At 33.1% G+C, this 121,896-nt stretch overlaps 3 protein-coding genes and 1 long non-coding RNA gene across 7 annotated transcripts; 3 read left to right on the forward strand and 1 right to left on the reverse strand.

Moving 5' to 3' along the window:
* Nucleotides 1-8,804: 8,804 nt before the first annotated feature.
* On the reverse strand, nt 8,805-12,438 carry LOC134700162 (uncharacterized). Its single transcript, XM_063561527.1, has 2 exons — nt 11,930-12,438; nt 8,805-9,713 (listed from the first exon to the last, which is right to left on the reverse strand). Exons 1-2 carry the CDS (start codon nt 12,436-12,438, stop codon nt 9,305-9,307), a joined length of 918 nt encoding a protein of 305 aa, XP_063417597.1. The 3' UTR covers nt 8,805-9,304.
* Nucleotides 12,439-16,009: 3,571 nt separating this feature from the next.
* Nucleotides 16,010-27,688, forward strand: LOC134700166 (uncharacterized). 2 transcript variants are annotated; one of them, XR_010103793.1, is made up of 4 exons: nt 16,010-16,530; nt 20,838-20,931; nt 24,211-24,297; nt 27,319-27,688. It is a non-coding gene; the product is annotated as an uncharacterized LOC134700166 (long non-coding RNA). The 2 variants fall into 2 exon arrangements; XR_010103794.1 differs by lacking the exon at nt 16,010-16,530 and adding an exon at nt 17,896-20,030.
* A 20,706-nt stretch (nt 27,689-48,394) lies between these two features.
* LOC134700173 (uncharacterized) lies at nt 48,395-99,137 on the forward strand. Of its 3 annotated transcripts, none has more exons than XM_063561537.1 (27): nt 48,395-48,498; nt 55,691-55,736; nt 58,710-58,800; nt 60,289-60,451; nt 61,635-61,860; nt 63,300-63,366; nt 63,957-64,019; nt 65,990-66,061; nt 66,736-66,792; nt 67,168-67,224; nt 68,154-68,258; nt 71,040-71,180; nt 71,669-71,722; nt 72,955-73,095; nt 74,142-75,785; nt 76,455-76,529; nt 80,005-80,211; nt 81,498-81,532; nt 82,790-82,913; nt 83,760-83,834; nt 84,613-84,687; nt 85,415-85,489; nt 86,911-87,024; nt 89,816-89,968; nt 96,215-96,525; nt 97,279-97,346; nt 97,733-99,137. In XM_063561537.1, coding segments are annotated over exons 1-25 (3,891 nt in total). In that variant the 5' UTR covers nt 48,395-48,496; the 3' UTR covers nt 96,244-96,525; nt 97,279-97,346; nt 97,733-99,137. The 3 variants fall into 3 exon arrangements, with proteins under 3 accessions (XP_063417607.1, XP_063417608.1, XP_063417609.1); XM_063561538.1 differs by having other exon boundaries at nt 97,755-99,137; XM_063561539.1 differs by lacking the exon at nt 48,395-48,498 and adding an exon at nt 49,456-49,732.
* A 17,844-nt stretch (nt 99,138-116,981) lies between these two features.
* LOC134700170 (uncharacterized) lies at nt 116,982-121,602 on the forward strand. Its single transcript, XM_063561534.1, has 3 exons — nt 116,982-117,115; nt 119,853-120,095; nt 120,318-121,602. Exons 1-3 carry the CDS (start codon nt 117,002-117,004, stop codon nt 120,510-120,512), a joined length of 552 nt encoding a protein of 183 aa, XP_063417604.1. The 5' UTR covers nt 116,982-117,001; the 3' UTR covers nt 120,513-121,602.
* Nucleotides 121,603-121,896: the final 294 nt, after the last annotated feature.

The following is a 121,896-nucleotide window of genomic DNA, read 5'->3' on the forward strand; positions in this document are numbered from 1 at the left end:
TCATCAGTGACGCTCATATAAAAATAGTTATAAACCAAACAAATACAAAGTTGAAGAGCATTAATATTAGGATCCAAAATTCCAAAAAGTTGTGCCAAAATCAGTCGTTTTCAGTGCTCTGTTTTCTCAAACACCTCTCCCTAGTTTTCCGTGTTGCAGATTTTGAGTCTTTATATGCAAATTTCTGGATAAAAAAACTACTTTAGGATACTTCCCTCTGCAACATTTCTATAGAATTGAATTTCTATTATGGAATTTAACCAAATACCAGCTTCATACTTAAAATTGATTGGTTATAAAACTAGTTTTTCATCAAAATATAAAGTGTCGCTCGGGGTGTCAGATTTTGCATCTCAAGGAGTAGAGGCTTCCAATAAAAAACGAATAGATTTGAATATATGAATCATGTAAATCGATCTTTATCTGATACTTTTTAATTCAAACACTGCTATATTATGATTACAAATAAAAAAACTGAAAGTACTTCATTTTGCCTGTTTTAAAGTCATATAAGACTTTTGATTTCATAAATAATAAAAAATGACTCAAAATATATTTTTTTACCACTGGAAAATGATTTCATTACTTTTCCAGTCAATATCATGGTCAGATAAAAAGTCACTGTTGTGGCTCAATGCACCGAAACATGGAGAAAGACCATAGAGCAGACCTTCATATAAGATTTTGCCGAAGCCACCAACAGACAAACTCTATCATTGGCATCAAAGTTCTTCATCAGGTTCCTCACAAAAGCGCTTGTGCATGCTGCAAAAAACACTCACTCCAAAACGAAATCGATTACTCTTTCAAATGAAATGTAGTTTTCCAATCTTGTTGTATGAAGGAGAGATAAAAAAAAATATTGTTTTCTATATATTAAACATGTCTGTGATATTTAATTATTTTATTGTACAAAGACATTGCATTTGTATATTGTACAGTTCTTATATTTATTTATCATATATTTAGTACAAAATACAGCTATTTTGTATATCTAATAAAGGTTCTTTTTTCCAGTCTGTATCACCTACCCTGTATCGCATACCCCGTATCGCATGGCTAAACCCGTATCGCATACCCCGTATCGCATGGTAAAACCCGTATCGCATACCTTTTTTTTTTTTTTTTTTTTTTTTTTAACTAAAGTCAGTTTTTTAGGTTTTTTTTTTATTAAGAATTTTTTTCTAAAAATAGTTATTTTTTTGGAATGACGTCATTGTTTGGTATGTAACGTCACGTACATCAAGTTTTCATATTGTATGTGACGTCACGAACATCAAGTTTTTACAACATATTTTTTTGCACACTCAATGCAACTATAAAAAATACAAAACACTTAAATATATACAATAATAAACAAAATATTTTCAAAACAACAGATCGTAAGGTAACCTAGGTGCTTCGTATAAATAATTGAGAAGTTATTTTAAAGCTTTGAAACAAGACAAAAGCAGAACTGCAGGTAACCCAGTGCTATGGATCAGGAAACAGTTCATATACTATAATACTCTTCTGTTGAAATATATGATAAAGCGTATAATACATGGCAAAATCCGTATCACATGCCGTATCACCCTCGACCAATATCATCCCTCGGGCCTAAAGGCCCTCGGGCTGATATTGATGTCTCGGGATGATACGACATATGATACGGATTTTGCCATGTATTATTCTCTATATATATATATATATATATGTTTTGTAATATGAATATGAATAAAATGACGAAATTTTGAGATGTTTCAAGTTAATTGTTTGCATTTTTGCAAAGATAAAATAACAAAAAAATGAGGGCTTTAAAGAGCCTGTGTCATATATATATATATATCTAACAAAGGACACTCCAACATTGTTGACCACAATAGTTTTTATTACAAAATTCTCTCCATCTTCTTTAGTTTTTTCTCAAAAACACAAAAGTTGGTAAAAAAAAAATCCTCATTGAAGGATTATCACTCATATAAAGAGCAAGTATCTACGAACTACATTCATTGGTAAAATTTGACTTGCAAGTAGATCTTGCCTTCTTGAATTTTTTTTTTTTTATATTTAAAGTGTCTTTTTATTTTTTTAACATACAAGGCAAAACTTAAAAATAAAATGTTAAAAATTATCAGTATCCAAAAAAGTAAACAAACTATTTCTTCAAATTTGTCTTTTTATGTCCCATTTATGGGCATTATGTTTTCTAGTCTGTGCATCCATTATTCAGTCCGTTGGTTCGTTTGTTCTTTCGTCCGTCTGTCCCGCTTCAGGTTAAAGTTTTTGGTCAAGGTAGTTTTTGATGAAATCGGAACATGTTTGTTTATTTCCTTTTAGTTTAAAGAGTAGGAAAAAAATAAACCAAATATGTATTGCTTCTAATATAAACATTGAACACGATATATGCAAATGTTATTAAATAAAGCTATTAGTTGTCATGAACTGTACGAAACGTGTTGTTGAAATCTTATAAATAATCCAAAAACATCGTTTAAATTTTTGCGTTGTATATAATTGTCCGATTTCTTTTCCCCGATGACGTGCATTAAACATTATTAAATATGAAATTCAAAAGCACCTAATATAATTTATATTTCATCATAAACCGCTACTATGTAAACCCGGGGCCGTTCATAACGCTCAATGCTATACATTTTTCGATAAAAAAAAAATCTCGTTTCGTACATTTTTGTACCTGTACACGAATCATATGAATAGAGAGGACGAAATACGTGTAGTATGTAATAGGATTTCAACCTAATTTAAAAATAGAAACTTATTATGACGCAGTTATACAATTTATAAAGACTTGACCCTTATTGTTAAGGACAAATTTTGACATACTTTTCTGATCCAGTTGGCAATATAAGTTAAAAATAAAAACATAACATATATTCACAATGTTTGTAAACAAACGACCACGTGCTATGACAACACATTTCAACATTAAATATATTACAATCGTTTCCCTTTACCAGCTGTTACATAAAAAACTTTATCTGATGACAACTCTTAACAGAAATCGTAAAACGTTAATATTTTGTTTATTGACGCATAACATACAACATTATAGATCAATGTTATCGTTACCAACGTACTCCGTAATGACAATTGAAATGTAACGAAATTATTTGATTTTTATAACATTAATTTATAATCTTTTGGAAATTAATTGTTTTAATCTGAAGCCTGTTTATCGAAAATCATAGAATATGTCTTGGAACAACCTTTATTAGACATATATTTAGATTCCTTAAACAGGGCGCAACTATGGATATATACATGTATCTCAAAAGTTTTGATCACCAATTTTGGTGTCGTTAGATGGTCTAAAAAAAGATAATGAGATGGTTCTATGACTGTTTTGTTTTTGTATCATTCGAACATTTATTGAAAAGCCTACTTCGCTTGGCGTCTTTAAAGTTGGGATTCTTTCACATTACCTCAAAGTTGACATGAATAAAAATGAAAAAATGAAAATTGAAATGTGGAAAGTGTCAAGGAGACATGCAACACCCTGAACAAAGAGCAGAAAACAATCAAAGGCCACCAAATTTTCTCCGGCACAGCGAGAAAATGTGTACTAGCGATAATGTACGTCAAACTGAACTCCAGAACATGTAAAAAAATAAACTCATCATAGATACCAGGACTAAATTTAGTATATACGCCAGACGCGCGTTTCGTCAACAAAAGACTCATCTGTGACGCTCGAATCCAAAAAAAGTTAAAAATGCCAAATAAGTACGAAGTTGAAGAGCCTTGAGAACCAAAATTCCTAAAAGCTTTGCCAAATACAGCTAAGGTAATATATGCCTAAAATGACCTAAAATTAAAAATCATACAAGATTTACAAAGGCCAGAGACTCCTAACTTGGTACAGGCGAAAAAATTCGGTGGGGTTAACCATAATCAGTAAGATCTCAAACCCTCCCCTATTGGCTACAGTAGCCAATATAGAAAACAAACACACATCAATACGCACAGTAAAATTTAATTTAAAAAAAAGTCCGAGGCAATGTCAGAAAAGGTAACAAATGAAACTCAGCAAAAATGATACATACATTAACAAAGGACTACTACCAGTTACTAACATGCCAACTCCAGACCTCAATTAAACCGATGGACAGATTATGTTTTTATCAAATGAAAATCAAACACAACCCGTCCCGTTCAGATTTTAATGTATGCTCTCTCTGACAGTATTCACTGTGACAAGAAGCAACTTGTTTATACAATATCGTATTCATGATTGATAGAGTTATAATTGTTTGGTTCACGTCCAGTAGCAAATATTTCATGCATATTCACGACGAGAACAACTCATATAATAGACAGATCATGTAAAAGAAGTTGACAGAGACAATAGATGACAAATTGTATTGGCACTACAAAATGACAATAAAATTATTCATAAATTAACTATATAACTAGCAACAGGCTTCTAACAAACCCCTCAAAGTGTGTGCCAAGGCTTTTAACTTACAGAGAGCTTATCAATCTCTCGGACTTTCTCTACAAAATGCATCGAATTCGATTTCCCCATTCTGGCCGGACGTGGTTGAGTATTAATACATCCCCTAAAAAGGCATGCAGAGGTTCCACTTTATCAAAAAGGGAGGTTAAAGGAATCAAAGAGACACTCAAACTGATAGGTCGAAAACAAACTGACAACGCCATGGTAAAAAAAAAAGAAAAAGACAACAATTGAACAACAGTATACGAAACACAACATCGAAAAGGGTAAGCAGAGCATACACAACATGTTCCAACTTCGTGTTGCTTATATAGGTACACACCCAGTGATAAGTAAATTCGACAGGTCACAATCGGGGTAGGGTGTATCTGCTTTACAAGTATATACTTTTTTTCTAAAGATATAATTCAGTATCTCGGACAAAATTAGAAAGGTTTTGAGACGTAACGGAATTCAAGGTCTGTATAACATAATCATGGTACTTAATCTGTATTCAATTCATTTTAATTTTTCCTAAAAAAGTAGTATCAAAAGTATTGCAAAGGAATAGGTCCAGTAAGACCCCTTTTTGGCCCCAAAATATAGCAGTTTTACAAAATTGTTAAAATGTAATCTTTTAGTTATTTAACGAACAGTAGAATGCTTCTGCTACATAAATATGAGCTGTTTTTGCCAATACAATGCACATATATCGGGTACTAGCACCAACTAGTCATGCTAAATTACTGAAATCTTCATAATTCTTGCATTTTAGTTAAATTTTAGATGGTTTCCGTGTAAAACAAAAATGGCCGCATTCGTGTTCATCCTAAATATTGAAATGTAAGTTTGATGATAATACATAAAGGTGAAGGATGAACACGGATGCGGCCATTTTCATTTTTGACAAAAACATCTAAAAAGTGACATTTTTCGGCATATTTGGTAGAATTTTCATATTTAAGCTTGAATCGGGACGTTTTTAATGACTAAATAAGTTAAAATCTTTCATATAAACTTATTGCATTCCAAAATCGGTCCTTTCAAATTTTGATTGAAAACAAAACTTTACGACCAAAAAGAAGGTTTTAGCTTCCCAATTGTGAACTTTCCATTTGTATGTAGCAACGTTCTATAGCAGCTCCTGCATACGATATATCGCAGTTGAAAAAAAATTCCATGGCTTGTATTTCCTTTGATGGTTTCCTTGCTGGAGGGTCGCTATTCCTAAAGAGGCAATCAAATCAGAATTCAAATTGGTGAAGTTGAAGACCTCTTTTCGTAAATTCTATGGACGCCATCACTACGGGGCGCCGAATGGGACACTTGTGGTTTTGTACAAAATTCAATTCTGTCATAACAAAATCATTTTTGTCTTACAAAACTATGTGCTACAGACTTGTTTTGTGAGAACTTCAATTTTGTGATGACAAAATTCATTTGTGTAGACAAAATTCATTTTTGTAGACAAAATTCATATTTGTCGTGACAAAAGTCAATTTTGTCTTAAAGGTATGCAATAAACATATTTGCATACAAAATTGACTTTTGTTACCTGATATGGAAATTAAATCACAAAAGTCAATTGTGTGCGGTAAGATTCAATTTTGTGAGACAAAATTGACTTTTGTGAAACAAAATTAACTTTTGTGAGACAAAATTGACTTTTGTGAGACAAAATTGACTTTTGTGAGACAAAATTGACTTTTGTGAGACAAAATTCAATTTTGTCATTTTTGTTGAGACAAAATTCAATTTTGTCATTTTTGTTGAGACAAAATTCAATTTTGTCATTTTTGTTGAGACAAAAGTCAATTTTGTAAATTTTGTTGAGACAAAAGTCAATTTTGTAAATTTTGTTGAGACAAAAGTCAATTTTGTGACGACAAAATTCATTTTTGTGATGACAAAATTCAATTTTGTAACAACAAAATTGACTTTTATGAGACAAAATTGACTTTCGTGAGACAAAATTGACTTTCGTGAGACAAAAATCAATTTTGTTGAGACAAAATTCAATTTTATTAATTTTGTTGAGACAAAATTCAATTTGGTTAATTTTGTTGAGACAAAATTCAATTTTGTCAATTTTTTTGAGACAAAATTCAATTTTGTCAATTTTGTTGAGACAAAATTCAATTTTGTTGAGACAAAATTCAATTTTGTTAATTTTGTTGAGACAAAATTCAATTTTGTCAATTTTGTTGAGACAAAAGTCAATTTTGTCAATTTTGTTGAGACAAAAGTCAATTTTGTAAATTTTGTCTCACAAAAGTCAATTTTGTGTAACAAAAGTCAATTTTGTGTAACAAACAAAAGTCAATTTTGTGTAACAAAAGTCAATTTTGTGTAACAAAAGTAATTTTTGTGTAACAAAAGTAATTTTTGTGTAACAAAAGTCAATTTTGTGTAACAAAAGTCGATTTTGTATGCAAATTAGTTCACAGAAACCAAAATAAACTAATTTAAATACAAAATTGACTTTTGTCGCTCAATTTTCAAATTAGGTAACAAAAGTCAAGTCGGTGTAACAAAAATGAATTTTGTCATGACAAAAGTGACTTTTGTCCGCTGATAGATAATTTTGTATGACAAAATTTAAAATTTGTAGTATGATACAAATTTTGTTAAACTGAACTCATTTTTGTTGAACAAAAGTCACTTTTGTCCGTACAAAATTGAATTTTGAGTACAAAACCACAAGAGTCCCATTCGGCGCCCCGTAATCACAAGTGGATGGACCGTTATGGAATATGTGTTTCACTGATGAGGACACTGTTCCAATCGTCGTAACTACAATCCCTGTTTCCCCGAATGTAACAAACAGAATAAGACTTATCTCCGGGTTTGTACTTATGCGAGCAACTGGACGCGTGTTTTATGTGGGGTGGCAGGATATGATTTCAAGTCTCCGATTGTCATGCTAACTTACAGTGTTTTATTTTAAACGAAATTGAACGATCTGAAGATACCATCTGATCTCTAATATAACCATTTTGTTTGAGTTGAAATGTGCATGACGTGATAAACAAGAATTAACAGAGAACGCTTACCCTGTCGACACATCTGGTCTCACTGTTTGGAGAGTTCATGCGCGTCCTTCAGGCATTGTTTGTTAAACTGATTTGTTTCTTAATATTTGATTGACGAGATCTGAACAGCGATGAACTACTGTAGCCTTTATTTATATATCTGGAAACGTTTTAAAACGTACTGTTCAAACTTCATAATAAACAACTCCCGTCAAAATTTGAAGTAAATGTGTTATTCGATTTGCAAGGAACTGAAAATACGGACAATAAATACTTGTCTACTAATATTTTTTTGTGATCACCATTCATGTTAACTGTAAATCATAGGATATCCAATTGCTCAATATATCATTACCATCTTATAACGTTGACCGAAAAAAATAAAATGGAAAATGAAAACGGGAATGTGTGTCAAAGAGACAACAAATCGACTAAACATGTTTGTGAGATTTCAACCCTCTCTGTATACCGGTATCTAATGTAGAATAAGCTAACATATAGCAATGCAATACGCACATTAAAACTCTGTTTAAAACAAAACTGAGTCCGATGTTGAAACAGATAACAGAAGACACTAATCAAAATGACAAGTCAACATAAATTAACAAAGGACTACTTGAAGTTATTGACCGGACAGCCCCAGGCCTCAATTTAACTGATTGAACGAGTATGTCATCTTCATGTGAAAATTAAGCACAGTCCTTCACATAAGGGGTTTAGTACTAGTATCATACCTACATAAAATATATCAGATGACCATAACCCGTATCCTGCCAACAACTGGTTTTAGAATAAATGTTTTGTTTCCAATGCAACTACTAAGTACCCTTTGAATGAATCAATATCAATTAAAAAAAATGACACCTTTAATGAAAACAGTTTCGTAACTATATCATGTGTATCCTTTCTGAATAAGTCTGTGTACTGTTTGTAAATGGTGATGTATGATAGTGTTGCAGACTCAATTTTACTAGATTTCGATTCAGTATTTTATTATACTTTTACAAATAACAGTACAACAATTTTACAGTAAAACAAATACTATATCGTTTATCCTGCATATATCACACACACATAGGTTATTCCAGATAATATTTGTTACAAAACAAAATACAATTTTCTCAATCAGTAATTTTAACTCAAAGTTACTGCCCAGACCAACAGTTCAATTTTACTTCATTAAAACAACATATAATAACATATTTTCTTTTATTGTTTCTTAACAAACGTATTCTATATATATTTGTTAAATCTATAACAAGTATCAGAGACCAGAGCCAATTTTACCATATTAGCCTCAGCAGATAAATATAACTACTTACACTGAAAAAAAAACCACAAATGATCCCTCTTAGAGAAGACAATATATTAAGTGTTGGTAACAATAAACAAACAAAAAACAACAGAAGAGTGAAATTGAGGAAAAATAAATTGTTCTCAACTTTCCTCGTCTCTAAATTTGTAAAATATAGTGAAAAGTGATTTTAAGTTGAGGCGACAGGAAACATCTCTATTACGGTTGATGCATGACCATATATAAGCTGGTTTAAATATCGTGCGTCTAAAACAAGAATTTGGTTATGAAACAACAATATAGCTTCAAATATTATCGAATTTCACATATAATTTTCTCAAATATTATTGTGAGAGAAAATATTAAAAAATAAATAAAATCACAAAAATACTGAACTCCGAGGATTCAAAACGGAAAGTCCCTAAACCAAAGGCAAAATCAAATGATAAAACACATGAAACGAATATACAAAAGTATGAACTATATTCACCTTTATACCATTAAAACGTTTTACTACACTAATTCTAATCTTTTTGGTTATTAGGCTTTCGTGGTCATGGTAGTCTCATTTTCAGTTTTAACCCTCTTTCTGTACATGTAAATAAAAATAAAACCATTTAGCAGTCCTCCAGAGTTTGCTAGCAGTACTGTGAATAGGACAACGAAAGGTGGTGCATCATCAATATATTCCCACACTCCAAACACTGACGACGCTGTCCATTGTATGACAAACATCACCACAAATAACATCATGGTTCTCACAGCTCGATGTGATGCCTTAGCTGATGACGCCTCTTTACCAATAGAATCTTGTATTCTCTTTGATTCAGTTCGTAGTTTTTGCCATATCAATGCATACAAAATACAGTTAACCACAAGAATCAGAATTGATGGTGCTGTAGTAAACATGAGTAATATCGCGCCTCCAGTTACACCGTCCATAGCACAACTGAAAGTAATATAAATAATATTTTTACAGACCTGTTTCTGTATTGTTATGAGTTACAATTAATGACTAAAATCAGTAGAGACCAATCAAAACAACATATGATACAAAAAAATTAACAATACTTTTAGATATTTGGATGATATATTGGCTCTCAATAAGGACGACTTCAGTATGTATACTGAAGAAATTTATCTTGTTATGTTAAACTAACGTTAAATAAAGCTAATAATAATAATGAACACTGTCCTTTCCTCGATCTTGATATCTATATCATTAACGAGAAACTCAATACCAAAATTTATGATAAAAGATATGATTTTTCATTTCGTATCGTTAATTATCCATTTTTAGATGGTGACGTTCCCTTGTCACCATCAAAATACGGCTTTTCCATTAGATGTGAAAGCGCATTTCTCCCTATTAGATGGCTAGTTGAAACTTTATAAAAAGCAGAGTCCTACCTATACGGTTGTGAATAAAGGAATATAATACCGATAGAATCGAAATTCCATACTTTCACATTGTAATATGGGATAATAACCTCTGCCCTGGTAAACACAACTCAATCTTATATCGGTCCAACATGTTAAAAGAGAGATAATCGAATCAACGTGGAGCTAGTTCTACATGTAGTTGCGTTGTTGTATTGATTTCGTTCTCATTAAGTTGAGTTTCGATTTTCACAAAGGTTGTTTATTTTCGACTTCTAACATAAATTTAAAAGTATTGACTTTATTGAATTGCTTTTTTTGACTGATAAAACAAAATTTTAACTCGTTTTTGGTTTTTTTCTTTACTGCATCACCCTTAAGGAAATATCATATAGTAACAGGGTAGGTAATGATGTTGCTAACGTAAATGTTTTTTTCGCGTCGTCAAACTGTGACATATCGGGAAAAGATGCATTTTTCGGCTGATTTTCATCATTCAAACTGATTTAATTTGAAAACGAGTTCATGGACCCTATTTTTTCAAACGACATTTTGTTTCATTTTGCAGGGAGATTACAAAAATGTATGTGAACCAAATTTGATAAAACTGTAAATAGTGCAATTTTTTTCAATTTTGATAAATATACAGCAAAACAATACGTTTTTTTTCTCAAATCATGACCATTTAGTAGAATATGAATTATTTCTGAAAAAAAATGCATACATTTTCAGAATACTCATTAAAAACAAAAATTACAAATTATTAAACAAAAAACAATTTGTGTTTATATTTTAAAACAAAAAAAGTTATGGCTTTCTTTTGAAAGGGAAAATACGGCCACAAATCCGAATTATGAGCAAATATACAAAATTTCGACCTCATTTAACTCAAAAAGTAGCACATGAAGGTCTATTTTTTATTACATATTTGATTTCATCAAGCAAAAAATTGCCTAAATGGTAATTTTCATCAAACTGTAAATACGGGATTAAAACTGTATTGTATGCCCTTAAATATCCGAATACATTAAAGCCTTAAGAAAGGTCAAGTTACATGGCGTTGTCAGTTTATTTTAGATTTATGAGTGTGACTGTTCCTTTGGTATCTTTCGTCCCTCTTTTACAGAAAATAGGTTATATCACAGATGTTCTTAAATTTTATAAAAACCTTTGACTCGTTGAACTGTATCTGAAAATCGAAAAAATGATGCATTTTATATTTCTTCTTTTTTTTCCTTCATTCTTTCAAAACATGTGCCCATTTGTATAGAAAGCACAAACAAATCGACGAAAATAGTTCTTTAATTTGTCGTTAGTTAATCTACTTTTCAATTTTTACTTCAAAGACTTTTCTTTAAAAACTATATGTTGTTGAAACCAAAATTTCCGTTTTCTGAATGTAAAATAATAAGAGGGTCACCAGCCTCGATTTTACAGTATATGTCACCAAAGCAAATAAAAACGTCGAAATAATCGTAAAGTCATCGCGTTGTAGACTATTAAAATTAACATCCGAATCTTTACGACAACATAGTTATCGATTTAAATATTCTTGATTATGCTTGATTGGTTTATTGTCTTTTTAGTAATTACAAATGTATAATCCTTTCCCGGACAAACGAGATCGACTCCCTATTTTTTTATTTTGCTTTGTTGAAACGGTCAGGTGTCAACCTGATAATGCAAATTTTTAAACATATCGTCGAACTTTAGTTTGACTATTGCATCGTATCGCCCACCTCGAACTTTAGAGTTATACAAAGTAGATTTTTTTTTTATACTTACAAATATCCATTTGGGCCAAGTTTATTCAAAATCGCAGATATAGTTAAAAGGCAGATAGGAAGTCCAAATATGCAACACAACAGACGGTAATCATTCTTCCCGAAATAAAGCGACTTTCCAAAGTACATCATATAAAAAGCATTGATGGCTATTGCATTTACACACATCATCTGAGACATAACAAATATAAACATCATAAAAGAGTAGAACGAGCACAATGCTGGTGGACGGGGATGTGACTTTGTCGTCAGGTAGTGGAGATGATCCATAGAATGAAATATGTTAAAAGCCCCATCACATATCGCAAGATAAACTACAAAACGTTCCGTCTTGGGTCTCCCAAAGAATGCCGCTCTTCTCCTAAACGAAATAATTAATATTGTCAAGGCACATGCAAAACTCACTGTGATCATTGTGAGGGCTACGATGTGAATAGGATAGAAAAATCCATTATCAAGTCCTTTAACTGGTAAGTCGTATCCGTTCCGCAGAGTTTTTATGGAAACCATTCTTTATGTATCCAATTTCTAATCAAATGCCCTAATAGTAAATAAGGTCTTTATATATGTGTATTCTAATTAAAAAAAATAAGAAACAAAGTATTACGAAATTGTGAACGTATATGAATATAAAACGCAAATCTTTCGTCAGATTTTAGGATCGGTTTAGGAATCAAGGAAACTGCGTGAAAATTCATTATATATGTCGAGAAGTCTATTAACCTTGGATTCGAGTATCCTTCACAGAAAATGCATACAAATTATTAGAAATATATTTAAAAAAAATACAATTTGTATTAAAGTATTGTAATGGTTAGCTTATATCTGCAATTTTATTGAATAATTCTGCATCTATCGATTTGATGGTAGCGTACCAAACAAAGAATTAGTAGTCCAGGAAGTACTTACCAAAACTGCTTTTAATCTTTCAACAACATATATTTTATCCCATGTCAAAATATGGGTTTGAGGTTTCGTGGGATTCCAGTCTTTTATAAGAGCATGACAAATCAGAAATTTAACAAAAGAAGACAATAGATCAACGAGACAAGTCTGTAAAAAGAAGACAGTTATATAGATCAACGATACAAGGCTTAAACATTAAAAATATTATAATTGATTAACACATTTCACAGATCTATTTTAGTGAATCTAAAAGTAGTACATGTTGGGGTTTCTTAATTTGTGTACAGTTGGCAGTTTTATATTATTAGTTACATCGTGGTGACCTAATACGATATACATGGGGTCATTTACTAATCCCAAATATATCGTATATGGAATTTACTGACCCCATATATATCGTATTAGGTCACAAGCACACCGTGTAACGAATTTATCTTACCGACTATATTCACAAGTGGTATTTTGACTAGCGGCCTATCAAAGACATCAAAGTGATAAAGTCTCAAACTTAGTATCAAGATCCTACTTCCATTTGTCTATACAGAAAACAAATGCCAACGATAGCAACTTTTTAGCTTTGTTTTATGAATTAATTTCAATCGTTCATTACATGTATTAATTACTTCGTCTGTTTAATCCTTTCAGATTTCTTTTTTTTAAGTGAAGAAACCCCGTGATGACAACCATAACAACTTGTTACTTTAATTATATTTTATGAACTTATTTCAACCTTTGACTCTAATCCCATATGGAATTTACTGATTTATATCGTATTAGGTCAGTAAATTCCATATTGGGTGAGAGTGAAGCTCGAATCTCTATATGGAATATACTGACCCCATATATATCATAGGTCACTAGCACACTATGTAACGAATTTATCTTACCGACTATCTTAACATGTGATTTTTAGACTAGTGGCCTATAAAAGTGATCAAGTCTTCTATGTTGTAAGTATAATGAACCAACTTCCATAGGTCTTTTAAAAAATAATTGCCAACAATAACAATTTGTTAGATTTATATGTGTTGTATGGAATTCCAATCGTGCATTATCCATTTAATCGTTTATTGAAACCTTTAAGATTTATTTCTCACCGCCGTGTTGTTTGCATAAAGGGACACAACTCCACTACTAACCTAATATGGAACCATACTAAACTAATATTGAATATACACGGTCTCCACACGGTTGCTCTTAACCAATCATATTCTTAGAAACGTATAGGAGGTAAAATAAAAGATCTTACGTACGTTTCTATAATAGTTCTCTTAACAGTTTTTAACAATTATATATCCAGGATCAAATCCAGACCGTTTTACCACATATCCTGGTAGTTTTACCATAGAACAGTTTTACCATATAACATATATGATCATGCTGTTTCACCATAGATCATATCCTGACAGTTTTACCATAGAACAGAAAATAACAGTTTTACCATAGCACAGATATGAACAGTTTTACCATAGCACAGATATGAACAGTTTTACCATAGAAAAGATCCTGACAGTTTTACCATAGAACAGATATGAACAGTTTTACCATAGAACAGATATGAACAGTTTTACCATAGAACAGATATGAACGAACAGTTTTACCATTGAACAGATCCTGACAGTTTTATCATTGATCAGATCCTGACAGTTTTAAAACTGAAGAGATATGACAAGTTTTACCATAGAAGAAATATGACCAGTTTTACCATAGAACAAATATGAACAGTTTTACTATAGAACAGATATGAACAGTTTTACCATAGAACAGATATGAACAGTTTTACAATAGAACAGATATGAACAGTTTTACCTAGACAAGATCCTGACAGTTTGACCATAGAACAGATATGAGCACTTCTCGACTAGATAAGTTCCTGATATTGTATGACAGAACAGGTATGGACAATTCTGTCTTAGATCAGATTCTTATAGTTTTACCATAGAAAATATATAGACAGTTGGGATTTTAACATTTCCATTTACGTGCCAGCGTGTATTACATTTAATTGCATTCTTGTTATCCGAGATCTTCATTTATAATTAAAACCCCTGCACCAAAATAATCCAAACTTATTATGAAGGATACCTTCACAATAAAGGGCCTCGAAAGCAAAACAGGTAAATGCTAGACATCCTCAGATGTGAACAGAAACAAAAAGAATTTTAGTTGCTACATGCACTGAACATTCATAGTCTAGTCAAGTCCAGTCCAGTCCAATCCAATGGTCAAGCCTACGCAATTTAGTAAAAGATATAACACTTTTTCGATATAGCCTAAACGTTGGAGAGCAGAAATATCAATTTTATGTAATTAAGACATCATTTATTAAGGTGAATCCAAAAAAGCGCTTCGGACGCCAGAAATAATAAATGTGTTGTTATCAATTTTTACATCACTGGGTCGATACCTCTGCTGGTGGACTATCAGTTCCAGAGGGTGTCATCACCTCAGTAGTCAGTACGTACTGACTGATATAACAAATTTTACTAACATTGTTAAGAAACTAAGGTTTCAACACCCTCAGGCAAAGTTGGCTTTAGATGGATTTGGCTATTTATTTTAGGGAATTTTGACGTATAGCTCTTCGACGCTTTCGGTACTTATACATCTTCGGATTTCAAATCCGACAAATGTTTGGCTTTGAGCGTTCCTGATGAAGGTAAATCCAGAAAAACGCTTCGGAGGCAAGATGTTATTAAATGTGTTGTTTTCAATATTTTATATATCTTGTAGTAAACATATTAAAGTTATAATTTATATAATGATGTGGTAAATATACAAATATATCTGTGTTTATGATTGTTTATATTTTTTGTCAATTTCTAGTGTCATAATGGTCGATTTTATACTTGATCAATAAAAATGAAACTGATCAAAAATATAATTTGTGCAATCCCGATATTTCGTAGTATAATTGGCAATTGTCAATTCTGCCAGAAACAAATATCAAAAAGATATATATATATATGAGAGCCCAGGTGGTCGTGTGGTCTAGCGGGACGGCTGCAGTGCAGGCGATTTGGTGTCACGATATCACAGTAGCATGGGTTCGAATCCCGGCGAGGGAAGAACCAAAAATTTGCGAAAGCAAATTTACAGATCTAACATTGTTGGGTTGATGTTTAGACGAGTTGTATATATATATATATATATATAATCGAAATATAGATTGTTGGTGTCCGTTTATATGTAAAATTGGTACCTTTGGGGTAATAAATTCTTTGGGGTAATTGAAAAAAATTCGCCCAAAGGTTTGTACTAATTTCAACCTGTTATGTTAATGTTATCATTTTGTGGTTTTAATATGATATACAGCTAGATAATATCTCCCCAAAACGCTTCCAAACATTTAAATCGGACAACTATTTGAACAATTATCGGTTTATGAAATATGACCGTCTGTAAAGTGCATATCTAGCTGGAGTTATAAACGGGCGTTTGGGCTAATTCGCCTTTTTTGGTTTTCCACCAAAAAAACTGATATATATCACTTATATTATTATTTGAGTAAAGTGGTGGGAACTTTCTGCAGTTTTCGATTAATTTTCTCCAAGAAATTGTAAGAAATAGAAAAAATATTCGACATATATATGAGTAGCACGTCTGAAATTTCACATATATTCTTTCGAAGATCTTATTCGGAACACCTTTGGTTTCATTCGCTTCGATTAAATAGGACAAAATGGCAGCTTGCAGGTAAAATCGTTCCGTTATATAATCATTATTTTATATGTCAATCTTTCAACTGAATTTTAACGTATTGTTGCAGATAGATGTATTTTTGATGGATTGAATAAAAAAGGTTTTTTTTTTTATCTTTTTATTGTTTATTCGTTACTCATGCATGTTGGTTGTACGGAAGCTTGCTTGCTTCTGACTGTTTTGTCGGATATTTAAATTATAAATCATGCATGTAAATAAAGAAATATACTCCTTCTTCAACAAGTCAAAGATTTAAGATATTTTATATTTGTTTTCTGTTTAACAAGACGATTGTTTAGTCAGGTGATGAGATCCAGTGAAATTGATATACTTGTGAAATTTGAGCTTTAAAAATTGCCACTTTGACCTTTTGGATGCATCAGCCGTCTGGTGTCTGTCTGCCTGTTGCATATCTGGTGGTAGATCACATTGGCGGATCCAGGGGAGTTTGAAGCTTTAAATGGGGACATAATTATTGTTGGAATACCCCCCCCCCCTTTTTTTAAATTGCTGGATCATTCTTATGGTCTTCTTATGATATACAATGTACAACTTAAACTCAAGGATCTGTGGCATGAAGGACATCAATATGCATATGCGAGTGTGTTACTTGGTTGTCTTTTAAGTTTTAGATGTACATTATGTTTTTTTCTGTTTATTCATTTATTCCTTGGCGCAAATGGCTTCTTCAGATATTCATGATATATATTTTCAAACATGTTTCTGTCATTTTTGTAAAACATAACAAGTCTGGTTTCCTTTCTTAGTTATTGTAGGGAGTCCATCATGTCTAGCAGTTGTCACATACCTTGCAGCCCTTCTTTGTATAAAAAAATTGTTCTATTTATTCGTGTTAGTACTAAGACATGTAAGACAAAATGGTAGATGGATTCTTTTGCGAATTTTCTTTTCGTACGAATAATATTTTGTCAGCCTGAACTTCTTTCAACTGGTGGCTGTATAAATGGTCTGTTGATTTTTTGATAGGTTTCTTCCTGTTTGTTTCCCTTTAGACATTGCATTGGTCATGTTGGTGGGGATAAAATTGCATACACCATGATTTTTCCAATATTGCAAGTGTTTCCGATAGGCATGTTTGTAAAATTTTAGCATGGATAGACTCCATGTCTGATTTGCTTACCTGGTCCATAGGGCCAAGTGAGCTTTTCTCATCTTTTCACGTCAGTCTTCATCGTCCATTGTCTTTAACCATGTTTACATATATTATTTAAGAAATAATTCATGGAAGCCATAGATTATTGGAAATTTACACATGGCCTGGGCCGTGATATTCGAATTTTATCCTGAGCGTTAGCGAGGGATAAAATCAACGAATATCACGGCCCAGGCCATGTGTAAATTTCCAATAATCTATGGCTTCCATGAATTATTTCGATTCTAATAGGACAAATACGATCATTAAAAAATCTGAAGTGAGGGTGGGTAAAGCTGTGTGTATGGCTGTTCTTTTTTACTCCCTGTTAGATAAAGCTCATCATTTTAATAGATCCATAGCTTGCACGGATTATTTCGTGAACGACCGCTGAAAAAAATATGTTTCATTCTCAAAACCAACAATTGTCATGTTGATTTATATGTTTTTTCCCGTGAGCTACCGTCAAATCCAAAGTTGACATTTCATAGCCAATGAGCCGCCATGTTAACTTGCTGAAATCAGTACATATACGAATAATGCAATAGAATAGAAAATCAAACATAACAACAACAATAATCAATTTTAATACAATAGTAAACGACATGTCAATAGTTAACGTAACAGAAAACGTTCAACTCTAGAGTTTTCATTTGTATGACGTCATGTTTTGAAATGACTTAAATGCGCCAAAAACATTAATAGACTTTCGCGGAATTTTATTTTATTTTTATTTTGTTGGTTTCTCCGAGCTCTTATGCATAACTTCTTTTTATTATGCATCCGAATAAGAATAAAAGTGATTTTGTCTTTTCTGAATTGCAATTTTTTAAACAATTAAATCGACAAAGGGTTTGCAAATAGGTTTCAATACATGTGGATTTACGTGGGAAGTATATTGTAACAGCCATTATTATGTACACAACGGAGTCTGCGCTAAGTATAGATATATCGAGAATTTTATCACAGTGTTGTTTACAAAGCGAAAGAAGCACGTCATATTAGAATAACTTTTAATTTTTAATTTACAAAAATTTTTAATTTACAAAAATCTAACCAAACTTGGCCACAATCATCATTGGGGTATCTTGTTTAAGAAATGTGTCCATTGACCCGGGCAACCAACCAAGATGGGCACCATAGCTAAAAATAGAACATAAGGGTAAAATGTAGATTTTGGCTTTTAACTCTGAAACCAAAGCTTTTATGAGTAAATCTGACACGGTTAAAATTGTTTATCAAGCTAAGATTTATCTGTCCTGAAATATTCAGGGGAATCTGACACCTGGTTGTTGGGTTGCCCCTGGGCTGAATTAGTAATTTTAAGGAAATTTTGCCGTTTTTGGTTATTATCTTGAAAAGTATCATAGATAGAGATAGCCTGTAAAAGCAATAATGTTCAGCAAAGTAAGATCTACAAATCAGTCAGCATGACTAAAATGGTCAAGTGACCCCTAAAGAAGTTATTGACCTTTATAGTCAATTTTCAACAATTTTTGGTATACGATTGCTTTAGAGCAATCTGTAGACTTATACCGATGGCTCAGAGCATTACCCTCACGTCAATCTTTTTTTTCTAAACATTAAGGAACATCTCAGATACTTACATGACTTATGATTGTCTTGCTTTAATTCAGTAAGTTGGGTAAATTAGTAGGGTTTATTAAACATAGTAAAATGATGTCCATCTATAATAAAGCAGGTGAAATTTATAATCAGCAGTACTAAGAAATACCTCGGCCTGGTTAAGGCCAAAACAAATTTTAAATAACTTTTTTCAAATTGGCACATACTGTTTAAAATGCATATTAGGATCAAGAAATATCAACAAAAACATGAAAAACATGAAGATTTTTATGTGATGACGTCACAATTAGGTATTATATATACTGTTTTCACAAAAACGATGAAAAATACAGAGTTTATACAGTTTGCTATCTTTATACAATGTATCTGTTGTGAAAACATATCAGCATGATCAGCCAAGAAACAACAAAATAATCATAATAATTTAACAGATGCTTTATTACAACTTTTATGCTATTAACAAAATATCACCAAAGTTGTTTCTTAGGTTGGCACTTCCTTTTCAATCTAAAATATACTTAAAAATTTGACGAACAACAAAGAAAATCAAGAAATTTTACAAATTATGCACATGATGCAAATTAAGTCATGATTTGTTGCCTTGGTAACTCGTTCAATGTCCAAAATTGTTTTCCTTTTTCTGTATACCTTGTATCTTAGATATTGTACAGTAATTTAAAAATATGTACATGATAACTTTTAAATTAACAGTAATTTTTGGAAAGGGCCAAGTTTATTAAAGATAGAGAAAATTGTAAGTAGCAAGAATGTTCAATAAAGTAAGATCTTCAAACACATCGCCATCACCAAAACACTATTTGCTCATGAATCCATCTGTGTCCTTTAATTAATATGCACATAGAACAAGGTGAGCGACACAGGCTCTTTAAAGCTTCTAGTTAAATGATGCCATATAAAAAAGAAGATGTGATATTATTGCCAATGAGACAACTATCCACAAAAGACCAAAATGACACAAACATTAACAACTATACATTGTAGGTAATCGTACGGCCTTCAACAATGAGCAAAGCCCATACTGCATAGTCAGCTATAAAAGGCCAAGAAAAGACAATGTAAATCAATCCAAAGGAGAAAAATAACGGCCTTATTTATCATGTTTATGTAAAAAAATTAATGAAAAACAAATATGTACATGTACATGTACATATAACACATAGACAAACGAACTACTGAATTACAGGCTCCTGACTTGGTACAGGTACATACATTTTTTGTACATAAATAATGTGGCGGGGTTAAACGTGTAAGCCGGATCCCAACCCTCCCCTAACCAGCTGGGACAGTGGTATAACAGTACAACATAAGAAGGACCTATAAAAATCAGTTGATAAAGGCTTACGTATTGTTATGCGTTTACTTTTCTACATGGGCTAGAGGTATAGGGGGAGGGTTTAGATCTCACAAACATGTTAAACCCCGCCACATTTTTGCGCCTATCCCAAGTCTTGTATCATTTTAATTTTAGATCTTGTGTACAATTTGGAAATTAGTATGGCATTCATTATCACTGAACTAGTATATATATATATTTTTTTAGGGGCCATGGCCAGCTGAAGGACACCTCTGGGTGCGGGAATTTTTCGATACAGTGAAGACCTGTTGGTGAGCTTCTGCTGTTGTTTTTATCCAAGGTCAGGTTGTTGTCTCTTTGACACATTCTCCATTTCCATTCTCAATTTTATTAACTTGTCAGATAGACAAAAAATACAAGTGGACGTGGCTGGGTACTTAAACATCCCGTCACAAAAAGACACAATGAACAGATGTGAGCTCGAGAGTACTCACAGTTATCTGACACAGCTAGTTCAAAGCCATTAACAACTTATAAAAAATCATGCAACTAAGACTAAACAATCAATCTGTACACATCCAACATCCAATGGATTTAGTGTAAAGACGTCTTAAACAGCCAGAGAAAAACATGACCTTGTGCAATGCCAAGTTACAGGTATCGACAGATTGTAGATCCATGAATATGTATACATGTATGTATATAACATACCAGTAATATTTAGTTAATCTTTTAATCTACTGATATCAAAATCAATATTTATACCAATAAAACAATGTTCAATGATCTTATTACAGTGTTGAATTGGTAACCTTTTAGAATAAGTTATTTAAGGGAGCGACAAGTTTACATGGATCATTTCTAAATTTCTGGGCACTGTTAACAACATTTCCGTAAAAATGAGGATGTGCTATCCGGTATGAAATAAGTTTGCTACAGGTACAATCAAGCTTCAAAACAAATCTTTATATCTATCATGTCTATGGAAAAATTCAGTAAAGGTTTTAAGTAATTTATGGTAAAGATATCCATGATATCCCTGGTTTTAATAATTTACCAGTAATACATAGGTTGCGTTCCTTAAAATTAAAAACGTCATAACAGACATGGGCATAACAAACAAGTTGTGAAATTTAAACACGGTAAGATGGTGCCAAAGGAACATCACCATTTAAAAATGAAAAAAATAACAATAGGGAAAGAAAAGTCGTCTCTTGTGTTGTAAATTTTAGAGTGTAGTTTCCTGTTTAAAACCGAAATATCTAAATCCAGGAAAGGACAGTTATTACCGAATAAATTTGATTTATTTAAAGTAAGATCCTTAGGGTAAATTTCAGCAGTATATTGAGAAAATTCTTGATTATTTAATGAAAAAATATCAACAAGATAACGGTAAGTGTTGTTGAATTTATCAAATAAATTTCGATGGGTCTTTGTTGAGTTTAGTCATTAACTGTGATTCGTAACAGTAAAAAAACAAGTCATAGAACATATTCATAGAAAAGTAACTCTCTGACAGAATGTATAAGTACAGAGCTACGTCATATGTAATACAGAAACACAAAAACCCATATGGAAAAAGCATTTTAACAAAAACGAAAGACAGGCCTAAACACTTTTATTACAATATATCAAATCCAAAAACAAATGTTGAGTGCATCTAATTCATCCCATCTAATTAGGTAAAGTAAATAGTAATGTATTTGTTGAAATTGCGAGATAATAATATCATTTTGCAGATCCCTTTTGCTTAGAAACTAAAAGACAAATAGAAGAATATGTGTTCTTATCAAATCTATCTACTACTCTGAATTGTAAGATGCACTAGTACTCTGAGAATGAAAAAAATCTTTAATATCGAATAGATTTTATTTTGATAGAAGAACTTCAACATATTTCATAGAAGTTTGCAGTCTTTCAATTTATGGTTATTTAAATCTTTCTAAAATGTGAACTAGTAAAAATGATCGTACTTTTTTTCAACAAAACCTTTGTAAGTATTTCTTGGTACTGCTGATTATCCATTACACCTGCTTTATTATAGATGGACATCATTTTACTATGTTTAATGAACAAAATTGATGGAAATACTAAATTCTTTGTTTTTCAATTTTGACAAAATGCAAGACACCATTTTGTGAACTTTAAACTGGTCCTTCACTTTTGCTTACAAGTGCAAAAATAATCATGAATATGTTATAATGCCTACCAATGTTAAAACTACAATAAACATGATAAAGTATTTCTTAATTAATATATATTATTTTTAGATAATCCCCCAATATCATGTCAGAATAGAGTAGCCTTACTTCATTTTTTATACTTTCACAATTCTTATACAGACTCTGACAAGAGTGTAGATACAATTGTAAATATTGCCATTTTACATGATCCCATGCTTAATTTTCAAAATCATCCATATTGCTGCATCTTTGTTAGCCATGGATTACATGTACTTTCAAGTCCCCCTCTTCTGATTTGATTTAACACAAAGGTATTGTAATAAGATCAAAAATACATGAAATATATATATTTATCATATACTCAGACTAAATAACATATCATTTTTACTGTGTGATAATAGCATTTAATTAACGTAAATTCCATATTTTTCGATTGGTGCTTGGCGGGCTGATATGAAAAGTTTATCATTTGCTTCGATTGTTATCGCATGCCTTTCCGTAACATTATCGCATGGCATTCCGGTGATACTCGGAAAATTCCGGAAAATACACCTCAATGCAACGTTTTCAGTGAAAACACATCAATTTACAAAGAAGTGTACAAAACAATATTTGGATACTTGAGAATATATTGTGTAAAATAATTAGAAAAAAAAGAAACAAACAAATTATTAAAAATAATTGCATTTTTAAAACAGTTTCAAACATAATTTAGAAAGTTGCTTAAAAAAGTTGACCTCCAAACAATGTTAATTATGTATATTGTTTAATTATATATTTTGTCGATTCGTCTATAACAAAATATTTTTCTTCTCTGTTGAGCAGATGATCGAAAGTATTCATATCGAATGAACTTAATTATGAGTCCGACGTCCGTAATCTTTTCACTCTTTGAACTCTATCTGGTAACCACGTAAAATGATTAATTATGATTTTAGCCGTTATTATTCTCCATTGTTGAAGCATATGATAAAAAGATCATAACATGTCATTTTTCTTATCGCATGTATTATCAGCCCTCGGTCAATATCAGCCCTTGAGCCATGCGGCTTTTGGGCTGATATTGCACCTAGGGCTGATAATACATGCGATATGAAAAATACCATGTTATAATCTGATAACATTGTACATGAATATAATCACAAAAAGATGTGTTATCGTTACCAATAAGACAACTCTCCATTCAAGCCCCAATGAGTACTAATGTGAAACAATTCAGGTAGGACGAACTTATTGCCAGTCTAATATAAAAAGATTAACAAGCTACATGTACAACCACTAAAGATACTGAGTCGGGACAGGCATATTGTGCATATAGTATAACTGCAGTTAGGTTAAACGTATTTGATGGATCCAAATTTTAAACCCTCTCTCTAACCTGAGATAGTGGTGTTAAAGCACAAAAATAAAAAAAAACATTTAAAACTCTTTTGTAGGGGTTTTTACTCATCAGATGCATGATTCAGATCAATACAGTGGTGTCTGCATAAAAAAAGTTGATGGGAGAATGATGTTTATCAAAGGTAGGGTTTGAACTGGATAAGAGAATGACAATAGAACAAAATAAATCTTGTAATTTTATAGGGTGTTTTTCAAGGGTTTAAGATGTTTTTAGAACTTTATAGTTAATACAAGTGTTGATTTTGGACTTCATCATGTTCATTATGCGCTGGCTGTCACTTTAACTTCAACAAAAATAGAATATACATGTATGGGGTTTTTCAATATGCTGAATCTAACCATGTATTTAGATTTTTATACGACCGCAAATTTTGAAAAAAATTTCGTCGTATATTGCTATCACGTTGGCGTCGTCGTCGTCGTCCGAATACTTTTAGTTTTCGCACTCTAACTTTAGTAAAAGTGAATAGAAATCTATGAAATTTTAACACAAGGTTTATGACCATAAAAGGAAGGCTGGTATTGATTTTGGGAGTTTTGGTTCCAACATTTTAGGAATTAGGGGCCAAAAAGGGCCCAAATAAGCATTTTCTTGGTTTTCGCACTATAACTTTAGTTTAAGTTAATAGAAATCTATGAAATTTTGACACAAGGTTTATGACCACAAAAGAAAGGTTGGGATTGATTTTGGGAGTTTTGGTTTCAACAGTTTAGGAATTAGGGGCCAAAAAAGGGCCCAAATAAGCATTATTCTTGGTTTTCGCACCATAACTTTAGTTAAAGTAAATAGAAATCAATGAAATTTAAACACAATGTTTATGACCACAAAAGAAAGATTGGTATTGATTTTGGGAGTTTCGGTCCCAACAGTTTAGGAATTAGGGGCCAAAAAGGGACCCAAATAAGCATTTTCCTTGGTTTTCGCACCATAGCGTTAGTATAGGTAAATAGAAATCTATGAAATTTAAACACAAGGTTTATGACTATTAAAGGAAGGTTGGTATTGATTTTGGGAGTTTTTGTCCCAACAGTTAAGGAAAAAGGGGCCCAAAGGGTCCAAAATTAAATTTTGTTTGATTTCATCAAAATTGAATAATTGGGGTTCTTTAATATGCCGAATCTAACTGTGTATGTAGATTCTTAATTTTTGGTCCAGTTTTAAAATTGGTCTAAATTAAAGTGCAAAGGGTCCAAAATTAAACTAAGTTTGATTTTAACAAAAATTAAATTCTTGGGCCTCTTTGGTATGCTGAATCTAAACATGTACTTAGATTTTTGATTATGGGCCCAGTTTTCAAGTTGGTCCAAATCAGGATCTAAAATTATTATATTAAGTATTGTGCAATAGCAAGTCTTTTCAATTGCACAGTATTGTGCAATGGCAAGAAATATCTAATTTCACAATATTGTGAAATAGCAAATTTTTTTTTAATTAAGAGTTATCTTTCTTTGTCCAGTATAGTAAGCAAGAAATATCTGCAAGAATTTTTTTTAATTGGAGTTATCTTTCTTTGTCCAGAATCAACTTAAATCTTTGTTATATACAATATACAATGTATATTCATTTTTTACTACCAACTGATAAATTTAAATAATCTTTACCATTCAGTGATAACAAGCAGTTTTTTTACATCTTAATATTTTATGATGTATTTAAATGAGTAGTAATTGTTGCAAACTCCATTAGAATATTTTGATTGAAATTAGTTTTGGAATAAGGGAAAGGGGGATGTGATTAAAAAATTGGGTTCAATTTTTCTCATTTGAAATTTCATAAATAAAAAGAAAATTTCTTCAAACATTTTTTTGAGAGGATTAATATTCAACAGCATAGTGAATTGCTCTAAGAGAAAACAAAAATTTTAAGTTCATTTGAATACATTCATTCTGTGTCAGAAACCTATGCTGTGTCAACTATTTAATCACAATCCAAATTAAGGGCGGAATCCAGCTTGAATGTTGTGTCCATACTTGCCCCAACCGTTCAGGGTTCAACCTCTGCGGTCGTATAAAGCTACGCCCTGCGGTTTTGGCCCGGTTAGAATTAAATTGCTCCACATTGAGATCGAAACATCTAAAGGGTGTAAAATTGTACGTTATTTGATTTCATCAGAAATTGAATTTTGGGGTTCTATGATATGCTGAATCTAACCATGTAATTAGATTGTGGGTATTGGACCATAATTTAAAATTTTGAAGTTTCGAAGTTTCGAAGTTTAAGATCTTAGACAAAATTCATTCTGTGATAGAAACCTATGTTGTGTCAACTATTTAATCACAATCCAAATTCAGAGCTATATCAAGCTTAATTGTTGTGTTAATACTTGCCCCAACTGTTCATCTGCGGTCATATAAAGCTGGGCACTGCGGAGCATATGGTTAAATGGGGAAAAAATGCAAATGAATTTACAGTAACTTGTGTATAGTCGGGTTTGTATAAAATTTAAATCAATTAGATTATTAATTAAAGTTATTAAAAAGTTTTCAAATTTTAGATTTTTGAAATTATGATCCAAGTTTTTAGAATATCAAACAGATCATTCAAGTAAACCATTGTATATATTGCCCAAAAAATTTGTGCTACCATTATAATCATTCTATATTTATGAGACTTTTTCAGTGTACCAGGGTTCGATTCCCTGCCTAGGAAATCATCATAGTGCTGGTGCAAAGTGGGCAAATATCCTAGTGGCCCCGCACTGATTAAAGTCTCTTTTATACTTTGTCTTTATTATTTTTTTGTACATGAAGTTATAAATGTGAATGAAAAGAGGGATACCTTACAAAAAGAACCCCAAAAAGTATTTTATTGATAATGCATGCCATTGTATTAAAATTACATTTGTCAATGTGAATGAAAAGAGGGATACCTTACAAAAAGAACCCCAAAAAGTATTTTATTGATAATGCATGCCATTGTATTAAAATTACATTTGTAAATGTACATGTTTGTCATGCATGGTAGAAAAAATATATATGTTTTTTGCATGGTAATAATTTGGCCTCAAACATCACTGATGAAAACTATTTGTTGATCTGCACATCTGGTGCAGCGAAATTGGTATTTTAACATTATTCCCTACAAAGGCCTACACGGACAAGTATATTAAATATAAATGCTATACTATTTGTTCACATTTAAGGTTGATGTAAACAAAGAAAAGAAAATTCAACAGATGAGGCTTTTTGACAAGAAGTGTTATTTTGAAATGATTTTTAGCCAGCAAATCAAGGTTAACAGCATCTAGAGAAATTTGCACAGCAACATGGAGGAGAAAAACCATCAATCCTTGCAAATCTTGCTGGACGGAATTGAGATTTTTTAGCACAAGCAACAATTCATGGAAAAAACTATGAAAAAAGGCTCTAGGTGTAATACCACCATTGATTTTCCCCTATTAGTCTTTGTTAAATTTGCACTTTTCAAAAAATTGTGCAGAATTTATCTTTGTTTCAAATAAAGAAATACTTGGCATGAGTAAAGTTTTATCCTGTCCAGTTCTATAGAAAAAGTTTCACATCACATTCCATTGCATATAAGAAAATAACCATCATTGGAAGTTAACCAATCAAATTTCTCCCCTTATTATACCCCACGCAAAGAGTTGCGGAGGGTATAATGTTTTTGACTCGTCAGTCCGTCTGTCAGTCCGCCCGTCAGTCCTGTTTCTTGTCATCACAACTCCTCTCAAACCACACAACAGAATTTCACGAAACCTGTTCAGATAATAAGGACATACTATGTAGTTGTGCAGATCAACGGGAAATTGCGATTCCCTTTTGAACTTATTTGCCTCGATGTACTTCTGCAACAGTTTGTCATCTTAACTCCTGTGAAACCACACAACAGAATTTCATGAAATTTTGTAGATAATAAGGACATACTATTAAGATGTGCATATTGGCAGGAAATTAATTTTTCTTATACAATTTTTTTTTCTTACACTTATTTAATTTCTCCAATGACATGTGGGGACGTGGGGTATGTGAGCGTGCTCACTAAGGTTCTTTAATTCTATCTGTGTACAAGGTTTAGTCACCATGTAACCTCAAGATGACAACATTTTCTATAGAAATCACAAATAAAAAATAATGGTGCTTTGAAATACCAAAGACATATGTTTATGACACAGAAATAGTTTTACTGCAATAAAATGTAAGATTAATTACCTACAACGGTCAAATTCAAGGGAATATTTTTTTAGACCTACTTTTGTATGCAACCAGATGTGACGTTCCATGATTTGGTGGTATTGCACCTAAATCAAAATCAAAACTGAAAACTTCTTGATGACAAACTGTTGCAGAAGTACATTGAAGCAAATAAGTTCAAAGGGGCGTAACTCCTAGAAAAAAATTTGAATCGTACTTTCCCGTCGATATGCACAACTACAAAGTATGTTCTTATTATCTGAAAAGGTTTCGTGAAATTCTGTTTTGTGGTTTGAGAGGAGTTGCGATGACAAACTGTTGCAGTAGTACATTGAAGCAAATAAGTTCAAAGGGGCGTTATTCCTAGAAAAAAATTGAATCGAAATTTCCCGTCAATATGCACAACTACAAAGTATGTCCTTATTATCTGAAAAGGTTTTTTGAAATTCTGTTGTGTGGTTTGAGAGGAGTTGCAATGACAAACTGTTGCAGTAGTACATTGAAGCAAATAAGTTCAAAGGGGCGTAACTCCTAGAAAAAAAATTGAATCGCAATTTCCAGTCAATATGCACAACTACATAGTATGTCCTTATTATCTGAAAAGGTTTCTTGAAATTCTGTTGTGTGATTTGAGAGGAGTTGCGATGACAAACTGTTGCAGTAGTACATTAAAGTATATAAGTTCAAAGGGGCGTAACTCCTAGAAAAAAAATTGAATCGCAATTTCCCGTCGATATGCATAACTATAAGTATGTCCTTAAGTTATTATCTGAAAAGGTTTCGTGAAATTCTGTATCAGAGCTGCATCAATTTTAGATATTGTGTCCAAACTAATCACATTAAATTTTGTTTAAATTGCGACCTCTGCAGTCGCAGCCAGGTACACCAAATATACCCAATGTATAAAGTGTATAGGAAATGTAAACCAAGTACATTCAATGTATCACCGGTTATATATGGTCCAATGTACACACCAAATATTGTGCACGAAGTAAACGCCCTGTATACGACATGTACAGGGTTTATGCCTTATGTATTACGGTGACATCCCATTAGTCCGACAACCATTATTCCGACAGCCCATTACTCCGACAGCCCACTATTTCGACAGCCCATTACTCCGACAGCCCATTATTCCGACAACCCATTACTCCGACAGCCCATTATTCCGACAATGCGTTTTTCTTATGTGTATTGGTAAATTTTCTTCAAAAAGACCAACTCCGTTCTTTATGATATGTGTGGTTGTCCGTCTTGATTACAATTACTTTTTCCATGCGGGATATTTGTCTCAGTATATTGGAGTTAATACAAATGCTAATGGCAACTGCTCAGTCTTTACCCACGTCCCATATTCGTTTTAAGTGTAAAGGTACTTTATCTATCTTAATATTTCGTTGTTTGTGTGTCCACTATCAGTATGTGCTGTTCTAGTTCACTATTTGTTCGCATGTGGTATGATTGCAAATAACACAACCATTCACAAGAGACCAACATGACACAGACATTAACAACTATAGGTCACCGTACGCCTTCAACAACGAGCAAAGCCCATACCGCATAGTCCACTAAAAAAGGCCCCGATATGACAATGTAAAACAATTCAAACGAGAAAACTAAAGGCCTTATTTGTATAAAAAATGAACGAAAAACAAATATGTAACACATAAACAAACGACAACCACTGAATAACAGGCTCCTGACTTGGGACAGGCAGATACATAAATAATGTGGCGGGGTTAAACATGATAGCGGGATCCCAACCCTCCCCTAACCTGGGACAGTGGTATTACAGTTCAACATAAGAACGAACTATAAAAATCAGTTGAAAAAGGCTAAACTCATCAGATGGACAATAAAACAAGTGAATGTGGCTGCATGGGAACATGTACATCCCGACAACAAAAAGACACTAGGAACATATCTGAGAGTATTCGGAGTTATCAGAAAGCACTGTAGTTCATAGCCACTAACAACTAATAAAAAAATCATGCATCTAAGACTTTTAAACTAGATCTTCGGCTCCCCCTTTTCGCGTATCAGGGGATTGATGTTTTCCCCACTATTAACTACATATAAAATAAATACTAGAACACACCCGCGAAATCGCGGGCATTCAGAGCGTAGTTTAAAGTATGTAAAGTGTTGTTGGATGAATTTTTTAAAATATTGAATGACTGGAGCAAAAAAAGTATCATAAGTCATAGGTTATTGAGGACAGGAAAATACTTTTTTTTTTATCCCTCCTCCTTTATTTCCAATTTAAAATGTAAAACCATTCAAAAGGGAAAACCAACGGTCTAATTATATTTAGGGAAAGGTGAGCTAAAAAGTTTTCAAGGAACTCTGGTAATATTAATCAATACAATTGAAATCACTGCAAAATTGACAAAAAAGCATAAATTTGTTTACCTCCATCTTTACTGTAACTTTCATTTTGACTGGCATCTCCTGCATCTAAACCAACTGACATAAAAAAAATAATATTATAAATCACTGAAATTTTGCAAATAAGCTACACAAATAATTGTAAAAACTAGGATTACACCCAAAAATTATCTAAATATCTTCTTAAAAGGGCAATAACTCTTATAAAAGATGGTTGACAATTTCGGTCATTCTTACTTTTAAGTAAATTTTAATTGTTGATTTTTTTTTACTGTTTTCAATTTCACTTTACCTGTAAATAAATTCAAGACAATAATTGAAACTGTAAAAATAATCATCATTACAGGGTCGGTAACCCAACAATATGTTGTCAATTTGTTATAAAATTTCAAGAACACAAAGATTTGGACTTGTTCACATTATTCATTAAGCTGGGGTCACACATTCACGATGTTTACTACCGTCCTTGACAGGACCATTCCCGATTGAAATTTATTAAAAGTCTGATCAAGATCCTGTGAATCGTGGATGGAAATTCAAACTTAAATTTAAATTTGTAAAAAAAATAATTTGATCACAACAATCAGATAGTGTTCAGGAAACGTCGATATTCAACCGTTTCAAAGCGAATTAGTCCCGATAATCCCGTTCTGAATCCGCTTCTAATCCGATTTGTGTTTTTCGCCGGGTAAAATTCGACCGAGTCTTTCACGATTCCGTTCCGACTTTACCGAATGTAATCCGACTGAGATCAGACAGTGACCAGACAGTGAACCGACACTGACGGAAGTTATCCGTTCGAAAACTGTCGGCATATTCTGGATGATCAGGTACTGTCGGAACGTAATCCTATCACGGTCCGCTCCATCGCATTGCAAACGGCTTTGTCTGGTCTCAGTCGTATTGTATTCTGTAATTGTCGGGACTCCGACGTGGGTATCATTGACGAATTTCGTATTAATAACGGGACGGTTTCGGAACAGTTTCGACAAAAACGGTTCGCAATCAACAAGACCTGGATGCAATCTGGACTCAATCGGCAGAAAAAAGCTATGAAAAATTACTCCAGATCATTTCCGTTCCACAGGACACCGTCCAGAATACACAAGACATTGTTCGGAATTCGATCCGATACAGCAGAATCTGTCACGACATAGCCACGATTGTAATCCGACTAGACAAAATCGGCTGAGTTGCCCCGAATGTTACGGGACGCACCTTACTGTCGGGATGCTTGGCCGAACTATTCGGACCCTTCCCGACCCGTAGGAATCTGTTACGAACTAAAACGACTGCGTTCAGACAATGATCGGACATTCCAGATAATTGAGGATACTAATCCGACTTTTTCACTTTTCGTGTCGTATTGCTGTCTGATCTCAAACGGGAGCAAAAATCGGCAATGTGTGAATTCCCCGCATTAAATAAATTCATAAATTCAGATCACTGAAAAAAATACATTCTTAACTTCATAAAAAAAAGCCTAGTTTAGATAATTACTAAAATCTATCCTTAATGTTCTACAAACCCTACATAAAAAAATGATTCAAATAAATATACCCATAGAGGATTTAAGTGGCATATACAAGAGAGCACAGTCTTTGGAGTGCAGTCCTCCTTTCAATATATTTATAAGTAATCATCCGTCCTCATGCAAATTATTTATATACTAGAGAGTGCACCTTCTCTTTAGAAGTGCAGTCCTCCTCTTGATATATTTATAGATTATTACATGACATTTTCCATATGGCCCTGGTATTAGCCCTAGACTCCCATATCAAGCCAGAGGGCTTTAGCCCGAGGGCTTGATATGGGTCGTGGGCTGATACCATGGACCCTATGAAAAATGACATGTAATAATCTATTTATCATATATTTTTAAGTAAAAGAAAATAAATAGCTTACATCAAATTATGTTTGATATTTCTTCAAAAATCAAAAAGATGTTTAACGAAAAAAAAAATGTATCACTGTGAGTTAAAAAAAAGTTCGTATCACAGTACAGTAGATAAACAACGTTTTATGAAAAGTTTCAGAAATAATTAACAATAAATATATTAATTCTAAGAATTGCAAACATTAAAAAACTTCAAAGTTTTACATTACAAATGTTAAAAAATGCTTTAAGAAGAATCCTATATTATCGCTACTCATTCCAGTGTGGCTTCATATATTTTCTAAATTCTTTCTAAATTCTTTCTAAATTCTCGGGCCTATAAAGGCCCTCGGGCTGATATTGATGTCTCGGGATGATACGACATATGATACGGATTTTGCCATGTATTATTCTCTATATACATATATATGTAACCATGCCGGTCTTCATGCAAATTATTCATATATACTAGAGAATGCAGTCCTCTCTTTTTGAGTGCAGTCCTCCTTCAATTTTTTTTATATGTAATCCAAATCGTCTGTCTTCATGCAAATTATTCATACACAAGAGAGTACGGTCCTCTCGTTAGGACATCAGTCCTCCTTTAGTTTTCTATAAGTAACCGTGTGTCTTCATGCAAATAATTCATATACAAGAGAGTACAGTCCTCTCTTTTGGAGTTCAATCCTCATGCGCGTAGCTACATGTACGTTTACGTCAAAACGCCCGGGCGTACACTTGAATTTTGAAAATAAAACAAATAATCGACATAGAATAAGAAAAACTGGCCAGAAGCACATCAACCTTGTGCTTCTCTATTCAATGAATTGTGATTTTAAATAAAAAGGGAATAAATTTATTCAAATAGATCATTTGATATATATTTGTTCGAATTTTTGTAAAAGTCTGAATCTTCTATGAATTCTACGTACTTTTCTTATACTTAAAGCAATTCACCATCTGCTCGGAGCCGATATGCTGTTTGTGTTTTTGTTGTAAGCCCTAGTCCTACTATGAGCCTATGATTTATGTCCCTAAAGCGAGACAAAGCGGCCGCAAATATTTAGGTTCCGAATGTGGATAAAGTCTTTTGAATATCGTGTGATGCATTCTCAACAACTTTATGTTTACCGAACACTTTTTACATGAGAGCCAAGTTGTAAATTTTCGTCAAATTTTAAAAACTACAATACAATGATTTCTGAACTTTTGTATCACGGTTTATATAAGTCAGTTATACTGTGTGGTGCTATTTTAGAATCACAACACAACAACTTCCTGTCTACCAAGATATTTGACAGGGTATCATCAGTAGCTCGCACCATCACTAGTTGGTCTTAATTTGTTTGCTCTTAAAAGACCCTGTAATTTGGAAAATGAAATATTCTTTTGAGGCTCCCGCAGGGTAAAAAACGACCTCCGGGAAACAATTATACATTCATGCCACCAAAATGTCAAACTGAAAGAACACATTCAAACGGGAAAACCAACGGTATAATCTATTATATGGTTGAGCCATTAGATAAAAGGGACAATTAAGAACTACATACAGACAAACAAAACCTGGATATGTAATATTTTTATGTGCAAATGACAATGAGAATGATGGTCGTAGTATGAAAGTAGTCAGGTCGTATGGAGAGTGTGATGAGGACGACAAGGGCGTGCTAGAATCGTACTATGCCTTGTTTCTTAAAAAAGAGAGGATTTTGAAAATAAATAACTCAGCCTTGATAATCACAAAAATAAATGGTTTGTTCTGTGGTTGTTTGAAAATAAATTACCTGACTTGCAATGTATTGTAAATAAATAACTCGGCAGGGTTTATCGAAAGTATGAGATGGCACAAGATTCTTCATAAATTCATCTTTTTACCCCAAAAAAAATCGGGAAACACTTCACAATTTTTTTTAACAATAAAAGTATAAATATTTCTTAAATATACTTGAAATGTCTGAAAATTGGTTTCTTTTAACTTGAGATATATTGTCTCAGGAAACCTTACCTCACTTTTATTCTAACAGGGCCGTAACTACATTGAGACAAATGCCTCATGTAGGAAATTTCAAAACGAAACGCTTGTCTCCATATCAAATTGTGTTCACGGCGAATGCCTTGCAAGAAGCAAGTTCTGTTTTCACTCAGACATAGCCCTGATTTTTCAGAATCAATGTTTCTTATTTTTTCAGTTTCAGGATCAATGTTTCTTATTTATTTGTCTTTTGTTCGTTGATTGCCCTTCTGCATTCTGTTGCATTCCTTTTTTAATCTAGTAATTTTGTTATGAACTTGATCATGAGTTTAAAAAAATAGCAGCCACAGACTTAACAATGTGAATTCCAATTTTGCTTAATCATGCACCTTGGTCTTTTTGTGTATTCTCTAGAAAGTCACTGAATTTATACATTTTGCTTTGAGACCAAAATATAGTAAAAAAATATTAAAACAAAACTTGCATTTTCAAATTATGAAAGGGTCTTCAGGACACCCAGAAAGCATGAATTTGCATCATTTGTTCTATAGCTTCTTGGGCCTTCAGTGGCTCCAAAACGCCTTAAAAAATGTTGCCTCGCTCCGCTCGGCGAAATGTCTTGGCCAATACTTTTAAAAGAAGCAAGTTACAACAACAACAAAATTCTATGTACGTATGAAATACATGCATATGCAGTTGGGAATATAAAAGATTCATTTCTGCAGACGATGATGATTAAATGGTACATAGTGAATTGACTATACATGTATTATTTAATAAATAAACCATTTAAAAATTTGATGTTTTCGAATATTACAAATAAAGTTGTGAAAATGAACCATCAGTTCCTTGCTTTAATGAAAATGAAAAATCTTGCTTCAATAGTGCAGAAAATGAATAAACTTTCCTGTTAGTTTACAAAAAAAAAATACTCCCCCCCCCAGGATATCTAATGGTCGTCCCCTAAGTCGAATCTTCATGAAAATTTGAACCGTACTTTGTATTTATCATAGCATGGCCTGACTAACAACTGTGTAAAAATTGGGGAGTCCAATCGAAAATGGACATGAGTGCCGAGCGGGACACATCTGTCTTCAAGACATTTCCTTGTTGCCATCAGTCTATAGATCGTGTTCAAAGTATCAGTAGGTAAATCCAGCTCTACATCCCCGGTGATTTTGGGAACTTGCTCAATATGAATATTGGTTTGGATTAGTGATATACTGAATGTTTGGTTGAAACTACTGTTCTGAAAAATCGAAAAGTTCAAGTCCTGTTTTTGGTCTCAATATGGAAAAGAACGGATATGGGTTAATGGCACGAAGACATCACATATTAATCATTAAATGCCACACAAAATATAAATCTAGAGCTGACAACACGAACTTCAATAGAGCAGGAGCTTCTCGCTTACAGACGACCATCTCTTGATGGCCTCAAACAAAACAAGAACAACCCAGCCCAAGGGCACATCAATGACTTAAATAGACCCTTTAAATATAAAAAAGGCCTCCGGCCTCTATGTTGGAAAAAACGACCTGCGACCTGTACATTTCCCTTAAAAACGACCTCGCGACCTTGCGACGAATTTATAAGCGACCTTGCGACCTGAGGGGGGTACCATGTGGGAGACTCTCTTTTCTGTTCTAATCTATATATAGATTTTGAATTGAGCATGCAGAAAGTAATCGAATTACCTTAGTCGTATGTAATATGAACGGAGTTATTTCTTGAAGTATGTTATTACATCAACGTAATAATACAGACAGACACTTTTTATTTATATACCCCGATACGTATACCCTGATACTTGACTTGATAAGTGTCGGACTTATGGGTCGTCGGGGTATTTGGCTTTCGGAGCAATGAGTTGTTGGACTATTGGGTTGTCGGACTAATGAGGTGTCGGACAAATGGGTGTCGGACTAATGGGCTGTCGAAATAATGGCGTGTAACTTCAACGTATATATCCAATTAAAAAAGACTGTTCTATCTTGAATATGAATAATTTGTACGGCGGAAACGGAAAACTGAACGGAGACGGAAACGGAAGAAATATTTATATGAACAGAACATAAGGGGTAAAATGGAAAGAACTATGAAAATGAATAACGACTGAGGTACAAATAAAATCACACAACAACTATCTTGACAATAGAATAGGAGCTATATATCAAAGACAATAGCAAACAGTTTTGGAAATACACAACATTGACAGCTAAAACCCAAAAATGCTATAAAGACCACGTGGCATTCTTCTGCTCTAGGTAGATGTGTTCAACAATGAGAACTCTTCAACATTGTAGACTTAAAAAGTTCATGATAAAAATCTCTCTACCTTCTCTAGTTTCAACCAAAAACACAAGAGAAGATGAAAAGTCGTCCGTCAGTAAAGGTCCATCATTACTCTGAAAAGTCTACTTACATGTATTATATCGGAAATATTAACTTGTTTGTAGATCTTGTCTTGCTGATCATTTTTGTTTGAATAGTTTCTAGAATACTGATCGCAAAAACAACGTAGTTATCTATCCTGGGATCTTGTGTTTCAAAAACATAGTCTCAGTCAGCCTCTTGCATGCCTTTGGTAGTCTTGTTAGATTTATTTTTTTTGTTTTAATGGTCCACTTACGGTAAATGGGCATTATGAGTTCTGGACTGTGCGCCCGTCTGTTCGTTCGTTCGTCCGTGCGTCTCTTCGTCCGTTCCTTCCAGGTTAGAGCTTTTGGTCGATGTAGCTTTTGATGAAATAAGTTGATGTCCAATCAACTTGAAACACAGTACACATGTTCCCTGAACAAATCTTTCTAATTTAAATGCCAAATTATAGATCCCCCATTTTCTCGGTCCATTCAACATAGATAATGATAGTGCGGATGGGGCATCCGTGTACTGGGGACACATTCTTATTTGTGTATAATTCGGAGTTTAGTATGACGTCAATCATTACTGTAGTAGTATACATATTTGTTTAAGGGCCAACTGAAGTACGCCTCCGGGTGCGGGAGTTTATTGCTGCTTATAAGATCCATTGGTGGCCTTCGACTGTTGTCTTCTCTATGGTCGGTTTGTTGTCTCTTTGACACTTTCCCCTTGGTCATTTTCATCCATACCCTGCTTAACTTTTTCATTACTTTCTACTGGATGTCAACGAGTACTCGAGTACCAGAGTATTGATTACAAGGACCAAAATGATACTCGACTAAGGCAACAACCATTTTCTTATCGGGGGGGGGGGGGGGGGGTATGGGCTGGGATTTTTTGGAAACAAATATTTTGATGGCCTAGCTGAAAGAAAAAAAAAATGTTTTGCACTGTAGCTGAAAAAAATGCGTGCTTTCACCTGCTTGAAAAAAAAATGTGCACTGCTGAATTTGAGAATAACAACAGTTATAAACATGAAATATGAAAAAAGAAGATGTGGTATGATTGCCAATGAGACAACTATCCACAAAAGACTAAAATGACACAGACATTAACAACTATAGGTCACTGTACGGCTTTTAACAATGAGCAAAGCCCATACCGCATAGTCAGCTATAAAATAATGGTGCTTTTGTAACAGGGATAGATAAAGTAAAATAAGCAGTCTTTTAAAGGCCTTCGATTGTGTAGGACACATACTTGTATACCGGTTATTCGTTATACCTCTTTTTTGAATGGAATGTCAATTATCATAGTTGGAAACAGTGGATGTTTATAATTTGGAGCTACTCACTCTTTGCCATTACATATGGCAATGGTGGCCACTTCAATTGCAGTATTAAAATTCAAGGACTGAGGTTCCTGTAAGACGGACTCAGAGAATATCAATATGTAGAAAGTGGGTTAAAAAAACTACAGAGACAACAGCCAATGTCAGGATATAGATAGAGCCATGCACTTTACAATTTATATCAATTAAAAAATTAAAATGAATTCTATGTAAATTTTATGGTTTTGAGAGAAAAAAAATAAGTTTCTGTTCCACATGATAGGAAAAACATGTTTGCTTTCCTTCTCAAAAGAAAAAAATATTTTATCGAACGAAGGTTCTGAATTTTTTTTTATGAAAAAAATAAAAATTCGAATGTTATGTTTACGTAAAGCGGTCATTAAAAATTCCTGCGACCAGAGGTACGTGTAGAATATATGGACAAGAGCATATTTCCAACGAATACGATTTCCAGCCCAATTAATCTTAGTCACTTCCCAACTTATGTACCATTAGAGCATGTAAGTTCACCAGTAAAACTGTAAGTTACCCAATAAATTTTAGAAATTGCTACGTCCAAGAAAAGTTGGCAAGATAATATTTTTTAGTTAGTACAAATTCGTTGCACCATGTATCGACCCTCAGAAAATAATCAATGACATTAGTTCTAATCAACCCTTTTTAGTATTTTTAGGGCAGCTGAGGGTGAAACAAATTATTTTTTTCTCCCAAAACTGGAGAAAAACTTAAAAAATAAAAACCATAGCTCCCCCCCCCCCCCCCCCCTAGAAAATCAAATGGTTGCTGCCTTAAAATCCGTCACTAATTTTATATGAAAACGGAAACTGCCTTTCGTCATTATAGACTGAGATTTTCACATGCTGGATTTTATCAAGAGCAGATGTCAGTCTTTATTTTCGTTGCGGTTACAACTTCCTGTAATTGTCGCTATTAATCAGAGTATATGTTGACCTTTGATCCTTTTTTATTTTAAGAATGTGTTTACGTCAGCTTTTTTTAGAAAGGAATGGCAATTGGTGTAATTTGTCATAAGTTTAGTTCACTGGCTACATATATCTATTTAGTATTTTACATTGTCTTTTCGAAATTGAAATTTCTTAGTGATGAACAAGTTGACAAGGGTTAATTAAGCTTATTGTGGCAATCTAAAACACAATGTATGGTCCCTACAACACATGAATTTGTGTGCTAAACTTATTTGCTTATCAGGTTTATAACCGTGTCTGAAATTAGAAAAAAAAAGGTTGCATATCAATTCAATTCATCCTTTCGTGCCATAAAAATTAACTTATATGCTCCGCCGATTGCCACTAAAATGCAGCCATTTCGGGATTTTTCATCAGTAAAACTAGTATTTATATATATTTTTTTAGGGTTCAACTGAAGGACGCCTCCGGGTGAGAGAATTTCTCGCTACACTGAAGACCTATTGGTGACCTTCTGCTGTTGTCTGATCTATTGTTTGGTTGTTGTCTCTTTGACACAACCCCCATTTCCATTCTCAATTCTCTTTCCAACTAAAAAGCGTCCGGAAGCGCCCGAGAGCGCCCAGGAGAAGAAAAACCTCCCGGGGAAAGGAAAAAGCGCCCTTTCTAGTGGAAGGTAATTTGGCACCCGGGGGGGGGGGGGGTTAAAATAATAATATTTTATAACAATAATGTTTTTCCTTAAAAAAAATAATCATTGGTTGTTTTGTCCCTAATATAAATGTGACCTATGATGCCTAAAATTGCATGGAGAACACTTTTTTATGCAGATGCTGATATACATTTATTATAATTTTTTTTTATGAAACTAAATGTTTCAATGGTATGCATACATTTTTTTTTGTTAAAATTGAAACATTCATACTTGTTTTATTACAAATGTCTATTATCTGAATTTGAAAATTCCTTGTCTAAAATTAATAAAACTTAATGTGCTTAACTTATTTCATCAACACAAAGTTGTCTCATGCCAGTAAAATATCTATATACTTTTCCCCGGCGCATATTCTTTTCCGGGGCGCTATTTTTTATTCCCCGGGCGTTCCCGGGCGCATTTTTGTAGGACCCTCAATTCTATGATTTTAGCATGACAACCGATCTTTCTGTTAGTTCAACATAGCGTATGGTTGATTTTACATTTTCTTCTTTTATTCTGTTCGGCAGCCATTTTCAAAATAAAAAAAAATGCTACGTCTATGTAAGGCGTCTAACACTTTTGTAAAGTTTTATGAAGTTTTGAGCATTTTGACATTTTTGCCTTGTGTCTATGGTAGCGGCAGTCATTTTAGAAAGTCGAATGCCACATATGTCACCTAACCTCACCTTTTCTCTTCATGCCGGTCGGCATTTATGGCCATTATACACTTTTCCATTTTACACGGTCTTTAGTGAGTTCATTTACGTTTTTTATTGAGCTAAGGCTTCCAATTGATATTTTTTCGTGTTTTTTTTTTATGTTGTGATGTTATAATACTATTGTTTTAGAAAATAAAGGAGAAGGTTTGGTTCCATAATCATTAAAACGTTTAATTCCGCTGCAAATGTTGGTGTGAGCCAAAATTTGTTCCTGTGAAAAAAGTTTCAGTGGAACTTTCATATCACAGGGAGTTTGTCCTGGGAGAACGTTTTTCATAAATAATTTTAAAATAATTTGTTCCATCTCTATAAAATAAGTTCCACACTTTACCTGGTGAAATAAGTACAGGGTTGGTGAAATTTGTTCCTTGCTTAGTGAAATATGTTCCAGGTTTTTGAGATGTGTTAATTACCTGGTGAAATTAGTTCTGGGTTTGTGAACTCACCTGGTAAAATAAGTTCCTAGTCTGTGAAATATGATCCACTGGTTAAGCTGGGGTCACACATTCACGATTTTTACTGCCGTCCTTGACAGGACCATTCCCGATTAAAATTTGTCAAAAGTCTGATCAAGATCCTGTGAATCGTGGATGGAAATTCGATTAGTATATTTCGCCAGGTAAAATTCGACCGAGTCTGTCACGACTGCGTCCCGATTCTACCGAATGTAATCCGACAGAGATCAGATAGTGACAAGACAGTGAACCGACGCTGACGGAAGTTGTCCGTTCGAAAACTGTCGGCATAATCGGGATGATCAGGTACTGTCGGAACGTAATCCTATCACGGTCCGCTCTATCGCATTGCAAACGGCTTTGTCTGGTCTCAGTCGTATTGTATTCTGTTATTGTCGGGACTTCTCCAGATCATTCCCGTTCCACAGGACACCGTCCCGAATACACAGAACATTGTTAGGAATTTGATACGATACAGCAGAATCTGTCACGACAAAGGCACGATTGTAATCCGACTAGACAAAATCGGCTGAGTTTCCCCGAATGTTACGGGACGCACCTAACTGTCGGGGTGCTTTGCCGAACTATTCGGACCCTTCCCGACCAGTAGGAATCTGTTACGAACTAAAACGACTGCGTTCAGACAATAATAGGACATTCCAGATAATTGAGGATACTAATCCGACTTTTTCACTTTTCGTGTCGTATCGCTGTCTGATCTCAAACGGGAGCAATAATCGGCAATGTGTGAACCCCGCATTAAACAGGTTTTGATTTGACGGTCCCAAATCTCCGTTTTACTGTCTCCGCTACGCGTCGCCAGTAAAACTGCATTTGCGATCATCAATATAAAAAATGATGTGGTATGATTGCCAATGAGACAACTATCCACAAAAGACCAAAATGAAACAAACATTAACAACTATAGGTCACCGTACGGCCTTCAACAATGAGCATACTGCATAGTCAGCTATAAAAGGCCCCGATGAGAGAATTCAATAAAACAATAAAACAATTCAAACGAGAAAACTAACGGCCTTATTTATGTAAAAAAATGAACGAACAAAAAATATGTAACACATAAAAAAACGACAACCACTGAATTACAGGATCCTGACTTGGGACAGGCACATACATTAGTAAATCTACAATTGACGATGGAAACTCTTCAACTACAGTACTGTTATTCCTTAAATGTAAATCGTCCAATTGGGACTGTGGACCTTAGCAAATGTTTCATCATATACGTTAAAAATATCAAAATGACAGTCCCACTTTTGAGACAGAAAAGACAAAAATAAGAAAAATCTTTCAGAAAAAAAAATATAGTTCAAGATGAACATATGAACTAATTTAAAAGGACAAAATGATTGATCAATTATTCCAAAAGACATGAAGAAAAACAAGACACACTCTTTTGATTTTTTTCCATGACAAGTTTACTAGTATGCCTAAATACAGGGTCATGCCAGTAAACGGGAATGAGGAATATCACATAAAACATAGATACAAATTTTGGTCCATTTCTATCGATTTATCCTGTAGAACTTAACAGTCATGCCTACAATTGCACATGTATCTCATGCCAGTACACTCAATACATCATTTAGCTTGCATTATAAGTTAAGTGTACCAAGAAAATGTTTCGCTGTGCAATATATTGCAAAGGTAATTATTTCGTGTTTCGTTTTCTTATATAGATAAGATCGTTGGTTTTCCCGTTTGAATAGTTTTAAACACTCGTACTTGTGTGGCCCTTTATAGCTTGTTTTTCGGTTTGAGCCAAGGCTTCGTGTTGAAGGCCGTGCCTTGACCTATAATTAATGGTTTACTTTTATAAATAGTTATTTGGATGGAGAGTTGTCGCATTGCCACTCATACCACAGCTTCCTATATCTATTTAGCTGCTATTCTTTCTTTAGTCCAGCTATTCCATCTGAGTGATGTTCTTTCACTCTCTACAGTTCGTCTTCAGGGAGTTTTAAAAAAAATGCCACATCTGTATTTGCCAGTATACATTTCTGTAAAGTTTTATACATTTTTGAAGAATATTTATAATTTCGATATTTTTGAACAGTTTCCATGGCAACATTGTAGATCTGAGAATCTCAAAACCATTGTTTTAATTCATCTTATTTTTTTTTAAACATGGACAACGACCTGTTCACGAGATGTTCCATTCAAAACAAACCCAGCTTTTAAAACAAATTGATTTTCGCAGCTGAACAACTTGAAGAGATCTTGCATGAAGAGATGATATTTGTCCCTGAATAAAAACTGGAACAAGACATTCCTTGTCTCCCCATCATTTGAGCAATGACGGTGACCTAACAGAGTCTGCACTTTATATAAGTATTCCATGTTTGCTTAAATGCTCTCAGTACATTGTGATGTAATGTTGCTTCGAAAGGTGGTGACTTGGCCATACCTTCTTCTTTTTCTGCTACAAGTCAAATTATCAATTAATTGAGACTAGAGAAATCTGCTGGTTTTGTTATGTATAAGGGCTAACAGCAAACTATTTAATACAAACCAAAGTATATTCTACGTTTCTCTCTAAGAAAAACCCAACTTATAATCAAAGTACTGAAGTACTGAACATCGGATGACCACAAGTTCTTGTGGATTGTCAAAAGTAAATGTCACAGAAAAAGATCACATCTCTATACCTGAAATTGAGTTTAATGTACAGAGATACTTTTTTTCTGATACAAGTTCGTGCGTGGAAGATGCATAAATGACAGGAAATTTAACCGCACCGTAATAACTACATGCATGGTATTGTAGTGATACACATTAGTATATTTGGTACTATAATTATACTTATATAATAATAGTCCAAGAGAATAATACACTGGTTTGTTGTTATATACTATAGTAACATAACAGTTACATAGTTACATGTATATATAGTATATATAATTTTCATCCATTTGTATATATATCATTCTATTATACTATTATAACAATTAGTTTGCGTGCAAGTGCAAGTGCACGGTGGCAACTATCCTAAAAAAAAAATCGATTTTTCAAAACGATTGGATATGATAAACCATTCATTTCCCCCCGAAACAGAGTTACCGTTCATTTCCGGGAGCCAGTTATATTATCTAAATTTCTTACTTTTATATACATTTCTTACGACAAAACATTTTCATATCATTAATTTGTGTTAAAATTTTTTTTTTATGGGAGTATATCAATTGAAAAAATAAATTTAAAACAAGCGATAAGGAATGTTATTTTTCACTAGATAGGGTCCATGTGGACCCTTTGGCTAAAATGGCCGTATTTTCACATCACAATTCACTCTGTGTGCAGACAAACCTGTACTTCTAGAAAAGTTTTAAGACATAGCATGCCCTAGATAAATAAATTTCAAAAATAAAAACTTAACAGGATTTTGCAGTGCTCTTTTTTCATTTCTCCAGAAGGTACCAAAATAAACTAAGTTGAGAACGAGATTTAAGATCTTCCCCACAGGTAATTATTGGATTGAACTGTTTTGTTTGAAATGGGCAATAGATGGACAATATATATATACATTACATGACAATAATTGGTGACTTAACTGTGTACCGGAGTGGACCATATCAAGCAAAAAAAAGTACACTGCAAAATCCAGTTGAGTTATAAATTTTCTGAATTATACAATGCTTTTGAATTCTAGTTATCTAGGCATGCTTTGTCTTCAAACTTTTCCAGATGCACAGGTTTGTCTGTACTAGTTCATAGTAAATTTTGAGGTGAAAATGCAGCCATTTTAGCCAAAAGGTCAACATGAACCATAGTGTCCGCATATCTATGATTTTTATAGATCGGTTGAAAACCCCCAAAAATCAGTCAAACTTCTCAGACTTGCTCCTGAGAACCTTATAAACTGTTCTTTCCTATACCGATCACTAACGATGTTGTACCATAAACCGATAAACGATGTGCAGCTTTGTTTGGAAGGGAAGGGGGCTGCTTCAATACTTAATTGATAGAGGGTTTCGCTAGAGCTCTGTTACCCCAACCTTTTTATATAATCTAAAACTTTATAAATGTAAACATTTTCATATATTGCGTACTGCAGTTAAAAATGAAACTGTTTCCCTTATTGTTTGGGTTTCATGTGGTGTCTAATGTAAGAATGGAATCACTTATTGTCATGCAAAAGAGAAAAAAACTAGTTGATATATATATATACCGGAAAAAACTTGTAAAACTCACAGTGTCAAATAAAATCCCATTAATGTAAAAAAATGTCGTTCAGTGTTAGATTATAATTTGTTAAATAAGGGACGACATCAAAAGATCGATATAGGACAAAAAAACTTCATTCAAATAGTTTGGGGTGGGGGTCAACATTGCTGCAAGTTTTGTTAATCTAAAATCGATTTTACATATATCCCTATTGGTCAATCAATTTTTCCAAAATTAAGTTAAGAGAGGGGGGTGTGGGGGTCAGTGAAAAAAACTATGTGAATTAAGTTTTTTATTCTTCATTGAACTTTTGATGTCATCCCTAAGACTGATCTACTATAACACATATAGTGTTATAGTAGTCTCATTATAAGACCATAATGAAATATAAATTCGATAAAAATATGAAAGAAGTTTAATAATCAACAAAAGGCATACTGAGAAAACACATTTGGGGCGTATATACATGTATATAAACTGGTTGCGGGTGCAGGAATTTCTCGCTGCATTGAAGACCTGTTTGTGACCTTCTGCTGTTGTCTGTTCTATGGAGTTGTTGTCTCTTCAACACATTCTCCATTTCCATTCTCAATTTTATGGCAATAAGATAATATTTTGGAAAAATAGAGAATTAAATTTAAACTGTCAAATAATGTGTCATGCCTAGTATGCTAGTTTGTTTGTCGCAATGCGCTTCTTTCAGTCCGGAGAAGATTTCTCTTCCAAATTTGGTGTCCATGCAGCGTCTTATTATAATTAATATTTTAAAAACTTGTGGTATCAGGTTTGCCACTCCCCGAACGTTTCGTGAATGATTCAGGCCTCATCTTGTTGGAAATAGAGCCAAGAGTTTCCAAAAAATAGGACTTACCTAAAGCTAAAGTCATTTATGCTTTAGTGAAAACTGTTGTCGTGTAACTTCGATTGGCGTGAACGGCGTCAACAATTTTATATAAAAAAGAAGATGTGGTATGATTGCCAATGAGACAACTCTCCACAAGAGACCAAAATGACACAGAAATTAACAATTATATGTAACCGTACGCTCTAAACGGCGGCCCCGGAATGACAATGTAAAACAATTCAAACAAGGAAACTAACGGCCTTATTTATACAAAAAAATGAACGAAAAACAAATATGTAAAACATAAACAAACGACAGGCTCCTGACTTGGGACAGGCCGCACATTTATACATAATGTGGCGGGGTTAAACATGTTAGCGGGATCCCAGCTATCCCGACCTCTTACCTGGGACAGTGGTATAACAATACATCATAAGAACGAACTATAAAATTCAGTTGAAAAAGGCTTAACTCATCAGATGGACAAAAATACACGAGAACGTGGAAGGGTATTTGTACATCCCAACAACAAAAAGACACTAGGAACAGATCTGAAAGTACTCGCAGTTCACTGACAGGAACAGATCTGAGAGTACTCGCAGTTAACTGACAGCTAGTTCAAAGCCACTAACAAACAATAATCTGTTCATACTTTTAGTATCCGAAACAGAGTATCAAATTTACGGGTATAAAACATTTTTAGGAAAGAACCAGGACTATTTGTCCGGCCAGTACAATGCGCATGTCACTATTTGTGTGTGCGTGTAATATTATCTTCAGTAGCACCAGGCGGTAGCATATATGTTTGTAATCTTTATTGTAAGGGCCATATCTTGTTACTGGTAATTGTAATAGTTTTTTCTTTCTTAATTTATATACTAGTACATAGTCCAATCTGGATTACGAATAATAAAAACAAATCATATATATTCCATATTTATTACTTCGTCTATTTTATTTCCGTGATGTGGTCGAGGTGACACGGTGTGCTCTTTTTCCCAAATACCTCTTTTCTTTTTTCTCCAAACCCCACCTTTAATGTCCCCTATATGTCATAACCCACTTTTTATAATTGTATATCCAACATCCCCACTTTTTGCACATGTATCCTCAAACCCCTCCCCTTAATATATATCCCATTCCAAGGGCTACTTGCAATATTCATTTTTGGAATATAATTATATTTTATTAAGTTAGACATGCCATTGTTAAGGCCTTTCTCAACAACTAGTACTCTTGATTTGAAAATCATTTCCACCATTCATTCGGCTGATTCGAGTCGAATTATTTAGTAAAACTATAGTTCTACGAGCAATTACATTTTATTTCCCATTTTCCTTGTGATTTCAATTATTCTTGAGTCTCTCTCTTTTTTTTTATAGATTATATCATTCTTTGAAGTTCATACTTTCGTATGCCGTTGTCAAATTCTGAAAACTGCAAAATTTATCACAAACGTTGATATCGCCGAATTCAGTCGTGATCTTAAAATTGAAAATCAGTGATCGAATTAAGCGCGCCCCTCCTTGTGCTACTGAAGATAATATCACAAATGTCAAACGCACTCCCAAACGCACATAATATGCCATGCGCATTCCAATGGCCGGACAAATAGCCCTGGCATTATTCGTCCGGCTAGCTGGATAAATAGCCACTCCGTTTAGGAAACAATTGCGCTTTTTGGCGCATCTGTTAGTATGATTGACATGAAACTTTACATGAATTGTGGGATTAATATAGTGTTGCGTTATACTTTCTCAAAATGCGCGGAATACGCAAAACAATTTTCTACAAGTGAAAATTCTTCTTATTGTGTACCAAAAAAGGGAAGGGGTATTTTTAGAGATATAGTTTTTAATATTACATCAAATATGAATTTTCTCTACATTAATATCTTCCTTCGTTTATACAACTATTTTTTTGTTTGTATGGTTTTTTTTTTATCGATAAACAATAAAGTGTTATAGATATGATATTAAATTTTCAACTATAACCACCTACATTTGTATGTTTATATACATTAGGTACCTTCGGAAAACCGAAAATTTCATGAAAGTTGTCTTATTACAACATGTACAAATTGTTTACGACCCTCTCTAATAGAAAATATAGACATCTTCAATAGAGTGAGCATAATTTTATCCATATTATTGCGGTACAATACTCCGAATGTATGCATCTTTACAGACATCATCCAATCAGGTTTGACATAAAACTCTCATATTACTGCAGTGGTGTTCGCATAACACGTGATATTTGTAACATTCAAAGCTACGTTGTTTTGAACACACGACAGTTAATTATTGATATTTGCTTTTTTGTGAGACTTTTATCCGAATATTTCTGAAATTTGTGTGAAAGTTAGAAGAAAAGGTTTTTGTGAATATCCAAAATGTGAGTATTTATTAATTTATCAATCCATTGTTCATTACTCTTCATTGGTTGCATAGTACACTATAAAACTATTTCACGAAATTGGTGAACCAATGTATCCTGAGCTCATAGATCAAACTGTATCACATTTATGCATTTTATTCTCTTTTGAATTTATTTTTCACTTAGACAAATTAGAGATGCTGTTTGTATGTGCCAATAAATAGCAGCACATGACCTACAAATATATGTTTTCGGATAGTTAAACACGATTCCTGCTTTTTAAAAGTTAACTTTTGAGAGAATTATAAGAACGGGTAGAAAAACATTTATTCAACATTTTAACAAAAGAGGCAGATACCTTTGTAAAGCAAGACAGGTTCGTTCTATTGATACATGTAGTTGTTCTTAGTAGTGAAAATATAATGCGTAGAAATCTTAAAAGCTAGACACAGGACGCTAACACCACTCCTTTGAATTCTATAAACCACCCTCCAAGGGTGATAAAGAGACGTCAAACCTTAGTGATTCATTCACCATTCTACCATCTAAAATGGACATGACAAGGACGCGACTAGTGACCGCCAAAGGTAGACACGAATAGTCACGTCATATGATATCCTATTCATACCCGTAGCCAGGGGGGTTCGGTTCGTTCGGACGAACCCCCCATACCCGTAGCCAGGGGGGGTTCGGACGAACCCCCCCTTGAAAACAAATAAGCACTGTTAAAGTCAATGTTCTGTTCGAATTGTGACTGTTAAAGTCGAGTTTGTGAGCCCAACGAACCCCCCTTTGGAAATTCCTGGCTACGGGCCTGCCCCCCCTTGAAAACAAATAAGCACTGTTAAAGTCGATGTTCTGTTCGTGGATTTATGAACTCCCTGACGACATCCCAGTGGTACGAGTTAACTTTTTTGGTACGAGTTAACTTGCTTCTGTTTAACATGTGTTCAAGCTCGTTCATTTCATGATCATTAAAATCGGAAAAAATGCCAGTTCGGATCGACCATCCTTCACGACGTTTGGCTCTGAAATTACGTACCAATTCATCATTTCCGACATCTCCTACCCCGTTTGCTGTACATAGTTTAATATCTACATACAACCAAAAAAAAAATCTTACAAAATTTACCCCAAATACTCTAATAATATATATATTAGAGGTGTTCCTATTTAAAGGAAGCTAATACAGAGAAGAAGAAGATATGCAAAGCCAAAGGGTCTAAGACCCATCACGCAAGTACTAGATTAGGTAATTCAATATGATGCTCATTAAAACATACGGATCTCCTGTAATTGGTGATCTTCTTCTTTTTCATTTTCTGATATACAGTTACAGCTTCATTATTATTGAAGATTACGAACTGTTGCATGCGCGGAGTATATGATATGAACAAAAAATTATCTTTTACTTAGTAGAATACTTGGTGATATCAGAGACATATATATGTCTCTGGTGATATTTACATGAAAGAAAACAACAAGTGATTTAAAAATATGTACATTGTTATTTATAGAATTAAATTATGTTGTGGAGAACAGTTGGTGTCAACTGATCTCTGTAAATTTCAATGGTTTGACTTGCTACCACAACTTGTGGCAACATGTTCCATTGAATGATTGTTTGCGGAAAGAATGACCATTTGTAAATGTCTTTAGAGGTGGACATTTGCCGAAATGTTTGAGTATGGAATTTTCTTGTTCTAGTATCTGATGGTATGAGGACTAGTGATGGGATTCAGGGATCTCCATGGATGAAAATTGAACCATGGAGGAACTTTCACCATCATTGTATCTACGCTGTACAGTGTAGCGGTATCGAAAGTATTTCATTCCTCCACATAAGGATAGGTGAACATGCTAATTCATTGCTTATTTAAATTATATTTTCATTATAAATACTATATATAGAAGTATATGTATTTTCCATAATTGCCGTTTGTAACTCTTCAAAGGACAAGCCCTCATACCCCCTCCCTTTCCCTTAGAATGACAAATAACTATCACAAAGGTCACCATGTAGTTTTCTTGCTATTTTTGGTAATTGGTATGGGGGTTAAAAATCATGTGGAGATTATTTTTCACGGACACTGTCAAATTCAGAAGTCATGAAACCATTACCGGTATGGTTGATTTGCAGCAACGACAAAACGAGTCGTACGGGTTAAAAAAAAATGTATTTTTTAACAAACGTTGTCAAATGAAAAGGTTTTTAATGACTTTATTTAGCAAATCCATGCTATCATGGCTATGCAACATGCATCTTTCAAGTCTGAATAGAAACCGGAAATGCGGATGTATCATTTTCATTGTAAACTACGAAATGAATTCGGAATTACGATACAATATTTCTTTACAGGAAATATTAAAAGTTTATAATTTTTAACTTTTAAAGTAATTCTATATTATCGTTACAATACAGCAGTACTCGAGCTATTTGAAATGAAATAATAATTACTGTTTTACGTTTTATTTTGTAAATTTTAAAAAGGGGGATGCTGATTGCGTAAGTCAAAACAAAAGCATGTGTTCGACTTGTTAAAATTTGTAACTGGATTATTAATTTATTTATTTAATCTAAATTATCATAAGCATTTGCAGAAACTTAGTTAAATAATTCGACAAATGAATCGTCCATCTTCAGATAATATTCTCCTTTCTGGTTTGTTGATCTACCTGTACAAGCTCAGGTACAAATGATTAGCGATTTTAATCCGGATATCCCCTAGGCGTGAGAACTGTATTGGATTATACTATAAAAAAAAGCCTGAGTGTTATGCAATTACATGCATTTGATTAAAATTGCTACAAAAATGGCGTCAGGCTATAAAAACGACCACAGTTTCGAACGATGGCGGAAGACAATTGAACGATGGAGCAAGTCATTTGACCATGGCGGAAGACATTTGAACGATGGCGGGGCGCCATCGTTAAACAGGCCATGGAGATCCCTGGGATTGCAATGAGTCCATGGATGACCTTGTACAATGTAGAACATGATAAGTCTGGTTTTGAGACGGCGGTCATTGAGTGAGGGCCATTGTAGTTCATTTAACATGGATGTTACACTACTGGTGTTGTGGTAATTGTTACATACATATCGGGCCGCACGCCTCTGTACCATTTCTAGCTTATTTTTATAATCTGCTGTGTGTGGATCCTATAGACTACAGGCATATTCAAGTTTTGGTCTCACTATTGATTGGTAAGCACAGGATTTGATACTGGAGTTAGAAATTTTTAAGTTTCGCCTAAGAAAGCCAAGAGATTTATTTGCATTTGATACGATGTTGTTGTAGTGAATGTTCCATTTTAAGTTAGACTGTAGGGTTACGCCAAGATATTTTGCAGATGTTACTAATTCTAAAGTATGGTTATGAAGGATGTAATCGTGTTTAAATGGTTGTTTTTGTTGTGTGATGGTTAAGATAGTGCATTTTCCAGGATGGAAGGCCATGAGCCAATCAGCCTCCCATTTCGCTGCTGCATTAAGATCTTTTTGTAAATTTGTGCAGTCTTGTTGACATGTAATTTCTCGGTATATAATACTGTCATCAGCGAAGAGTCATAGTTTGCTGTGTTCCAGGTATTCTAGAAAATCATTAATGTATATTAAAAAGAGTATAGGCCCAAGGACAGTTCCTTGGACAGATCGCAATACTGGTATACCTTGTATAATGTATATATAATATTGGTGCAAGTATCGTAACTTTAAAAAAACCATCCCAGAGCATTGCCAGACATCATTATTATTTCATGTATTTGCTCTAACTCTATCTGTATTTAATCCATACTGAAAATTGTAGTTTTTGGTAAGTACTATTTCTTGATACATTAAAATACATGTAGGTTTGACAGTGATAAACTAAATACTACAAATGAGTAATTACTTTGTAATTTGTAAGAATAGTACATGTATATATAATATTGATGAAAGGCAAGATTTAATTCATGACATTTGTGGCAGGATTGCTTCCCTTAGAAAACGTAGAAGATACTTAGTCAGCCGTAAGCGGTTGAGCTAAGGAAGTACTTCTTTAGCTCAGTCGGTTAGCGCGCTGCCTTGTACCACAGATGTCCCGGGTTCGAGTCCCGATGGAGACAAGCAATTTTGTAATGAAATTCGTGCTCTCCGGTTACACAATCAAAGATGATTTGACAAAGTTATTTTGTCTGTGACATGCTTCAAAAAGATAAGATCTTAATATTGCCTTAGACTATAAAATATATCTTTCAAATTATGAACCAAAGTTTATATTTCCCAGGTATTCATATGTTTTGCACACATTTTTTTTTACCCACCTACACTGTATGATAGAAGAGGGACGTTATGTTTTCTCGTCTGTGCGTCTGTTTATCCGTCTATTTGTTTGTCTATCCAGCTTCAGCCAAGTTCAGGTTAAAGTCACTGCTTCATACTTTGTTCATATGATGTCTCATGTTAAGAAGTTTCTGTCAGTCACATGTCCAATGTCCTTGACCTCATTTTCAGGATAACTATATTAGGCATGTGTGTACCTTGCAAGGTCCATGTCCATCAGACAGTTTTCACTTGACCTCAACCTCATTTCATGGAGCAGTGAACAAGGTTAAGTTTTGGTGGTCAAGTCTCATATCTCAGATACTTCAAGCAATATTTATAGTGTATTTGGTGTATGGAAGCACTGTAAGATGTACATGTCCAAATGACAGGTGCCATCTGACCTTGACCTCATTTTCATGGTTCAGTGGAATAATAGTTTTTGTGTTTTGGTCTGTTTTTCCTTTATGCAATAGGTCTACTATATTTGGTGAATGGAATGATGGTAAGGTGTACATGTCTAACTAGCAGTTGTCATCTTATCTTGACCTCATTTTCATGATGAAAGCTAAGTTTTAAAAAAATTGTCTTTTTTATGATACTGAAAATTACTATCATATATAAAAAAGAAGATGTGGTATTATTGCCAATGAGACAACTATCCTCAAAAGACCAAAATGACACAAACATTAACAACTATAGGTAACTGTATGGCCTTCAACAATGAGCAAAGCCCATACCACATAGTCAGCTATAAAAGGCCCAGATAAGACAATGTAAAACAATTCAAACAAGAAAACTAACGGCACTTCATACTATATATATATCCAATAGGTCAACTGTATTTGGTGTATGGAAATATTTAAAGATCTCTATGTCCATGATGTCAGTCGTGTAGGTTTTATTTGACCTCGACCCCATTTTCACGGTTCATTGCTCATTGTTAAGTTTTTATAAGACTCCAAAAAAATTTTTGGATTGTATAATGGTATGATGTTGTGCGTCTGACTGTGTGGTCGCTGTCCGGAGACACATTGGTTTAATAACTTTAGTTTGAGTGAATAGATCTTCATGAAATTTTTTCAGAAGATTCAATACCACAAAAATATGTTGGAATTAGGGGCCAAAAAGAAGCATGTTTCTGGTTCCAAAACAATCAAGACAATAACTTGTGTTTTAAGTGTATGGATCTCTCTGAAATTGTACTACAAGGTTCAATCCTGCAATGGATTTTTACCATTTTTGAAGGGCTTCCTTTTTTTTAATTTTTTAAAATTTTGAACTTCGTTTTAAGAAGAAATCTTTAATTGTGCACATAGTTTTTTTTAGATCTTTGACCACATAAATTTTGTGACAAAAACCTATATTATGTCAAAAATTTTATCACAATCCAAATTCAGACAGAATCAAGCTTGAATATTGTGACCAAATTTGCCCCAACTGTACAAGGTTCAACCACTGGGGTCTTATAAAGCTGTGCCCTGCGGAGCACCTGGTTGTCTTTTGGTCTGTTAAACTATAAGTAGTAGGTCAACTATATTTGTTGTAACTTGTATGAAGGAATTGTTAGCTGTAAATGCCTGTCTGGCATGGTTCATTTGACCTTGACCTCATTTTCATGGTTCATTTGTCAATGTTTGATTTTCTTGGTTGATGTTAAGTTTATGTGACAGTTGTAATAAAACCTTTATGACCATCAACATAATATCAGTGATTAGTTAAGAAAAGAGAGACATTTCAATGTGTACATGTGCACTCTTGTATCATTTCATGATGGTCATTTGAGACTTTGAATTACCTATTTTTACAAGAATTGTAAACTTGTACAACACCTGCCCTGGGTGTATTAGTTGCTATAAAAGTCTTCTGAACTTAAAGGTAACTGACAGTGACACTATGTAAAAAGGTAATCGTGTAAATTGAAACAACAGCTGCTAACATGGCTAATGCAAATATATCAAGAAATTTTCCAGAATTTTTCTTTTGTAATTTACAAAGTTTCATCGTAAGATTAAGCTGGTTATGCTTCATTTGTCATGTTTATATTTCTTTCCTGTAGTCATATAGCATTTAATAGTACCCTTAAGAATACTTGTTTTGATCAAGGAAGGCTGCACTATCATATGTGATGTTTTTTATGTACACCTAAAGGCATTGTAAAGTATTTGGTAATTTATGGGTGTTATTCTTATATCATAAACACAGAACCCAAAAGGCTATAAGCTACCAATGTACCCTATTGTCGCCTACATGAATAATTACTTCACTGTTAACCTAAATTTACTAATCTGTATCAGCTAGAATATTTTCTTTAACCTTTGGTTTAATAGATAAAATACATGAAATCTTTTGTTTTGTTGCCATCTAAGACATCGTTCAGCAGGTTTTGAGCTAATTTGGCACAAACTTAAACCCTCTACAACCCTATTAATGGTCAAAAGGCAAAGATGGAAGAGTCAAAATATTTACACTGTGAACAGAACCCACCTCCTCTTTGTTGAAAACTTTTAAACTAGCAATTACTTATTTTAAACATCAGTTAATTTATACCAAATATATAAAAAAAATCTTATACAAAGTTTCCTTATCTTTTGAGCTTCCAGCTTACCAATCGAAAGATTTTGCAATGTTTTATGACCAGTAAATGAAAATAGCACTCTCCATACAAGTCACAATTGTATTTGAAGTAAGGTTACCACAGGAAGATCTTCAACACAGAGCCCTGGCTCACATCAACAGTAATTAAGCTATACCAGGGCCCCAAAATGGAAAGTGTAAAAACTAGCTCTTTATGTCTGCTTACTAACAATTAATATATATACAAAATATGTGCCTATACATGAATATACATTGTAGTATTAAGCCTATCAATTAAATTTGTAGATTATGATAACTTATTGATTATTCCAGGGAAAGAAGAAGTACAAGATTAAATAACACAGCAAATCAGAATACTGTAAGTTTGATCATTTCACAATTTCTTTTCTAACTAAAATTGTGCCCACTTTTTGGCAATTCTTTAATTTTCTTATAATTAAAATTGGTTTTCAGCACACTTCCAGCTGACATTTAAGATTATCTGTGAATGAGTTTTTTGTATTCGTTTCTGGATAAAAGTAATGATTATCAAATGTTTAGTTCATTTTTTTCTGCCATTCTTGTCAGACTTTCTATTTGAAAGATATGCACATTGACAAAAAGTTGAACTTTCAAAATCTTTTAATGAATACTTGAAAGATCACTGACATTATGGAATTTCTGTTGATAAAATTGTGATCATGTAATCTTTTTAATGTAAAATTTGGTGCAAATGTCAAAAATAATTGTATTTATAGCATCTATGTCTAGAATCAGTGGAAATACCACATCAGAAAATGAAGAAAGATTAATTGGTTTGACAAATATATATGCCTTTCTAAAGGTGGTTTAACTGTATTTAAAATGTATACTGACATCTGATAAGTTTCAGATACTTATGCATGTTATGATAAAATCGAGCAATGGAAAAATTTCTCACCCTTTTCACAGTGTATCCTAAACTCTGTCAGACCGACAAAATGTCATACAAAAATCATTCGAAATTGCTATGAGGATGGATATAAAAAAAATCTTAAAATGCACAAAAGAGCTGCAAGTATTATTATACTTGATAGTACATGTATAGCATTTTCTTGGTTTTTGCACAATGACTTTAGTTTAAGTAAATAGAAATCTATGAAATTTTGACACAAGGTTTATGACCACAAAAGGAAGGTTGGTAGTAATTTGGGGAATTTTTGTCCTAACAGTTTAGGAATAAGGGGCCCAAAGGGTCCAAAATTAGACTTTGTTTGATTTCATCAACATTTGAATAATTGGGGTTGTTTGATATGCCAATTCTAACTGTGTATGTAAAATCTAAATGTTTGGTCCTGTTTTCAAATTGGTCTACATTAAGGTCCAAAGGGTCCAAAATTAAACTTAGTTTGATTTTGACAAAAAATGAAGCCTTGGGGTTCTTTAATATGCTGAATCTAAAAATGTACTTAAATTTTTGATTATTGGCCCAGTTTTCAAGTTGGTCCAAATAGGGGTCCAAAATTAAACTTTGTTTGATTTCTTCAAAAATTGAATAAATGGGGTTCTTTTGATATGCCAAATCTAACTGAGTATGTAGATTCTGAATTTTTGGTCCTGTTATCAAATTGGTCTACATTAAAGTCCAAAGGGTCCAAAATTAAACTTAGTTTGATTTTAACAAAAATTGAATTCTTGGGGTTCTTTGATATGCTGAAATCAAACATGTACTTAGATTTTTGATTATGGGCCCAGTTTTCAAGTTGGTCCAAATCATGATCCAAAATTATTATATTAAGTATTGTGCAATAGCAAGAAATTTTCAATTGCACAGTATTGCCCAATAGCAAGAAATCTTCAATTGCACAGTATTGTGCAATAGCAAGTATTTTCAATTGCACAGTATTGCGCAATAGCAAGAAATATCTAATTGCACAATATTGTGCAATAACAAGAAACTTCAAATTGAGTTATCTTTCTTTGTCCAGAATAGTAGTTGAATCAACTTAAATCATTGTTTTATACAATATACAATGTATATTCACTTTTACTACCAAATGATAAATTCAAACAATCTTTACCATTCAGTGATAACAAGCACTTTCTTTTACATTTTAATATTTTATGATGTATTTAAATGAGTAATTATTGTTGCAAACTCCATTAGAAATTTGAATTGAGATTGGTTTTGGAATAAAGGAAAGGGGGATGTAAAAAAAATGGGGGGGTCAATTTTACTCATTTGAAATTTCATAAATAAAAAGAAAATTTCTTCAAACATTTTTTTGAAAAGATTAATATTCAACAGCATAGTGAATTGCTCAAAGGTAAAACGAAAATTTTAAGTTCATTAGACCACATTCATTTTGTGTCAGAAACCTATGCTGTGTCAACTATTTAATCACAATCCAAATTTAGAGCTGAAACCTCTTTATTCTAGTGGACCAGTCTATTATGTTTTTTACATAAATGCATGTTAAAAATTATTTCTGTACAACATGTTTGCATTTTTTATCAGTTTTTGTTCTTGAATATTATTACTCACTTTAGTTTCCTGAAATTGACAATGAGCAACCTCAGCCTGATCTGTTTAGGAAATAATGGTTTAATTTCTTCTTTGTCCGTGGACACGATGTAATGCAATGTTTATGATAGCTGAGCAATAATATTTCATCTAAATAAAAATTTAAGAAATGTCATGAATTTAGAATAGCATATCAAACATTTTGTTAGAAAGGTGAAATATATATTTTTTGGAAGATTTTTTTTTCTTTTCTTTTTTGAACTGACCAACCTGAGTTTTTCATAGGAAAAATCCGTAAACCAAAAAATTTAAAAACCCTGGCCTTATTGTGCATTTACATTTTGGACCCTGAATTGAAATTAGTCCATATGAAGCTTTGAAGAGTTAAAAATTAAACTTTGTTTGAATTCAACTAAATTTCAGGGCTGTAACTAGCCCCTTTTATTACTGAGGCAAAATATATTTGCCAAGCATGGTGAGGCGAAATTTTTTTGGTAAGGGGAAGCTCTGAGAAAAATAACTCAAAATCGTGTATTCTAAGCGTTTCCCTGACTCCTTCTTAAATAGAAATGCAAATCATTTTTAGTAATTTTTTCGACAATATTATGGTCTCAAAGCAAATAAAATAGATTCATTGTTATTCAAGACTTTAAAGTTTTACAGAAATTAAAAAAACATTAAAAGACTGATATGTAGGATAAAGCAAAAATCGTAATTTTCATAATCATTAATACTTTAATTTTATAGAATTTTTGTTTTTATTTGAAGGTTGAGGAACAGCTTTGTAGAAATTTCTATTTCTAAACTATCTGATGAATAAAAAGCTTTTAATTCTCTATCTTTTTATAGGAAACATTTCCTGAAAATCAGGCTGAACAATATATCAGGTTGAAGAAAGACAAAGACGGTTTTGTTGTAAGATATATAGATGATACAATTGGTAAGGATATATATTTTCATTGGTTGTAGTTATTAGCTCACCTTTCGTGAAAGGACTTGTGAGCTTTTTCAATCACTTGGTGTCCGTTGCCCTTGTCCATCATCCGTCCAGTGTTAACAATTTTAAAGACTTTCTCCTTTAAAAACTTCTGAACCAATTTTAACAAAACTTTAGTTAAATGATTCTTAGGGTATCTAGTTTAACTGTTTTGTCAAAAAGCATGGCAGTTATGGCTAAAAATAGAAGATAGGGGTAAAACTGATTTTTTTGGGGTATTGCCTTTGAATTGATAATTTTAGAAAGTTTTGCAGTTTTTAGTTATAATCTTGAATATTATTATAGATAAAGATGAACGGTAAACACCAAACATGTTCAGCAAAGTTAAGATCTACAAATAAGTCAGTATGAAACAAAATTGTTGATTAACATCTTAAGGAGTTATTGTACTTTTAAAGTAGATTATTTTTATGTTGCCTTGATGGAGTCTAAAAGTGAGACATAGGTATGCTGTTTCCAGCGTCAGCGGCGACGTAATGGTGTCAACAATGTATAAGTTTGTGATTTTAGTTTAGTTTATGAAGAACGGCAAGGGTTAGGTCAACCAAATTTGGTATGCAGTTGTATAAGCATTTGCACATCTCATTTCCATGGAGATTATTTGACCCTGCCCCCTCAGTTATGGTTTATTGACTTCAAAACTTTTGCTTATTTTACATGTACAAATGTATTAGTTAGTGATAAGGTCAGTTTATGGGGAACCACAAATGGTAGGTCAATGATATTTGGTATGCAGTTGTATACGCTTTGGCACATCTCATTTCCATGGAGAATATATGGCCTTGCCCCTCAGTCCAAGAATTTTGGAACTTATCTTAGTTTACATGTATTAGTTTGTGATTAGATCAGTTTAAGATACACTGCTGATGGATTTTTTTGCACCAAAGGGAGATAATTTAGAGCTTTTATCATGTTATAACATTTTAAAAGTCATCTAGGTCCAATTGATTCTTTTGGTTAATATTTGTTCCATATCATAAAGTTATTACTAATAGTGTAATAGATAAAATTTGTAATGAAAAAGAAATGTTTAGCTTTTTGCTGCAATTTTTGCACCCGCAAACCTCCTTAAGACAATTTTTCTTAATTTGAAAAAAAATGATGGAGTATAAGAAGGAAAATTAAATGTGAGCAATTCAGGCTCTTGAGAGCCTCTTGATTTCTTTTTACTGTAAGGTTGGTAACGGCTGAGATTTTATATATTTTTTGTTAAACACTTGTTACCACTTAGTCATATTACCACCTTTACCTTATTTATCCTGTTTCAGAAACTATGCTGTGTAACTATATTCAGAGATATATCAAGCTTGGACAATTATTAGAGTCTGTACATTTTCTTTTTGTTCATTTATACCTCTAATGCTTAATCATTAAGGAACCTTTTGGATTTCCCTTTCTTAACACCTTTTCAATTCTATTGTTTTTAAACAGGAAAAGGGGTGTTTGCTGAAAGATCTTTTAGCAAAGGTGAATTTCTTTTGGAATATGATGGGGATCTTGTTTCGAACAAAGAGGGAACTAGGAGATTGGAGGAACACAGCAATACCTTTGGCTGCTATGTGTTTTTTTTCAAGTATGGAGGCAAAAGTTTAAGGTAGGTGTTTAGCCTTTTTTACTTTTAGCTTTCCTGAAAGGAAATGTGAGCTTTTGCCATCACTTGGCGTCCATGGAATTTACCTGTCGTCTGTCGAGTGTCAAACATCTCCTCTGCTACATGTGAGTCTACCATGATGAGTTACAGATAAAGTTTATGTTTTGTTCTGCTCTGATGAATTTTGCCAAATATGTAGGCTTTGTTTTGCTTTGAAGATTTTAACAGAAACTATGGGATTTAGACTGAAGTATATTTTGAAAAAATAGTTGTAGATACTTTTCCTGTAGGCCAACATAATTTAATTTGTATAAATAATATTTCATTACATATTAAAGAAATAGTGTTTATCTGTTAGGTTTATTATTTAGCTAACAATTTGTTTCAATATGCAGTGATCATGGCAATCAGAAAACATAAAAAAACAGTATTTGAATAATGATACTCAGACACTTTATGCATGAAACTAGGGGTAAAAATGAGATTGAAATATTCACAATTTTACCGCAACCATTGTTAATCATGCATATATTTAGGAGCAGTGAAGACACCTTTATTTGAATTTGTTTTTGATTAGTCAGCAGGTCAAATGGTCATGGTCACACTTACTGGATGAAATACAATGTTTCTTTTGAAAATTTGTTTCAGATGCATAAGTTCTTTAAGCCTTTGTTACACAGCAAAATTGTTCTTGAATATTATGACATAAAGAAAACATCCCACTTACTATCATTCTTTTTCTATATAGTTCTTTTATGATATCACTGAATAAACTATGAATTACTTTGGGAAAGTTTAAGTAAACTACATGTAGTATGCTTTGTTCTGAATTCTTGCAATTGTTTTACTAGTCATTTAAGTTCATTCTCTTCATTAAAATGTTAAGCAGTCATAATTTTTTGCTTATCTTATTAGAAATGATTTTAGATACAAAAGTAGAATAGTTTAATTTTCAGTTCTAACAGTCTTCATCATGTTCATGGCTAATAAGAAAATTACATAGGCATGATAGGTGAAGACTTTTAGGTAGGGAAGAGGACTGTTGATTTTTGAATTTTGGTGTCAGTAGTTATATATAGGTCAAAGGTCAATGTCACCCATACTGACATACAAGTAGTCATCTGCAAATTTTGAATTTTACCTTGAAACAAACATTGTCATTTTTGTATCTCAATCATTATTTTAGCATAGATGCTACTTTTTCTAAACAAATGGGAAGGTTTGTTAATGATGGAGTTGGAGCAGATGAGAATGCTTTAATGAAAAGAATTGTTGTGGATGGGAGCCCACATTTAGTTTTATTTGCCAGAAGGGATATATATATAGGAGATGAAATCAGATATGACTATGGTGATGTTAGTCGAAACCTCCCATGGAGAAAGAGACCACTAACAGATGAAAAAAAAAATACGGTAATTTCAATTTAAATTGAAAAAAAAACGGTCCCATATAAATATGTTTCTGTTACCGCCAAACAAAGATGAAGACTTACAGTCCTTTTATAATCATTTGTCATTCTTTTTTACATCATAAGTGGTGTAGATATTATATACAAATTGGTACTTAGGTTTCAGTTATAACAGACACACAGTTTTTGTCTACCCTGCAACTGTAGTTGCAAAAGCAAGACATAGCCATCCTACATTCCATTGTTGTCCACAAATATTCACTCTGTGGTGAAAGTTTTTTAAATTAAAATAACTTTTTTCAACTATCCCAGATTTCTACAAATCTTGCAGTAGGTGAGACACAGGGTTCACGGAACCCTTGTGGAACCCTTGTGATTTTTTTTATGAATTTATCTTTCTTTAAGTGTTAACTCTTAGATCGATTGTGATTTTTCTGAGAGTGAAAGTGTTATACTTAGATATAAAAATAAATCTACATACGGTTGCGTTGGTATATATATTCTTCGAAATGACGGCCTTTTGGGGTTTCATCCATATTCAAATAATTTGGCAGAACTTGAAGATAAAAAACAAAGAAATATATTCCATGTTTTCATGTCATTTTTCTGAAAAGATAAATCCTGTTTCCCTTGTCTTCAATCAAAATATTATTTTCACATTTCTTTGGTTAATGACTTGTGACATGTGGGTATTATGTTTTCTGGTCTGTACGTCCGTTCCTCTGTCTGTCTGTTTGTCCGCTTCAGGTTAAAGTTTTTGGTTGAGGTAGTTTTTTATGTAGTTTAAGTCCAATCAACTTGAAACTTAGTACACATGCTCCCTATGATATGATCTTGCTAATGTTAATGCCAAATAAGAAATTTTCCTCTATTTTCACAGTCTGCTGAATATAGAAAATGATAGTGTGGATGGGACATCCTTGTACTGGGGACACATTCTTGTTTGTTATTGAAATTGTTAAACCTATCATTTTAAGATAAAATTGCAATGTTAAGGCACTAGTTCCCGATCTATCTTGATTGTTCAAATTTAAACGCAAGCTGTTTTTTTTAAAGATCAATTCAATTCAGAGCAAGTGATAACAGGCTCTAACATTTCTCCAATATGAATGTGTGTTAAGCAATCATCCATTTATTTATCTGCATTTGCTGTGTGGCAGAGTGATTTCATGTGTATTACAAAGTTACTTAAGTAAGACATAGTTCAATTCTTTACTTATACTCTCAGTTCTGCACTGTTAACAGGATTCTGAAAATGTGTGTTTACATTTTATTATTTCCCTATAATATGTGTCATTCTCATGCAAGCTGGGCTTTTTCAAAGTATGCAGGTATTCACTTGTATGAATTGTGTTATATCCCAACAAATGATACTTTGTTGATATTTACTTTATTTATGTGTAAACTTTGTAAACTTTGTAAAATTAAATGTATATCTTACAGACATTGAAAGAATGTTGTGTTTCAATAAGAAGACTGGAGATTAAAGATGATAGTCATAAAGTGGCATGTATGTTATATGAATTTGTATAGAAGTTCTGAGCTAAAGAATGTACTTGGGTGAAATTTAAAAAGTCTAGAATTTAGAATTGATAATATAAAGCAGAAGAGCATTAAACAAGGAACAAGACAATAGCAATCAAAACCAAGGAGTAAACAAAGACTCACAAAACCAAAGGACATTTAATAATAATTAAGAAAAAACACGATCTCCACTAAAAACCGAGAGTGAAATCAGGTGCTCTGGAAGGGTAGGCATTTCCTGTACCGTATATGGCACCTGTCATGTTATTTCTTTGTTCAGTTCGGTAATGATTGAAGGTTATTATGAAACATTATAATATAACAATATCAATATTTTTTTCGGAAGTACTGGCTACAAGGGTACTGGTGATAAATATTACAAAATGTAAAATTCTAACATACAAGTTTCACTGATGAGAAATCTAAAAGTTAATGAGTTACACATAACACATATTTTGCACATATTATTTATTTTGTTCTTAAAAAGAACTTCTAAGTTTGGTTAGGTTAAATTATATGTTGAGTAAAACAGCATGCATATATTGTTAATTCTTTCATAATCTCAATTATTCATAGGCAATAGAGAGGCATATACTGACAGTGATAGTGATATTGAGAACTTGACAAGGAAACAAAGAGGTATGTCTTTTATTATCATATACTTAGACTAAATAACATATGATTTTTACTGTATGATAATATCATTGAATTACCGTAAATTCCATATTTTTCGAATTGGTCCTTAGCGGGCTGATATGAAAAATAGGAAAATACACTTCAATGCTACGTTTTCATATCGAATGTACTAAATTTGGGGTCTGACGTCCGTGAACTTTTCAATCTTTAAACTTCTATTACAGGATCAATATACGAATCAGTTATTTTTTCTCCATGGTTGAAGCATATGATCAAAAGATCATAAAACGTCATTTTGCCAATCGCATGTATTATCAGCCATCGGTCAATATCAGCCCTTGAGCCATGCAACTCTTGGGCTGATATTGAACCTAGGGCTGATAATACATGCGATATGAAAAATGCAATGTGATAATCTGATAATACCACATTCCTTTTGAAATTGTAGTCAATATCAATTCGCTATAGAACCAGGTTTAATCCAGCATTTTTTACATTTGAAAATGTCTGTACCAAGTCAGGAATATGACAGTTCTTGTCCATTCGTTTTTGATGCATTTTGTTTTTTGATTTTGCCATGTGACTATGGACTTTCCAAATTGATTTTCCTCTGAGTTCAGTATTTTTGTGATTTTACTTTTTGGTATTGGACCTAGTTAGAAGCATAGTAATTGTATGCCCCAGTGAAAGTTATTTAGTAATAACCTTTTGCATTTGTACACATAACACTGAATGTTTAAGGAATAATTAATCCAAGAATTAAAATTAAGAAAAACATTCAATATGTGACCAACCAACACATAAATGCATGAATGTGCATACCACATGAGTTAATCATCAGAGTTTTTCAGTCAAGCTTTTATTTTTATGCCCCACCTAGGATAGTAGAGGGGCATTATGTTTTCTGGTCTGTGTGTCTGTTTGTTCATTCGTTCAGTCTGTCCATTTGTCTGTCTGTTCATCCCACTTCAGGTTAAAGTTTTTGGTCAAGGTAGTTTTTGATGAAGCTGAAGTCTGATCAACTTGAAACTTAGTACACATTTTGCTTATGACATGATCTTTCTTATTAAATAATGCCAAATTAGAATATTCACCCAATTTCGCGGTCCATTGAACATGGAAAATGATAGTGCGAGTGGGGCATCCGTGTAATTTGGACACATTCTTGTTGGTCCTATTTTCAAATTGGTCTACATTAAGGTCCAAAGGGTCAAAAATTAAACTTAGTTTGATTTTAACAAAAATTGAATCCTTGGGGTTCCTTGATATACAGTTTTTATGGTTTACATGTCTTTATAGCTTGTTGTTCTGTATGAGCCAATGCTCGATTTTGAAGGCTGTTCCTTGACCTATAATAGTTTACTTTTATAAATTGTTATTTGGATGGAGAGTTGTCTCATTGGCACTCATACTACATCTTCCTACATCTTGCTAATGACTTGAGTTACTTTCATATAAAAGGGTATATTATATATTGTTAATATCAAGTTTTTAGCTCACCTGGTTAAAATCTCCAGGTGGCAATTGAGATAAATAGAGGTGGATTTAGAGGGGGGCCGCTTCCCCTTTTCTATGAAAATTTTGGTTGACTATATTGAAAATCACTGAAGCATGACTGTAGACTGTAGCACTTATGAAAACTTCTGGATCTGCCACTAATGAATTTTTCAGATAACTTGAAAATACTTACATGTAGATAGCAAATGGAATATTATCTTCCACAGTACTATAAAAATCAAGTAACTCATGCAACTAGTTGATTTCATTTAAGAATATAAATATTCAAAATATAAAACCTTAACTTTAAAAGCTTTAAATTTTCTTTCATGTGAAAAGCGTATCATAAGATTGGAATAAAGCTTTGACATTGGGATGTCTCCTATTTTCAAACTGCCAGACCCAATATTTATTTTTGATTAGTTTTAATTGAGATAAACCCTTAGCAGAACATTGCATACACTCTTGTTTTTTAGTTTTGAAACTACCATCTGATGATGAAGATGAGGAGAAACAAGAATTAGACCTAAGTAATGAGGTTAAACAAGGTAACTTTGAATAATTAAGTGTATCCATACATCTTTCCTACATGGTTCAATCAATTCACGAAATCTAGAGAACATTTCATAGAATATTTACAGAATTCGTTCGAAACAATAGCATCATTTGCTGAGCTTGTTTAAGATGTTTTACTATATCATATATATGCATGTTCTTCCTGTTAATTGAGTGTAAAGTTTGAATTTTTGTGTTCTTTTTTTGTATCATTTTCAATCATCTACATCCTAAAAATCATTATCACACTACAGGTAAATTATCATGTTGTGATTGGTTAAACACTGTCACATGGTAACCCCCTATGGATTTGTATGGGGTTAGCTACATTGTAACTTCTGTCAATGGTGACTTCATCTATTGATGTTGTTGGGTTTCACTGTTTATTTTTCTTCGGAACCCAGCAGGAAAAGTCCTGTTTGCAATATTTTCTTCATACAGTTTACTACTGACCCGTACAAAACCATAGAGGGATATTAAATCCGCCTGCCTCATCACCTATTTATTTTACTAACCCTCTTTGGATCTGTAGGGAGTCAGTAACAAACCATATAACTTATAATATTGGGACTGATAAGTGTGCTATCCTTGTTCAAGGCCACATTTATATTTGAATCTGGAGCCATGATTTATCATATGTCATTATATTTCTCCTGTTTAATTTTAGTATTGAATCAACCATCAGAAGATGAGGAAGTTGGTAGTAATATTGGGGTTAGAGAAGGTAATGTGAACTTTGTAAAAATCATGCGCAAATTTTATTTTGGGAACGATGAATTTTGTATTGCTATGCAATACTCTCAGTGTGCTGGATACTAACCATGCCATTCTGTTTCCACCCTGATTATCTTAAACATTATCATAGATGTAGATAAACTGTAAAACGCAAAAATGTTCAGCAAAGTATGATTTACAATTCAGTCAATATAACTTAAATTGTTAATTTGCCTTAAAGAGTTATTAGCGTTTAAAGACAATTTTAAACAATTTGTTCATCATGTTTGTTAACTTTAGATAATCTTCTCCTCTGAAACTACTGAACATATTGCAGCCAAACTTATTTTAAATGATCCTTAGGATGTTTCCTGTTTTATTTTAGTTTTGATACAACCATTAGAAGATGAGGAAGAGGGCAGTAATATTGAGGTTGAAGAAGGTAATGTGAACTGTTGTTCAGGTATATTTCCGATTGCTAATGGGTTTCGGACATTAATTGTCTAAATCAAGCCAGAGCTTTGTCCTTAGTATAAATTTGCTTGGCTGTATTTACTTTTTTTATGACTCTGTCACAAAGTGTTTTGGGCCATATTGTTTACCCTTGTCTGTCTTTCTGTCATTCAAACAGCAAACCATTATACTGGCTTTTAAGCTCAGGGGGCCATAATTTGACGTCTGTCGTCTTTGTCATCTGTCATCGTAAACTATTTAAAAAATCTTCTTCTCTGGAACTACTGGGCCAAATACCTTCAAACCTTAAATAAATATTCCTTAGGGTATCTTGTTTGTAAATTGTATCCAAAGTTTTGATCCATCGACAAACATGGTTGTCATTGCTAAAAATAGAACATAAGTGTAAAATGCAGTTTTTGACTTATATCTCAAAAAAATTGATTTCACTGGCTGATATATTTTTTGGGGTTTATTTGAAGGAAAGATAAAGTTGGGTATTAAGAGTTGTAGCTCATATATATGGATAACAATGAAAAAAATATACTGGAAGACATGTACTCAAATTCATATGAAAATCAAACTTCAGATAAATTTAACTGCTAGTATACTGTTGACAATATATGCCAAAATTTCAGAACCTCACTTAAAAAACAATGATTGGTACATGTAGAGTTGTAAAGCCAGACTGTACAAAACATCACTTTAATGATCAATTGACATGGTAAAGGACATATGCATGATGTTAGGTACTCACACTTCAAAGGCACGTGTTATTTTACAGAGTCATTTTACTATGTTTGATTTGTTCTTCATGAATTGAGATTATTCTAAGTGGCATTCCTTATTTTGTTTTCCAAAATTTTGTAAAACAATTATAGAAGCATTATTTATTTTTTCTTTTGTTATTTATTGCAGAAAAATCTGAAGGGGAAACTGAAAAGCTATTTGTATGTGCCCTATGTGATAAAAAACTAAGAAGTAGAGAATCATTTCTGAGCCATATGGGCGTGCATTTCACTGGTAAGAATTTGGTGTATTTAGATTTTTTTTATGCCCCACCTACGATAGTAGAGGGGCATTATGTTTTCTGGTCTGTGTGTCTGTTTGTTCATCAGTCTGTGCGTCCGTCCATCTGTCCCGCTTCAGGTTAAAGTTTTTGGTCAAGGTAGTTTTTGATGAAGTTGAAGTCCAATCAACTTGAAACTTAGTATACATGTGCCCTATGATATGATCTTTCTTATTTAAATGCCAAATTAGATTTTTTCCAATTTCATGGTCAACTAAACATAGAAAATGATAGTGTACGTGGGGCATACATGTACTGTGGACACATTTTTTTTCAATGTGAAATGAATTAAGAATTTAACGCTAGGCTTACTTTAAGTTGCAACTTGCACTGTCATTGATTTAATGTGAGAGTGGGACATTTATGATTTGAAAAATAAGAATAACTGAATTTTGCAAATTGGAACAAAAATGTATTTGATATTTGAGGTATGTGTGGAAGTTTAATATTTTATTAGAAAAATCAACATATGTTGACACTGGTGACAAAATGGAGGTCAAGTTCAGTATTGATGATTTTCACTATATGGTCAGGAGTTTTGGTTCTTGTGTTATTAAAAAATTTGGGGACTCAAATAAATGTAATAAAAGCCAGTTTATTGTCAGACAGCTCTTGTTTGAACTGTATACAGAACGTTATTCTTTAAAGTTTTTACATCAATAGGTATGAAGTTTTAGCCACTTTTACAAAAGTCTTTAATTTTAGACTCTTGTAAAAGTGACTCAATTAGATAATATTTCATTATGATAAACTAATTTAATACTGCTCATATAGGATATTTTACATTTCTTTGAAGCCCCTGAGGCCAATCTTGGTAAGGGTATAGAGTTAATTAAAGTTTGTAATATTCTTCTGAACATTAAGTCAATTGATATGTTGTGTAATGTCATGGTAACACAAATATTTCACTTCGGAAGCACCAACAAAAATGTATTATTTCCAATATTTGCACTGTTTTTATAGATACCCAACTTAAAGGGCCATGTCAGGAACCTTTAGTTGTATATTGGTATCATGTTGGCGGCGTCCTCGTCCGAAAACATTTGGTTTTCACACTCTAACTTTAGTTAAAGAAAATAGAAATCTATGAAATGTTAACACAAGGTTTATGACCATAAAAGGAAGGTTAGGATTGATTTTGGGTGTTTTAGTCCCAACAGTTTAGGAATTAGAGGCCAAAAACAGGTCCCAAATAAGCATTTTTCTTGGTTTTTGCACAATAACTTTAGCATAAGTCAATAGAAATCTATGAAACTTTAACACAAGGTTTATGACCATGAAAGGAGGGTTTGGATTGATTTTGGGAGTTTTGGTCCCAACGAATTAGGGGCCCAAAGGGTCTAAAATTAAACTTTTTTGTTTGATTTCATAAAAAAAATGAATTATTGGGGTTCTTATATATGCCAAATTTAACTGTGTGTTCAGATTGTTAATTTTTGGGGTTCTTTGTTATGCTAAATCTAAACATGTACTTAGATTTTTTATTATGAGCCCAGTTTTCAAGTTGGTCCAAATCATGGTCCAAAACTAATATGTTAAGTATTGTGCAATAGCAAAAAAAATTCAATTGCACAGTACTCAGCAATAACAAGAAATATCTAATTGCACAATATTGCGCAATAGCAAGAAATTTCTAAGAGCACAGTTTTGCTATATAGTAAGAAATATTCAATTGCACAGTATTGTCTCATTTTCAAATTGGTCTGCATAAGGTCCAAAGGGTAAAAAATTAAACTTTGTTGGATTTCAACAAAAATTGAATATATGGGGTTCTTCAATGTGCTTAATCTAACCATGTATTTAGATTTTTAATATTTGGGCCCAGATCAAATTGGTCCACATTGAGGACCTCAATTTGAGATCATTAGGGTCTAAAATAGAACATTATTTGATTTCATTAAAATTGAATTCTTAGGGTTTTATGATATGCTGAATCCAACCATGTGTTTAGATTTTGGATATTGGACTTAATAGGTAAATGTCCAATTTAAATTTTTAAAGTTTTTAAGTTTAAAGTTCTCAGACCACATTCATTTTGTGTCAGAAACCTATGTTGTGTCAACTTTTTAATCACAATCCAAATTCAGAGCTGTATCAAGCTTAAATGTTATGTTCATACATGCCCAAACTGTTCAGGGTTTCGACCTCTATGGTCGTATCAAGCTGCGCCCTGTGAAGCATCTGAATACTGTTTAGATTAGAGATGTTGTATCTTTGAAACATTTACTGTGGATTCATTTATTTTCGTGGGTACCAATTTTCGTGGATTGAGGAAAACTTTCATGTTCGTGGATATTTGATTTTGTGGTTTTGCCAAAGTCTGCACACAAGCCATAAGAACATTTGTCATTCGTTGAACATTTAATTTCGTGGTTCAACTGTTCCCACGAAATCCATGGAAATTGGTATCCAACGAATAATAATGAATCCACAGTATCTGATTTCACTTTTTATTCTAAAGATAATAGTTTGTATGACAGCCGCTATCCTGGAAATAAGGCATTCAGCTTAAATCCTTAGCAATAAAGTAACACCTAGGCAGTGAGTTTATTGCCTACAAAATGTTAGGCATTAGTCTTAAATCCTGAAAAATATGTGCAGGCATATAACTCAATTCCTAGGTGTTAGCTTATTGACTAGGATTTAGGCTTCATACTTAAGATCACTTTTTGCCACTACCATATACATGTACAAAACAATAAATAACAATAGCTATTGATTTTATACTTCTATAGATAATGTAAAGAGAATGCTACCCAAATCAAATGATACTACAGAACACATACCTGCTCAAATTGAAATGAATAGTCAAGGGAAAGCCAGTTGCAGTGAAGGACCAAAAAAGGACAGAGGCCCACCACTTAAATCCTCTATGGGTATATTTATTTGAATCATTTTTTTATGTAGGGTTTGTAGAACATTAAGAGTAGATTTTAGTAATTATCTAAACTAGGCTTTTTTATGAAGTTAAGAATGTATTTTTTTCAGTGATCTGAATTTATGAATTTATTTAATGAATAATGTGAACAAGTCCAAATCTTTGTGTTCTTGAAATTTTATAACAAATTGACAACATATTGTTGGGTTACCGACCCTGTAATGATGATTATTTTACAGTTTCAATTATTGTCTTGAATTTATTTTAATACTGGAAAAGTGAAATTGAAAACAGTAAAAAAAAAATAAGCAATTAAAATCTACAAAAAAGTAAGAATGACTGAAATTGTCAACCATCTTTTATAAGAGTTATTGCCCTTTAAAGAAGATAGTAAGACAATTTTTGGGTGTAATCCTAGTTTTTACAATTATTTGTGTAGCTTATTTGCAAAATTTCAGTGATTTATAATATTTTTTTTTATGTCAGTTGGTTTAGATGCAGGAGATGCCAGTCAAAATGAAAGTTACAGTAAAGATGGAGGTAAACAAATTTATGCTTTTTTGTCAATTTTGCTGTGATTTCAATTGTATTGATTAATATTACCAGAGTTCCTTGAAAACTTTTTAGCTCACCTTTCCCTTAATATAATTAGACCGTTGGTTTTCCCTTTTGCATGGTTTTACATCAGTAATTTTGGGGCCCTATATAGCTTTTTGTTTATGTGAGCCAAGGCTCCGTGTTGAAGGCCATACATTGACCTATAATGGTTTATTTTTATTAATTGTTATTTGGATGGAGAGTTGTCTCATTGGCACTCACACCACATCATCCTATATCTATTAAGTTTTTGCAATAACTTGGTGTCTTTTGTCGCTTCTGTTGTCCGTCCTTCAGTGTAGACTATTTCAAAGATCTTTTACTATCAAACTACTTTACCAATTAAAGCTGAATAATTTTTAATTGATTCGCTAATAGGGTCTTTGCATCGGAACTTAACACTTTTACTATAATATACCAGTTGTTGGCATGACACGGGTTATGTTCTTCTCATATATGTTATGATGGTATGATAATTGTGTGCAGTGGAAATGCACAAGTTCTTTCAAACTGACATAACATTTATTTTTTATTTTATAGAACATAGAATAAAAAACTGTTCTACTTATTCCAAGCAATCATATTTTCTTTTCTTTTAACTTTGATGTCACATCTATCTCTGAAACAATTTTAAATTGAATAAATCTATTGTTACAAAAAAGAATAGATTTTTACCACAGGGTGTGAAGAGCAGGGTTTCTCGAAACACTTGCTTCTACATCCAGAAAGTACAGTCCATTAATTGTTATTCATAACAATAAATTTTTTTTAATAGCATGAACAGAAGTGATTACTAGGATAGTGTTCATTACAATTGCATAAAACATTCAACAGCTATTTAGATTTGGATATTGGGCTCTGTTTTTAAGTTGATCCACATTAGGGTCCAAAGGGTCAAAATTAATATTGTGAGAGGCTATTTAATTTTGGGCCTGTTTTCAAATTGTCATCTTTGAGGTCCAACATACAAATGTCTTCTTTTAGAGAATCACTGAATGGAATTAAACCAAACATAGCAGGAATGTGCCTTATGAGGGTGACCAGATTATTATTTTTTTATCTAGGACAATTAAAGTACCCCTTCCCCAAGTCAATTATTCTTAAAAATGTCAAATTGTTTTAAATGACAGTCAATGTCCAAAATATCTGTTTGATATATTTTTATTTTCATACAGATAATATTGAAAGAATATCACCTGCATTCAATGATACTTCAATACGCATACCTGCACAAAATAAGATGAATTGTCAGGAGACAGCCAGTTGCAGTGAAGGACCAAAGAAAGCTAGAGGCAGACCAGTGAAATCATCTACTGGTATATTTATTTCATTAGATTGGATGGTCTGTTTGCGAAGCAATAAATTTGAGATATTTGATATACTACAGAAATGAATTTGAAATTGATTACATATACTTTTATAGCCTATAATATGAACACAAAAAATATGTTGTAATGATGAAACAACCCTCCATCCAAGATCCAAAAGTAGTGAATATAAGCAATATAGATCATACTGACTTGGGACAGGTATAAAAAGCCGCACAACAATACGCACAATATGCACAGTAAAACTAGTAAGAGAGGTCTGAATTTGATGTCAGAATATGAAACAAAAGAAAATAAACAAAATGACTTTAATATTTTTCCTTAATCTGTAGACTATCTGCCTTGTGAAATTAGCTTTCGTAATGATTATTTTACTTATCATTTTTTGGACCACAAGGGTTATCCTGCCATTTTTGAAGTTATAAATGAATACTGTACACAATTGAGTAATTCACTTACAGAATTTAAGTATGTATGTAATCTTTTATAAAAAATCTTCTTCTCTGAAACATCTGTGTCAAATTTATCCACAATTCTCATTAGGTTATTTGGTTTTAAAAATGTGTCGAATGACCCCACCTGCCAACAATAATGGTGGCCATAGCTAAGATCAGAACATAGGGGGAAAATGTAGATTTTAGTTTATCTCCAAAGCATTTAGAGTAAACACTGACCAGTTCTACAACACATTGTTTGGTTGCTGCCCCTGAGCTAGTAATTAACAGTAATTTTGTAGTTTTTTTAGCTCACCTGGCCCAAAATAATCTAAGGTAATCTTTTCCTGAAGGTAGAAAATCCTAAGTTAAACCTATCTTACTGTTAAGTGCAATGTCTTTGTTTTTGGTAAAAAAGCACATGCTCAACAATTATTTTTAAGCTTAGAAACAGTTTTATTTTTGTAGGCAGAATACAGTCCTCAGCACATCTCCTGCTTTCATTATTCCCTAAACAGACAAATTAAATTAAAGTCATGAGTGGCTCTCTTTTATTGAATGAGTTTTTATTAACTTGATTCTTTTAAATGTTTCTTTCAGGAGAAAAAAGCAAATCAACAAGGTCAAAACCTTACAGACCCTGCCCTTTCTGTGGTCTCCTTATGGCTAGATTGTCCAATCACATCCTTCGCAAACACAAAGATATTCCTGAGGTCAAAGTTTTAAAAAGGCTGCCCCATCAAGATCAAGTAAAGCAAATGGCTAACCTGAGGAAAGAAGGTATTTGGAAAGCTAATTTAGACCAGGTGAAAAAAATGGAGGATGAAGGATCTCAAGCAGAAGTAAAATATTTTAAAGAGAGGGAACATGGAGCAGGTCAACTTGCTTACTGTTCTTTATGTAAAGGTTTTTTAACAAAGTCTTACTATAAGAGACACAGATCCACATGCACTGCAGTTGAATCTACAACAACTACAGCAAAAGCCTTAGATCCAGTGCATATTGCATCTCCAAAGTTTACTTCTTCATTTAACTTTGATGTTCTAGCAAAATTCCATAATTCTGAGGTAGGAAATTTATGTAGAACAGACAATCTTATAACATCATTTGGGCTGCAGATGTATAGAAATGTGGAGGCTAAGAAAAGTAAAAAAGAAGAAAAAAGAAAATCAGTTATGTCAGATATGAGGAGACTGGCCCATTTATTGTTAGAATTTAGAAAACAATGTGAGATAAATGGTGATGCTGAGGCTAAATCAGCTGTAAACATGTTTGACAGAGGCAATTTTCATTCGTTGGAGTCATCCATTTTAGCCCTAACAATAAATGAAGAAACTGGGCACACAAAAGCAGGGCTAAAAATCGGATATGGCTATCTCATAAAGAGAGTTATCAAATATCTCACTGGAGAATTTCTCATCCAAAAAAAAGATGCTGAAGTTGATGAGATTAAGCGCTTCGGAGATCTATTGGAATTTTGCTGGCCAGGTATATTTGGGGATGCAGAATATAAAATAACTGTACTAAGACAGAAAGAATTGAGGATGCCATCTCGCCTTCCAGATGAGGATGATGTTAAGATGTTGAAAGAATGGCTGGAAAATAAAATCAAAGACATTAAAACCAAATTCCAATTTATAACTTCTAATGAATATGCTGAGATTAGAGATTTACTTGTATGCAGATTAACACTATTTAATGCTCGAAGAGGAGGCGAACCTGCTAGGCTTTTACTATCAGAATGGGATGATGCAGAAAATGGGGTCTGGTTTTCGCAAGATTCAGTGGAAAAGGTGGAGGACCCCATTGAGCAAAAATTATTATGTGAATTAAAGATTGCATACCAAGCAGGAAAAAGAAAGCTTGTGTCACTGTTAATACCCCAGGATTGTTGGGATGCCATTAGAATCCTTGCAGATGAAAAAGTTCGAGATGATGCCGGCATTGGGAAAGGAAATAAATTTTTATTTCCCACAACTGCTGGTAAAGATGAACATGTAATTGGATGGAGTTGTGTAAAAAAATGTTGCAAAAAAGCCAGACTTAGCAAGGACATCACTGCTACTGATATGCGACACAGGGCTGCAACTTTATATGCTGCAATGGACATCCCAGAAAAAGAGCGCCGATTATTTTATTTACACATGGGGCACAGTGCAGACATGAATAGAGATGTATACCAGTGCCCTGAATCTGTGAGGATAACAACATCTGTTGGGAAAGCTCTTCAATGTTTAGACAGGGGTAAGTACATTGTTAAGGATCATAACCCTTGGCTAGCAAAGATGTAGTTGAGTTTTTGATGCACTCCATGAAACTTTGCATACAAGATAAGGCGTCGTATGTTTAGATATAAGAAGCAAGACAATAATGGGGGTAAGTCCCAACATTAGAGTTTTACATGTTCATAAAAATAAAATGTGATATATTGTCAGTGAGACAACTCTCCATCCAACAACTGAAGCAGTAAATATAAACAATTAAAAGTCACAGTACAACCTTCAGCATGAGTCCTTGACTCACTTTGCTACAAATGGCCCTAAAATAACTTTTATAAAACAATTCAGGCAATACAAACACACAGTCAGATTTATTTAAAACGCCATAATGAAATATTATATGACACAATTAAACATAAGATATATATATATACATAAACTATAAAGGTCTAAAAATCAGAATTAAGAGATACAATATAACTGAAGATGCTGGAGCCAAAACAATCAATTTTAATGAAAACCTACTAGTTACACTTGTCAAATGATGAAGACAAATATATATCCTGAACCAAATTAAACCTATAGATGAAAAATAAGTGTCCTAAGATTTTTGCAAGCAGATGTGGTTCTCAACTCTGATTGAGGTTTGCCTTTGCGTTAAATGTTAATGCTGAAAGTTATTTTTTTTTTGCAGGAAACATGAAAGCTTCCTCATCAAAAGTTGCAGAGACTGGTCCAAAAAATCCAGAAATTACCTTCTCTCTTAAAGGTTAGTCAAATTTAATTAGTTAAATGGTACATACAGTACTGTGAAAGTACTTTAATTCTTGTGGTTTGAGCAACATTTACATCTTCATTGGTTTTTAGATTCATTGATTTTAGTTTTCAAAAAAAAAAATTGAAAAATTTAAGCCATTACATATGAAGATTACAAATTGTTTGAATTGACAGAAACTGCAAAGTAAACATTGACCCATGTAAGTTATAACAAACTCACTTAAACCCTGAGATCATGTGATCAACAGATTAAAGACCATCAAAGGTGTTAATTAGGTCACCTAAAGAAAACAGTAACATGAACTTTTGATATAAATGTATCTTGAATTTTAAAATAATTCTTATCAAAATCAAGCCCAGGATAAAATTACTATTTCCCATATGTACGAGAACTATGAGGATATAAAATTAACACTTTATCGTACTAGCATCTCACTACCAGAAATCTGTCTTTCATTTATCAAAATTTTGTTTTTATAATAATTAAAAGATTAAAAGTTGCAGTTTAGATTATTAAATATTAAATGGGTATCATTCTGCATGCAGTTGTAGTTCATAGTGTGTTTGCCCTGTGACTTTTTTTTTTATAATATTCTGTACTTTCACAGTTTACTAATTATATATGACCAAAAGTGATTTAGTTATAGTGTAAAGTGGTTTCCTTGCGTAAATTATGTTTTTTTATTATGGTACATTATCAGAGGAGTGTTTATATTTTATGTAGTTTTCTTTTGTTATTCATATTTTTATATAGTATTTGTATTGTTGTGCTGACTGGTCTTTTCCATTTAGTTGCTCTCTAATATATCCTATTATGTCTTTTACTACTTATTATATATGAATTTCATTCAGTCTGCCTGTAGATGGATGTCTATCTGTTGGTCAATACATTTTTTTAGTGCAACTCTTTCTCACATTAACAATGTTTTGATGAAACTTAACCTTGGTACCGGCTTAAAAATACAGATATTGTTTTAATTGATTTGCTGTTAGTCTGATATATGATTTGGAATTTATCTTAAAGGGACATTAGCTGTCAAATTGAATTCATGTTCTCTGATTTGAATCAAATTCTCATTTGGGATTTATAACTATGTAAAACATTTATCCAAATTATAAAAAGTCTAAAATTAACACTTTACCGTACATTTGCTCAAAATATGTAGCTTTATTTTTAGGCAGTTAAACTGCCTTATACAAGCACCCTGGATTTGTGTTCTACCCAATAATTGCTGAAATACTTGCCATTGTTATTATCTAGCTGGATTTAATGTTATTTATAACTTATTGGACAGTTTTTCATACTTTTAATTCTGATTTACAAAAAATATGACAAGAAAAAACTTAAATGATCGTCGATTTTTCCAAAAGTTTTGAAGTTGCACATAGGAAGTAGAGCACATATGTAGTTTATTATCCCCTGAGCTTTTGGCTAAGATGTCAAAAACAAATGTATGAAATATTTAATCGCTGAAAATCTCTAAAGACAAATAGTTTAGATTTCCCTAATGGCAAAAGTTGAAGGAATCAAATGAATTATAAGGGGGTCTCTAGGGTAACTGTACACCATCCTGTTTGAGAACTTGGAAACATTTGAGATCCTCAACCCTAAACCATAATTATTCATGTATTGGACAATATACTAGTAACTAATCAAATGAAATATAGGGGGGTCCCTGGGGGTCACCCACTCCTCCTGTTTGAGAACTTCATAACCATCAAGATCCCCACCCCTACACCATATATATTCATGTATGGAACAATATAACAAATCATATTAAATATAGGGGAAGTCCCTGTGGTCACCCCATCCTTCCTGTTTGAGAACTTTGAAACAGTGGGGATCCCAACCTCTAAATTAAATTAAATATAGGGGGAGTCAATGCAGTCACCCCACCCCTCCTGATGGAGTTATTGGAAACAGTCAAGATCCCCAACTTTAAATTAAACCATATATATTCATGGATGAGAACTTATCAAATGAAATATAGGGAGAGTTCTTAGGGTCACCTTACCCTCTCCTGTTTGATAACTTAGAAACAGATGAGATCCCCATCCCATAACCATATATATTCATGCATTGGACAATATAACAAATCAATTGAAATATAGGGGAAGTCACTAGGATCACCCACTCATTCCTGTTTGAAAACTTGATAACAGTTGAGATCCCCACCCCAAACCATATTAATTCATATGACAAGATAAAAAAAATAATTGAAATATAGGCGTAGTCCCTAGGATCACCCCACCCCCTCTTGTGTGTGTTTTGATAACTTGTAAAAGATTGAAATACCAACTCCTAAACCATATTCATTCCTGTTTTTCATTTCAAAAAAGACTGAATGACATACAAATGATAGTGCAAGTGGACTTTGGACACAATCTCGTTATAATTACCTGTCATTTTATTCCAAACTTAGACATCATAGACTTGGGGTGAAGGTGGGGGTCATTTACATTTACTATGAACTGGTCAGTCAGACCTCACCTTTGATCCCTGTAGTAGTAAACATTTGTCTGATTTGTGTCTCATACCTTTTGTACTGTAGAACACAAACTCAGTTTTCTTTTCAGGAAAGCAAGTCCATTCATACTTTTACAAGCTCGTACTAAAGTCAAATTGAAATACTAACAGTCAACTTATATGAACATTAACTATAAACTAGAAGAACTGCAATCATTGCGAATTTGTACCACTGCAGACTCATGACAGCGAAAAAAATATACTTGATATATGTGTTGCTTTTGAAAACCTTGATAAACCATGAATTATTTGCATAAATGTACAATTATATATGAATGTTTAATGTTTGTTCTTTTAAATCTTTGAAAATAAATTGAAGCAATATTACCACAGTTTTCATAATTATGTTTGCCTTGGTTTTTGGTTATCTGCCTACAGTGCTTACAGCGGCTTTATTTGTGTACATAAGCCTAGATGCCACCTAAATAATTGACTGTTGAGTTGATCTTCAAATTATTCAAAATCAGTTGTATTAGTGTTTTGGTTTAAATATTTCAGCCTTGAACATCACTGAAGAGACATTATTTGTTGAAATGCACATCTGTTGCAATAAATTTGGTAGTTTATGTTATTTATATTATGCATTGTAAGTGATTATAATACTTAATGAGATGATCAACAGAAGTCACAAAAAAAAAAGATCAGGAACCTTTAAATGTAAACAGTCAATTGTTGTAAATCTTTATACGTGAATAAATAATGTGGTTTAAACAGAATTTTTTTTCTTAACCACTGAATATGTACCCGTTTTTACAAACTGATTAGGTTGAGGAATGATAAAATAATAGTTTTTGTGACTGTCCTTAACATGATTAATGCTTGTAGTAATTGCCAGATTGCAATATCAGGTTCATTCATTGTCCATAGACAATAAGATCAAAAATATTATGTTGTTAATGAATAACAGAAATATTTAAATGTTGGTTACTTTTGATTTCAGACTTTTTGAATGAACTGGTGGATGATAATGTTGCAGTAAGGGCAATATCAGGAAAAGGATTGATAGAGGAAGATGAAGTAGAACAAAGACCAGAAAAAATAAGAGCTGCAAGCTGCATGAAAGATCTGATGCTACAAGATGCAGCAAAAGAATACTTCACAGATGATGCTTGGCTGGCAGCTGAATCAGTTTTTGATTTACTTCCAGGTATGAAGAATGAAAATAATATGTTTCATGCAAAAATCTATTTTAAGCGCCTTCTATCCAATAGGTCAAGTTTCTTTTAATTTGGCGTCATCTTCTATATAAACATCCATAAGGTTTTTTTGTCCTCTCAAACTGGATAGTGGGACCTACTGAAAATTTGTATACTTCAATGTCAGGAGCTTCAGGACGTTTAATTTTGGTGCTTTTGGTGATTTTTTTTAAATGGGCCTGTTTTTAATTGGAATATGCATTATCTCCGTGATATGACATCTGTATTTATGTAGTCACCCTAGTAGTGCACATTTTTTGGGATGATCATGCATGCATAAATTTTTTCCAGTTAATTCCATTTGGGTAGTGTATAAGTCAATGGAGTGGTTAATCGTGCATGTGAATTTTGTGAGTGGGATTTGGAAGGTTAAACATTTCAGAAGGTGTAAGAGTCAATACTTTCTTTAAAAATCCATACCTGTAAGTTGACATAAAAATGTTAACTTTGCTTGGTAATTTGTATGCCCAAACTATAGCAGGGGGACATTTGATTTTACCCTTGTCTGAATGTACCTACGTACGTCTCAAAATTTGTTTCTGTTCTCTAACTTAAGTTTGCTTCAATCAAATGTTATGTAACTTGTACACAAGGTGTATTATCACAAAATACAGATCAAGTTTGAATGATGGTAGTGTCACTCTAACCATTATAGAGTTCTGTCCCTTTATAAATGGAAAAATTACAAAATTTTAAACATAACTTTGCCTCTACCAAATGTTATGTACAATGTTTATTACACAAAACACAGATCAAGTTTGACTTATGGTGGTGTCACTTTTACCGTTCACAGTTATGGCCCTTTATAAATAGAAAAATAGCAAAAATTTTAGTTTCTGTTTTCTGACTTGAGTTTGCTTAAACCAAACATTAGAAAACTTATACACAATACTTTTTACCACAAACACAGATGAAATTTGGTTGCATCATTTGAATCATAATCTGGTTAAAAATGGAAAAATTGCATAATTTTTAGTTTCTGTTCTATTACTTAAGTTTGTCCCTACCAAACATTATGAGACCTATACACAATTTACAATACTTGTTTGCCAAAAAAACCAGAACAAGTACATGTTTGGGTAGTGTCACTTTTCAAGTTCTTGAGCTATGTCCCTTTATAATTTTTAAACAGGGGCATCATTTATGGACACAACATGACAATCTCCATTTATTTGTGTTTATCTCCAATATGTTATTCTGAACATTTCGATATCAAACTGTTGGTGTTTTTTTTCAGACTGTAGTGATGATGAATCTGAGAGATCCCACATGGTAAATATCACCCTATAGCTAGTTAATAATACATGTTGTATTTTTGTCAGTACTTGATATTTTCAAGGTACATAAATGTTTTATAGTGATTTTGAAAAAAAGATGGATCATACATAAACTGAGGAAATTTTAAAAAAGCTTGTAGAATTTTAAGATATTTTTACTCATTAGATGACAAAATGGAGGTCATGCTTGATATGAAGGATTTTCACTTTCACTGTTCATGAGTTATGGTTCTTGAAAGATTGAAAAATGGCATATCCAGTTGTATTCGTGCATTTATTCATAAATCCTTCAAAGCAAAGCTTTTCAAATTTTAATATGTTGTTAGTAAGGATAAAATGGAGGTCAATATAAAAATGAAGATGTGGTATGAGTGCCAATGGGACAACTGTCCACAAGAGACCAAATGACACAGACATCAACAAATATAGGTCACCATACGGCTATCAAAAATGAGCAAAGCCCCATACTTGATAGTCAGCTATAAAAGGGCCTGATAAGACAATGTAAAACAACTGTTTTGTATTGATGATTGTCACTATTCCTGTGCAGGATTTTGGTCCTTGTGATATTGAAAAATGCTGGGACCCAAATAGATGTAAAAAAAGTATAGATGTAAAAAAAGTCTGGTTTCTTGTCATTCTGACAGCTGTTGTTTAAACATTCTTTCTTACATTTTATGTCAAGTTCAAAAGTATTAAGTATATTTGGATGTCTTGTATGCTATGAATCTTGAAAGTGGAGGCTTTACTGCAATTGCTATGTTTCAGAATACATACACACTTTCATAACAGATTTTGCAGGTTCTTCCATAAAATATTTTATACATCTTAAACAGGAAAGTTTTGAGAGTATTTAGATATTGGGAGATGTGATGTGAGTGCCAATAAGACAAATCCCCATCCAAATAACAATTTATAAAAGTAAACCGTTATAGGTCAATGTACATCCTTTAAAAAGTAAAATCACAAAAATACTGAACTCAGAGGAAAATCAATTTGGTAAGTCTATAATCACATGGCAAAATCAAAAAACAAAACGCATCAAAAACGAATGGACAAGAACTGTCATATTCCTGACTTGGTACAGGCATTTTCAAATGTAGAAAATGGTGGATTAAACCTGGTTCTATAGCGCTAACCCTCTCACTTTAATAACAGTCTCATCAAATTCCGCTACATTTACATGATGCATTAAATAAACAATCACATTTAATAAAATAGTCAACAAGTCTTAAGTTTGTTTTCTGTTTAGATTTTAAATACAACAGATGTAAGTGATATAAACTTAAGAGATTGTGAAGATGAACCATGTTCTTCAAATGATTCTATGATATCTGGTGATACAGAGGAGCAACTAGAGAGAAGAACAAACAAAAGTAAGTTTAAACTTAGAACAATGGCTGTCTTGTATAACTTGTTATTAATTTTTTTTAAATGAATGGGTAAATAATGTGATAGTGAGTCAAGCTGTGTTCTTGTAATCAATTTTGCTACTTTTCAATGTTGCACATCTAATTGGCCTATTTAAAGAATAAGTCCCTTGAACATCAGGTGCCAATGTTTTTAAATCCTGTCAGGTTGAACATCCGAAATACAAACTTTCCATGCAGCTCAGCAGTTGTTTTGTTAAGAGTTTTGAAGTTTTACTTACACATGTATGTTCTAAATGGAAGTTAAACTAATTAACACTAATGAATTTGGAATAAGTTGCTAGGGACAAAATAGATCGTTGCTATATGGTAACTCAAATAAAGTTCTCCGACCACATTTATTGTGTCACGAGTCTATAATAATGTATAACTAACTTGATCACATTCCAAATTCACACCATTTCAAGCTTTACAATTTTGTCCAATCTTGCTCCAACTGTTTAGGGTTTGACCTCAGCAGTAATATGAAAAACCTCAAGACGGAGCTTATTTCTTAAACATAGATAAGAAAGGAAGACAATAACAATCAAAACCAAGGAGTAAACAAAGACTCACAAAACCAAAGGACATTTACATCAACAGTTATAAATAATAATTAAGAAACAACATGAACTCCACTATAAACCGGGAGTGAAATCAGGTGCTCTGGAAGGGTAAGCATTTCCTGCACCGTATACGTCACCCATCGTGTTATTTCTTTGTTCAGTTCGGTAATGATGGAAAGTTCTTATGACTGAGAAAGAGTATTATAGATTGCATCATACTCTATAGTTGAGTTATTGTTATTTTTAGGGAAAAGTTCAACATATGATGATAACAAGGCTGCAAAACTTCAGAAAGTTCCAACTGAACCTGAGGCAGAAAAAGGTAACTTTCTATAACTTTGACACTAAAGCTGCAATAATAATTTTATCTCATACAGTCAAACCTTAGTAAACTGACCCTGAATAAACTGGTTTCCTGTTCATTCAGCTAAAACTAAAGTCCTATTTTTTTTTACTTCAAAGTCTTTCTTAAAATACCCTTTGTAAAATGGACCCTGTGTATTCCAAATTCCTGACTAATGATTTAGTCTCAATACTCTTATTTACATCAATTATCACTTGTCAAAACTAATCTCTTGTGTCACAACTCAGATAACACAAGGATTCTAATGCAAAAAGAAACAATGAACACAAAGGGAAAGTGTCAAATCAGAGACTGATGTTACAGAGGTCTATTTGACAAATTGATCACATTCCAAATTCACACCATTTCAAGCTTGAAAATTTTGTCCAATCTTGCTCCAAGTGTTTAGAGTTTGACCTCAGCAGTAATATGAAAAACCTCAAGACGGAGCTTATTTCTTAAACATAGATAAGAAAGGAAGACAATAACAATCAAAACCAAGGAGTAAACAAAGACTCACAAAACCAAAGGACATTTACATCAACAGTTATAAATAATAATTAAGAAACAACATGAACTCCACTATAAACCGGGAGTGAAATTAGGTGCTCTGGAAGGGTAAGCATTTCCTGCACCATATACGGCACCCATCGTGTTATTTCTTTGTTCAGTTCGTGAATGATGGAAAGTTCTTATGACTGAGAAAGAGTATTATAGATTGCATCATACTCTATAGTTGAGTTATTGTTATTTTTAGGGAAAAGTTCAACATATGATGATAACAAGGCTGCAAAACTTCAGAAAGTTCAAACTGAACCTGAGGCAGAAAAAGGTAACTTTCTATAACTTTGACACTAAAGCTGCAATAATAATTTTATCTCATACAGTCAAACCTTAGTAAACTGACCCTGAATAAACTGGTTTCCTGTTCATACCCTTTGTAAAATGGACCCTGTGTATTCCAAATTCCTGTCTAATGATTTAGTCCCAATATTGTTATTTACATCAATTATTACTTGTCAAAACTAATCTCTTGTGTCACAACTCAGATAACACAAGGATTCTAATGCAAAAAGAAACAATGAACACAAAGGGAAAGTGTCAAATCAGAGACTGATGTTACAGAGGTCTATTTGACAAATTGATCACATTCCAAATTCACACCATTTCAAGCTTGAAAATTTTGTCCAATCTTGCTCCAAGTGTTTAGAGTTTGACCTCAGCAGTAATATAAAAAACCTCCAGATTGAGCTTATTTCTTAAATATAGATAAAAAAAGAAAAAAAATAACAATCAAAACCAAGGAGTGAACAAAGACTCACAAAACCAAAGGACATTTACATCAACAATTATAAATAATAATTAAGAAACAACATGAACTCCACTATAAACCAGGAGTGAAATCAGGTGCTCTAGAAGGGTAAGCATTTCCTGCACCGTATACGACACCCATCGTGTTATTTCTTTGTTCAGTTCGGTAATGATGGAAAGTTCTTATGACTGAGAAAGAGTATTATAGATTGCATCATACTCTATAGTTGAGTTATTGTTATTTTTAGGGAAAAGTTCAACATATGATGATAACAAGGCTGCAAAACTTCAGAAAGTTCCAACTGAACCTGAGGCAGAAAAAGGTAACTTTCTATAACAGTGACACTAAAGCTGCAATAATAATTTTATCTCATACAGTCAAACCTTAGTAAACTGACCCTGAATAAACTGGTTTCCTGTTCATTCAGCTAAAACTAAAGTCCTATTTTTTTCACTTCAAAGTCTTTCTTAAAATACACTTTGTAAAATGGACCCTGTGTATTCCAAATTCCTGTCTAATGATTCAGAAGAAGAAATCTTCAATTGCACAATATTGTGCAGTAGATTTGCAAGATCTTGACATTTGTTTTGTGGCAAAAACGCGTACTGTGGATTCATTTATTTTCGTTGGTATCAATTTTTGTGGATTGCTGAAAACTTGCAATTTTGTGGATATTTAATTTCTTGGTTTTGCCAATCTCTGTATACAGAGCCTAATGATAATATGAACATTGAAATTTTTGGTTAACCTGTACCCACAAAACCCACGAAAGTTGGTATCTAACGAATAATAATGAATCCACAGTATTATGTTAACAATTTGACAAGTTTCCCTCTGTTTTAAACTTTTAAATTTTTCCTGTCAAATTTATTCAATTAGAACTTCTGTGGATGCATTATTATTTGTTGGATACAAATCATTGTGAATTTGGTGGGTACAGGTAATCCACAAAATCAAATGTTCAACAAATAAAAAAAAAATCCATAAGTGTGAATGTAGACTTTGGCAAAACCATGAAATTAAATATCCATGAACATGTTAGTTTTCCTATTGGTTTCATCATTATTCATAGCAATTTTACAATTTTTCTGTTGATGCAATTTTTGAATAGCTGACCCATCTGATTTTCTATATATTACAATATCATTGATCTATGTTTCCCCCACATCAAATGATGTTACAAGTTTCCCTGAACTGTTGAATTTACAATCATACACAAATTTTTTATCAAACTATAGGAAGTATCTTTCTTGTCAATGTTATGTGCCTGTACAAAATACCAAAGCCTGTTTTACATGAGAACATTAGCTGGCCTAATTTTTTCAAATCTAGCATGAAAACACCTAGCCACTGGCCAGATAAAGGAATTGGCTATACATGGGAGGTACTTCTGCATATAATTGCAGAATTGTAAGCCTAACGTGGACCAATAAGGGAGGTGGTCGTTCTAGGGTGGGGCTGTTTCATAGAGGGACTACTGTAGTGATAATTAATATTGTATTGAATTTGTCTATGCAGCTGTTGAACGATATGGATATACATTAGAATTTGAACATCAACATTTAATTAAAAATTAGAATAAATATTTTGCAGGTTTTCAGAATTTATATTCATGGAAATTAAAAGGTTGATGTTCAAATTGTTATTTATTTCATACCCAAAATCTATGGAGATTTTAGGTAACTTGATTTATGAGTGATTACAATTATTAAACAAGTACCTTTGTAATTGAATATTTTATAGGAACAAAAAGAAAATATAAATTATGGACTGAAGAGAATACTAAAGTAGTGGATGTTTATTTTAAGAGATACATTACAGATACATCTAGCTTGGACAACAAAGGGTCATTGCCAGGTAAACTTTTGCTTTATCGATTATCAAATACAAAACCTATACAGAAAAATGATCACTAAGCCAACTGCATTGCTCAACTGGACCAGGCCTCGACAATAACGCTTGTCCGATTGCCCGTTACCAGAGGTGAAAAAAGTCGGACAGGTAAAAGCTGTATCAAGCTTGTCCGTCGGGACAAGCACAATTATTCAGCAGAAAATAAATGTAATCCAACTTTGAAGAACAAAGTTATTATAAACAAAAAACACGAAAACTAATATTAATTTGACATGTTTCTGCATTCTGTTTATTTAAATGCAAAACTTTTTTCTTCAACATGTTTACTTGCAATTGATTATTTTCAACTGGTTCTTTGTCAAATACTTTTTAACAGGTGAAAGGTATTTACTGATCCGAATCAATGATGCCTTTTGTAGATCAGGTAACTTAACAGGACAGTTCGTCACCTCAAGTTTAATAGACAGTTTGGCACTGAGAAAACATATTTAGTAGACATGATTGATAGACAGTTTGGCAAGGCAGGAGATATTTTGGGACCAAGACAAATCAGTACCTCATTTTGCTACATTATTCTGATCCTTATAAGAAATACCATACCAGTAATTTTTTCACAAAAATATTTTTTTAATTTACCATTAAATTCACAAACTCATATTTGATCATAAGTAGAAAAAAAACCAATACTGACAATATGGTGACCTATAGTTTTCTGTGTCATTTGGTCTCTTGCAGAGAGTTGTCTCATTGGCAATCAGACCTTATCTTCTTTTTATTGATTGCATTTCAATAAACTTTTTTCAACTTAAAAAAAAAACCAGGATACAAATCCAATGAGTGTACAGGCCTATCAGATGGTGCCTCTTGTTTAGAGTCTGATGAGACTGACATTGATGAAAAACTAGAACCTTAGTCCCGTGACATGACTAGATTTAGTTGTACTTGACTCGTATTTTTGAAAAGTATTTCAAATCAAAAGAAATACATCAAATCCTGTCTATTGTTTAAATTCGTTTTTTTCCTTTTATCAACTAAAAATGTAAAAAGGTTATTTTTTAAAAGAAATTTTTTGGACAAGTAACAATATCAATAGGACAAGTAAATTTTGGTAGGACAAGTTGAAAAAAGGGTATCATAGAGGCCTGCTGGCCGCCAGTTGAACTAAGAGTTGAGGGCTAGCTGGCTATCAGTTGAGCAAATAGTTGAGGGCCAGTTGAGGGCTACCTGGATTTTTGCCATGCAAATAAGGTATCCCTCAACTAGTAATGCTCAACTTTATGTAAATTAGTGAGCAACTTTAAGAAAATATCACAGTTGAGGACTAGGTGTCCAACAATTGAGCAATTAGAGTTGAGGGGTACCTGGCCAACAGTTGAGGACCAGGTCATTAAAAGTTGAGGGCTAGGTCTTAAAAAGTTGGGCATTATCTGGTAATTGCAAACTGAGGGCTACACATTGTAGATAAAATAAATTAAAATGGTGTATTTTTATAGCCAAAATTTTGCTAATAGATCTCAACTCACAACACACTACATTAATACTTTAACCTTGCTTTTTGGATCTAGTAAATTAGAATGGATCTATAATTTTATACCAAATTCATCATATTAGAATATTCTTATTTTATTAGTAATTTTTTTTTAAAACATATTATCTTAATAATAGAATAAATATGTCTCCTGTCTTACACATTTTGATAATATCTAAGTTAATGCATAAATATATTGTCTCAATTTTTTCTTCACTCTTCAAAAATAAGAAGACATTTTAAATATCACTATTTTGAATTATAAGAGCATATACACTTATTCAATCTGGTGGAAATTTTAATCCAAGGTATTTACCAAAAGATGTTTCCAGAAATATATGTTAAAACATCAATATTCCTAAATCCAAGAGTCATGTCATCAGAAGAATATACTGCACTATTCAATGTCAATACAGTTATTTGTACATCCATTGTAAAATTCATATTTTATTCATGATAGCTTGAAGACATCTTTGTTTGCCATGTCTATGCTCAAACCAAGTTCAAATTTTAAATGTTTGAGGTTCTTTAGGGTACTGTAACAGTGTGATTTACCTCTAATAATAACTGTTACCCAAACCTTGAATATTTGATATATCTCATAATAAAGAAATACTGTTTGTTTTTTTATCTTTATTTCAAAGATTTTGTAAAATACAGAAAAACGATATAAATATGTGCTTCCCTTAATTTTGCCTCAAACTTTGTGTACATTTATAATAATACTTCCTGTCCATTTGCACCATACACAGAGAAAACAGATGGCTAATAACATTCATATCACCAGGTCATATTTCTAATTGCTCAACTTTTGCTCAACTATAAAAAAAAAAAAAAAGTCTGAACGCTCAACTTTTCCTCAGCTACAAAAAATTCCAAGTCTGAATGCTTAACTTTTGCTCAACTATATGAAAACCAAAGGCCAATTGCTCAACTTTTCCTCAACTTAATGTACAGCTTCAGTTGAGGGCAAGTTGAGCGACATCTATCAAACCTACAGTTCTTGTCCAGGTTTGAGTTGAGCTAAGATGCTCAACACCTAGCCCTCAACTATTTTTCTTATAGGTTGCACTCTGTTAATACAGCTGTTTCTCAAAACATGCCTCTTTTGGGGAGATCTTGAATACTTGTAGAAAATTAATTTATAGACACTGCCTTTTCAAATGCACATTATGGGTCACTCTGTAAAATAAATTCTAACAAAATTTGTTTTTTCTGTATGCTTAATGAATAACTATGCCAATGTACAAGATTGTTTTTTTTCAGGATCAAAAGATGTAAGAGAGTTTCTTCAGAAGCATCCAATCCTTCAAGATATTGAAATTAAAAAAAGGATAACAGCCATCAAGACAAAAATCTTCAATGATAGAAAAGTTTACAGAGAAAAAATTTCAAAGAAACTTAAGAAAAACCTCCAAAGTATGTGAGCATTCTGAATATCATGCATTCCATATAATAGATTGACTTGTAATAGGCCTCTTAATCTGTAATCATCCTCATCTCTCAAACAACAGCCAGTATCATGTAAACTGAATCAGAATCATCATCTCTCCACCAACAGTCAGTCTTATGTAAACTGAATCAGCATCATCATCTTTTACCAACAGCCAGTCTCATAATAACTGAATCTGCATCAACATCTCTCCACCAACAGCCAGTCTCATGTAAACTGAATCAGCATCATCATCTCTCCACCAACAGCCAGTCTTATGTAAACTGAATCAACATCTCTCCACCAACAGCCAGTCTTATGTAAACTGAATCGGCATCAACATCTCTCCACCAACAGCCAGTCTCATAACATCTCTCAACCAACAGCCAGTCTAATGTAAACTGATTCGGCATCAACATCTCTCCATCAACAGCCAGTCTTATGTTAACTGAATCGGCATCAACATCTATCCACCAACAGCCAGTCTTATGTAAACTGAATCAGCATCATCATCTATCCACCAACAGCCAGTCTTATGTAAACTGAATCAGCATCATCATCTATCCACCAACAGCCAGTCTTATGTAAACTGAATCAACATCTCTCCACCAACAGCCAGTCTTATGTAAACTGAATCGGCATCAACATCTCTCCACCAACAGCCAGTCTCATAACATCTCTCAACCAACAGCCAGTCTAATGTAAACTGATTCGGCATCAACATCTCTCCATCAACAGCCAGTCTTATGTTAACTGAATCGGCATCAACATCTATCCACCAACAGCCAGTCTTATGTAAACTGAATCAGCATCATCATCTATCCACCAACAGCCAGTCTTATGTAAACTGAATCAGCATCATCATCTATCCACCAACAGCCAGTCTTATGTAAACTGAATCAGCATCAACATCTATCCACCAACAGCCAGTCTTATGTAAACTGAATCAGCATCATCATCTCTCCACCAACAGCCAGTCTTATGTAACGTGAATCGGTATTCTCATCTCTCCACCAACAGCCAGTCTTATGTTAACTGAATCGGCATTCTCATCTCTCCACCAACAGCCAGTCTTATGTTAACTGAATCGGCATTCTCATCTCTCCACCAACAGCCAGTCTTATGTAAACTGAATCGGCATCAACATCTCTCCACCAACAGTCAGTCTTATGTTAACTGAATCAGCATCATCATCTCTCCACCAACAGCCAGTCTTATGTTAACTGAATCAGCATCAACATCTCTCCACCAACAGTCAGTCTTATGTAAACTGAATCGGCATCAACATCTCTCCACCAACAGCCAGTCTCATGTAAACTGAATCAGCATCATCATCTATCCACCAACAGCCAGTCTTATGTAAACTGAATCGGCATTCTCATCTCTCCACCAACAGCCAGTCTTATGTAAACTGAATCGGAATCATCATCTCTCCGCCAACAGCCAGTCTTATGTAAACTGAATCGGCATCAACATCTCTCCACCAACAGCCAGTCTTATGTAAACTGAATCTGCATCCTCATCTTTCCACCAACAGCCAGTCTTATGTTAACTGAATCGGAATCATCATCTATCTACCAACAGCCAGTCTTATGTCAACTGAATCAGCATCATCATCTATGTAAACTGAATCAGCATTCTCATCTCTCCACCAACAGTCAGTCTCAAGTAAACTGAATCGGCATCAACATCTCTCCACCAACAGCCAGTCTTATGTTTACTGAAACAGCATCCTCATCTCTCCACCAACAGCCAGTCTTATGTAAACTGAATCGGCATCAACATCTCTCCACCAACAGCCAGTCTTATGTAAACTGAATCTGCATCCTCATCTTTCCACCAACAGCCAGTCTTATGTTAACTGAATCGGAATCATCATCTATCTACCAACAGCCAGTCTTATGTTAACTGAATCAGCATCATCATCTATGTAAACTGAATCAGCATTCTCATCTCTCAACCAACAGTCAGTCTTATGTAAACTGAATCGGCATCAACATCTCTCCACCAACAGCCAGTCTTATGTTAACTGAATCAGCATCAACATCTCTCCACCAACAGCCAGTCTTATGTTAACTGAATCGGCATCAACATCTCTCCACCAACAGCCAGTCTTATGTTAACTGAATCGGCATTCTCATCTCTCAACCAACAGCCAGTTTTATGTTAACTGAATCGGAATCAACATCTCTCCACCGACAGCCAGTCTTATGTTAACTGAATCGGCATCAACATCTCTCCACCAACAGCCAGTCTTATGTTAACTGAATCGGCATTCTCATCTCTCCACCAACAGCCAGTCTTATGTAAACTGAATCAGCATTCTCATCTCTCCACCAACAGCCAGTCTTATGTTTACTGAATCGCATCAACATCTATCCACCAACAGCCAGTCTCGTGTAAACTGAATCAGCATTCTCATCTCTCCACCAACAGCCAGTCTTATGTTAACTGAATCGGCATCAACATCTCTCCACCATCAGCCAGTCTTATGTTAACTGAATCGGCATCATCATCTCTTTACCAACAGTTAGTCTTATGTAAACTGAATCGGCATCAACATCTCTCCACCAACAGCCAGTCTTATGTAAACTGAATCAGCATTCTCATCTCTCCACCAACAGCCAGTCTTATGTTAACTGAATCGGCATCAACATCTATCCACCAACAGCCAGTCTCATGTAAACTGAATCAGCATTCTCATCTCTCCACCAACAGCCAGTCTTATGTTAACTGAATCGGCATCATCATCTCTTTACCAACAGTTAGTCTTATGTAAACTGAATCGGCATCAACATCTCTCCACCAACAGCCAGTCTTATGTAAACTGAATCGGCATCATCATCTCCCCACCAACAGCCGGTCTTGTGTTAACTGAATCGGCATCAACATCTCTCTACCAACAGCCAGTATCATGTTAACTGAATCAGCATTCTCATCTCTCCACCAACAGCCAGTCTTATGTTAACTAAATCGGCATCAACATCTCTCCACCAACAGCCAGTCTTATGTAAACTGAAACAGCATCCTCATATCTCCATCAACAGCCAGTCTTATTTTAACTGAATCGGCATCAACATCTCTCTACCAACAGCCAGTCTGATTTTAACTGAATCCTCATCAACATCTCTCCACCAACAGCCAGTCTTATGTAAACTGAATCGGCATCAATATCCCACCACCAACAGCGAGTCTTATGTAAACTGAATCGGAATCATCATCTCTCCATCAACAGCCAGTCTCATTTTAACTGAATCAGCACCATCATCTCCACTAACAGCCACTCTTATGTAAACTGAATCAGCATCATCACTCTCCACCAACAGCCAGTCTTATGTAAACTGAATCAGCATCATCATCTATCCACAAACAGCCAGTCTTATGTAAACGGATTCGGCATTTTCATCTCTCCACCAACAGCCAGTCTTATGTAAACTGAATCGGCATCATCTTCTCTCGTCCAACAGCCGGTGTTATGTAAATTGAATCAGCATCATCATTTCTCCACCAACAGACAGTCTTCTGTAAACTCAATTGGCACAACATCTCTCAACCAACCTGCTGGCTTATTATCCTCATCTCACAACCAACAAACAGTCTGGCATACACTGAATAAGCATCATCTTCTTTCACCCAATCATGAGCCTAGTGTGTACTGAATAATCATCTCTCTACCAACAAACAGTCTGGCGTATATTGAATTAGCATCATCATCTCCTAAGCAACAAACGGTCTGGCATATTTTGAATAAGCATCATCATATCTCAGCCAAAAAACGGTCTGGCATATCTTGAGCTAGCATAATCATCTTTCTACCAGCAAACATTCTGGCATATACACTGAATGAGCATCGTCATCTCTCTACCAAGAAACAGTCTGGCATATACTGAATAAGGAATATCATCTCTCAACCAACGAACATCCTAGTTGTACTGCACTACCATCCTCATCTCTAAACCAACAGTCTGGCAGTAACTGAATCAGCATCACCATCTCTCTACCAACAAACAGTCTAGCATATACTGAATAAGCATCATCATATATTAAGGAACAAACAGTATAGCATATCCTGAATTACCATCATCATCTCTCGACCAACCAACAGTCTAGCATATACTGAATAAGCATCATCATATATCAAGGAACAAACAGTATGGCATATCCTGAATTATAATCATCATCTCTCTACCAACCAACAGACTAGCATATACTGAATTATCATCAGTATCTCTCAACAAACAACAGTCTGGAATATACTGAATAAGCATCAGCATCTCTCAACCAACAAAAACTCTGGCATATACTGAATTACCATCATCATCTCTCAACAAACAACAGTCTGGCATATACTAAGTTAGTATCATTATCTCTCAACAAACAACAGTCTGGCATATACTGAATTAGCATCATCATCTCTCAACAAACAACAGTCTGGCATATACTGAATTAGCATCATCATCTCTCAACCAACAAACAGCATTGTATGTACTGAATTAGCATCCTCATCTTTAAACCAACTAGCAGTCTGGCATATATTGAACTAGCATCGTCATAATCCTACAAACAAACAGTCTGGCATATACTGAATTAGCATAATCATCTCTCTACAAACAAGACAGTCTGGCTTCTACTGAATTACCATTCTCAACTCTCAGGCAACAAACAGTCTAGCATATACTGAATAAGCACCATTATCTTTCAACCAACAACCAGTATGGCATACACTGAATAAGCATCATTATCTTTCAACCAACAAACAGTTTGGCATAAATTGAATAAGGAACATCATCTCTTAACCAACAAACAGTCTGGCATATATTCCATTAGCATTATTTTCAGTCTGGGATGTACTAAAATGACAATCCTCATGTCTCAACCAACAAACAGTCTTATACTGAATAACCATCATCATGTTTCAACAAATAAAACGTTTGGCATATACTGAATTAGCAACATCATCCTTCAACCAACAGTCTGGCATAAACTGAAGAAACGGCATCATCTTTCAACCAACAAACAGTCTGGTATATACTGAATAAGCATCATAATCTCTCAACCAACAGACTGTCTGGCATATATTGATTCAGCATCATCATCTTTCTACCAACAAACAGTCTGGCTTATACTGAATTACAATTTCATCTCTCAACCAACAAACAGTCTGGCATATACCTAATTAGCATCATCATCTTTCAACCAACAACAGTCTTGCATATATACTGAATAAGCATCATACTCTTTCAACCACCGAGAAGTCTGGCTTATACCGAATTAGCATTATCATCTGTTAACAAACAAACACTCTGGCTTATACTGAATTAGCATAATCATCTCTCTACCAACAAACAGCCTGGCTTATACTGAATTAGCATCATTTTCTCTCAACATACAATAGTCTGGCATATACTGAATTAGCATCATCATCTCTCAACTAACAAACAGCATAGTGTGTACTGAATAAGCATCTTCAACACTAAACCAACTAGCAGTCTGGCATATATTGAACAAGCCTCGTCATCTCTCTACCAACAAACAGTCTGGCATATACTGAAATAGCAAAATCATCTCTAAACCAACAAACAGTCTGGCATATACTGAATTAGTATCATCTTTCAACCAACAAACAGTCTGGCATATACTGAATAAGCATCATCATCTTTCAACCAACAAACAGTCTGGCATATACCTAATTAGCATCATCATCTTTCAACCAACAAACAGTTTGGCATATACCTAATTAGCATCATCATCTTTCAACCAACAAACAGTCTGGCATAAACTAAACAAGTAACATTATCTCTTAACCAACAAACAGTCTGGCATATATTCCATTAGCATTATCTTCTATACCAACAAACAGTCTGGGATGTACTTAATGACAATCCTCATGTCTCAACCAACAAACAGTCTGGTATATATAAATTCAGCATCTTCATCTCTCAACCAACAAACAATCTGGTACATACTGAATTAACATCAGCATCTCTTTACGAACAAACAGTCTGGCACATACCGAATTACCAGCCTGGTGGGTACTGAACCAACATCATGATCTCTTAAGCTAAAAACAGCCTAATGTGTACTGAACTAGCATCATCATGTCTCCACCTACTGACAGCATGGTGTGATTTGAATCAACATTAGCACATCTCATTATTAGACATACTTGTGTGAACTGAGTCAGCCTTCTCATCTCTCCATGACAGATAACCATGTTTAAATTTCATCAGCAGCATCATCTCTCAGCCAACAGACAATCTAGTATCGACTTAGATAAGCCTACACATCTCTCCACCAACAGACAGCCTGGTCTAAACTGGAACAGCCTTTTAATCTAAAAACTAACAGCCAGCCTGGACTGTACAGAATCAGCATCCTCATCGCTCCATTTACAGATAGTCTGGTGTGTACTGATACAGACCTCCATATCTCGTGATCAACAGATATCATGGTTTGTACTGAAACAGATTTTCATCTATCAACCAACAAACAACCTGGTGTGTTATTAATCAGCATCATCATCCCTCCACCAACAGAAAAACAGGTGTGTATTTAATCAGACTACTGATTTCTCAACCAACAGACAGTTTTAATTTAAAGTATCCAAGTTGTGGGGTTTTATTCAATTAAAAAAGGGTTATTTTCCAGTTTAGGAACAATATCTCAAAAATGCCTTAGCAGTTCTCATTAAACTTGGTTGAATTGATTATTCTATTGTTTAATGCTCCTTTTTGATTTTCATCAATTGACATTGAGAAGTAATCAAACGTTATTCTTTGAAAATGAGACAGGTGTATCATATGCTTACGGGGCAGCTGTTTATTTAACGTTCTTAATTAATCAGATTTTTCCTAGGTTTTGTGGTTTCTGAGCTATTAAGGGGGCTCATGGGTCTAAATCTATTTTTGTTTATCTAATATAGGATTTGGATATATTTTTCTTTAAAAATGAACTTTGTCTTATACTTAATAGACAAATGAAATAAAAAAAATGGGGTCACCATTCATTTACACTCACAATCTCCCTTTGAAAGAAGCATACATTTTTGTAAATGTCCTTTTTTTCTGTTGAACTAATAGGAGAAATAGTGGTAATATCAAAATAAAAAAAAGAAGTAAATTACAGAAACCTCTTAAATTTTACAATTATTAAGTTTATGTACAGCATATTCGAAAACAACCAATAAAAAATAAAGGTCAGCGATGAGTTAAAAAAGAGATAATTCAATTTTGGCATTTTTGCACCAAAGGGAGATAATTTGGAGCTTTATTAATGATATCTACATTTTAAATTTCAGCTGAGGCCAACAAGAATTGACTTTTAGGAATGATGTTTGTGCCATATGATAAGTAACAACTACTTAAGGTAATAAATAAAACTTGTAATGAAAAATAAATGTTTAATTTTTTCTGAAGATCTTATACACCAAAGATGTGGTATGATTGCAAATGAGACAAGGCTCCACAGCAGACCAATTTGCACATAAATTAACACTGTACAGCCTTTACCAATGAGCAAATCCCACACTGCCTAGCCAGCTATAAAAGGCCAAGACATGACAATGTAAAACAATTCAAACAATAAAACTAACTGCCTAATTAATGTACAGAAAGTGACAGGAAAACAAATATGTAATACATAAACAAAAGACAACCACTGAATTACAGGCTCCTGTACTAGAGTAATAATTTTGTTTAAGTCAAAATCATATTTTTAATGATTCATAATTCATCAACTTTTTTTCATTGCAGTTTATTTTTCCTACACTTTTAGTTGTGACCTGCAGCAGATATTTTAGTCATTATTTCACCATTGTAAAGCCCTGCAGCTGAAGAGTCTCAGAAAATGCTAAGTATGTTACTGCTTTACCATAGCTTATAATATATATGATTAAAGGTTTACCACAGCTTATATAAAATTTTGTTTAAAGGTACTATAAATGTTGGCGTAAAATGCAAGTTTTGTTTTAATTAGCTTTAAGGATTATAGTTAAAATAGTACATACAAAAAACTTGAAACCCTATTTTTATATGACCATAAATTTTTGCGGTCTTGCTGCTGTTCAACATTATCGGCCACAAATATAGTTTCCTGACTAAAACTGAAGTATTTGCTCAATTGTTAATAATTTTAACTTAAGGAGGCTTGCGGGTAAAAGATTTTCAAAAAAAAAAATAAACATTAATTTTTCAATACAAATTTTATTTATAACCTTTAATAGTTATAACTTTATCATTTGGTACAAAAATCGTTCCAAAAAATCAATTTGTGTTGACCCCAGATGACTTTTAAAATGTAGATATCATGTTAAAAGCTCCAAATTATCTCCCTTTGGTGCAAAAATGCCATTTTTTGGCATTAAAATTGAAATATCTTTTTTAACTTATCGGTGACCTATATTTTTTATTGTTGTTTTCAAATAAGCTGTACATAAACTAAATAATTGTTAAATTTGAGCGATTTCTGTAATTCAGTTCTTTTTTGATTTCGATATTACCGTTTTTTCTCCTATTAGTTCAACGGAAAAAAAGGACATCAACAAAAATGTTTGCTTCTTTCGAAGGCAGATTGTGAGCGTAAATGAACGGTGACCCCATTTTTTTATTTCATTTTTCTATTAAGTATAAGATAAAGTTCATTTATAGAAAAATAAAGAGAAATCCTATATTAAATAAAAAAAATCATTTAGACCCGCGAGCCCCCTTAACGTTAATGAATGTGTGTATCGTGAGTTTCTCTCACTGACAACACTGGATAATAGCTAAGTGCTATATGCTAATGACTAAAAAATTAACCTTGTTAAACTTATATTTTGTGACTTCAATAACTTGTATTTAAAAGGGAAGTTACAAACATATGTTAAATAAAAATATAGATTCTATATCAATGAAACTGAATTAATCACGGAATGTAAAATATATTTCTGTTTGATTTTGGTTTTATTATCTCAAGATGATATGCTAATGACTAAAAAATTAACCTTGTTAAACTTATATTTTGTGACTTCAATAACTTGTATTTAAAAGGGAATTACAAACATATGTTAAATAAAAATATAGATTCTATATCAATGAAACTGAATTAATCACGGAATGTAAAATATATTTCTGTTTGATTTTGGTTTTATTATCTCAAGATGATCTAGGCTTCACCCCCACCCCCCCCCCCCCCCCCCCCCCCCCCTACAATGCAGAAATTAGAATATTGTTTAAACATAGCTCTTGTCAGAAAACTACCATTCACCAATTGGCCTTTAGGAAGATATATAAGCATATATGTTCTTTTAGCAATATAAATTATATTTTCTTTAATAATTGAGCTTTGTTAATGGTCTTTTTGGCATTTTAACTTTCATTGCTTATCTCCCTTTTTATGAAAGGTATATTAAGTCCACGCAATGTTGCTCTCTTTTGAAGCTTATGTTGTTGGATAGATTAATTGACTAATTGTTTTGCTTATTCATTCATAGAACAAGTACAGTATGAAATTGTGTACAGTCTTTTGCAGCAATTCATATGATTGTCTGTTTTATTTTCAATTTGTCTGGTTCAGGACTTACGCCAAACACTGCTGGTTTCTGTCATTTTGGTGTATGATAGAGAAATGCTTGTCTTTAAATGACTTTGTAATTTTCATACTTTTATTTTAGACAATTCCTTATATGGGTATTTAGTCAGATCTTGAAATTTACTTTTGATTTGTTTCAAACCGGTTTTGATCGAAATAAACAAACAAATGACAAAATTATGTTATAACATATACAGTAATTTTATGTACATGGTGTTTGGTCCATTTTTTAAAGTAGACATTTTTTTGTGATCATTGTTTTAATTTTATTACCTTAGTAAGTTCTCCTTCGTCATCTTCAGTTCTATTTAATCAGCTTTTCTATTACAGCTGTTATCTGGTGCTCTCCTCCTTTTCTTGGACTTTGGTTCCTCAACATCTTAATGAACAAATAATGTAAAAAAATTTAGTTAATCCTTATATCTATCTTTCTTATGGATTGTAGAAAAAAATAATTGTAAATGTATAAAATCAAAACTCAATGTTTCAATATTAATTGTAAAATGGTAAATGGGTCATATTATATTTTAAAGTCAATGGCGATTGCCATCTTATTTAAATATAAAAATTTTGTAAGTAGGTATGAAGGACGCCTCTGATTTACTAGTAGTCAATCCTTATGTCCAACTTTTTTATGAATTGTAGAAAAGTAATGGTTAATGTATAAATCAAAACTCAATGTATTAATACAGATTGTTAAATAAGTCAGATCAGATTTTACTGTCAATGACATTTTTCATCTTATTTAAAATATAAAAATTTTGTAAGTAGGTAAACTAATCATTGAATTTATGTTGTAAGTCTTTAAGTTTCACACAAAATGCCCTGAGAATTCAGATGTTGTTGAAATCATATAAAAGTTTAATTTTGGATCCTTTGGCTTTCATAATGACTCAAGGTTTTAATGAAATATCTGCTATATATATATTTGATATGACTTTAACATTAATCTTATTATACCCATCACAAACAAAGTATTAGAGGGGAATATAGGAATCACCCTGTCAATCTGTCTGTTTGTCCATTTTCTTGTAAGCACAACTCCTTCTAAGCAGTCAGATGGATTGAATTTTCATTCGGTTTCTTGTGCCTCTTAATTATTTTGATCTGCCTTGATTAACAAAAAAATATTGACAAATAATGTATTGTTGCATGCTAAGAAAAAATAAACAAAAATACCATGCTTTTGATAACAATATATTTCCAGGAGGCATGCATGACTAATTTTTTATATAGTCTTAAAAATAGTTATGAAATTTCTTTAGATGAAATTGTTGGTAATATCAACCTACCAGATGCTATGTATAAGTTTATAATATATATCAAAATGAAGGTACAAAATATTAACAATTCTAAGTCCAATAACTACAATGACTGTCTTATATATTTTTTTTAACATTTAGGTTTAATGAATTAAGTCTTATAAATTTGTGTTGTAACTATTATCATATGGTTAATGAATTGTGGTATTAAAATATATTTGAAAAAGGTTATTTTCTGTATTGATATATTTTGCTTTGGCAAGATATTGAAGTCTTTGTGCTATAATCTCAAGAGATATTCTTATAACTTCAGGTTTTATCAGTCTTGTATCTAGTCTTTTCGTACCATTTAATTGCATTCTACACAGATCACTAAAATTAAGTTGAGCAATACAAATTCAAGTCTTTGTCAGATTGTTGCACATGCCTTCTATTGTTTTTTACAAATCTGATACTGATACTATTATCTGACAGATCTGGGACTTTTTGGGATCTTCGAAATTTCTATTCAAAGTTACATCTTCTAACAATTGTAAACTTATTATTTGTGATTTTATTCCTATCAATTTGTGACTTTCTGATATCTGTGAAATAATATTGTTTGTAGTTTATAAAACTATGTTTAGCAACACGATGAATAATCATCATCAGATCTCAGGAAATAAGCTCAATGACTAAAAATTCAGGCAATAACTTAATGCCTAGGCGTTAGCTTATTGTCTAGGATTCAAGCTTTAAATGGCTAATTTCACTTATTGTCACTAACATATATATTTATTGCAAATCTTTTCCCACATATGTTACAATCATATTGCTTTTGGTTGGATTGCTTTATTTGCTTGTGGGTGTTCAGAAATAGTGACTGTGAGAAAGCTGTGTTACAAATATCACGATTATATAGGTTTTCTTCAGTGTGTGTCCTCTAGTGGTTTTTCAGGAATGAAGTCGTTTAAAACATATTTCCACACAAATTACATATGATGTTTCTTCATCTTACAATTAAAGCTTTCTTCTTCATTCTAGTATTCATCCTTTGCATAGTGTCTATTGTAACACTAGATCTTAAGCTTGTCAATTCGCAGTTTATGTATATCTTTTCTACACTGTTGGCAAAGAAAAGCTGCTTACAAATTAAGCACAAATCATTCCCATGATTTGGAGGAGATGATTCAAACATTCGTATTGCTGATTCTAACATTGAACTCAGGGTTTTACCTTGAAAAGCTCTTTTAAATTCAGTACCTTTTCAATCAAAAACAAAAAGAAAGGTCATCTGTATGAGGTGTCCATGCGACGATGGCCCTACACACTGCCTCTCTATGGTCCTAGTTGCTCTCTGGTCCTCTACAATAATGCCTAGGATGCAAGAGTGTAGTTACAATATGCTGTTGCAGGGAGCATTATAGAGGTCTTGAATAGTGTAAGAGGCTATGTACTGGCAGAAAGACTTACACGCTCGTCTTCCTGTTCACCTACAAAACAAACTACATCTTACAATTTAAGCTTTCTTCTTCATTCTAGTATTCATCAGTTAGCATAGTGTCTATTGTAACACTAGATCCTAAGCTTGTCAATTCGCAGTTTATGTATATCTTTACTACACTGATGGCAAAGAAAAGCTGCTTACAAATTGCCATGATTTGGAGATGATTTCAACATTCCCATTGCATGATCCTTCCCTTGAACTGAGGGTTTTGCCTTGAAAAGCTCTTTCAAATTCAGGACCTTTTTAAGCAAAAACAAAAAGCAAGGTCATCTGTATGACGTACGATTTAGTGTTGTATTTTGTGTTGTGTCCGTATTCAGCTTCTGTTAGATTTGCCTGCCAATAAGCCATGCATGAAACCTATCTGTTAAATTAGATTTTACTGTCTGTGTTTTACTTCCCATAAACTATTCCTACGATGGCTGGCAATCTCTGTCTTACTGTCTTTTCTTTTTGGGTCTGCTTCCATAGCCTTAGATATTCCAAGATCTTACAACAAGGCAGTGGTACTATTTATTAAAGCAGGGACAAGGTTGATGAATGCAAAGAGATGTCCATGCGACGATGGCACTACAGACTGCATTCCTAGGGTCATAGTTGCTCTGCGATCCTCTACAATAATGCCTAGAATGCAAGATCCTACACAATCCTGTGGTACAATCCACCATGCAGCAAACAAAAAACCAAAAAAATAATATACTGTACATGTTTTTCTTTCTCTGCATTTGCTCTGTGTATTGATGATTGGATTTCAGATTATTTTGCAAAATTCACTTCTCTTTTGCCAAGGCATGAGTTCCTCCTTTCTGTAGCATGAATTTAAAGTCTGTTTTTCTGATTTTTTCATAGTTGTCTTAAATCTTATATTAATCACTGAAGGCTTGCATCAGAGGCGAATGTCTGTCTCTGTTTTCAAAGAGTACTTCACCACTTTTGAAACTTAGAGTTATTAAATTAAATCCAACAATGTAAATCATCTAAATTAAGTTTTTACTATTAATAGAATAAGTCATAGAAAGCTGATAAATGATGAATTATAGATTATATTTGAATTGCATTCCAGTCTTAAAGTTTGCATATTTATTTACTAAAAGATTTAGATAGCGTTGAGATCAAAATAATTCATCAAACATACTAGACTTATAAGTTTGTGTTGAATCAGTTATACTAAAAGTTAAGCATTTTTAACAAATACTATCATAATATATTTCATTAGTGCTTAAAATCAAGTTTTTTAATGTAATTATTGTTTGTACAATTTAGTTCTAGTACTCATTGACTGATCATTACAGCAGTTTGTGTGGTATTTTGCATGGCATGCAATTAAAACTATCTGGCAGGTCGAAACTTTTCTGGTTCAGATCAAAATTACGTTTTTGGACCCTGATTAAGAAAGATAAAACATGTAATTATGTTGTGGATTATTTTCTACAATGTGATATCACTATAAATTTTGAATATGCTGTTTAGATTAAAACACGATCTTTGGCTTGTTATTTTCTTTTAAAAAAAATCTATGATGATTTTTCAGAAGTGCTGTATATAAAAACATTTACAAGCATATAGAACCAGGAAGGTCTCAGGGAAAAGTCAGATTAGTATGTTATGTTCCTCACAAATTGTAAATTTGATGCATTCCCTGACTGATGAGACCAAATATGCAATCAAATTTATGTTTTTTTCAGATAGTTATATAAAAGCAAATATCAAATTGCCTGCTATTTTTATGCCCCACCTATGATAGGAGAGGGAGATGATGTTTTCTGGTCTGTGCGTCCATTTATCCATCCATCCGTCCGTTTTCTCAAATGGAATTCATGAGCTTTAAAAACTTGTTTTTTAAGAGGAGTTGCTATCCTGTTTAAAAATAATTTTGAAGAATTAATCATAATCATCTGATAAATGATGAATTATAGATTATATTTGAATTGCATTCCCGTCTTAAAGTTATATATTTATTTACGCTAAGATTTAGATAGTGTTCTGCTTTTTTACAATCAAGATAACAAAAGATAATTGAGATCAAAATAATTCATCAAACATACTAGGCTTATAAGTTTGTGTTGAATCAGTTATACTAAAAGTTAAGCATTTTTAACATATGTTATCATAAAATATTTTATCAGTGCTTAAAATCAAAAGATTTTTAATGTAATTATTGTTTGTACAATTTAGTTCTAGTACTCATTGACTGATCATTACAGCAGTTTGTGTGGTATTTTGCATGGAATGCAATTAAAACTATCTGGCAGGTCGAAACTTTTCTGGTTCAGTTAGAAATTACGTTTTGTTGGACCCTGATTAAGAAAGAGAAAAATTAAAATAATGTGGTGGTTTTTTTTCTAATTGTAATATCACTCTAAATTTTGAATATGCTGTTTAGATAAAAACACAATCATTGGCTTGTTATTTTCTTTAAAAAAAATCTATGATGATTTTTTGGAATTGCTGTATATAATCACATTTACAAGCATATAGAACCAGGAAGGTCTCAGGGAAAAGTCAGATTAGTATGTTATGTTCCCCACAAATTGTAAATTTGATGCATTCCCTGACTGATGAGACCAAATATGCAATCAAATTTATGGTTTTTTCAGATAGTTATATAAAAGCACATATCAATTTGCCCTGCTATTTTTATGCCCCATCTATGATAGGAGAGGGAGATGATGTTTTCTGGTCTGTGTGTCCATTTATACGTCCGTCTGTCTGTTTTCTCAAATGGAATTCATGAGCTTTAAAAACTTGTTTTTTAAGAGGAGTTGCTATCCTGTTTAAAAATAATTTTGAAGAATTAATCATAGTCATCTGATAAATGATGAATTATAGATTATATTTGAATTGCATTCCCGTCTTAAAGTTATATATTTATTTACGTTAAGATTTAGATAGTGTTCTGCTTTTTTACAATCAAGATAACAAAAGATAATTGAGATCAAAATAATTCATCAAACACACTAGGCTTATAAGTTTGTGTTGAATCAGTTATACTAAAAGTTAAGCATTTTTAACATATGCTATCATAAAATATTTTGTCAGTGCTTAAAATCAAAAGATTTTTAATGTAATTATTGTTTGTACAATTTAGTTCTAGTACTCATTGACTGATCATTACAGCAGTTTGTGTGGTATTTTGCATGGAATGCAATTAAAACTATCTGGCAGGTCGAAACTTTTCTGGTTCAGTTCAAAATTACGTTTTGTTGGACCCTGATTAAGAAAGAGAAAAAATAAAATAATGTGGTGGGTTGTTTTCTACTTTGTAATATCACTCTAAATTTTAAATATGCTGTTTAGATAAAAACACGATCATTGGCTTGTTATTTTCTTTTAAAAAAAATCTATGATGATTTTTTAGAAGTGCTGTATATAATCACATTTACATGCATATAGAACCAGGAAGGTCTTAGGGAAAAGTCAGATTAGTATGTTATGTTCCCCACAAATTGTAAATTTGTTGCATTCCCTGACTGATGAGACCAAATATGCAATCAAATTTATGTTTTTTTCAGATAGTTATATAAAAGCACATATCAATTTGCCCTGCTATTTTTATGCCCCACCTATGATAGGAGAGGGAGATGATGTTTTCTGGTCTGTGTGTCCATTTATATGTCCGTCTGTCTGTTTTCTCAAATGGAATTCATGAGCTTTAAAAACTTGTTTTTTAAGAGGAGTTGCTATCCTGTTTAAAAATAATTTTGAAGAATTAATCATAGTCATCTGATAAATGATGAATTATAGATTATATTTGAATTGCATTCCCGTCTTAGAGTTATATATTTATTTACGTTAAGATTTAGATAGTGTTCTGCTTTTTTACAATCAAGATAACAAAAGATAATTGAGATCAAAATAATTCATCAAACATACTAGGCTTATAAGATGGTGTTGAATCAGTTATACTAAAAGTTAAGCATTTTTAACATATGTTATCATAAAATATTTTATCAGTGCTTAAAATCAAAAGATTTTTAATGTAATTATTGTTTGTACAATTTAGTTCTAGTACTCATTGACTGATCATTACAGCAGTTTGTGTGGTATTTTGCATGGAATGCAATTAAAACTATCTGGCAGGTCGAAACTTTTCTGGTTCAGTTCAAAATTACGTTTTGTTGGACCCTGATTAAGAAAGAGAAAAATTAAAATAATGTGGTGGGTTGTTTTCTACTTTGTAATATCACTCTAAATTTTAAATATGCTGTTTAGATAAAAACACAATCATTGGCTTGTTATTTTCTTTAAAAAAAATCTATGATGATATTTTAGAAGTGCTGTATATAATCACATTTACACGCATATAGAACCAGGAAGGTCTCAGGGAAAAGTCAGATTAGTATGTTATGTTCCTCACAAATTGTAAATTTGATGCATTCCCTGACTGATGAGACCAAATATGCAATCAAATTTATGGTTTTTTCAGATAGTTATAAAAAAGCACATATCAAATTGCCCTGCTATTTTTATGCCCAACCTACGATAGTAGAGGGAGATGATGTTTTCTGGTCTGTGTGTCCATTTATACGTCCGTCCGTCCGTTTTCTCAAATGGGATTCATGAGCTTTAAAAACTTGTTTTTTAAGAGGAGTTGCTATCCTGTTTAAAAATTATTTTGAAGAATTAATCATAGTCATCTGATAAATGATGAATTATAGATTATATTTGAATTGCATTCCCGTCTTAGAGTTATATATTTATTTACGTTAAGATTTAGATAGTGTTCTGCTTTTTTACAATCAAGATAACAAAAGATAATTGAGATCAAAATAATTCATCAAACATACTAGGCTTATAAGTTTGTGTTGAATCAGTTATACTAAAAGTTAAGCATTTTTAACATATGCTATCATAATATATTTTATCAGTGCTTAAAATCAAAAGATTTTTAATGTAATTATTGTTTGTACAATTTAGTTTGAGCACTCATTGACTGATCATTACAGTAGTTTGTGTGGTATTTTACATGGAATGCAATTAAAACTATCTGGCAGGTCGAAACTTTTCTGGTTCAGTTCAAAATTACGTTTTGTTGGACCCTGATTAAGAAAGAGAAAAAATAGAATAATGTGGTGGGTTGTTTTCTACTTTGTAATATCACTCTAAATTTTAAATATGCTGTTTAGATAAAAACATGATCATTGGCTTGTTATTTTCTTTTAAAAAAATCTATGGTGATTTTTTAGAAGTGCTGTATATAATCACATTTACACGCATATAGAACCAGGAAGGTCTCAGGGAAAAGTCAGATTAGTATGTTATGTTCCTCACAAATTGTAAATTTGATGCATTCCCTGACTGATGAGACCAAATATGCAATCAAATTTATGTTTTTTTTCAGATAGTCATATAAAAGCACATATCAACTTGCCCTGCTATTTTTATGCCCCACCTACGATAGTAGAGGGACATTAGTTTTTCTGGTCTGTGAGTCCGTTCAACTGTCCGCCCGTATGTCCATTTATTCAAATGGGATTTATGAGCTTTTAAAATTTGTTTTCACGAGTAGTTGCAATCCTGTTTAAAAATCATTTTGAAAAGATGAGGATGGCAATTGGTTAGGGTTCGATATAAATATTGAAGACAAGAGATTTACTCTGATAAATGTGTATGGGCCCAATACTGATAATCCTTGCTTCTATGACAAAGTAACACAAATCATAGACTTTTTTATAATCAACTGTGTCTGATCTGTGGGGACTTTAATCTTGTTAAGAATTTTGACATAGATACCCATAACTGTAAACATATAAATAATCCAAAATCAATGGATACAATTTTAGAGAGAGATACTCTGATCTTAAAAGATTTACATGAAGAAAAAAATCCATTTAAACAATCACAGTTAGATTTCTTAGATCTCTGAAAGCTTTGTAGATGACATATGTGATATAAACATTGACAATAGCTACAGATCAGACCATTCATCAGTAATTTCGACTTTGAAAATGAATGAGTTTATAAGTCTCTTTCAAGATACTGAATATGTAAAATTTATTAAAAAAACAATTATTAGCACAGTGCAGTGCTAGGTTATTGCAGAGATGCTTTAAACAGTAAAATTGATGATTTTGATATACAATTTACAATCAGTGACCATTTTTTTTTTTTAAAACACTTCTCAATGAGGTCAGAGGTACGACTATTTCTTATTTGACATTTGAAAGTCTGCTTGATAATGTACTTTAATTTCCCGTTAACGGTACGGTCACAGGCTTGAAGCTCTTCTGTTGTACTTGGGGGAACAAACACTGTACGAATACGGTTTTTGTGAAGCAGTGCAAGAAAGTCCTTGTCTTGATGTACCTTAAAGACATCGAATATGGCTAATGCATGTGCCTTGCTTCTCCCGGAACGTTTAATTTCTTTACAAACTTTGTCAAAGTAATGTATCAATACGGATTTTGCGTATTCATCGTAACACTTGAAGACCAGTGATTCTCAGAATGCGTTATGTTCCAGTCTTTAGGAAATGTGTATGAAGGATGACATCTATCAGTTGGACCCTTGTAAATTATTTGAAACGGAAGTAATGCACCTGTCAGGGAAATTCCTACCACACCCGTTATTTCTCTTTTATTATCTAATGCAACGATACTACATTCTTTTGATCCCTTTTCTTCTAATGTCCATTCACTTGTAAGAACCATTTTAAGACCTGTCTGGTCAAAGTTTATAACCAGTTCATGCGGAATGTAATACTCGTCAACACATTTTGTAATTTTCTTCAAATATTCCGCCTTTAAGTTTTCAAAATCAACCGGTAACTTTCTTGCCGTTTTTGTCCCTTTCCTTTTGACTAATTTTGTTCTACTCATAAGTGATCTTGCATATTCACGACTAACATCTAAATGTCCTCCATTTTCAACAAGTAAAGCACGGTTTTCAGCTCTAACTATACCATGGGTGTATACGTAGTAAGATAGTACTATAATGTTAGATGTTCTATCTATTGAAACATGCTTGGTATAATTGTTTTTTTATTGCATAGTAAGATAGTACTATGATATTAGATGTTCTATCTATTGAAACATGCTTGGTATAATTGGTTTTTATTGTGTAGTAAGATAGAACTATAATGTTAGATGGTCTATCTATAGAAACATGCTTGGTATAATTGGTTTTTATTGTGTAATAAGATAGTACTATGATGTTAGATGTTCTATCTATTGAAACATGCTTGGTATAAATGGTTTGTATTGCATAGTAAGATAGTACTATAATGTTAGATGGTCTATCTATTGAAACATGCTTGGTATAATTGGTTTTTATTGTGAAGTTAGATAGTACTATAATGTTAGATGGTCTATCTATAGAAACATGCTTGGTATAATTGGTTTTTATTGTGTAGTAAGATAGTACTATAATGTTAGATGGTCTATCTATTGAAACATGTTTGGTGTAATTGGTTTTTATTGTGTAGTAAGATAGTACTATGCCTGTCTATGATGTTAGATGGTCTATCTATAGAAACATGCTTGGTATAATTGGTTTTTATTGTGTAGTAAGATAGTACTATAATGTTAGATATTCTATATATTGAAACATGCTTGGTATAATTGGTTTGTATTGCATAGTAAGATAGTACTATAATGTTAGATGGTCTATCTATTGAAACATGCTTGGTATAATTGGTTTTTATTGTGTAGTAAGATAGTTCTATAATGTTAGATGGTCTATCTATAGAAACATGCTTGGTATAATTGTTTTTTTTTTGTGTAGTAAGATAGTACTGTAATGTTAGATGGTCTATCTATTGAAACATGTTTGGTATAATTGGTTTGTATTGCATAGTAAGATAGTACTATGATATAAGGGTTCTATCTATTGAAACTTGCTTGGTATAATTGGTTTTTATTGCATAGTAAGATAGTACTATAATGTTAGATGGTCTATCTATTGAAACATGCTTGGTATAATTGGTTTTTATTGTGTAGTAAGATAGTACTATGATGTTAGATGGTCTATCTATAGAAACATGCTTGGTATGATTGATTTTTATTGTGTAGTAAGATAGTACTATGATGTTAGATGATCTATCTTTTGAAACATGCTTGGTATAATTGGTTTTTATTGTGTAGTAAGATAGTACTATGATGTTAGATGTTCTATCTTTTAAACATGCTTGGTATAATTGGTTTTTATTGTGTAGTAAGATAGTACTATAATGTTAGATGTTCTATCTATTGAAACATGCTTGGTATAATTGTTTTTTTTTAGTAGTAAGATAGTACTGTAATGTTAGATGGTCTATCCATTGAACAATGCTTGGTATAATTGGTTTTTATTGCATAGTAAGATAGTACTGTGATGTTAGATGGTCTATCTATTGAAACATGATTGATACAATTGGTTTTTTTGTGTAGTAAGATAGTATTATGATGTTAGATGGTCTATCGATTGACAGCTGCTTGGTACAATGGTTTTTATGGTATAGTAAGATAGTACTATAATGTTATATGTTCTATTTATTGAAACATGCTTGGTATAATTGGTTTTTATTGTGTAGTAAGATAGTACTATAATGTTAGATGGTCTATCTATTGAAACATGTTGGGTATAATTGGTTTTTATTGTGTAGTAAGATGGTACTATGATGTTAGATGGTCTATCTATAGAAACATGCTTGGTATAATTGGTTTTTATTGTGTAGTAAGATAGTACTATAATGTTAGATGTTTTATCTATTGAAACATCCTTGGTATAATTAGTTTTTATTGTGCAGTAAGATAGTACTATAATGTTAGATGGTCTATCTTTTAAAACATGCTTGGTATAATTGGTTTGTATTGCATAGTAATTATGATAGTACTATAATGTTATATGGTCTATCTATTGAAACATGTTTGGTATAATTGTTTTTTATTGCATAGTAAGATAGTACTATGATATTAGATGTTCTATCTATTGAAACTTGCTTAGTATAATTGGTTTTTAATGCATAGCGTATGGTCGGATCATATGCTAGATATAGGAAGCTGTGATACGAGTGCCGATGAGACAACTCTTGAGGGAGAATCTTCAGAGAAAGTTCCTGTGGTCAGCGGAGTCCCCCAAGGGACTATTCTTGGACCGTTACTATTCCTCCTATTCATCAACGACTTACCTGACAACATAACATTCAACACACAACTATTTGCAGACGATTGTATAGTATACAGAATGATAACATCTACTGCTGATACTAATGTACTACAAGAAGATCTTTACAAACTTGCAGAATGGGAAAAAACCTGGGGCATGGACTTTCACCAACAGAAGTGTAGTGTACAGTCTACCACTAGATCACGTTCACCAATAATACACTCATACACGCTTAAGGGACAAGTGCTAGAAAGATAAAAAAAAAAAAGTACCAAATACCTTGGCGTCGACATTGAATCAGACCTCTCCTGGAAACAACACATCAATAGAGTAACAAAAAAAGCGAACAGCATGCTAGGATTCCTAAAACGCAACATAAGAACATACAACAGCGAAACCAAGACAAATGCATATGTTGCAACTTAGACTACTGCGCCAAGAACAGTGACAGTTTTGAAATCACTACCAGCAACTATAGCTGAGGCTCCCTCCTTGGTGTCTTTCAAGAGGGAGCTTTCAACACTTTCTATCTAATCTGTGCACTCCCCCATTTGCCAAGTAAGTCAAATGATGGACTGGAGCTGTGCCGGCGGGGATTATTTTCCCTGATACCGCCACGGAAGCCGGATTGGTTCAGGCCAGATGATCGAAAAGCAAATGACCCCCCCCCCCCCCCCTGTTTTATACATTGCTTTATTATATTTTTTTTTACTTTATACTCGCTTGTATATTCTTTGGTTATCTCTCAAAATTACTCTTTTTCTTGCGCCCACCGAAAGCGTTGAGTATTGGTCAAGTTTGACAGATCAACGTAGAATGTAGATGTAGATGTAGATGTAAATGAATTGCATTTCAGTCTCAAAGTTTACATATTTATTTGAATTAAGATTAAGACATATTGTGTTCTGCTATTTAACAATTAATATGGCAAAAGATAATGGAGTTCAACATAAGCAGAGACATATACACATTGTGTATATATGTCTCTGACATAAGTCATCAAACTTATAAGGCTTTAATATGTATCATGTGTATGGTCAATTCACAAAATGTATCTTACAAATGTGAATGCACTATCAGGTAAGTAAATATTATCTACCTATAAATTATTTAACATTTTCATTAACATGTCTTACTATTGCCCTGTGTACGCATGCAGTGCGAAAACTAGTGACAAAATATCGGAAGACAAAATATTACTTCCACTGCAAACACAAAATCAAAGGAAAGGATTAAGGTTCTGATGGAGAGTGTTTTAATATTAATCAACTGTTAGTTCTTATCGGTCTTAAAAGGGTTTTAAAATGTAGAAAATAACGCAAACTACTCAAGTTTTCTTGTTTATCCATGAATAATCTATACATAATTATACAGAAATCAAAAAACATTAAAACACTTTCCTGTTGGCCGATAGTATCGCCAGATAAGACCCTAAAAATGAGACGCCATACCTTAGAGGCTGACCATGTGACTGTGACATTGGGTCACCGGTGCCATATTTGGATCTTAAATCGGGACGTCATACCCTATTTTTTTTTTTGGTAAGCCTGTAACTTTGAACGATATCGTCGCTAGCTAATACGATGAAGATTTAAACACAGTCTTTTTTTTTAAATTTCAGCGAGGAATATTCAGACATTCGAGCAGTGCGCATGGTACAACCAGTGTGCAACGAAGGTAGTTTCAAATGGTATAATGTTTATAGAGGAGCTCTCCGTATTAACTTTAAACCAATTTTCCTTAAGTTGGTGATTTCTTGTTGTGTTTCATTTGTATGCAGAAAATGTAAGAGTTCAGATTTCACAAGAACTTCCAAATAAGTCTACATACAGTGTTAACTTTGAACGACCAGAGGCTAAAAGCGACTACTAGCAGTAGACGGCAGAACTAATGAGACATGTATTATGTTTTCTGGTAAAAGTATTCATTTATTTCTAGAACCAGAAAGAACTGTAGAGTCTGTTGGGTTTAGTTTTGTTGACATACAATTCGTAATGGAAAGAAACAATGCAGATCACTAGACATAAGCTAGCGAACAATAACCCGAATATCTGATGACAATAAATAAAGTGGTGTTACAATACAATTCTTCTATGATATTTGTATGCGTTGGAAAAGAAAAAAAAACCGACTGATTTGGAGCGACATGTATTTTTTTGTTAATTTACAGAAGACATAAATGCTGATAACCATTATACACAGTTTTCTTCATTTGTCTAAGAACTAGTTCATTTTTTGTCGAGCCTGTGACTTTTGTCACAGAAAGCTCGGCATTGGGATAGTGATCCGAATACAGCGGCGACGACGGCGTTAGCTAACTTCCTAAAAGCTTTATAATCTAGAAGGTGGACAGGAAGACCTGGATATGCTTCATACTTTGTATAAAGATGCCTCATGTTACGAACTTTCCGTCAGTCACATGTTCAATGTCCTTGACCTCATTTTCAAGGTTCAGTGACTACTTGAAAAAAGATTTTTTGTAATATTAAATTCTCTCTTATTATAAGTAATAGGATAACTATATTTTGTAAGTGCGTACCTTACAAGGTCCTCATGACCGTCAGACAGTTTTCACTTGACCTCAACCTCATTCTATGGATCAGTGCACAAGGTTAAGTTTTGGTGGTCAAGTCCATATCTCAAGATTCTATAAGCAATATGTCTAGTATATTCGGTGTAAGGAAGGAATGTAAGGTGTACATGTCCAACTGGCAGGTGTAATCATTCCTTGACCTCATTTTCATGGTTCAGTGGTCAAAGTTATTTTTGGAGTTTTTGTCTATTTTTCCAATACTAAATGCAATAAGGCAACTGTATTTGGTGTATGGAAATCTTTTATGATCTATATGTCAGTTGGGCAGATTTAATTTGACCTTGACATCATTTTCACGGTTCATTGCTAAGTATTTATGTTTTGGTCTGTTTTTCTTAATTTATAAGCAATAGGTCAACTATATTTGTTGTAAGGAAGAATTGTTAGCTGTACAAGTCTGTCTGGCATGGTTCATCTGACCGTGATAAAACATTCATAGGCCGGAGAGAACTACGGACTATCAATAGGAAAACAAGCAATCAATCCTAACTATATAAGTATTGATCCGAGAACACTTGCCATGTGCAGAAGATAGACTTGTAGATGACATACTAAACGTGTATGTGTGGTATGGGCTTGGTTTTGAACGTTTATAAGGTTAATAACAATACAATTATGTACAATGTATTGTGGCAAAAAACTTTTCTAGTGTATTCTAGACACTGTACAGAGCACTGCTATTGTATGTACTATACCGGTATGTAAGACTATGTACAGATTACATGTGTTTTTGAATTGTCATTTTCAGGGCTTTTTATAGGGGACTATGTGGTATGGGTTTTGCTCATTGTTGAAGGCCGTACAGTGACCTATAGTTGTTAATTTCTGTGTCATTTGGTCTCGTGTGGTGAGTTGTCTCATTGGCATTATTGTACCACATCTTCTTTTTTATATTGTGGTTGAAAATGTACAATACCAGTTTGCATGAGTTGTCCAGTGCACTATCATACTTGTAAATGTACTACACCGGTATACAGGACATTGTATAGTACCTTACTGTGGTGGTAGATTTACTTATATAAGTCAAGATGTGGATGTTTTGTACCAGTATGCAGATCAAAGTACAGACCAATTGAATATACATACACCCAGGCCCAATGAACACAAATGTGTTACAAAAACGTATGTACACATCAATTGTACCAAATATCTTTCTTACTATACAGCATTGTTTTTGCTCATTTTTGAAGACAGTTCATTTTCCCTGTATTTGTTTAAATCTTCTTCAATCGGACTTGAATACTGTAAATCCAGAAATTATTGCATGCATTTATTGAGATTTTGACCTAACAAACAAAACTAAGAGAAAATTGTTGTGAATACAGGAAAAGCTTCATTCAAATATGTCAGATTTCTGAAAGGGAATTCTTGTTATTGCAATTTTCAACTGGTCGCATCATTCACAACAATAAACACCTCCACATTATTTCTGAATTTACAGCAGATATTCAAAGCATTGGCACTCTTTTTTACAGTTAAAGATTTCAGCTAGTCCTTGTGGTGCTTTTATTCTCAAAGCTCTGCAAAAACTCAAATATATCATTGGCTTTCAAATTGGTGGTCTTAAGCCTTCCAAATTAAGGTAAATCCTGAAAAGAACTGCAGTTGCAGCAAATGTGATATTTTTTTATTCATGTACCTTTCTTAATTCTATGTATCATCCTTGGTATAACTGCTTTGCATGGTACAATAAATTAATATCATAAAATGCATTCCTACATTTCTTGTTACATCCATGTTTTTATGGTATGGTAACACGACTTCACAGGTAAACGGAGAAAAAAGCAGGCGTCCTTAACATTGAATATTGATTGTACCAAATGACTTTGCCCCCAGTTCATTCAAATATCGCATATTCTCACATGAATTTTAATTAAGCGCTTGACCAACTCAGAATTCTAGGTCGCGAACAAGCTTTCCCTGAACTAGAGCATTTGTTAGGGTTATTCATCACTCCTGCCAATTTTTAGAAAAAACATCGAAATTAAACTATGACACGTGATTTCGTATTAGCCAAGTTTAAAGCCATAATTAAGAATCGTTTTTTGAGATACGGTGCGACATGTGAAAAAAAACACACTCCTGTTTTAGTTACAAAGTGCCGTAACTCAAAAAGTTTTAATCTTATTTTCACCAAAAAGTATACATATCATTTGACCATCATAAGAAACAACTATGTTAAGTTTCATAAAATTTGGATAAGTCGTTCTCAAGTTACGGTGCGACATGTTTAAGCCGGACAGACGGACGGACAGATAGACGGACAGACACCGGACATGTGTATACCATAATACGTCCCGTCAAAATTTTGACCGGCGTGTAAAAATTAAGAATCTAAATATACGGTTGGATTTGGCATATCAAAGAAACCCAAATAATTCATTTTTTTATGTAATCAAACAAAGTTTAATTTGGGACCCTTTTGGCCCCTAATTCTTAAACTGTTGGGACCAAAACTTCCAAAATCAATCCCAACCTTCCTTTTGTGGTGTATTAGTACTAACAGTTTAGGAATTAGGGGCAAAAAAGGGGCTAAAACAAGCATTTTTGTAAATTCCAGACAATGACTTATGTGTAAGTGTATGGATCTCTCTGACATTGTACCACAATGTTCAATATCACAAAGGGAATACTGGAATTGAGTTTGTGGATAATTACCACAAACTTGCAGGAATTAGGGGAAAAACAAGCATTTTTTTCTAGTTCCCAGACAATAGCTTACAAGTGTGTAAGTGTATGGAACTTTCTAAAATTGCACTACAAGGTTTTATACTACAAAGGGAAGGTTAGATAATTAAACCAAGGGGGTGGGGGTATTTTTTCCCTAACTTTTTAAAGGGGTATTTTTATGTGCAATAGATTTTTAGCTCACCAGGCCGAAGGGTCAGGTGAGCTTTACTCATCACTTAGCATCCTTTGTCGGTTTTTTCACAAACTTTTGTGATCTATGTTACAGTGGAACAAAATAAATAAAATTAACTTCAGATATTCTAATGTTTCAGTCCAGGTTCAGCAAAAAAAATGCAGCATGAATATTCATAATGTGAATGTAAAATCTTCATCAGATGTTGTCCTTGTTCCAATGATGTATCGTCTAAATGCATTTGATAAAGACACATCATGCATAGTGTCAGTTGTTGAGGTAAGTTTTATAAATGAGGATTTGTTAAGTTTACTGATTAAAAAAGACAACATTTTTGGGGGATTAATATGTAAATTGGTAGATTACTTTTTCAAATACATCTTTTTTAGCTCACCAGGCTCACAGGGCCAAGTGAGCTTTTCTCATCACTTGTCGTCCCACGTCGTCGTCGTTGTCCGTCGTCGTTAACTTTTACAAAAATCTCCTGGGCCAAATTTAACCAAACTTGGCCACAATCATCATTGGAGTATCTAGTTAAAAAAAATGTGTCCTGTGACCCGGCCAACCAACCAAGATGGCCACCATGGCTAAAAATAGAACATAGGGGTAAAATGCAGTTTTTGGCTTATAACTCAAAAACCAAAGCATTAAGAGCAAATGTGACCTGAAGTGAAATTGATTATCAGGTCAAAATCTATTTTCCCTGGAATTTTCAGATGAATGGTATAACCTGATGTTAGGTTGCTGCCCCTGAAGTGGTAATTTTAAGGAAATTTTGCTGTTTTTGTTTATTATCTTGAATATTATTATAGATAGAGATAAACTGTAAACAGCAATAATGTACAGCAAAGTAAGAACCAAAAATAAGTCAACATGACAAAAATGGTCAATTGACCCCCTAAGGAGTTATTGCCCTTCATAGTCAATTTTTAACAATTTTCATAAAATTTGTAGATTTTCACTAACAATTTCCACTAAAACTACTGGTCCAAGTTCATTATAGATTGAGATAATTGTAAGCAGCAAGAATGTTTAGTCAAGTTAGATCTACAAACACATCACCATCACCAAAACACAATTTTGTCATGAATCCATCTGTGTCCTTTGTTTAATATTCACATAGACCAAGGTGAGCGACACAGGCTCTTTAGAGCCTTTAGTTTTTAAAGCTCACCTTGCCATCACTTGGTGTTTACATTCTCTTCCATCATTGTTATAAATTTTTGAAAGATTTTCTCTGAGACTGTTGAACTGCAACCAAAGTTTACACACAAAATCACAGGTGAGCAATTCAGACTCTCAAGAGCCTTTTGTTTTTTGGTTGCTCTACATGTATTTCTCAGTAAGATTAGCATGATTTCAAATTTATATATTTTGTATCACATGCCGTCACCCTCGAACAATATCATTTCTCGGGCCTAAAGGCCCTTGGGCTGATATTGATGTCTCGGGATGATACGACATATGATACATTCAAAAAATTTACCTATTTTGAGTAAAAATTTTCTTAAGTAAAAAAAAAACCAAAACTGACTTTATGTAAAAAAAAAAAAAAGTAGGGGTGTGATAAAGGGTATGCGATAAAGGGTAGGATGTGATAAAGGGTATGCGATAAAGGGTGCGCATCAAAGTTGCGCGATATGGATTAAACAGCAGGCTATTTATCACATATGCAAAACTACTGTATTTACTACTAACCATATGATAAATGATTATATCACGGTCAAGTTGCAGTATAGCTATAGAGAAGGCCTCAGATTTTCTTCAAATTTTGCATATTGCTGTGAATTATTAAACTTGAACAGAAAGTATAAAAAATATGGGTTTTCCATGTTTTTTTTATGTTCACCTCTTTTATATTCTGAAAAAATATTGAAAAACTTTTTAACTGGTTTTCAAATGAAAATATGACTTGTCTTTCAGAAATTACTGTCCTTGATTGATTGTAAAAAAGAACTTTAATTTTGTCTTTTTCCTGCAATAACTGATCAATTTCAATCAATGCATCCCGAATCTTAATATATTTAACCTGATAAAAAAATGGAGGTCAAGTTTGATATTGTTAATTTTAAAACTATCATTTTTAGCTCACCGTTCCAAAGGAACTGTGAGCTTTTGCCATCACTTGGCGGCCTCGTAGTCAGTCTGGTGTAAACTATTTCAAACATCTTCTCCACTGAAATTGCTGAACCAATTCCAAACAAACTTAAGCTGAATGATTCTTAGGTAATCTAAAATAAAGGTTTTTTTTAATTTTCTGTTTCATAAAAAAACATTGCCGCCGTGGCTAAAAATAGAACAATGGAGGTAAAATGCAGTTTTTGTTGTCGAGCCTAGGACTTTACATAGCTTGACATAGGGATAGAGATCGCTTCACTAGTAACTGACTGTCTATAATGGAAGTCAAGTAACACAATCATGTGACAATGTGTTAAAAAAATGTGAATTGCTTGTGGTAAGGGGGTACTGATTGATGGCTTGCTTGCATCCAGTGGCAAGTTAATTGCATGTCCAGGACACGAAGGGCAAAGTGAGCTTTTTTCATAACTTTGCGTCTGGCGTCGTTCCTCGTTAACTTTTACAAAAATCTTCTCCTCTGAAACTACTGGGCCAATTTAAACCAAACTTGTCCACAATCATCATTGGGGTATCTAGTTTAAAAAATGTGTACGGTGATTTTCATATTTTAGTTTTACTTTGTTAAGCGAATAAACAGATGGCACTCAACTGCTTCATAGTCAAACAAAAGAGCAGCAGATATCTTTCACATTGATTATTATGAATTTGCCCCCAGTTCATTTGAATTGTGCATATTCTTGCATGATTTTCAATTAAAAGCATGACTCTCTCAGAACAAGCTTTCCTGAAACTAGAGTATTATGGTCCTTGATAGATTGAATTGGCAAATGAGACAACACAAATAAATGCCATAAAACTTGAATAAGGGTCAATCTGACAGCTCTTGGCTCTTTGTATACATATATATAATAATTAAGGTGTTTGAAAAAAAATGTAGGTAAAGATGGTTCAACAATTGCAGTCAGTTCGAGCACAACAGAAAACAAGAGCAACTAGGTCAGCTTCAGGTGGAAGTGAAAGTGATGTGAAACCTGAACCAGCAATATATCAAGATATACCTCCTAAATTCCATGGGCAACATGGGGGTGAACTTCTGATACATAAAGATATTTATGGTGGTTATCTTAGCAAGGGTAGAATGTTCAGATACCTTCCAGGGATGATTTGCATAGGAACAAGGGTAAGACAACTTAGGTTATTTCCTATTTTTGCACTGGCATTGTCTGTTTATTTTTTTTCAACTTATGAGTTTGAAATCTTTCACTGCTCTTTTACAGTTATACTAAACTTAGGCTCGTGTATACAATTATGCTGATCTTTTGCTTGTGTTTATAAAATATTACAGAGATAGATTTTTATTTTGAATAAAACTTGCTTTATTTTGAGGTTTTGTCTGTTTTAGGTTATATTTACCCTCCTGAAAATAGCAGGTACGCATTTGAGAGAAATAATGACAATGTCTAAACTTGACACAATCAAGACCAGTAGTAAAGCTACCATCTATTATTCAGAGCCAAAAGATTTGTTGAAGAAAGAAGATAGAGACATTTTAGTTGAGTCATTTGTAAGACTTAATAATATTGATGATGATATGTAACCATGGTAGCTATCATTGAATTGTTTTCTTTTTCTAGAAAAATTGCAACATAAGTATGGATTTCCATGTCTAAAAGTCAATCTCATAACCATCTTTTCCTTCACACTTTTGGGTAACATAGCTGCTGCATCAGTTTTGTTGCTGTCCCATTATGTTAGCTGATCTAGTTTCCAGAGAATAACTTGTGTGTACGGGTATATGCGTTTAAGTGTATGGATCTCTCTAAAATTGTAGTACAAGTTACATTACCACAAAGAGAAGGCTGGGATCAAGTTTTGGGGTAAATACTATAAAGGGGTGGCAGTGGGTTCAACCAAACTTTTAAGGGACAGGATATTTTGAAAACTATTGTTGGATAGAGAGACAAGCAGGAATGATTACAAGGAATGACCAGTTACAGATCAAGTTAATATTTGTTTTGGTCGGATTATGATTTGCAGAGTAATGGTCCTTGGACTTAGAAAATTCGTTTTAAGAATCTGTTTTCCACACTTTATATGCCCCACCTACGATAGTAGAGGGGCATTATGTTTTCTCGTCTGTGCGTCCGTTTGTTTGTCTGTGCGTCTGTTCGTCTCGTTTCAGGTCAAAGGTTTTGGTCAAGGTAGTTTTTAACTTATTACACATGTTCCCTATGATATGATCTTTCTAACTTTTATGCCAAATTAAATATTTGACCCCAATTTCACGGTCCACTGAACATAGAAAAGTATAGTGCAAGTTTCAGAGTAAAGTTTTTGGTCAAGGTAGTTTTTGATGAAGTTGAAGTCCAATCAACTTGAAACTTATTGCACATGTTCCCTATGATGTGATCTTTCGAAATTCAAATGCCAAATTAAATATTTGACCCCAATTTTACGGTTTACTGAACATTAAAAATGATAGTGCGAGTTGGGCATCTGTGTACTGTGGACACATTCTTGTTTCCTTTCTATTTGAAGATAGTGCTTTGGTATTTGGTTTATAGTTCTATCATGATCATGATCACTGACAAGTTACAGATTAAGTTTGAATGTCGTTCTAGAGATATTACTTTTTGTACAGTTTCAGTCACTGGACTAAGAAATTTACAGAAATAATCAGCATTCCACATTTTTCACTTCGTTAACTTTTGATTTTATTGATCATTTAGGTTTAAATAAATTTTTGAATTTGAAAATAAACACCCTCTTTTTATGTATTTTTTTACATAAATTTCTATTTATGCAGTTTCAGAGTGGATGTTGCTATGGTTAATATGTGTTTCTGTGGTAAAAATTGAGATCAACAACACTTGATGATAGTAATTTAAAGTTTTTATGTATTTTCTTATCGGTTATGAAAAAATCCAAGACATTTAAGCTCTTAAACTGCAATATTCTGCAAATAAAACTCCGTTTCCAAG

This window comes from Mytilus trossulus, unplaced genomic scaffold (genome assembly GCF_036588685.1).
Source record: "Mytilus trossulus isolate FHL-02 unplaced genomic scaffold, PNRI_Mtr1.1.1.hap1 h1tg000125l___fragment_3__unscaffolded, whole genome shotgun sequence".
Classification (NCBI taxonomy): Eukaryota; Metazoa; Mollusca; class Bivalvia; order Mytilida; family Mytilidae; genus Mytilus; species Mytilus trossulus.

Bases quoted from the DNA above. Each gene is read 5' to 3' on its own strand.
- LOC134700162 (XM_063561527.1), bottom strand. From the start codon at position 12,438: ATGGTTTCCATAAAAACTCTGCGGAACGGATACGACTTACCAGTTAAA. The intron at 9,714-11,929 runs GTAAGTATAAAA...TATTACTTTCAG, and splicing joins CTTGGCCCAAATGGATATTT to TTGTGCTATGGACGGTGTAA.
- LOC134700173 (XM_063561537.1), top strand. The intron at 66,062-66,735 runs GTAACTTTGAAT...GTTTAATTTTAG, and splicing joins AAGTAATGAGGTTAAACAAG to TATTGAATCAACCATCAGAA. The intron at 66,793-67,167 runs GTAATGTGAACT...GTTTTATTTTAG, and splicing joins TAATATTGGGGTTAGAGAAG to TTTTGATACAACCATTAGAA.
- LOC134700170 (XM_063561534.1), top strand. From the start codon at position 117,002: ATGAATATTCATAATGTGAATGTAAAATCTTCATCAGATGTTGTCCTT. The intron at 117,116-119,852 runs GTAAGTTTTATA...AAAAAAATGTAG, and splicing joins GCATAGTGTCAGTTGTTGAG to GTAAAGATGGTTCAACAATT. The intron at 120,096-120,317 runs GTAAGACAACTT...TGTCTGTTTTAG, and splicing joins TGATTTGCATAGGAACAAGG to GTTATATTTACCCTCCTGAA.